At 46.2% G+C, this 116,521-nt stretch overlaps 1 long non-coding RNA gene across 5 annotated transcripts; it reads right to left on the reverse strand.

Annotated features, from left to right (window-relative positions):
- Positions 1 to 15,062: 15,062 nt before the first annotated feature.
- LOC147917074 (uncharacterized) lies at positions 15,063 to 83,338 on the reverse strand. 5 transcript variants are annotated; one of them, XR_015552243.1, is made up of 4 exons: positions 83,065 to 83,338; positions 43,772 to 43,907; positions 42,286 to 42,416; positions 15,063 to 15,989 (listed from the first exon to the last, which is right to left on the reverse strand). It is a non-coding gene; the product is annotated as an uncharacterized LOC147917074 (long non-coding RNA). The 5 variants fall into 5 exon arrangements; XR_015552244.1 differs by lacking the exon at positions 15,063 to 15,989 and having other exon boundaries at positions 30,234 to 42,416; positions 83,112 to 83,337; XR_015552242.1 differs by lacking the exon at positions 15,063 to 15,989 and having other exon boundaries at positions 30,234 to 42,416; positions 83,065 to 83,336.
- Between the last annotated feature and the right edge of the window lie 33,183 nt (positions 83,339 to 116,521).

Consider the following 116,521-nt stretch of genomic DNA (forward strand, 5'->3'; position numbering starts at 1 on the left):
CTCTCCTCAGAGGAGTGGCAGAGGGGCTACCTGTCAGTGTGGGGTTTGAGAGGCATCCCTGCAGGCTGGCAGGATCCAACCCTAGAGTTCTGGCTAACTGGACAAAGCCACTACCCCCCTGCCCAGCCCCAGGCCTCAGTCTCCTCGTCTGTATAACGAGGCCACTGGGACAAAACCACTTGGTCCCTTGCCAGCTCCCAGAGCCTGGAATGAGTCTTCCCAAGCCCTGGTCCACAGGTCCACAGGCAGCCCCCCTCTTGGCAAAAGTGCTCCCTCCACTGCCAGGCTAAAGAGCCCACCAGGGCTGGCATGGACTCGGAGCTGTGTCTTCTGTGTCCTCCACCATGGCCTGGGCCACACGGCCCTGCCCACTTGTGTCCACTCTCTCCACTGATTTCTTCTCTCCTCCAGTCATGGCCAGGCTCCCCCAGGGCTAAAGAACCTTCCCTCTGCCCCATGCTGGTGGCACTTCCTCCCTCACTGACCAGGTGCTGGGAGGCCGGCCCATCTAGAGGGGGTGAATGCTCAGGCCCATCCCTTCTGCCCCCCCACCTGAGTCGAATCTTCAGATGTTTTTAAGGGAAATCTGAAATCTGGACTGCATTTTTATCTGAAATTACCTAATTTTTTAATCCTGGAACTAATTTAGTGTTTTCTTAAAAACACTGGGTGAAACAGGAATAGCCCAGCCAGAGGGTCTCGCGGTGGTGAGCTTGGCCTTAGTGGCTGGACGCTCCCTGCTCTCCTCAGCTCTGCCGACCGTGTCTACTCTGAGGTCCACTTTCCGAGTGGGCTGCACTGTGACGGACCAGCCCTTCTTCCTTGAAATTCTCTGCTCCCTAGCTTCCGTGATGCCAGCCACACCTGGTTTCCCTCCTTCCTTTCTGACCGTTCTTTTTCTGTCTCCAGTGGAGCCTCCTCCCTGTCCCCTCCAGGACAACCCTGGGAGGATCTCCCTCTCCCAGCCTGCTGCTGCAACCAGCTCCAAATTCACATTTCCAGCTTCCTCCTCTCCCGTGAAGCCTGGGCAAATGTTTCAGCCTGGAGGTGCCCTTGCTGCCCATGCTGGGGTTCCATCAGTAGAATCACCCTCTCTCTCCCTCTGACCTTTCAGAGACCCAAACTCAAGCCTCCCCTCCCCCTGGTTTCCTTGAGCCAGCTCTCTTCTGAGTGTCCCCCTTCCCACCGATCTCCGTGCACCCTGGTCCACCCTACTAGGGCCCACTGCCCCAGCACGGCTTCTGCTCCTGGACAGACATGCCTTTGTGGGGAGGGCAGCAGCATCTGCATCTTGCCTCTTCTCTCTTACCGCACAACATCCTCCACGCACCCTGGCCTGCACACACCTTCCATTTTCGGATCTCGAGGTCTTTGTTCAAGCCATGCAATCTCTGCAAGACCCTTCCAGCTCCCCAGTGCCGCCCAGGCTCAGCTCAGGGGCTCTTTCAGAAACCTGCTGCCCCTCTGTTAGGAAGTTGGGATGGTCTTTCCTCATCTTGGCTGAGGTCTCAGGCCCTCAAGGTTCTCCTGACCCTGGGCACACGGTCTGCTCAGGGTAGCCTCCTTCCTGGGAGAGGAGCTTGGCCCTCTTTGCGGGGACTTGGGTTGCAGTCTGTTTGCCCTGGGCACCTAAGGCTCCATGCCCATGACCCCCCCCCCACAAAAAAAACACCCAGTCTCACATTTCCCAGCCTTAATTTCCTCCTCTCCTGGGACTTATTCACTGGCTTGTCGGAGAGCAAACTTGGTCTGTGCAATAGCTGTGAAAGGGGTGAGTGCCGACAAGAGGGGAGGGAACCAGCGCGCCAGCTCAGGGGTGCCTACTGGGGAAGAAGGCCCCAAAACGCACCCCCCCCTTTGGGACCTCAGGGCCTCCAGCTCTCTCCACCCCTGGAACCCCAATTCTCTGGCCTCCGGCCTCACCTACGCCTCCATGCTTAGGCCTCAGGGGACTGTTTATTGTCTGCGCCTCTGCCGCGGCCCCCAAGGTTGGGCGGAAAATCACTTAGCCCAAAAGGATTGGCTCTCCTCCTGAGTGTCTCTCCGTGGTCCCAGCTGCCCCAAGTGCAGGCTTCTTTGGCTTCAAGAAAGACTGTCTGGCACCTCCTCCGCACCCCCAATACTGGACCCAGCAGAGCTCAGAGCTGCCAGACTTGCAGGAGCTTCTGCAGTGGACTTCGTCTGGCACCCTGAGAGCAGGGAGCGACCCACTCTCAACTGCCCTCCCCATACAAGCTGGGGAGGGGAGTGGCGTGTGGCCCGTGGGGAGCTAAGAGCGACTCCCCTCCCCCATCCTCTCCCGGAACTCCTCTGAGGGTCACAGCCTTAAGATCGCCCACCCTACCCCACGCTGGAGCCACCGTTTGGCTTTGGGGGGAATGATGGCGGCTACTTGCACACCACAAAATGGGGCACTTGGGGCATCAGCAGCAGGGGATGGGGCGGATAGGAAATGTCTCCAGAGAGGCACCTTCAGTCATCCCCCGGCTTTCTCCCGTGTTGTGCCCTGGCCCCTGAGGCATAACAGTGTTACCAAACCAGGTCTGTTTTCGCCTGTCGCCCAGAAAGCCAAACACCAAGACTACGAGATTGCAGCAGAGAGAGGGTTTAATCACAAGGCAGCCAAGTGAGGAAACGGGAGAATGAGTCTCAAATCCACATCCCCGATAATGGGGTCTCAGGGGTATTTATGGGGTAGGAGGCAAAGTGGTCTGAAATGTGGAGATAGATGATGGGAGGTGAGGAGAGGTGAGGTAATTGATGATCTGTGCAACCATAGTCAGACTTCACGCCTCTTCATAGGATGCATGTTCATAAAATGGCGGCGTTAGCATGACCTGGGGGTGGAGTTTTTAGCCTCTTGGCATCAAAAGGTAGCTTATCGGACATCTGTGCAGGCCCAGTTGATGGGTTGGTGGACTCAACTGGCCTGAAGTGGACAACGGGTTCTAATTCCTGAAAAACAGCTCAAACACCCATTACCATGGTGACCCAGGCTCCAGGGAGCTGTTATCTATACGATCCTAGTAGGAATCAGATAGCATATTGCCTGAACAGCACAGTTAACAATGGATGGGTAAACAGCTAAAAGCTATAATCAGTAATTGCAAAAAGGCAAGAAAACACTTTAGTTCCTAGCTATTTAATCTTCAATGGCTAGCTGTTTGCCAGTTTCAACAAGACCCTGGGCGCACAGCTGGAGAGTGCTTCCATTTGCTATCCTCTTTGACTCAGGCGGAGACCCCCCTCGAGGATGTCCTAGCTCACTTCACATTGCCCAGCCAACCACATGAGGGCGTGCCCTGTGTTAGTTCAGACACATTAAGGCTCGTCCTACGGGCAGGCCTGTCAAGACAAGAAGCCTGTCGAGGGCCAGAAGTCAGAGAAGCGCTCACACAAGAAGGGCGCTGCCCCCAGGAAGGACAAGGACAGCAAGCCTCAGAGGGTGGCAAATTCTAGGGGCTAGTATCCCCTCTACAGTATGGCCACAAGAATGGTATCATCCACAGGGCCATGCGGCCACCTCTGCTGGCAAGAAGACCCATATCAACAATTAGGAGCTCTTTAAGACCATTGGTGAAGGCAGCTTTGGCAAGGTGAAAATAGCCTTGCCCAACCAGGAGGGAGGTGGCCGTTAAGTAATTCAGAAGAATTTGCGGAGCTCCAGAATCAACGAACTTTTCCGTACGTCCATTGGTGAAGGCAGCTTTGGCAAGGTGAAAATAGCCTTGCCCAACCAGGAGGGAGGTGGCCGTTAAGTAATTCAGAAGAATTTGCGGAGCTGCAGAATCAACGAACTTTTCCGTGACGTCCATTGGTGAAGGCAGCTTTGGCAAGGTGAAAATAGCCTTGCCCAACCAGGAGGGAGGTGGCCGTTAAGTAATTCAGAAGAATTTGCGGAGCTCCAGAATCAACGATCTTTTCCGTGACGTCCATTGGTGAAGGCAGCTTTGGCAAGGTGAAAATAGCCTTGCCCAACCAGGAGGGAGGTGGCCAGAATCAACGAACCATTGGTGAAGGCATGGCCTGCTCCAGAATCAACGAACTTTTCCGTGACGTCCATTGGTGAAGGCAGCTTTGGCAAGGTGAAAATAGCCTTGCCCAACCAGGAGGGAGGTGGCCGTTAAGTAATTGAGAAGAATTTGCGGAGCTCCAGAATCAACGAACTTTCCCGTGACGTCCACACCCTGAAGGCCTTGAATCACCCTAACGTAGTGAAGTTATCTGAGGTGATTCATACCAAGGAAACGTTATTCCCCGTTATAGAGCTCGTTAGTGGAGGAGATGTATGATTACTTAGCAAGCCATGGCCTCATGACAGAGGAAGAAGCCCGAGGCAAATTCCGCAGATAGTTTCTGCTCTCCACTAGTGCCACCAGAAAGGCATCATCAACTGGGACCTGAAGCTGGAGAACCTTCTGAACGTAAATGTTGCATACTTTGGCTTCAGCAATGTGTTCATCGTCCGTCAGCTGAGTACCTACTGCGGTAGCGCCTGTTACACTGCCCTGGAAATCTTGCAGCGCCAAGACTGCAATGGCCCCTTGTACACATATGGAGCCTGGAAGTCTTCCTTTACATTATTAAGGTCACTGCCTTTCTCGGAGGAGGACTTCAGTGCAGTGCAGCGGCGGGTACGGAGAGGGCGATACCCGCTTTGTGTGTTATCATTTGAATGCAGAAAACTCTTGAAAAAAATGATGACCCTCGGGGCCAGCCCGGTGGTGCAAGCGGTTAGGTGCGCGTGCTCCGCTGCGGGCGGCCTGGGGTTCGCCGGTTCGGATCCCGGGCGAACACCCACGCACCGCTTGGCAAGCCATGCTGTGGCCGTGTCCCATATAAAGTGGAGGAAGATGGGCACGGATGTTAGCCCAGGGCCAGTCTTCCTCAGCAAAAAAAAGAGGAGGATTGGCAATGGATGTTAGCACAAGGCTGATCTCCTCACACACACACAAAAAAAATGATGACCCTCAACCCCAGGGAGCGACCAACTTTAAAAGATATCGTGAAGGACCCGTGGGTGAACATGGGCCAGGAGAAAGTCAGGCCTTGCAGGGAGCTTCGCTGTGACAACAGGGACCCCTGGGTGACAGAAGAAATGAACATGGGTTTTGAGTGGGGCAAGATCCAGCATCTGTTACGAAGAAGGGACTTTGATGAACTAATGGCCATATACCAATATTGAGGTCTCAGAAACCCCAGGGGGAGTTCATCACTGTAAGGTCCGTCCGCCTACCTGTCCCCAACACCCAGCATTCTCTCCAAATCCCGGAGGTGCAGCCAGAGGTCTCTGCGCCCACTGGAAACGGCAGAGTGCGTCGGTTCTGCCCACCTGGTTCCGCAAGGCAGATGAGCAGCCTGAGGAGCACCAGGAGTCAGGGCTGAAGGCCTGAGAACCTGCCAGTCCGCTACCCAGCCTAGAGTCGAGGACTGCCACCCCCACCCCAGCCCCCAGCATGGCCCTGGGGCCTTCCCCTCCACCCACAGCTCCAGCAACCGTACTGGAGCCCCAGGGAAAACCAGTGCCCCCCGCCGAGGGTGCAGCAGTGGAGACTTTGCCGACACTGGGCAGCCTGATGGGGTGACCTCAGTTTCTCCCTCTGGCCCCAGCCAGGGCCAGTGGGGGTGCCACTGGGAGAGTCTTAAAGTTTTGGGGATGCTTCTGTTTTTGTCTGCAAAAAACCAGCAAGAACCAGCATGGCAAACACAACGGAGTGAAGCCACTTTAATCTCTGGCAGAGACAAATCAGATTGTGAGGAGGTCAAGCCACACCCCTGCATTGTAATTGGAGAGCACGATGTTGAGCTCCGGGGAGCCTGGCAGTGTGGTGTGGGAGTTTGGCCAGAGGCTGGACGCATTCAGCTGCGAGTGGGAGCAGGGCAAGCAGTACAGGCTGTCTGTACACGGATGTCCAGGCGAGAGGATTGGGTCCAGTGGATGACAGAGATGTGCAAACTGCTGCGGCGTTCTCTGCACGGGATTCAAGTCAAAATGGTATCTGAGGGCCGGCCCCGTGGCTTAGCGGTTAAGTGCGTGCTCTCCGCTGCCAGCGGCCCGGGTTCGGATCCTGGGTGCGCACCGAGGCACCACTCCTCCAGCCATGCTGAGGCCGTGTCCCACATACAGCAACTAGAAGGATGTGCAGCTATGACAGACAACTATGTACTGGGGCTTTGGGGGAAAAATAAATAAATAAAATCTTTAAAAAAAAAAAAAAAATGGTATCTGGCACCCGCATGGCCTTCAAAAGCATCGTATCCAAAATACTTGCTGAACTTAGAGGACGGCCTGGAGGCGCCCGGGGGACACGAGGAGAGGCCTCCCTAGCTGCAGGTCTGCCAGACCGGACTCTTCTTCTCTGTCTCTTCTTCCATGTTTGTGGGGAAGAGGGACGGTTCTTGTAAAGTACTTGGTTTTCCAAGTCTTGTAGTAAACTTGATGCTCCAGAAAGATGTGGCACAGAGACGCTGTTTTGCATCCTCCCTGCACAGGATGGGGCTGTACATGCTCCAGTGTGAGAAATGTGCAGTGATGTAGTGCTTGGGGTTAGTCAGAACAACTAAACAGGAAAGCGACTTAGAATTATGATGGTAACTCTCAACAGCAATGAACGTGCTTCTGAAGGGAAAAGGCTGTGAGCCATATTGCAGGGCAGAAAGGTAGAAACTGGGTACTGACATTACCTAACATTCTCAGAAGGCCCAAGGGAAACTTCTGTGGCCTTGATTAACTACAACCAAGAGGTCCGTAATAGCATAACAAAGTCCCGTGAGCCAGCCTGTGTGGGGCGTCAGAGAAGTGGCATGTGTGTGGGCCCCCAGAGCGGCTTCAGGGTTGCTTACAATGCAGCTGAGTTTTCTGACTACAACACAGGAGTTGGGCCTTTCCACTGTGAGGATTTCTCCTGTTTATAACAGTGGCACAGAGCAGTCCCTCTAAGAGTCCTGACCGAAGTATGGGCTGTTTAGCCAGCTCAAGGTTCCAGGGGAGCTCCAGGGGCAGCCAGACATCCTGGGGGGTCCAGAGGGAGGGTTCCTCTATCAGGGAGCTTCCACATGGGCTCCTAAGAAGCCCAAGGAATGTCCAGGAGGCCCCTGTCTGCTTCTCAAGGGGCTGGGTTGCAGTGTGTGCAGAGTCTTTCAACGTGATCACGAGACTGCCCAGGGACGGCCCCAGCATCTGGCCGGTCAGAGAGGACTTTCCTTCTCCCTCCGAGAGCAGGGCCAGGGGAAGTAAGAAGAGGGCTGGGGATGGGCTGGGAGTCTTGTGACTCCCCCTTCACGTTCCCTGTTTTGGTTTTCTTGACACTAAACAGCCCGACATGTGGTCAACCAGTGTCGCTCTCCTTGAATTCTGTGCATGGCTCTCATTCCCTTCAGGGCAAGTCCCAGTTCCTTAGTGGGCTTTCGGGATCCTCTGTGACTTGTCCCCCTGCGGACCTTTTCCCTACCACCCCCTCCTTGCACTTGACTCACACTGAATTGTTCAGTCTCCCGCAGATGCTCTGCCCATGAGGTTTACTCTCTGGGAAGCCTTCATGCCAGGCACTTGGCCAAACTCCATCGGGCTCCCCGAGATGAATCAGACATAGATCCTGCCCCAAGAGCACGGTCCAGTTGGGAAGACAGGACAGGGACCTAACTGTAGTGCAGTCACCTGTTCACAGGTACAAAGGAAGGACATTCACAGCACAGCACAAGCTCACCCGCTGCTGGCGGTATTGGGACAGCATCTTGAAGGAGGTAGCATCTAGCGGGGCCCTGATGCGTGGCTCTGACCACAAGAAATGGTAGGAGGCATTCCAGACAGAAGGAAGCTGGAGTGTTAGGCACATACAAGACAGAGGTGGGGAGTGAGGCTGGGGAGGGAGGTTGGACCAAGACCCCTTGTTCTAGGACCATTTCCCACTGGTGCATTTTGCACTTTAAATAGCCTCCAGCTCACGGCCTGGAAAGCAGTCAGCTCCGATAATAGAAGGCTCTGCTAATGAGACTTGCTCCTCTTCTGTGAGCTTTGGGCCCTGGCTGGCTGGGCCAGCGGCTGCCTCTGACCTGCCTCATTAGTCCATGCTCGGTTCCACAGGAAGGCCTTTGGGTTTGGTTCTAAGGATCAGGGGATCCAGGAGCAGGGAGTGACATGATCAACTTCCATTGGAGAAGACGCTTCTGGATGCAGGTGCACAGTGGGCTCTGGGTGGGAGAGACCCTCAGAGTCGGTAGTGGCGTCCCACCAGCAATTTGCCAGGAAATCTAATGAAAAGCAGCCACGGGCCCATGATTTTCAGCTGGTTCCTGAATTATGAATTACTTAATGCAATTCATCTGATGGACCATTTTTCATAAAACATGAACTCGGGGCAGGGAGTGGCTGGGTGATGAGAGGGAACATTTAAAGGGGTGTGGCAGAGAGGTCCAGGTGGCTCCCAGTAGCAGTGTCCACTTCTCAGAGCAGCTGAACAGCTGACTTTTAGCTGGGCATGTGGCCACCCAAGACTACAGAGCTCCCAGCCTCATCTGCAGCCAGGCTGGGAGTGTAACTGAGCTCTCCCTCCAGGCCGGGAAGGGAAGCAATTTGTGCGGCTTCTAGGATGCTTCCTAGGAGAGAGAAGCAGGCCCCTCTTTCTGCTTCTCCCTCTGTCCTGCTGCTGGGAGCACGAGCTCTGAGGCTGGAGCTCCGTCCTGACCCACGTGGATGAGGGCAACTCTCCTGGGATGACAGGGCAGCAGGGAGAGGAGCCTCCTGGAGCAGCCCTGCCAGGCCAGCCCCGGACCGTCTGCCTCCAGACTGAGCATGGGGGCGAGGCCAACTTCTGTTGGCCACTCTCCTGTGGAGCCCTTTGTTACAGCGGCTGAATCTTATCCTGACCAGGACAGCAGGCCTGGGGGGCACTTTCTGTGGGGTTCCCTTGGGTCAGGCTACTCCCAGGGCCACAGCTATTTGAAATTTTCAGCCCTCCTTTCCATGGGGTGACAGCCAAGCTCAGCTCGAAACCACTTCCTTCTCCGTGCGCTTCTCTGGAAATCTCACGCGTGAAGATCGATGCCCCCAAGTAGACAAGTCTGGAGCTGGTATCTCCCAGGGCGTCCTCTCGTTCTGTCCTCCCACACTGGGCACCCCTCACTCTCTCCTAAAGATGTACCTTGTTCTGAAATAGGCTGGGCTGACTCCCTGCTAATATCTCTGGAGTCTCATTAAATAACTCAGGGAACAGGCCATCTCATGCGTGGTGTAACTTGATTATTGCTAGAAAGATGAGTTTGAACAGGGTATTCACAACAAAGGGGAGTGGAACAGGAGTACGCACCAGGAAACCCAGAAAAAGCAGGAAAATGCTTAAAGTCTTTGCATGGTGAGTGGAGACAACCTTTGGGGACAAGCTGAGTGCAAGTCTGGGTCGGGAAGTGATGGATGCTGTTGCCGGTGTAGTGCGTGTGCACTGGCATCCTTCACGGGCATCTTGGCTTTATCTCCCTTTACAAGCAGCCTCCATTTGTGAAGACATTCTTCCTGGGAGAGAAGTTCAAGATCTACAGGGTGTGAGAGTAGCCTGCAGCCCCGCGCTCAGCAGATATAGCTGGGGGCACCACGCAGGCACCACTTGCCAGGAACTGAACCATCCTATGGGGGTGGTATTTCTACCTCCACTGCCCAGACGAGGGAACTGAGGCTGGAGAGAAACGGGGTAGCATCTCCAATAATCCATGGCCAGGAAAAGACAGCGAAGCACTTGCTATTGACCCCATTTCAAGGCGTGTCACCCACATCACTTTCTAGTACTTTGTTTTATACCACTTGCCACTTTCTCAAATTATCCTGTCTCAGGCCTGTCACCCTCACTAGAGCAGGGAACCCATCTACCTCACTGCTGCACAGGGCCTGGCACATAGTAGGCCCTCAATAAATCTTTGTTGGCTGAACAAGGTGGGATTCCCTCTCAGGTCCAGCTCAGTGCACTTGTGTCTCCTGTCACAGCACTGACCCTCCCGGGTCCCGACTCACAGTGTCTGTGCCCTGGGCCCCCCTGGGCCGACTTGTAGAACAGGCAGGGGCCCCCCAGGGGTTGTGACACCTTTGAAAAGCCTAGTGGAGAGCCTCCTGTGACCTTTGCAAGGCTCACAGGATTTTATTCATACGGTTATTTGCTTGTCCAATCTTGGGGATCCTGAAACGTTCTCCTTGTCAGTCACGGGTTGACAGCTGCCCTAGACATTTCCTCCTGAGATGGGGCTCACAACCTCAAACCAGACCCTGCTCCCTAATGGCCATTCTCGGAGAGGGACGGCAGAGGGGGGACATTATGGCCACATCAGGTAGGGTGTAGCAGAGAGACTTGCCTCTTCAGATGGCCGCCAGCCACCTGGCCCACACTACCATCTTCTTCTCCTGTCTGGTCCCTCTGCTTCCTATGCCCTGCCACCTCCCCCTTCCTCCCCAACTTCAACCCAGTCCTTCCTTTACTTAGAGGCAGTCTGAGTAGCCTTTACAAGGAGAACCAGAGCTTGTTGCTCCCCAACCATGCCCCGCAGCACCCAGGCCCCGCAGACCTCTTCGACTTTATCACCCGGCGCTCCTGCCCTCCCTATGGCCCCCTCTCTCCATCAGGCACACCCGGCGCTGACACACCGTGTGCTGGGCTGTGGCGCCAGCTGTCTGGCTGGCCTGAATCCTTTTCCAGGAACCGCCCCCAACTCTTGATCTCCATTGGTTCCTTCAATCCTGTCATCCTGATTCCTTTTCTCATAAGTTTTCTCTAAGTTATTTTTTATTTACTTGCTTAATATCTGTCCCCCTACCCCAAGACCCTGTCTGTCTTGTGTAGCATTGAATGATGACAATCTAGAAATGAATCTAACTCCTGGGCCCTAGACCCAACTCAGTTATAGTTGAGAAAGGGGAAAAAAAACCCAACCCAACCAACACCTCATCTAGAGCCTGCCATAAATGGCTCTCAAAGAACATGTTCCCTTCCTTTATTCCCCTCTAATCAGATAATAATTCTTGAAAGAGGTGGCCCTTGAGGAATGCTTTGGGACCACTCAGGGCCCAATGGGAATCTGTCTTGCTGGCCTATCTGCCCTGCCCCCATGTGACATGGAGAAGCTCAGGTCCAGAGGAGAGGCAGGGAGGGCCCCGGTGTGCCAACTGCACTCCAAGTCTAATTCCCAGTCCAGTGCTCTTGCCCCACTGGACCCCTCATCTGTCCAGTTGGCTGGGCGTGGGGAGGGGAGAGCAAGGCCAAAGAGAAGCCACGGTATGGGGACAGGCATTGGGCTATGTGCCGGCCTTGTCTCGGTGCGGAAGACAACCATTAGAAGGCTGTCCATCCAGGCCGGGGCCCCAGAACCACGCCTCACTGGAAACAGTGGAAGGAGCTGTTTAGCCTCAAAAAAGAGTGTCAGGAGAGACTGAGCACTCTCTGACATCTACATTGCATTCTGGACCTACCCATTTTGCACCATCTGCCCTCGAACATTGAGAAAGCCTCGAAGTGGGTCTCCCTGTTGCCAGATCTTCACAGAGGCCAGGGTTTTCTCCAAGTCCCCATCGAATCCTGCCCACCCCTGCAGAAACACTTGGGTGGCTTCCCATCACATTTAGAATAAAACCCAACTGCCTCCCCACAGCCCAGGTCTGTCGTGGTCCCAGCCCTGCCGGCCCCGCTGCCTGCCTTTGATGTCCACGCCTTGGACAGCTGAGCCAGACCCCACAGCAGTGCCTCTGTGCTGTGTTCTCTCTCTTCGCGGACTTTCACAGGCCCAGTCCCTTCTTGCCAATCAAGTTAGTAAGCCCTCCTCAGAAAAGCCCTCCCTAAACACCCCATCTGAGGTAGGGTTACCCCATCTTTCACCATCACTTTTTCATGTTTTTCTTCATAGCACTTATCACTACTTGGAGTTTTTGCATTTATATCCTAGTCTCCCCACCCAAATGTCGGCTTGTCTGTCTTGTGTATCACCGAATCCTTTGTACCTGGCACACAGTAGATGCTCAGTAAACGTTTGTTTGAATAAATGAAATATTAAGAGCCTTCATGAAGTACAGAGATTTGGCCTGGTCTTTTCTGCCAGGAGTATTAAACTAGGTGTCTGGAGAGCCTGGGGTGAAGACGGAGACAGCACCTCCCCCTGCCCTCCCACCTGACGCCTTAGGATTGCTGAGGAGCAGTTCCCCCTAGCTGGGGAATGAGTGTTGACAAAGGTGGAGACAACTTGTGTCAGTCCACCTCCCATCCCACTGGAAGCTGCCCTGCGCAGGCACAGGGTCTGCGCCGGGCGCCTGCCTTCGCCCCTACGCCTGTTTGAAGGGTGGCTCGGAGGGGATGTTGGCAGAACATGCAGGCCAGGTGTGGTCTTAGGAGCAGCTTTGTGTCTGGGGAGCAGGATGGTTCTCGGGAAGGACAAAGTCTTCATCCTTAGGGTTAAACACCACCCATGAGGATGTCGCATAGTTCAAGCAAGTAACGACCAAGGCCAGCGTCAATCCTTGTGGAGCCCTGTGCTACACCTGAAAGATGTGCAGTGCTGACTCCCACAGACTCAGGAGCCCTGAAGGGACGGTGCCCTTCTCTACCCCAGAGAGCAGCGGGAGGTTCCCCCCCACAGCCATGTTTGGCTGCCGAAGTCCAACGCCCCTACGGAGCGGAGTGAACTACTCCCCCCACTCGACCCCTGTAGTCCAGGCTGTGCCGTGCCCTCCCCAGTCCGAGCTCCCGGGCCCACCACCAGCCCCTTGGCTCTCTGCTTCTCCCTACCAGCGCCGGCGGGGGCGCCTTCCCTGGCTTCCCCGTCCCACCCACTCCGCCGCCCCCCAAGAGTCACACCGAACAGGCCTGTGCTCGGGCCTTTAAAAGGCTTTGAGCGCGCGCCCCGCCCCCGACGTCCCCGCCACTGAGACCTGGCCCCGCCCCTCGTCCCCATGGAGACCCCCTTCGCCCAACCGCCGCCCCGCCCCCCTAACCGCCGCTCCGCGCCCCCCAACCGCCCTCCCCGCGCCCGCGGTAGGCGCGCGCCCCGCCCCCCTAACCGCCGCCCCGCCACCCCCAACTGCCCTCCCCGCGCCCGCGGGAGGCGCGCGCCCCGCCCCCGATGTCCCTCCGCCCCGGCATGGCCCCGCCCCTCGTCCCCATGGAGACCCCCTTCGCCCAACCGCCGCCCCGCCCCCCTAACCGCCGCCCCGCCACCCCCAACCGCCCTCCCCGCGCCCGCGGTAGGCGCGCGCCCCGCCCCCGATGTCCCTCCGCCGCGGCATGGCCCCGCCCCTCGTCCCCATGGAGACCGACGCGCTTCCAGCGCCCGTCTCCCAACCGCCTTGCAGACCCTCTGGCCTCTCTGTCTCTGTAGCCAGGCAGGTGGACAGGTTACCAGGCAGTGCACCACGTGGCTGGCGTGAGATTCAAAGATGCAGCAGAGAGGAGGACGGAGCTCTCCCCATGAGAAGGTGACTCTTGAGTCAAGATCTGAGTTAATTTAACCCCTTTAGCTGTGCTGTCATTTTGCATCAACCGTACCAGAATAGCATATAGAGACATTTGTCAGGGAGCCAGCTGGGGAAAGCTGACTGAACTGTCTGAGGCCCGCTGCCAGCAGATGTCTGGCCCAGGCGTGAGGACTGGATACATCCAAAGGCCACTGCATCTCCCAGGGCACCAGCACGGTCTTCCTGAGCCAGCTGCTTACAGAGGGAGCCCCAGTGTATGCGGGTGGTGGGGATTAGTTGGGGAGATGAACAAAGGAGTTCCCTCCCTCTGCTCTTTGATTTGCCATGCTGCCATGGCCCTTAGAGGCGCATCAGCTCTGGTAACAACAACTCATTCTCATATAGAGCTATGTGCCAGGACTGTTGCACACACTTCATGTGCAGTAACTCATTGAATCCTCATAACAACTCAAAAGGTATGTGCTATTATTATCATTCCCACTTTACAGATGAGGAAACTGAGGCTTAGAAAGGAGAACTAGCCCAGGGTCACACAGCTGAAAAGCAGTAAAACCTGATGTTCTGACCTCAACTCCATGATAGACAGGTAGATGGCTGGATGGACGGACACAAGGTAATCCACAAGGAATGGAGCAGATAGAGAGTCCATGGATGCTCAGCATAGGGAAGGTATCTGCACACTTGAGAGGGCAGGGATCGCTTTTGTTACTCTTTTGTTTATATATATATATAATATATATATTATTTTTATAATGTTGAACATCTTTGTGCTTGCTTTAAAATATAAAGACATTAATACCTGTACACAATCAGATCAGTTGTCTACTAAGTATGGGCACCTCTTAGGGTACAAACTGTAACACAGGTTAAATAAATCATAGGCATAACCCCTGCTCCACAAAAAGTCTCCTCCCCACACATCACAGGCTGTATGGTCTTGGGCAAACCACTTCAACTCTCTGCAGCTTGCATTTCTTGTCTGGACCTGCCCTATACGCTAGAGCCATTGGTAATTATAAGCATAATCATAAAAGCTGCTATCAACTGAATACCTAATGTATGTCTGTACTATGCTGAGCACTGTCATGCATTATCTTTTTTTATCTATTGAAATCTAGTATATTTCTTTTTTTATTCAGATATAATTGACATATGTTTTAGACATACAACATAATGATTCAATATTTGCATATATTGTGAAATGATCACCACAAGTCTAGTTAACATCCGTCACCACACATAGTTACAAATTTTTTTTCTCATGATGAGAACTTTTAAGATCTACTCTCTTAGCAACATTCAAATATGCAATACACTATTATTAACTATAGTCACCATGCTGTACATTACATCCCCAGGACTTATTTATTTTATAACTGAAAGTTCATACCTTTTGACTTCTTTCATTGTTTTGCCCACCCTCCACCTCCTGCCTCTGGCAACCACCCATCTGTTCTATCTGTGAATTCAGTTTGTTTTAGTTTTTTTTTAGATTCCACATACAACTGAGATCATATGGTGTTTGTCTTTCTCTGTCTGACTTATTTCACTTAGCATAATGCCCTCAAGGTCCATCCATATTGTTGCAAATGGTATTCCAGTGTGTGTGTGTGTGTGTGTGTGTGTGTGTGTGTGTGTGTTCCACATCTTCTTTATCCATTCGTCCATCAATGGACACTTAGGTTGTTTCCATTTCTTGGCTATTGTAAATAATGCTGTAATGAACATGGGGTGCAAGTTAGTGTTTTCGTTTCCTGTGACACAAAATAAATAGCAAAATAAATGGTAAAAAATACCCAGAAGTGCAATTGCTGGATCATATGGTAGTTCTATTTTTAACTTTTTGAGGAACCACCGTAATGTTGTCCATAGTGGCTGCACCAATTTACATTCCCACCAGTGGTGCACAAGGATTCTCTTTTCTCTACATCATCTCTAACACTTGTTATTTCTTCTCTTTTTGATAATAGCCATCCTAATGGGTGTGAGATGATATCTCATTGTGGTTTTGATTTGCATTTCACTGATGATTAGTGATGTTGAGCGCCTTTTCATGTACCCATTGGCCATCTGTACGTCTTCTTTCATGCATTATCTTTTAATCCTCGTAGAGGCAACTGAGGTGTACAGAGGTTATGTTACCTGCCTGAGGTCACACAGACAAGAGGTGACAGAGCTGGGCAGTACAAGTGCCTCAAGGGCAAGAGCCATAGCCTCACTGCTTAAGCTGGTCAGGGCTTGTCGCTGACCAGAGAGGAGTACAGGTTTAATGAGTAAATGCGTGTGTGCAAAGAGATATGCTTGAGCTCTGGCCCCAATAAGAATTCTCCCTCCCCCGAAGTTAAGTCCATGGATGAGTGTGTTAGTCAGCTCAGGCTACCATAACAGAATACCACAGACTGGGGTCTTCAACAACAGAAATTTATTTCCTCACAGTCCTGGAGACTAGAAGCCCAAGATCAGGGTGCCATCAGGGTGGGTTTCTGGTGAAGCCTCTCTTCCTGGCTTGTAGACATCTGCCTTCTCACTGTGTCCTCACATGGCCTTTCCTCTGTGCACATGCAGAGAGAGAGAGAGAGATCTCTGGTCTCTCTTCCTCTTCTTGGAGGGACACCAGTCCTATCAGATTAGGGCCCTACCCTTATGACCTCATTTAACCTCGGTTACTTCCTAGACACCTTATCTCCAAACATCATCACATTTGGGGTTAGGCCTTCAACATATGGATTTGGAGGGGACACAATTCAGTCTGTAACAGTGAGTTTTGAAGAGTTCTGAGAACCCTTAAAAATTGTAAACAACATTTTGCATGGATGGGAGTCCGCATACACCATCTGTTTGACCTTCCAAAAGGTAAGAACCACTAAAAGTATAAGTGGACAAAGAGGGAAAGGGTTCATGGAAAAATGGAAACAGAACTTGTATTAAGGTGTAGAAGAAAAAGCAATTTCTTATAATATTGTTTTAATAAGTTTTAAAAAGTAGAGAACAAGAGGGACAGTAGAAATGGGGACATGATATGTCAGCCCCCACTTTATATTTTGAGAAGTTAGATGGCCTGCCTGAGGTCACAGAGTGAGGAGGCAGTCTGAGCCTAGAACTCCAGTGTCCTGAGCCCCAGCCCACACTGTTTTTACCAGGCTTGCTCTCTGTCCTTCTCCATAGAAGCCAGGGCCATCTGAGCGAGGCTCCTGGGCTGCCCTTCTGCTGACTTCATGGATGCTCTTTCCCTCGCTCTCCTTCCAGAAGTGGAACAAATCGAGGCCATCGCGAAGTTTGACTACGTGACTATGTGGAGCAGTCCCTGCGTGAGCTATCCTTCAAGGAGGGGGCTCACCGCTACTGTACCACCATGCCTCAGAGGACTGGTGGGAGGGTCCTCACAGTGGCGTGGATGGACTCATCCCACATCAGTACATAGTCGTACAGGACATGTGAGTGGGAGCCGGGCCTTTCTGTGAAGATTGCCGTAATCTATTAGTGATGTCTAGAATGGGCACAGGAAGGGAAGTGCTAAGTTGTATGCCAGTGATTTGCTCTCCCTGATACAGTTGGCCTTGTGGAAGAATGGGTTATATTTAACTTCCCCTGAAGTGGTGATCCACTTAACAAATAAGCAAATTGCTCATGCTTCAGAGTACGCAGAGGCAGCACCTGGTGCCCCTGGCCCACCATCCTGACACATCTGACAGCCTCCAGGGCATTCATCACCCGCCATGGTTCCCAGCGTCCAGTGGATCTTGCCATATACCTCCACTCTCCTGGGCCTTCCCTGTAGCCAGTGGCCAGCCCACTGCCCCCTTAACTGCCCACCATTCTCTACCCCCACAGTGGCTTCTTCAGGGGATGGGCAGAAACAATCATCCCCTCGTTTCCAGTTAATAGATATGATTTTAAAAAATGATAATTTCAGACATTATAAAGAGCCCTGCATCCCAAATACCTAGCCCTACTCGAAGGCCCGGAAAGCCTACACCTTCCATTCTCTGAAAGCTCTTGAAGGTTCCTGCACACACACTCCCTTAGAGCTCTGGTCAGGCTCAGATGGAGCTGGTTTATTGAGGAAGCAGCCACTAGCTGGACCTCAAGGGAAGGGGACCAAAAGCATAAGTTTTGATGGTAGAGAGGATGGTCTGAAGCCAGAGAAAAGTCCAGGGCCAGGCAAACCCCAAGAGGAATGCCACAGTGGAGGGCCCTCAGCAGCCCTCTGATGTCCCCAGGCCTCTGAGGGCAGGGACAGGGCACTGGAAGGGAGAGGGCAGTGGGAGGAGGCTGGCAGGGCCCCCCAACAAGCTCGAGCCACCTCAGAATTGTCCCACACCGTGGGTGAGGAGGTGAGGGAGGGAGGCACCTTCTTCCTCCCTTGCTTAGCCCCAAACCGCTTCTCATGGAGCCACATGGAGACTGTGCTCAGTGCTCAGCTTGCAGGCTCCTCCCCACATTCTCCAACACACCCTCCAGCATTTAGCTTGTCCTAGCCTGGAGCAGCCTGGGAGAGAAGACCAGCCTAGCTGAGGGGAGAGGAGAGGGTAGGCACGAGGGTGGTGGCACAGAGGAGGGCCTCCCACTGGAGAAACTGACCGAGGAGCGTGGTAGTGGGCGTGCGTGGTGGTAAGTGTGGGGTGGGAAGTGGCTCATCCCAAGCTGTGGGCGTAAATTAACCATAAAGTGTATGTTGATCCAGCCCGCCAGGCAGGTCTCAAGGAGTCCTGCACATCCCGGGTTCTTGGAGCAAAGCACTCCCAATTCACATCCGTCCTTCTCCACAGAGACGAAGCCTTCTTGGACAGCCTGAGCCAAAAGGCTGACAGCTAGGCCAGCGGTGGGTCACTGCTGGACGACAAGGCCTCCTCCAAAAAAACGACCTCCAGTCCCCCACGGAGCACATCTTGGATTACGGCTTTGAGGGGTGATGGGCCGGTAGGATATGCAGCTTCAGTTTTTCCTGCTAGTGCCGTGCCTGTCGTGTCTGGTTTGGGAGAAGTGAAGGGGCAGGAGCGAGAGAGGGAGGCTGTTGTGGCCCTTTGTTCTCCACAGGTGTGATATTGGGCACACTGGGGTGGGCTGGCTGGAACTGGCCCAAGAATGCCAGGTATAAAATCATCCAGCTTGGGGTCTGGCGTAGAGAAGAAGGAGGAAGGACATATATTGGCAAATCAGTGCTTTCTATTTAAAAACATAATAATAAATGGGAGACAGAGTTACAAATTGGCGAGTATTTTTGCTACCTCTCTCCAGTTCTTGCATTTTCTGTTGAAGACCTAAGCTGTTACATTTAAGAATTTAGTTGGATTGGTCGTTTCCAGAGGGGAATGGGGGAGGGAGGAGGGCGAAAGGGATAATTCGGCGCATGTGTGTGGTGATGGGTTGTAATTAGCATTTGGGTGGTGAACATGATGTAATCTATGCAGAAACAGAAGTATAATGATGTACACCTGAAATTTATACAATGTTACTGCAATAAACAAAATATTAAAAAAGAAAAAAAAATAAGAATTTAGAGCTCACAGACTCCCTGAAGTGCACTACATGAACAGAAAACTCACACCCACTCACGGGGAGGGGGTGGATTGACACTCGACTCACCCCATTTGGTGGGAGCACATTTGCCCATTTCTCCACTCCTGTGTGTGGCCTGGGCTGTGTCACATGACCTTTCTGCCAGGCAAGGAGCTGCACTCGTCATTCTGCATACAGGTGTAGTCCAAAAAGTGTGGTTGTTGAAAAATAACAATAAAATAAGGAAAAGAGAAGAAAAGAAAAGAAGAAAAGAAAGCAAAGCTGAGTTTCTCCCTGCTTTCTTGCTCAGATTCTCAAAATGTCAGTCTCCATTTTTTCGGTGGAGAGGTCATGGGATCAACCCACACATATGGGTACTTGCAGATAGAGCCAAAGACATCAGCGGTGATGGGAACATATGCTTATGAAGTGATTTTAGCGGAAGTCCTGTTGCCTCTTTTCACCATATTCTACTCAGCTCAGGGCACGGCCATAGATTACAAAATTGCCGGGAAAGTGGAAGGTTGGGTTAGGTAGATGACAAAGTCATGGTCCCTTGACTTCTGGGGGCCATATCTTCTCCTGCCTCATTTTCCTCTCCCTCTTCCCTCCCTCATCTACCTTCTTCCTGTTCTTCCTTTCTCGGTACCTCTTCCTCACCAACACCTATGCTTTAGTCCTGATGGGGTACCCATAGGCGGGGCTTAGCTTGGCTGGGGCACTAGGATCTAAAGCGCCGCTGACCACGTTGAGCTTGGTCCCCTGGTCACAGCCACTCGGTCCCTCCTCCCCACCCCCTCACGACTTCCAGCCTTCCCTCCCCTCACAGGTGTCTTACAATCTTTGGTGACCTCCATAGGAGGTAGCAGAATCTCCTGTGGGTAGAACCTCTCCTCTTCAAAGTGTTTTCACACCCACTGAACCTCCCTCAAAGGTGGATGAGGACCATTACACCCATTTAACAGATTAATAAAATGACTCTGATAGAGGACACAGGAAAGCCTGTGACAGAGACAGGACGAGGACTCACCCTCCTGATGGACACTGTAGTCCCCTTTTCACTCCACCAGAGGCTCCCAAGGGGTGAAGGGTGACCAAGTACACGGGAGGCGTGTCCAATGATGCGATTTTTACTCGAATGACTAGTTTTCCAAGATCTGGAAAAGCCTCCTAGAAATAGCCCTCTGCTGGGGAGATTGGGGGTGGGGGACAACACTGGACTGTGTTCAGCGGCCACGGGGCCCCTCCTGCCCTTGCAGGGAGCTAGTAACTTTCTGGTACAGTCAAACCTCAAGGCTTCGGACCAATCAGAAGCCCTTCAGAACCATGGAGATGTCTGAACCACTTAAAAACGTATCATGAGCCTAACTAACCACCGCCCAAGCATTCCCAGGTTGAAATCCTCCTGCCATTGACTTAGCGTGTAGACGAGATTCATCGTGTCATCAGCACCGTGGGCTGCAGCCTGGAAGCAGACAGCTCCCGATTCCACCCTGCGCACAGGTTCAACTGCTCCTGCCGCTGAGTTGCGCGCCCCGCCCGCGCTCTCCTGGCGGAATTGCCGAGTCTGGCTGAATGAGGCTTTACTATACGCGCTCCCTGGAGTAGTGTGTAGTGCGTGGCCTGGGGGTTGGCTGACCCATTCTGAGACTTGCCAGGGTTGACATCTGCCCCACGGCCCCGCCCCCTGGCTCCTCTGCAGAGTGCGGTTACGATCTGATGGAGCGGCCATCCCCAGGCGCTGAAGCGGGGGCGACATACCCAGCTCGCCCGGGGGCCTGGGCCCCAGCGTAGACACGCCGCCCCGGGCCGCCGCCTGCCCCGGCAGCCCCCACAAAAATCTCCCTCACGCGGGGGAGGATGGAGAGCCCCGAGAAGCGGAGGATGGCGATGTTCAGGAGCGCCAGCAGCATCAACTACCCTGACAAGTAGGCGCTCTCCGAAGGGCACTCGATGAGGTCGACGTGCGGCTCCACCAGGCACAGCAGCCTGGGGGACTACCAGTCCCTGGAGGCTGAGGCCCCGGCAGAAGTAAGGGCCAGCGGGAAGGCAGGCTGGGCCAGCCGAGACCCCCAGAGGGGCAGCGGGGTGGGGAGCCACTTTGCCCTTGTTCAGGCTCAAGGTTAAGCCAGAACATAAGATGGATAGCGAACTGGCTTTCTGTCTCTCTGCTGGCCTCCCTTTGAGGAATGAAAGCTGAGTGGGTGCAGCTGCTGGCTAGGGATCCTGTAAAGACTGAAGACCCCCAGTCTCCAGGGCTGGAGGGGGCATTCCTGCCCTGCGGGGAGGCGGATGATGCCGATGCGGTAATGGCAGGTGTCTCCACAAGGTGGTAGGATTGAGTTATTCATTTGTTCATTCATCTGTTCATTCACTCATTCATTCCTTGACAAATATTGATGAGCATGTTATGTGACAGTCTCTGTGCTAGGCACTGGGAGTACAATGATGACCTAAAATGGACCCAGGCCCTGCCCAGGTGGAGCTCACAGTTTAGAGAAGAGAGAGTGGTCGACCAGTGACACACACAGCTGTGAAATGGCAGTTGGGTGGGGTGTCTAGGAGGAGTGGTACACAGGATTTTGAGAGCCTAAAATGTGGAGATTGCACCTAGGCGGAGAGAGACTTCCCTGGGGAGGATCAGACCTGAGATCCAAAGGAGGGATGGGAGTAAGCGGCTGAAGCGGGAAGGGAACACTGTTCCAGGCTCTTCTTTTTTTTTTTTTTTTAAGATTTTATTTATTTTTATTTTTCCCCCCAAAGCCCCAGTGGATAGTTGTGTGTCGTAGCTGCACATCCTTCTAGTTGCTGTATGTGGGACTCGGCCTCAGGATGAACGGAGATGTGGTGCCTCGATGCGCACCCGGGATCCGAACCCGGGTCACCAGCATCGCAGTGCGCGCACTTAACCACCAAGCCACAGGGCCGGCCCTTTCCAGGCTCTTCTAAAGTGCGTAGAGTACTTTATTTTCTAAATTTTTCAAAATTTGAATGAGAAATCTGTGATTTTTACACTTGCCAAGCCAACCAACCAAATTTAACAAATTGTTAGGAAGCAATTTTTAAAAAATTTTTAATAATTTGCATAACTGGTTTCATGTGTCTTTGACAGTTCTATCATATTTTCAAAAGTTTCCATTTTTTTCTCTCTGGAATTTGGGGTGGGGGCCTGTTATGTAACCCCTTCCCAATGTTATCTACCCCTTAAGGTAAAAGAGACAACCAGAAGCTTCCCAGCTGTGAGGATTCTATTGGGGAGAGCGGCATTTGAATCCCTGGTCACAGGGGGAAGGGGAAAAGTTGTGAGCTTGGGAGTGTGTTCTAGAGGAGGCCAGGAACATTTCCAAGGGAATACCAACACAGGAGCAACTCCCTCAGCAATTAGGGCTCCTGTTCACACCCACAGGATCTGTCTTGGCCCACGTCCTGACACCCACTCCCGAGGGATCCCTACAGGTCAGTGCCTTGGCATAGGTCCAGCAGAGGAGCCAGGCAACCTGATGGTCATTCCATTCTTGAAGGCCATCCTCTTAGAAGCATCACCCTAGCATCTGCCATCACCTGCAAGCTCTCCCGTGGGCCATGATGGGGAGTGGGCTACCTGAGGCCTGGCCCAGAGCACTTTACATAAAGAATCAAATACAGTCTAGGCCAGTGTTTCCACAAGTGGGTCTCACAGCAGACTAATTCCATGGGATGTTAAGAGGGAAAAAAAGAGTTGTGTGGTCAACAAAGTTTCAGGAATGCTGGTCTGACAAAGTTGAATTGCTTGTCTGCCAGACATTTTAGAACCTGTAAATATGTTGATGTGCATTGTGAATCTCCAAGAGGACAGGGCACACCTCATCTCCCAGACTTCTTTGGCCTTTATTCACAGAGCATTTTGCAAGACCAGCCCAAAGAAAAGACTTGGGGAATGCTGCATGCATTTTCTGTTTGCAAAGATATCTACAAACTGTCGAATTTGACAGCTGCCATTCAAGAGCTCCTTCACTGACCAAGAGGTGAAATGGGAAAGCACGGTGAACAATATGTAAATAGCCGCGGGGACACTGGGCAGCCTCCAGCCTGCTCAGCATCGGCTCTGATGAATGCTTGACTTTGCAGGCCTGCCAGGGGAATAGTGGCGTGGAGAATCCTGAGTAGTAAATGCAGTTAGCTGAAATCCTTTGGTCTCAAAATATCCTTTAGGATTTAGATTTGAACCCGGTTAAAGAGGCTGTTTGGGGAAGCTGCAACACTGCCATCCAGAGTGGGAAGATCTAATTTGGGAGGAGGTGAAAAGTGATCCTTTCCCCACACCATCCATCCTCCCGCCTGCTCCTCTCTGCAGCTCCACGCTGGAGGTTGCAGCATCACCTCTCAGACTAATGCAAGGCTCATGCCTAGACTACTCAGCTGATCTTTCTCTGAGCTTTCTATCTTTCTGGCTCACACTCTGCTAAGGTAGAGTGGTGGTGGTGGTCGGGACGGTGGTGGAGGGGTGATAATTCCATTTTACTTATTAAAGTTTTACCTTTCAGCTCATGCTAGAGTAGAGTGGAGAGAGCAGTGATGTCAATAAGGGGCTTAAATTTAAGCAGAGTGGGGCGTGGAAAGTGGACTTTATCACTGCAGGGCTGGATATAGCAAAGATGGGGGGAGGACTGCCATCTTTCCTGTCATGCAGAAAACCCCCCGACAGCTAGTCCTTTTGGATAAAGGCACAAAAGACCCCTTCTTAAAGTAGCCAGTGATATGGGGCAAAGGATAAGATGTCATGGGGAAGCACAAAAGGTAAGATTAGCCATCGGCTAATTATCAATAGTCTCTTAACAAAGCAAAAAGGATAGGTTGGGACCCTGACTGTGGCCGGATTGGAGCCTGTCATGGGGGCCCAGGGCCGGCAGGAGGCCGTCTGTAGACAGCGGGAGGAGAGAAGATGAAAGAGGATTTGGGTGTAGCCAGGGCAGCTCCAGGCTCCAACCCCAACAGTCTGATCAGACTTTCAGTTGTTCCAGATTTGCCTCAGGGCGGAAAAGCAAGTGTGTCTTAATAGTCATCATTGTCACTGAGGTTGTGCACAGCACCTTCCAGCAGTGGTTTTAAGAAGTGTCCCTCATTGTGCCCTCAGCAGCCAAGCCTGTTGGCTCTGCCTGAGCAGCCCCTCTTGCGTCTGTCTAATGTGGAGGCATCCCTGTAAAGCCCTGTGTGAACCGAGGACTCGGGCTAAAGGGAGTTTGAAAACCATTGTCTGGCAGTTTACAAAGCTTCATCTTGTCTGTTATCTCATTCCATCTTCACAGTAAACATGCGGGGCTTTCAACAGAGGAACAAAGTAAGGCACAGAGCGACTGAGACTTGCCCAAGTTCACACAGCCAGCAAGTGTCAGAGTGTCTTTATACTCAAGAATCCAGGCCCTCTGCTGTAGCCAAAGGCTCCTGGGTTCATGCTGACTTCCAGCTCCAGCACCCCCTCCTGGCTTCAGGAGGACCGGAGGCCTTGGGAAGCTGCCCATATGGAAGGACGAGACCCAGCCCCTCTGCTTGTTGGAGGTCCTGGGCCTGCCATGATCTCTCTCTGTGTCATTCCAAGTGCTCTCATACTGATGAGCTCTTAAATATTACAACATCCCTGGGGATTATGTAGGCAGATGAGGATTTTTGCTGCTTTTTAAAATTTCTGCTAAAAACAAAGTTTTCTGATTATAATACAGAGACGAAAGTAACACTCCTATCATTCTGGGGTGAACATTGGGAAAATTCCAATATATAACCTCCAAATAATTTTGTTATGGGAAAGGACTTTTTAAAAAAAATAATAATATTTAGGGGCATGAACTCTGACGCCAAGCCACCTGGGGTGAGACTTGGGCTATGCTACTCACTAGCTGTGTGACCTTGGGCAAGTGACTTAACCAGTCTGAGCTTCTATTTCCTCATATGTGAAATGAGCATAATGGTAGTTGCTACTATATAAATGTGAGGATTAAATGAACTATCAGTGGGAAGGGCTTGAATTGGTGCTCGGTATTAGCTACTGTTGCCATCATAATTGTCATTATTATTTGTGAGTGCTTACTATGTGCCAACTACGTGCCAAACTCTTCACAGGGATTGTATCATTTAATACGCTCACCAACGCCCTGAGGTCAGTAGTATACTTATTTGTAATTTACAAATGAGGATTCTGAGGCTCAGAGAGGTGAGGTAACTTGCCCAAGGTCACATAGTAAGGAAGTGGAGCCAGGATTTGAACCCATCTGTCTGACTGCAGAGCCTGCCTTCTTAACCACTAGTCTAACCTGCCCTCATTAAGTCTGCTTCCTCTGCAGGCAGTGTGCAGGCGACACCCACATTGATTTTCCCATTTGGTTATAAGACACCCGGGGGATTTAATCTCCATCCTAGCCCTGAGGCTTGTGGGGAGAGCTCCGTAAGAAGCCCACAAGCTGGTTAGCAGCTGAGGAAGGACTGGACTCCAGGCCTCCAGACTCTGTGCTGACCAGAGCTCTCTGTGCCCCCAGGACATCGAGAAGACCATGAGCACGGCTCTGCATGAGCTGCGGGAACTCGAGAGGCAGAACACAGTCAAGCAGGCGCCAGATGTGGTGCTGGACACCCTGGAGCCCCTGAAGAACCCGCCAGGCCCCATCAGCTCAGAGCCCGCCAGCCCCCTGCACACCATTGTCATCCGCGACCCCGACGCCGCCATGCGCCGCAGCAGCAGCTCCTCCACCGAAATGATGACCACCTTCAAGCCAGCCCTGTGCGCCCGCCTGGCCGGCGCCCAGCTGCGCCCGCCCCCCATGTGGCTGGTGTGGCCCGTGGTCCAGCATCGGTCCAGCAGCAGCAGCAGCTCGGGTGTGGGCAGCCCAGCTGTGACGCCCACCGAGAAGATGTTCCCCAACAGCTCAGCCGACAAGTCGGGCACCATGTGACCTGCAGGATGGGGCGGCACCGCCCTGCCCACTGTGGCACGCCATGGCCAAGGGTGGCCTCTGTGACCTCAGTGAACGTCCTTCCCAGTGCTCCAGGCCTTGTCAGGCAGGGACCAGAAGGCCAGCCTGGGAGCGTGTGTGTGCAGAGCTGAGGCCCGGGCACCAGCCGCAGCTCACGTTCAGCCATGTGAATCCCACAGAGCTCGAGTGTAAACAGACGCCCAGAGGAGCTCAGGAGCAAGCGGCCCCGACCAGAGCGTTGCCTAAGATTGTGGCAAAATGTTAAATGGCTTCGCCCACACATCATCACTGGAAAATTCTCTCGACATTCTCTCTACATACATAAATACGTGTGTATATATATGTGTGTGTGCATATATACACGTACGTATGTATGTATGTGTCTGTAGGTGTGTGTATATATATATTTATGCATCTATATACATATACTAGATCTGGACACACATACTAAATGTATATAGGATCTCCTTTTTCTTTTTATGAAACTTAGATTTACCTCAGACCCATGCCACCAAACATCTCCCGCTGAGTTATTTGGTGGGCTTTGCAGGGACTTTTCTGGGAGAATTTAGAGGCCCACAGTAACGGCGAATGAAGCAATATACCACTAACCTGCAGAAAAACAAAAACAAAAACAGTCTCCCACTGTCTCCAGAAGTCGTGGCCTTCCAGGACAGTCTGCCCCTAAAGGAAGGGTGGGGCAGGCGGTACCCCAAGCAGGCTGCTCCTAGAGGTGGGGAACCCTTCACAGAACCCCCCCACCCTGTCCACCCCAGAGACCCTGCCTTTCCACCCAGAGGCCAAGGGCCAACTGTACCCCCAAAGGCATGGGAGGACATTGGCGAGAAGACCCCTGACCACAGCATCCTTGTGTTTGTACATGGAAAAAGGGGATAGTGACAACCTAAGCCCCATCGTAGCACAGTATTATGTGTGGTTGGGAAAAAGGAAAAAACAACACAGTGGTGTGGAACACTTCAGAACGTAGAAATGCTGTAGGAATAAATCTGTGGTAACTATAGAGGTTTAACCTATACCATTTTCAAAATATTTAATTTTTTCTTTTCCTCTTTCTACTAATTATACTGTGTCAGATTTGGAACTAAACAGGCAAGGAGGCTTTGAGTCACATCATTTTAATTTAAAATCAGGCCGTGACACGCTTGGCTGGCGCCCTCTTGCATGAAGCGCACGAGCCTTAAGTGCCCAGCTTAGGCCAGGGGCCCAGGAGGGGTGACCCTTGGCACTTTCTGTCCTAGAGAACACTTCAGTTGAGTTTATGCAAGTGAAATAGCTTCCCTCTCTCCCTTCCCTTCCCTTTCACCCACCTCCTCCAGAGCATTTAATGTAATTGAAAATATGGTGATAGAATTGGGGTGCATGATCTTCAAGTATTATGAGCTAGGCTTTTTCCTCTTGGCTGGGAAAAGGCCTTCTGGAACTCTTGTTCGATTCCATTTTACTTCCTCTTTTGATCTCTTCATTTTCCAGAGATGGGCTATTTCTGGATAATGGAACACAGGAGAATCAGATTCTAACAGGACCACCTTTACTCACCCCCTCATGCCAAGCCAAGGGTTTCCTCCCTATTGTTCTCAAGCTTCATCTCTTTCTCTTGAGGCCTCTGAGTGTGTCTCCATGGCTGTGGTTTGGAGTCAAAAGTTCTGTGTCTGAGTCCCAGTCCCCCTCACGCAGGTGCTGTGGGACTTTGGCCATGTCATTCCACCTCACTGAGCCTCAGTGTCCTGCTCCATAAAATGACGATAATAAAGATAAAATCTAAGTGTGTGAGCTGTGTAAACTGGAAAGCAGTGTGCCCACACTGTTGTTCTTTTTATTATTAGTAAAGTAAGTCTTTTAGATCAAAATCCATCCAGGACCTTACTTTTGAAATTTTCTAATGGCATTTGAGAAGTGAGCAGTGGAATTTTCCTACCAGCTTCATAAGAGCCCTGAAACCTGGCCCTACAGATACATCATCTATTAATGCTTGAAATTCCATCATTACCATTTCAACCCATTGGATTAAGTTTTGTCCTCTCCTCTGGTAGTCTGTAAAAAGGTAAACATACCCCAGAGGGAGGGACCTATTAAGTCACTAATACCTGGGTGTGTAGCAGTGGTGAGCCATTCTGCCTCCTCTGAAGGACTGGCATTGAGAGCACACAGCAGAAGGAAGGAACAAGAAAGGGCACAAAAAGAGAATGCCAGGGAGAGGCCAATGACAAACTTGACCTTACTTGTTTTGCCTAGAACCACCGTTCTCCTTTAGCTCCTGGAAATGAAAGAGCCTCAGAACCAGCTAGGAGCCCTCTGCCATGGCGTATGTAAAGATATCCCCACTTTACAGCTCAGGAGAGAAAGCAAGGCCTTGGGATGTGCTGTGACTTGCCGAAGAGTTAATAGATGGCTGAGAGTGGGGGCTGTGTCAAGCTTGTAAAGTCATTTATTTGCAAGGATGCTCTGCTGTCCAGCCAGGACACAAGACATCGCATTTCTACCCCAGAGATACGCCCAGACCTTAAATGCAGTAGCCTCCTGCACAAAATGTGACCTTCTCTGCCATGACTGCCAGAGGAAAAGTGAAAATCTGAGTTGACGAATCTGTTGCCTGATATACATAACACCAGTCAGACCAGGTGGATTTTCCTCTGAATTGACTAACTTCATGTTTCCTTACTGAAAATGGACCTGCCTTTCACCGAATGACCTGAAGGCAGAGCCTTAGGTGTTTTCTCTAAGCCCCTATTTTTCCATTGTGAACCAGCTGATGAGTTCACATGTAGGGAAGCTCACACCCCACTCATCCAGCCCCAAATCTGAGCCTTGACGCAGAACCAAATGGAAAAATCCTTTCCTGCGCCACCCCCAACACACACCTCCCACCCCACTTCCTCATCTGGCACTCTGCATGTCTCAGTCACCCTCCACATGCGCCCGGTCACATCCCTAGTCACTGAGCATTGGCATTCTCTTCCTCACTCCCGCCTGTGTTAGTCCACTATATATTGCTGTATTTGCTTAAATGCTGGAAAGTAACTGTTAAAATGTGAAACTGTAATTTTTAAAAAGGCTATAATTAAATTATAGCCAATGCCACTCACCAAATCTTTGCACCTAGTAGATAGATCAATGTAAAAAACAGATACCAGAAACCTAACTGTACAGTGAGTGTGGGGGAAATGTAGTAACCTAGTTAGTAGTCTTCAATATAACCAATTGTACAAGGGGCAGTGGTGTTTACCTACTTGTCCATCACCATTACTGAAAGCTGTATTGATCAGTTTGTTGATAACGGGCATTTTTTTTTTTTTTTTTTTTTTTTTTTGCTTCACAGAATGTTTTCTTTTCTTAACCTTCAACTTACCCTGAGGTCAAGCCTTTTGTCTTTATATGTAACCAATGTTCAGTCTATTTTAGGAATGAACCAGCAAGATGTTCATTTACAACTGACCAAAGACAATTCATTTCTGGTCTAGTTTCCTGGGCCTCTGGGCCCAGCTGCCGCTAAAGACCTTTCCCGGATAAAATTGAGAACAATTGTGCTTCCTACTCCACTCCCCCTCTCTCCCTTTATTCCCCATTCTTCTTTTTTTTTTTTTTTTTTTTTTTTTGGCAATTATAATTTCCGATGTCTTTTTTTTTTTTTTTTTTTTTTTTTTTTTTTTGACTTTAATTTTTTGTTTATTGCAGTAACATTGGTTTATAACATTGTAAAAATTTCAGGTGTACATCATTGTACTTCTATTTCTGCATGGACTACATCATGTTCACCACCAAAATACTAATTACAACCCATCACCACACACATGTACCGAATTATCCCTTTCACCCTCCTCCCTCCCCTTCCCCTCTGGTAACCACCAATCCAATCTCTGTCCCTATGTGTTTGTTTATTGTTGTTATTATCTACTACTTAATGAAGGAAATCATACGGTATTTGACCTTCTCCCTCTGACTTATTTCACTTTGCATTATACCCTCAATGTCCATCCATGTTGTCACAAATGGCTGGATTTCGTCGTTTCTTATGGCTGAGTAGTATTCCATTGTGTATATATACCACAGCTTCTTTATCCATTCGTCCCTTGATGGGCACTTAGGTTGCTTCCAAGTCTTGGCTATCGTGAATAAGGCTGCAATGAACACAGGGGTGCATGTACCTTTGCAAATTGGTGTTTTCAAGTTCTTTGGATAAATACCCAACAGTGGAATAGCTGGATCATATGGTAGTTCTATCGTTGATTTTTTGAGGAATCTCCATACTGTTTTCCATAGTGGCTGCACCAGTTTGCACTCCCACCAGCAGTGTATGAGAGTTCCCTTCTCTCCACAAAGCTTCTGCACAGCAAAGGAAACCATCAACAAAACGAAAAGACAACCCCATTCTTCTTAAAGAGCTGCTCTGAGCGGTGGGATTCTATGAAAAATTCTTGCCTTTCCTTGTTTTCAGTGCTAACGATTTCTCACCTTGAAGCGCCTTTTGAACCCCAGACAGAGCGCACAATTGGAGGGAATTGTAAGCTTGGGAATTAGACTTGGGAATCTTTTCTCTGAGGTCACCAGGCCAAGGGGCAGGAGAGAAATGGATTCCCAAGGGATGAAAGGTTTCTATTCAACGAAGAATCCAAGTGGGAAGAGACACAGGGAAATGGAGCCATCCTTTGGCTACCAGCTGGAACCAGCAGTTCAGAGATCTGCCTTATAAACACTTCGGAACTGGTTTGTGGTACACAAAGGGGAGCCAGTGTGGGGAAGGGCCTTTACATGGGGCATTCTTCTCTGTTGGAGTCCCTTGGAGTGCCTTGTTGGGTATATTTCTTTCTCATTCAGGAGGCATGAACGCGGAGGACTTCCTGTGACCTGGTCGTTACTTGGCACTCAGTGCAGGTATACGGCTGATGGAAAACCACAAGGACTAATGTAATGGTTCTTCCTCTCAGTCTTTCTATTCCTAACTTTCCACACATCCAGATGGTTCCACACTTGAGCAAATGCCTCATTCTCCCAAGAAACCCAGAAAGAAGAAAGGCTGGCTCACAACTGTGGTAGGGGGTCCTGTTGGACTTGTGGGGACAAGCAGGGAGGAAAAGGCAGGAAGGGGTGAGCCGAGGTGTTGCTTAGCCGATTTTCTGCTATGCAGAGCTAATGCTGACATTTCATGTCAACTTCCCTGGTTCTCTGGGGACTCCTCTCTCTTGAGCAGCCATGTAGAGAATTCCCCACATACCCAGAGCTGCCCAGGGGAGCCGAGAGAAGGGACTTTGCTGTCAGGTCGGAGTCCTGCTGGCCTCTCTGAGGTTGATCTGCCAGTGTCCCATTGTCCCATCCTCTGCAACTGGCCGAATGGCCAATGCTGCCCCTTGCTGACACCTCCTTTCTGTGTGAACTGTCCTAGGCAAACAACAAAGCTGTTCCTTGAACCAGAACAACCAGAGTGCACTTTGCCTTCCTTAGATGGAAGTAGATTCTGGCTAGAGTTTCTGCTCAGGCTCTAGTGCCTGGCGGTGTGACTGTTTACGCGGTTTGGCAATAGGTTCAGACTAAACATCGCGCAGGTGCACTGAGAAGCTAAAATGACTGATTGTAAAGTTTAGACGTCACAGACTAAAACTCCGCCACGTGCAACACATAGAACCCTCTCAAATCTGCAAACGCGCCCCATGAAGAAACATGAAAGACAGTCGTGCCTGGGCAGAGGACTCTTCAAACTTCAGCCCCCAAGGACACATGGATGCTCCCCCTCCCCTACCTAAATCCCCAAATAAAAACCCTCGTGTGTAGCTTTTCAGGGAGTTTGGGATTACAGCATTGGCTGCCTGTTCTCCTTGCTCAGCGCTTTGCAATAAAATTCCTACTTTCTTCCACTACACCCCATGTCAGAGATCGGCTTGCTGCGCGACGGGTGGGTAAACCCACTTCCAGTTTGGTAACATTTTCATTTGTGGAAAATGAATACATCCGATCTTGCAAATGTCTCACCTCGGGGAAAATAGTGCACACGAATTCACAAACAGGTTTCTCCGGTAAAAACAGTTCCCTGCTGCTCGGGGAGGCTGAAACAGCCAACCAGAAAGGTAGCAGCTAGGATCACTTGAGTCTAAAGAAAAATAACCTCACCCAGCAGGGACCCCTGGGGTTAGGGGTAGGGTACAGGGGGGACACTCAGGGTTCATTTTCTTCCCACTTAGCAAAGACCACTAGCTCTTGGCATCCATCAATACCTCAGTGAGCCAAGCTAATGAAATCCAGACACTGCCTTTCTGGTCATCAAATGCAGCTCCCTGCCCACTATTTTTAGGAGAGTTTGTTATGGAAGAGGGGGACAAGGGAAGTTTCTCCGTTGAGCCGGGTGAATGGTCCACTTTTCTTTTTTCTTCCAGCTAGCCCTGACTTTCTCGGCTTTGGTGTGCTCCCGCCCCGTGTCTAACCATCTGGGGTTGTGCTGGCTTGGGGCAAGAGCCGGCCAATATGTGCTTCAAGGCCAAGGAGCTATATAGCCTAGGAGGTGATGCCCAACACAAAAGGGGGCGCGGTTCCTGCAGCACGTGGCCGAGAGAAGACACGGTCTGTGTGGTCAGCAGGGGCCAGGTGGCGGGAAATGGGGAGAGATCGGTCAAAGAGCACACGGCTGCCGTGAGGGAGGATAAATAAGTCCAGAGATCTAATGCGCAGCACGATGACTGGAGTTAACAGTGCCATTTCATATACTGGAAATTTGCTAAGAATAGATCTCAGGTGCTTGCACCATGGGAAAAAAAGACAATTATGTAAAGAGACGGACATGTTAATTAGCTTTATTGTAGCAACCATTTCCCTATGTATCTATATACCAAAACACGCTGTACACCTTAAATATATCTCATTTTTATTAAAAAAAAAAAGAGAGATCTGTGATATGAATGGCCAGTAGCTGTACTCAGACTCTGTGACTTCTACGATGGCAGAAATGACACTCCTGCCAGGCTCAGGCCCAACCTTCAAAAGGACTGGCAACTTGTGCTTTCTCACTCTTAGAAACCAGCCACCATGCTCTGAGGAAGCCCATGGAGCCACGGGGAGGAGGACCAAGGCCCCCAGCCATCAGCCCCTGACAGCTGGCTGTCAAACCAGCACCACCTCGCCAGCCATTGTGAGCAAGGCCTCAGCTGACATCACATAGGGCAGAGAGGAGCTGTCCCCACTGGACCCTGCCCAGACTGTGAAATCTTGAGTAAATAAATGATGAATCTAATTTAAACCACTAAGTTTAGGGGTGGTTTGTTACACAGCAACAGATAACTAAAACACCACCTACCCCCTTGCTCCACACACGCTCCGGTTCTTCAAATTCCCCTCACCCCCTGTTACAGACTGAATGGTTGTGGCCCCCAAATTCATATGTGGAAGCCCTAACCCCCAAGGTGGCTGTATCAGGAGATGTGGCCTGTGAGGAGGTGCTAAAGGCTAAATGAGGCCATAAGGGTGGGGCCCTGACTCGGCAGGACTAGTGCCCTCACAAGAGGAAGAGACCCCAGAGCTCTCTCTCTGCCATGTGAGGGCATGGGGAGAAAGCGCCAGCCAGGAAGAGGGGTCCCACCAGGAACCCACCCTGCCAGATGCTGACCTGGGACTTGCAGCCTCCAGAACTGTGGGAAAATGAACTTCTGTTGCTCATGCCACCCAGTCTCTGGCACTTTCTTGTGGCAGCTGAGCTGACGGGTCACCCCTGCCTCAAAGCCTCTGCACACACTCCTCCTGCCTGGAACGCTCCATGTGCTTAACGTCTGACCATAGGTCATCTCAGCAACTGTCTCTCTGACGCAGGGGGGCATCTCTGACCGCCCTCCACACACTCAGCCAGGCCTCCCTCCCTGTTCATCCCTCTGCAAGCAGCCTGCCCCTCCGCCACAGCACAGGCCAGTCTGCAGCTGAGATGCCTGGGGGGACGCTGCCCAGCCTGAGCTCAACACAGGACCTGGCACACACAAGTGCTCCCCTGTAGAAGAGACAGCGGCACTGCCCAGGAAGGTAAGGGCACCTTTTGACCCAGAAGTTCCGCTCCTAGTCATAAACGCCAGTGAAGCATGGGACACGGCCCGGGCAGTGTGCTCCTGGAGCCCTGAGTGCGAATGGGACCAGTGGGTCTCAACCGGAGAATGGATGAACGTGGCCCATCCACACAAGGGACACTAAACAGCCACGGGAATGCCTGCACCCTCACTACCCCCAGCAGCCGAGCAGGTCGCCCAGGCAGCCGGTCCCCAGAGAGGGCACGCATCACAATCCATGTGAATGGAGAAAAACAGGCAAAATGGAACACCTCAGCTGAGAGGTGCCCACCAGGGAGTGAGACTGGGATGCCGAGCAAGGACATGACCGTCACAAAAGTCAGGGCACCGGTCCCCCGGGGAGAGGGGCTGTTGTCAGGAGGGACTTGAGTGCTTCTGGGCTGCTGGAAATGTCCCATTTACTGACTTGAGTGGTGAATACAGATGTCTATACCACGTGAATCTTTAAACTGTATACACACAAATATACATATGTATGCATATATAGTTTGTGTGTCTTCTGTGTGTATGTTACAACATTAAAATGGAAAAAATGAGCACTTGTTCAAGAAAGTGATGGATTATCATTTTTAAAAAAGGGGAGAGAGCCCCCACTTTGCTCCTCGAACACCCAGGCCCGCTGTCCCAGGGGGACCACCCGGCATCCCCTGGCAGCGCCCAGTCTGCCCCGCACTCTCGCCAGCAGCAAGCAAGACCCAGAGCAGGTAGTTCCCAGCAATGTGCGTTCCAGCTACCTCAATGTAAACCCCTTGTTCTAGAAGGACAGGGGACTCCCTGTCCAGCAATTCCGAGCAGGCATCGGTGCCCGCCACACTGCCCCCTGCGCTGGCAAGTGACGGAAGACCCGAATGGCCTGCAGAAAGTTGTGCTGTCCCCTTGCCCCAGGGGACAGGGACAAGGTGCAGACAGCCCTCTGTCAGCTGGACGACTCTCCAAGGACATCCTCAGGCAGCCTGAAGGACAGCAAGCCACCGGCGGTGAGGAAGGGCAGCCCGGGAGCAGCGGGAGGAGGTGCTTGTTCCTTGATTTCTTTCCCATTTCATCACAGCCATGCGGAAGGAAAGCAGGCAGGGGCGCTTGTGCACATGCGTGTGAGTGTCTGCGTGCGTGCGCGTGTATGTACCTCAGTCTCCATCTCCATCTCCGTCTCTCCCCCTGGGAAGCCAGCTGCCCTGCCTGTGAGCGGCCCTGTGGAGAGGCTCACGTGGAGAGGACCTGATGCCTCCTGCCACCAGCCACACACGTGAGCTGACAGGTAGATTTCCCATTCCCTGGGACAATGGGGCCCCAGCCGGTATCCTGACCGTGACCTCACGAGAGCCCTGAGTCAGAACCACCCAGCCACCCTGCTCCTGGGTTCCTGACGCCCAGGGACCAACACAATAAACATTTGCTGCTGTGGGCTGCCAAGGGTGGGGGTCGTTTGTTACCCAGCAATAGACAGACTCCTCCTCAAAGCCTGTCCGCCATCACCTGCGTGACAGCCTTCCCTCAGGGCCACCTGACGCCTTGTTACTGATGTCTCTTTGCTGTCTCTCTCTTCCTCGTTAGGAGGAAACCCCCAGGAGGACAAGGGATTTGTTAGGTTCACTGTAGGGTCCCCAGTGGGAAGACAACACAGGGGCTCCTTGTGAAATGGCTGAGGGGCAGCAATGCAGAAAACCAGGAGCCCCATCCTTCTGGGGTGTCCCGTGTCTGAGAGGCCACAACATGCCAGGGAACAAGCACAGACCCTGAGTCAGACCTTCCCGGTCCCAGCCCCAGCCCCAGCCCCAGGCCCAAGCGACCTCAAGTCACTCAACCTGTAGGAGCCTCGGTTTCCTCATCTGTGGATTGGGAATGATAGCAACCATTAGCCCCCAAGAATGCTGTAAGGAGACGAGGCACAGGCCTGGCACCAGACTAGATGATGGTAAAGCTGCTTCTCCCACCTCCTGCCTGAAGGTGTAATTCGAGAACACGAGCTCCCTGCCGCTAGGCTGCTGGGCGACTGCTCCAGGGCAGACCTACAGTGCAAGGAGGGCAGCTGATGTCACAGGAGATGACGCATCCCCAGGCCCGGAGCCAGCGTCCTCGTACACTGAGCAGAGCAGGCTCCAGGGGAGTGTCTGCTGTGTGAACCCATGACAAAGCTGCCTCCAAGCTCACACCCTAACAGCAACACACAGCAGAGTCCCACTTAAACCAGGCATGGCACATTCAGAGGGTGCCGTTGAACTCCACAGAGTATCGTCGCTGGTCCCAGGGCAGAAGGAGTCCTGACTGATGTGGGGAGAAGAGGCGGAGAGGGGCCGGGCAGAACCCTGGGGCGGATGATGCCTGTGTGTACACGTGGTCCTAGTGGCAGCAGGGGTGGGGCATCGGGCAGCTGAGAGTGTCCTGGGGCCCTCTGGTTTCCTGCCCACGAGGATGAGAACCAGGAAGGATGACTTTCCAGACTGCGGTGAACAGATGTGAGGTCACAGAAGCAGCCTCACACCTGTGAACTCACGGCCCAGGGGACCGTGCCCAGCAGGTCTTCAGAGCCAGGACACGGCTTTACACTTGCACACGCTCAGGCCACGGGCGCCTCAGCTTGTACAGCGCCCGATGCAGACGTGGAGAGGAGGATTCTGGAGCAAGGAGTTTATCTGGGAGGTGAAGGCAGGAGGGTCGGGAATTGAGAGAAGGAAGAGAAGGCGGCTGGTAACGGCTACTATCAAGCTGCCCATCATCGCGGGGGCCCCTGCTCTGGACACACACCCCTGTGGGCAACAGAAGCTCGATCCACCAGGGAGCCCTGGCAGCCGGGGCAGAGCACGCCCCTCAGAGCTCTCCCACCCGACGGGTGCGGCTGCAGGTGCTCCTGGGGGACAGCAAGTCTCCACACTTCAGCCTGTCACACAGGCGGCCAAGGAGCCTCCAGCAGTAAGGCGAGTCCCCAGGCAGAGGAGTGCTGGCAGCTGGCAGTCAGGCCAGTGTGCACTGAGGCGGCGAGGGACTCCAACAGCCGGTGCTCCCTGGACTAAGAGAGAGCCTCCTGCTGTCCTTATCATATAACCCAGTGGATAACTCAGCCTTCACGTGGCCTCCGGAAGGTCAACGGGACAAGTGATCATTTTTGTCACTCCTATTTCACTTCTTTGCTGGACCCTGCGGGCTGACTCATTCAACACGTGTGCCAACCCCCTCCTTCTATGCTTGGCTGCATGTGAGTCTCACGGGAGTCGAAATCTACATTTCCGACTCCTTGGCAGCCAGGGTTCTGCCAGTGGCCTCAGCTCCTCTGGACAGACGCCTGCCCAAGATTTAAAAGGTGGAAGTGAGCGACCCAAGGTGGTGGACGATGGGGCTCCTGGCTGGCAGTGAACAGAGGGGTCTGGTTCTCCCACAGCAGCGAGCTCCAGTGTCCGGGCCTGAGCATCACAGGCAGGGGGTTTCCATGGCAACAGTCTTGGGGGTGGTTAGTGACTGTCCAGGTGACTGTTACTGTTGTCCCTGGCCATGGGGCATCCAAGCTCCGTCCCCTGGTAGTCCTGGAATCTTAGTCCTAACGCCCATAAATAAATTCCCGTCTGCTCAAACCAGGAAGAGTGGATTCTGTCGTCTGCAACTAATCACTGCGATTGGCACAAATTCAGATTCTGAAATCACCTCTATTGTTTGTCTTGTGTGAAAAAAATACAGGCGAGCTTAAGAAAAACGAGTAAAAATCATCTGTAATCCCACCACCTGGAGGTAATCACTGTGGTATTTTTGCATGTTTACTTCTGGGCTTTGTATTCTATCCATGTGTTTCTACAGTCAAAATGACACTTTGTATCATTCTATGCCAGCTTTGCTCACTTAACATGGGTTGTAAAAGTGTCCCAGCTGCCTGGTCGAGAAGGCCTCCAGCAGCTTTCTAGACCAAGTCAGTCTCCTCTCCACCCACTCTTACTCTTTCAAACCACATTACCGAGGTGTAATTGACATACAAAAGCTGTACGTATTTAACACATACAATTTGATGACTTTGGGGATAAGTGTATATACCTCTGTGAAACCATCACCACAATCTACGCCATAAACATATCCATCACCCCCAAAAGTGTCGTCCACCCTTTTTATTATTTTGTGCGTGCGTGCCATAAAAACACTTAACATCAGGTTTACCCTCTGAGCAAAGTTTTAAGCACACAACCAAGCATTATTAACCAGAGGCACTCTGCTGCACAGCAGATCTCTACGACTTGCTCATCCTGAGTAACTGAGACTCTATACCCTTGGACTAATACCTCTCCATTTCCCCTTTCCTCAGCCCCTGGCAACCATTCTACTCTCTTGTTCTAAGAGTTTGACTATTTTAGATGGCTCACGTAAGTGGTATGATGTAGTATTTGTCCTTCTATGTCTGGCTTATTTCACTCAGCATAATGTCCTCCAGATTCATCCAAGTTGTTGCAAATGGCACGATTTCCTTCTTTTTCAAGGCCAAATAATATTCTATTGTGTGTGCATACCACCTTTTCTTTATCCATTCGTCACACTGATACACATTTACGTTGCTCCCACGTCTTGGCTCTGGCGAATAATGCTGCAATGAACATGGGAGTGTAGATATCTCTTTGAGATGCTGATTCCAATTCCATGGGGTATAAACCCAGAAGTGGGACTGCTGGATCACTTACTCGGTAGCACTTTTTTTACTTTTTTGTCTGACTTTGGTGTCAGGGTAAGGCTGGCCTCACAGATGAGTGCAGAAGTGTTCCTTCTGTTTTTCTGAAGAGTTGAAGAAGCATTGGTATTTAGTTCTTCTTTAAATGCCTGGTAGAATTCACCCGGGAAGGCATCTGGTCATGGCCACACATCTTACGTTACTGACGTCACAACTCACATCTTTTATAGTGTGCATCCACAAAAACAGGTTTTTGTCATTATAGTTATTCTTAATACTTTTGTCTTTTAACTTTTATACCAGGATTAAAAGTGATTTATGCACCACCACTACAGTATTACGTTGTTTTGTGTTGGTCTACATATTTACCTTCACCAGTAAGATTTATACTTTCAGGTGCTTTTGTGCTGCTGTTTACTATCCTTTCATTTCAACTTAAAGCACTTCTGGTGAGACAGGTCTAGTGGTGACAAACCCCCTCAGCTGTTGTTTCGCTGGGGAAGTCGCTCTCTCTCCTTTGCCAGGTATAGTATCCTGGGTTGGCAGGTTTTTTCCTTCAGCACCTTAAATATATCACCCTACACTCTCCTGACCTTCAAGGTTTCTCTTGAAAAACATGCTGATCATCTTACGGGGTTCCCTTGTATGTGATCAATCACTCTTCTCTTGCTGTTTTCAAAATGCTTTGTCTTTGACTTTTGACAATTTAATTAACGTGTCTTGGTGTGGACCCTTTTTAAGTTCAACTTCTTTGGGGTCTTTTGGGCTTCATGACCCGGGACATCCATTTCTCTCCCCCAGATTTGCAAAGTTTTCAGCTATTATTTCTTTAAGTACGCTTTCGGCCCCTTTCTCTTTCTCTTCTCCTTCTGGAACATCCATTACTTTATATTGGTTTTCTTTATGTGTCCCAGAAGTCTTACAGTCTTTCTTCATTCTTTTTTCCTTTTGTTCCTCTGACCAGATAATTTCAAATAACCTGTCCTTGACTTCACTGATCCTTCTTCTGCCTGTTCAAGTCTGATGCTGAAGCTCTCTACTGAATTTTTCAGTTCAGTCATTGTGTTCTTTAGCTCCAGAAGGTGTCTGTTCAGTTGTCTGTCTGTGTCCTCTTGTAGCTCACTGAGCTTCTTGAAGATGACTGTTTTGAATCTCCTGTCAGGCAACCTGTAGATCTCCATTTCTTTGGGGTCGGTTACTAGAGCTTTATTTTGTTGCTTTGGTGGTGTCACGTTTCCCTGATTCTTGGTGATCCTTGTAGCCTGGGTTGGTGTCTGCACATCCAGAGAAGTAGTGACTTCTTCCAGTCTCTATGGATTGGCTTCAGGAGGGAAAGACCTTCACCAGACGCCCTGGTTAGAGATTCCAGGGATCTCTCAAAGCTTTTCTACAGACGCGCCCACTCCACTCCTCTCACTCCCTCCGGGGGGTGGGGTAGTCTTGGGATTGTGTGCCTTCTCGCGATCCCACACAGCTGTCAGGTGCTGAGAGCTGCTCATTCCTTTTCCCTAGGTCAGCGCCCCGATATGCTGGGGCACTGGGTGCGAGCTCCATTTCCCTCCCTCCCAAAAGGTATGTCTTAGGATTTGATGCCTGCCCCCTATCCCACTTGACAGAGCCATTTCAAGTGCCAAGGGTCACCCATCCCTTTTCCCTAAGGCGGTGCACTGAGATGCCAGGACAACGGGCACAAGTTCCACTTCTATCCCTCCCTCCTGAAGGAACAGTCTCAGGGCTGTGGCCTTCTCCCAATCCTGCAGAGTCAAGTTGGTTGCTGAGATCCTTGCTGGCTGCTGTGATGCGTGAGCCATCTGTGGGAGTCTGTGGGGCACCACCTGTGGGGCACTGTGGTTTTGAGGGCACAGGCGCTGGTTGCTATGACTCTCTACTTTTCTTTGTTCTTAGCTGCTCCCGGACGATCCAGCCACGCTGATGCCCTCAGTAGTCTGGGTGCATCAAGACAAGCAGGCCTTTTGGACATCACCTCAAAAGGCTGGAGAGCTGAACTCTCACTTGCTCTCTCTCCTGTGAAAGAAGTAGGCTGGGGGAGCTCTCTCAGCTCTCAGTTTTGTCAGCCTGGGGGAGGGCTGATGTGAGCCAAGTGAAGCTCTCTTCCTACCCTTTTAAGTGCCACCGATCTTGGATTCTGAGGTCCACTGGGGTGCCGGAACCTCCCACCTGGACGCTAGACTTCTCACAAAGGTATTTTTGTCTGTAGATAGTTGTCAGATTGGTGTTTCCGTGGGGGACGAGGGCTGGGACCTCCTATTCTGCCGTCTTCCTGACATCACACCCCCTCTCCAGCCACTCTTATAACACTCTGCCCTCAGACAACAAAACCCAAAGTCCGCCCACAGCCCACGAGGCCCGAGGGGTCTGGCCCTGCTCACCTCTCCAGCTCCCTCACCTCCAGAGTTGGGCTGACTCCCCCCAACTCTGCGGTCCCTTCACATTTTGCATCCCATTGGATTACAAACGGCATCTACTGAGTCACGTGCAGTGGACCTCCCCACGGCCTGAGATTCTGGGGGCAGAGGCCAGGCCCTTCCTTCCCCTGCAGCACCCCCAGGACCCGGCAGAACGCACAGGAGGTAGAAAGTGCTCAAAGGCGACCTGGCTTTCTGTGCACCCACCATGCGCCACGCAGCACAAAAGCCTCTACACACTTATGACCAAATCCTCACAACCGCCAGGTAAGCATCACTGTCTCAATTTCACAGATCAGAAAATGGTTCCGAGAGTCAGGTAGCTTCTCTGATGAACGAATACACAGAGGAAGAAAGGATCCGACAGATGCTCCACAACAGTGATTTTGCCCCCGAGGGGCATGTGCCACGACTTGGGGAGTTACACTGGCATCTAGTGGGTAGAGGCCAGGGATGCTGCTAAACATCCCGTACCGTACTGGCAGCCTTCTACCACAGAGAATTATCTGGCCCCAAATGTCAATACTACCTAGGCTAAGAAACCGTGATCCAGAAATTTTGTTTAAAAAGTGGGGTGGGCCCAGAGTGGTCAGGGAAGATTTCAAAGACAAGGTATGGACTCGAAGTTGCGGAAGACCCTTCGTCTGAAAGACGTCTTTTGCCTGACTTACTTTCTTCAACAAGAATCTTAACCTACACACTTTCCCTTTGTTCTGGTACCAAGACGTCAGGCTACAGCCAGGATACTGCCTACCACCAGAACAAGTCCTTTAAGAAGAATTCCAGCCTCAACAAGCCGACATTCGACTCTGGTGGAGAAGTGAGGATGGTGCAAGGGACCCAGACATGTCCCCCCGACCCGACGCTGCAGTCGGGGTCCGGGAGCCAACGCCAGCCCTCAACGGCGAGCAAGGAAATCGCCTCTCACTGTTACAGCGTGTGACCCACTGAGCCCCTCCCAGCGTCCTGTCACTGCCCAGACACCCAGATGTTGGCTTCCCAAAGACGTGCTTGACCACGCAGAGCACTGGCCACAGGCACGGAGCTGGCCTCCAGGGGCTGCCAACGCTCCTCGCGACACACAGGCCCTGCCACAGAGGCCAGTGCACATGAGAAGTGGCCACGGCCTCGCTGCCACGAAGGGCCAGGGGTCCACCTCAGAGGGGGTCTCGACCTGGTCCACGTCTCCCCCCATACCAACTGCACCTTCCCGGCTGACGCAGCCCTCCGTGGAGAACAGCAGGGCCGGACACGAGGGGAGAGAGAAACAGAGACCACCAGGTGGACATCCCACCTTCAGAGTCCAGAGCCCGGACCTTCAGCTCCAGCGGAGAGTCCTCCAGGCAGAGTTCGAGGGTGGTGGAGACGATCTGAATGCCATGGATGAGGTCACGATGGCATCACACCGCAGGACCTGGCCGGTGGCTGGAGGGATGGGAATGGAGGAGTCAGCACAGAGGGCGGCCCCCGACCGCCACCCCACCTCCAGGGCCTCACAGGCCAGGCGGTCTTAACGTTTTGGCAAAGACTAGAGTGATCCACAAAACCACCAAAACGGGGCGGGAAGAGCCCAATTAACCCGGGAGCCAAGCCGCTGGTCACGCACGGCCCTTCTGCAGGTTAGCCGGACTTCCGGAAAGCAGGGGCTTCGGAGGCAAGCTCACTGCCCATCTTGTACTTTTCCGACGTGAGCAGCAGCATTTACAGCTGTGCGCAAAACACTCCTCCCGGAAAATCTAGCTTTCTTCCGGGTGTAACCACTGAGTTAAACGACGAGGGCTCCAGTGTGACGAGTTAGCATCCGAGCAGGTAACACTGTTCTGAAGCCTGTCCCGACACCGAGATCAGGAACTACAGCCGGAGCTTGTTCTCACTGGAGTTTCCACACAAGACTACCAACCACACTACAGAACAAAAGGGCATGCGCCCAGAGCTTTCACTCGCTCCATAAGTAAGATACATAAATGGATACATTATCTGGAGGATTCTCTAGTGTGAAAGTAACAGCATGTGACACAAAATCACTCTGACCACTCTCCAGACCCCACATAAAACTACTTGTGCACTGTTAATGGGATTTTGTTAGAGAGCACTGCAGCCCCATTTATCAAAAGCCTGAAAAATATTCATATGCTGGGACCCAGTAAAACTGGGACCCTTCCTTGGCAGGACATAACCTAAAAAAACCCAAATTCTTCTCTGTATAAAAACATTTATTTTCCCATGAAACACTGAAACAAACATCTGAAAACAATCTAGATGCCCATGTAAGAGAAGCCTTCGAGGACAACCTCCTGTGAAGACTAGTATTCAGCCATTAAAAGTAATTCCACAATGAAATGTGGAACTTTCATCCACATCGAAATGAAAAACTTTTCATATCACGTTCCTGGGGAAAAGCATGATAGGAAATTTTCTTCACTGTTTCCAGGGCATTTTACAAACAATATGGCAAATTAACGTGGGGAAGTGAAAGGATTGCAACAACCCTCTTCATTTTGACTGGCTACCCATTAAAGAGTGTTTTGGGTGATAAATAGTAATTTAGACGTGAAAGCCAGCCTCCAGGAGAAGGAAACCAGCACAAAGTGCTGGCAGGAGGGACCAGGGAGGGTGCTGCTTGCTTGGGGCCCCGACCCCCCGCCTGGGCGGCCTCCAACCCAACAAGACACAGAGAAAGCACTGCCACGGGCCCCGGGCCGGCCTGTGGCCGGAGGTCTCAAGGGGGTATTTCCTATCTCTTGTCCCGCTGGGGGTCACACGGTGCTCAAAGCCCTTACTGATGGCCTCTGCGAAGAGGATGCTCATCAGGCGGCGGGCTGGGACGGGCGGGCCTGCACCACTGCATCCTGGGAGCACTGCTGCTCGTCCGGGCCCAGCGGCTCAATGCTGGCCACCTCCGGCCGGGTCGAGGACCTGCAGGGAGAAGACGAGAACTTACTCTCTGGAGCCACCCCAAGAGGCACAGCTGGGACCAGACGCCAAATTGCGGCTCCTCATCCAGGCTCTGTCCCAGACTCACGGAGTCGAGGCGGGCAGTCTCCACCACCTTCAAACCTGGAGGAGATATGGGGCCCGGCGAGGCCCCTCTAACAGGAGCACAACGACCTGAGGGTGGGGACCGCCACACACCCCCCACTGAGCAAACCATACCAGAGTCCGAACGCTGGGAAACAACCTCAGCGCTCAATGGACAGTGGCCTTACAAGACTATCCTAGGGACCTGGAAATAATTCCCTATCAGCGGGAACACCGCCGTGGAGTCTGGTGAGGAGACGCCGTGTCTTCCTGCTGACCCCCGAGCCAGGCTGGCACACAGCAGGCTCCCAGACGCTACCTTCCGTCCCCGAATACGTCTACAAAAGCTGGGGATCACCAACTGGAACGACAATCACAGTCACGGAGGAGACATTACGGTGAAGGGGTGAGAAAGGCAGATGAACACACAGACAAATGATCAGTAAAATCTATGAGATGACTTCCCACGGAGAGACGGGCCTTCGAACAACATGACGGAGGGCCGGGTGACTGGGGGCAGTATCTGGGGTCAGTGCCACGGTTCCGCATCTACGACACAGGATGAGAACTGCTCCTGGGTCGAGGGGAGACGGGAGTGAACGGGTGTGAACAGAGCAGGTTCTGCACGGAGAGCGCGACGGGAGCGTGTGCCATCAGCGGACTCTGCAGCCGGGGCTCAGGGAAGCCTCTCTGAGGGCAGCCTCTCCGTGAACACCTCGAGAGGATCTGGTGTTTCAGGGAGGGCCTGGAGGGGAGAGGCCAGACCTGAGCCCAGACAGCTCTTTGAAGATGGGAAGGCTTTGTCAACGAGGGAGGGGCTTGCTCTGAGGCTCCAGGAGGGTGAAAGAGAGGCAAAGAGGTACATTTCAGGTAGTACTTAACAAACTGTCCAACCAGAACGGTTTCTCAAAATGGACCAGAAGGGCCAGTGGGGTCACAGCAGAGAAGGAAGGCCAGGGCAACCCTGCCTGGGTAGGCTTGGTTCAGACCTGGTGGCAAGTTCCAATGCCCGTGGGGGCCTGGTGGGTCCTATAGATGCATGAAGCCAGCTGGGTAGGGACTAATGGGGCAACACCTCCTCTCCTGGAGCCAAGTGTCACCAAGGGCGGGAGGGGGGCCCGGGGCTGAGGGACCTTCTGCTTTTCCAGCAGGCAGTGTGTCCCAGTGACCAAGGACATGGGCTCCGGAGCTTGGCAGCCAGGGCTTAAATGTCACTCTGAAACACTCAGCTCTGTGACCCAGGCATGTCACTCTGCCTCTCTGCGCCTCACCTTCCCCATATGTGAAATGCAAATGGCAATGAAACCTCCTAGGGTTTTTAGTCAGGAAGCTCCTAGAATAGTGTCTGGCACATAGAAAGTGCTGCTAGATGTTAGCTATTTCTACTTTTGAGAAACCAGAAAACCAGATTTTTATGTGAAAGATTTAGCTTGTAAAGCACTGGCAAGAAATTAAAAAGAAAAAAAAAAAACACCGTGTGCGCTAAAAACCCCCCACACACTGTGGGATGCCAGTCTGCAGCTTCTGGTCTCCACCTACTGGGGTCCTTCTGCCCTCTCAACAAGCGGGATTCTCTGGTTTCACTGGTTTTCAGGGTGAGTCAGACTCCCCTGCTTCAAGTCTGGCGAGCTGCAAACACAGACCATGTTCCTTCCCTCCACACCCCGATGGGTGGTCATGGTGGCGCAGCTGAGCGCCCAGAAGTCACCGTGATTCTGGAAGCAGGAGGGTCTCCTGGGGTGCCCAGCCACCACCTGCCCTCCTCCTCACCCACCCAGGGGGCTCCCGGCCCTCCCCACACTGCCCCACGCTCTCCACCCCTAGCCTTGGGAACCAAGTCATTTCCAGGAGCGCACCAGCTCTCTAACCTCTAGGCTTGGACAGGCTGTTCCTGGGCCTGAAACTCCCCCTCCGCAGCTGCCGGCTCACTCCAACCCAGTTTAAACACACCTCCTCCGGGAAGCACTCCCGATCCTCCCAGTCAGCGTAGGGGCCTCTTCGGCTACACACCCCCGAGAGCACTCACCACGCCGCAGGGTGGCCCCGGCCCACTTGTCTGAGGCTACCAACATCTGGGAACTCCTGGGGGTAGGAGCCACAACTGGTTCCTCTGTTGGCCTTCTGGGCCCTCACCAGCCAGGGCACCTTAGGCACATCACTCAAGCTCCTCAAGCCTGAAACCCTCATCCTGAAAACGAGGACATGACAGCCCCCACACCTCCTGGGCCTGTCCATGTGGAGAGCTGAGCTCGAGGACAGCTCAGCACACGGCCACCACTGAGCAGTGCTGCCCAACCCCCCGGCCCTGCCTCTGAGGGGCAAACGGCCAGCAAGGCGAGTGCTCGGGACACAAGGCCTGACTTTACCGGAAAGCAGGGGACTGGACTGGCCCATCAGCCCCTCGCCACGGCACTGGGCACATACATCCTCCAGAGCGTGGGTATGGAGCTGCCACTGACAGCCAGCCGTGGGGTGTCTTCCATCCCACTCTGTCAAGCAAGCATCTCCTGGACACCTGCACTGGGTGCTGCAGGGCTGCACACACTTCCGACCAGCTCCGCCCTCAAGAGGCCTCGGAAACGAGACAGCGGGGTGGGCGGCCGGCACACCGCTGCGAGCCCGCACTGGCCAAGTACCTGCTCCACCAGAATGGCCTCCGAGCCCACCCTGTGTGCTCAATCAGCTAATCCTCACGTGTCCCTACGAGGCAGCGGGGTTACCCCACGGTACACACAAGCAAGCAGGAAGGCAAAGGACCAGAGGATCTGACAGCAGGGCGTGAACCCAGGCAGCCCAGCACCAAGTCCAACATGGTGCCAACCGCCCTACACTCCACACCGTGCACAAACGACTGAGGACGGCCAGGCTGGCTCCCTCCCGCTGGGGAAGGAAGCAGGCTTCCAGGAGGACCTGGCTTTACAGCTGACCCTGCAGGCAGGTGGAGACACACGGCAGAGGGGAGAAGGAGCTCCCGGTGGAGGCAGAGGACCAGCCAGGCCCAAGGGGCTCCTGCTCCGGAGGGCTCTGGACAAGGGAGCCATGCGTCTGGACAAGGGAGCCATGCGTCGGGAGCCCACGAGCACAGCGACTCTGGCCCCCTGGGCTGTCACCGCCTGACCTCTGCCTGGGGCCAGGGCCAACACTTAACTAAACTGGTAATTAAGGGATACTTAGACCCCTCCTCTGTTCTAGGCAGTTCTGGGCAGCCGCACCAGGAAGCCAGCCAAATTAGTAACCTCATCACAGCCCTGCGGCCACACTCGGGGCTGGATTCAAACTCCCAGGGGTTTGGCTGCTGGAAGATTTATACACGGCCTGGCCTGGGCCCAACCAGTATCCCCTCTTCTTCCCTCCCCGCAGCGCGAGAGGCTCCAGACTCAGGACGGCCAGCTGCATCCTTTGCCAAGACCCATCACCACCAGCCCCGCACTCCGGGCGTAGTCAGGGAAACTGAGGCACAGCTGCAAACCATTCTTGGTCAGATGGGCCAGAGAGGCTCATGGAGGCCAGGACCAGACTCTGGGTCAGCCCAGAAGCAGACCCAGGGCTTCCCTTTGCATCCCTAGCCACAGCTGACAGAGCCCTGGGCCACCTGTCTCAGGAACTCGGAGCCAAGGGCCAATTGTGACTCTCCAGAAGGAAGACACCAAGGTAATGCCTCACACCAAGGCCTTCAGTGGCTACAGCCTCACAAGGACCCCCAATGTCCCATTCCTCAGCCCCAAGGCCAGGCCCCACCATGGCCTTCAGGTCCCTGCCCTGACCCCCACGGAGAGCCTGTCCCCACAACTTCACCCAGTGCTCTGGGCTTGGCACATCCTTCCCACGCCTGGGCTTGGGCCTTCTTGACTGCCAAATGTTCTATCACCCTTCCCAGAGACCCTAAGCCCCTTCACTGAAGCCACTAACACCCCAGGCCCCGGGGCATCTCAGTGAACATGGGGGGTAGGGGGGAGAATGGAGAGCATCTCTCCAAGGACAGGCCAAGGGTATGAGGGCCTGGAAGGGAGGAGACAGGAGGAGAGCCAGGGCGGGAGGATGGGAGTGTCCTCTCCCAACCCACACTCAGGGAAGGTGGAGATCCCCAGGCCAGCCCAGTGGTCCAGCCTGACCTCCAGGAAGCCACTGGGAGTCACTGCCCCCGGCCCCGGCTGCTGTGCTGAGTGGCCCAGCCAGGGCAAGAGGAACAGCCCACTCATAGAGGTACCTGCCAAGGCAGGCTCCAAACCCACCTGGGACTCCTCCTCCTCCCAGCCTTTCCTGCCTCCAGCCCACCCTCTGCACAGAGCCGGAGGCCTAATTCCAATTAGTAACATCACCACTCATGCCCCCGGCCCCACATACCTGACCCAGCACCCCAGGCTCTCCCCTGGGCGCTGTCTCTCCAGCCTCCTCTCACATTACCACCTCTCCCAGCTCCAGCCACCTTCACGGTGTATTTTTACCCTTTATTTTATAATGTGTTGATGACAAATTAACTAAAAGACAAAGTGAAGTAATTTACGCACAGACTGCGTGATTATCGAGGACTCTGATTCTTCATCTAACGTGAATATTTACTATAGTAAATAAATAGATCGGAAGTCCAAATCCTAGCTCTATTGTTTAGTATCGATTTGCCTACAGTGAATCACTGCATTTCTGTGCCTCAACTTCCTCATTTGTAAGAGGGTAATGATAATATAGTATGTCCTAGAGATTGAGAAGATCAAATGAATTGATACACTTAAAGCTTGTCTAGCATATAAGAAGCGCTGTGTAAGTGTTAGCTGCCATAATTATTATTATTTGAAATTTACAAAGGATGGAACTGAGATCAGAGAATGTAAATTATTCACCCTAGTTTATTTGAATTCACAGCAGCTAGATGGCAAAGTCTTATCTAGTATGCTATAACTGTCATTTTTTTGTCAATTTGGGGTTATTTTTGAGGTAAAATTATAATAGAATATCACTGAGAAAATATTCCAATTAGCCACTGTAGCTGTTTATTTGCATATACGAATATATTTTAGTACAAATACCATTATACCATTATTTATGCACCTTTATAGTAAGTCAATTTTTTTTCATGGATGAATACATGAAGATTTCTTATTAATAATATATGCTGTTGATTTCAATACTTACACCCACTTTTTAATCCCCTGATCCTTGAAGACTAAAGCCTTCTGAATACAAAATGCATCATTCTTTCCACATTTTCTGCATATTATTTTTAGGATACGGACACTGCATTTAATAAAATTTTAAAGATCATGTGGCCTACTAAGAATGGACAGTTGATTACCTAATAAACTGATAAAACTCTTTACATAGAAAAGTAGCCTACATGTCCAAGAACTCAGGATTGTCATGAATTTCCGACAGCGTATATATACATCATTACCAACACATTTGTTAGTATAACAACATCACATTTGTTTAGTCCATACATCAGGTCAAACAGTTAGCATTCTACCTGGTAATGACATTCTGTTAGTCAGTGACAAATGTGTACACAACGCACTCCTGGGTGGGGGGAAGCTGTGTGACATTTTCACCTCTGTAGTAAGCCACAGTAAATTATCTCAGCAACCGCTATTTTCCCCTATGTGTATACGTAACCACAGAAAAGGTGGGGGGGAACCACCAAAAACATAAACTGGAATCCAAGCCAAACCAAAACACTATAAATCTTCTGAAGAAATTGACTTCAATGTCTACTCCCTAGAAACACAGTGATTTTACCACTTCCGGGAGATTAGCACAAACGATGCCCACAGGAGTTAGGGAAATAATCTGAATTTCTTTTGGGATTTCGGCCATACGTAGAGCCAGGGAGGAATGAAACAGAGGTGTCTGCTATCCCTGAGTTTCCCGTAAGATCATTCTCCAGGGATGTAAATTTCTGAATATTCCCCAAGATTGGATAATCTAATTACATGATCCTAAGCCAAAGGTCAAGCAAGGGTTGCTTGGAGCTACCTGATGTAGACTGAAGGCCAAAGGGGTGCTAAAGGAGGACACCCACGAAATCACGTCTCAGACTGTGTCGCCCTTACCCAGAAACTACGCCTGAGACAAGGGCTTATGCCTGAGAGGTTTAGTTGGTAATGTGGTCTCCGGGAGCAGAAGCGAGGAACGGGTGGGAGTCCAACAGGCCTGGAACGCAGGAAAGACAAGGCCGGATGTGTCATCCAATGGGCTACCACTACGGATAACCAGTATTAGACCCTACGGATAACCAGTATTAGACCCTACAGAAATTTCTGATGAAACCTGTAAAATGCCTCAGAAGAGAAGACACTGTACAATGAAGGAGGGTGCATTTATTCACCTACTCCTATCTCCTTGTAGATCAAGAGTTGACTCAGGGCGGCTGGAGGCTGGGAGCGCACTACTGGCTCTGCCCGCACAGGCCCGGTCCCTGCGAGGCCCGGTCCCTGCGACGCCCGGTGGAGCTGGGCACTGGGGCTGCGGGGCGGGGGGCCACTAAACTTAGCCAAGGGGGACAGAAGCCACCACCCCTCTGCCGCCCTCGCCCCGCCCGGGAGCCCCAACTCCCGGCAGAACAGGCCGAGGGCGCGGGGCTCCTGCACGAGCCGGGAACACGCCTCCCGCCCGCTGCCCTCGCCCCGCTCCGGCCGACCTGCCGCTCCGCCGGCCACCCCCCTACCCCGTCCCGCTGCCCGGAGCCAGGGCCCCAACTCCGCCAGAACAGGCCGAGGGCGCGGGGCTCCTGCACGAGCCGCGAACGTGCCTCCCGCCCCGTCCCCGCCGCCGGCCCGGCCCGCGGGCACTCACCGAGGGCGGGCAGGACACGTGTGGCGGCCGCACCTGCGCGACCACGGCTGGACAGCGGGCAGCGCGACGCGTCAGCACCGCCGGCAGCGCGCGGGGAGGCGCGGCCAGCCAGGAGGACCAGGCGAGGGCGCGCAGCCGCCGCCGCCCCCGAGGGCCGCGTCCTCCAGCCCCGCCGCGCCCCCACCCGACCCCCCGCGCCGCCCCCGACGGCAGCAGCGCCCGCCCAGCGCACCTGCGCCTCCGCGGGGGCGGGGGGCCGGGGGGAACAGATAAAAAGCAAGCTGAGTTGGCTACGTTACAGTCAAAGGGTAACTGAGTTAAAGGTATTATGTGATGCCCCGTTTTCAGTTGAAAGAAAATTTACAGTTTCTTACTGTACCACTATGCTTAAATTCTACAATAAACTCCAGAAATCGGCACAAAGCAAGAGTTCGGTAAATGTCACTCATTTTTATTACTGTTATTACCAGTTGTAATTTTAAGTTTCAGAAGCGATTCCAATTGGTGGTGCAGTATATTCAAACTTTTTCAACTATTTTGTGTTGTTTTTTTTTTTCACTGTGTAGGGGTGGTATACAATTAAATCGTCCTGGATTTCCAACTTAAATTTTATTTTTTTAATATAAAGATAGACAAGTCCCCAAATCCTTTGACCAAAATAGTAAATCCAGTAGGAAAGTATGGAAACACCTTTACATAATCATATTAGTTTCTATGAATATATGTATAGCTATTCAGCTTATTTTGAAGTATTCTTGTAACAGGCCCATTTTCACTTGTACAAAAGAAGATTCTGAAGCTCCAAGGTCTCAATTTGGAATATTATTTTTCAACCACTTCAGACTAAGAAATGAGTAATTTTTTTTTACCTGGAGAACTGAACAGAGTGGCGAGTGTGAAAATGAGAAATCATATTTTATAAAATCAATATGTTAATTTTCACAGCTCTTCTACACCGAATTAATTGTTACTTTTTATTTAAGAGACAGTGGATGGACTAAACAACTGGTTGAAAATCACACAACTAATCACTGGATCAAGACTCTAAAATTTGTATATGGACTTTCTTCCCTCCCAGAAATGGAACAAATTCAGGAATCTGTAACAAGCATGTAGACAGCAGCAGATGCGCTTGCGATGCTTGGCGTGAGAGGTCTTACAGTTATAGCATGCTGTAAAATGTCAGGATTATACGAAAAATGTGCAATTTTTATATTCTCTTAGGGATTCTTATAATTGGCATAATAAAAGTCACCATATGGGAAAAGTTACCACTGGTATGGTTCACAGATACTTTTAAAACTGTCTCAGCCTTTAATTTAAGTAAGTTTTAATCCTCACTTTCTGACAGCTTCAAATGAACTATCTTTATCTTTCATCCTACAGTTAAATATTAAGATCCACTCAATTCATTTGTTTTCTTAGGCCCGTTTTAGTTTTGAAATATCATATTCTTTTAATGGAAATGATTTTCTGTTGGTTTTGTTTATAATTTCTCTTTTCATGAATTAATTTTACCAAAGATAATTTCACTCTAAAATACAACATGAAAAATGATAACATCCAAACTTTTTTTTTTTTTAGGATGGGCCTGGTTTTCACCAGGATGGATGCCTTAGAGAACATGAAAATTAGGCAAAATTATCAAAGAATCTCAACAACAAAAATATACCTGAAGGTTTATTAAAAAAACTCTTATTCAAAATAAACAAAGTAATTTTATGTCACGTTATTTGTTTTACACTCAACATCAGAGATCACTTATGTACACTATAATGCCTTCTAATACGAGACTGACTGGGAAAGAAGCAACTGCTTAAATAATACTGACCACAGTTAATGAATATCATCAGACTGAAGGCAGTACAATATATTATTCTACCACAAACTTCATTAGTACAGTGAATAATTTTAAATTAAAAAATCCAAAAAAAGTTACTACTTTAATAAGTAATATTACCTCATCTCCCTGATTTCAGATTATTATATTTTATCCAAGTTCGTCACTAGAAGCCTTGGTATCATTGCCTGGATTCTGTTTAAAACAGGTGTTGATGAGCTCTGCGAGTTCTATTTGATGCAGGATTATGCTGCTAGGTTCGTGGCTACTGAAGACAGCAGAGCACTCATCATAACTCGTCTATGCTCTGTATTGCCCATACGCCTTTCCAGATCCATTCTCCTCCTTGTTCTTTGTACACAAGATTGATCTGAATAAGCTGTTTCCTGCTACACAAATTGTGACGTTGCACTAGCAGCAGTGGCATCACTGGAGGGTTCGTTAAAAAAGCAGACTATCAAGCTCCATCCTGGACCCTATTCAATCCTACTGAATTAGGATGTACAGTTTAACAAGATCACCAGGTAATTCTTAAGAACATTTTAGGGCCGGCCCTGTGGCTTAGCGGTTAAGTGCGCGCTCCGCTACTGGCGGCCCGGGTTCGGATCCCGGGCGCTCACTGACGCACCGCTTCTCCGGCCACGCTGAGGCCGCGTCCCACATACAGCAACTAGAAGGATGTGCAAGTATGACATACAACTATCTACTGGGGCTTTGGGGGAAAAAAAAAAAAAAGGAGGAGGATTGGCAATAGATGTCAGCTCAGAGCCAGTCTTCCTCAGCAAAAAAAGGGGAGGATTAGCACGGACGTTAGCTCAGGACTGATCTTCCTCACACACACACACAAAAAAAAGTAAGAAAAAAGGAGTACACTCACAGATAGAAAACCTGTTGCTGTTGTCTTCCCCTGGAAACAATTTAAATCCTCTAGATTTAAAATCTATGGCCTTTTTCACTAGTTAAGAAAGCAAACAAAAACATGTATCAGGATATACAATTTTAAAATGAAATTCAAGTCAACCAATTTTGTTAGCATGGAATTACACAAGTTAAAGAAACGGCTTTCTTAAGCCTGACAGAGGGTACCCAGAATAAAAGAAAAAAGAAAAAATAGCAATATAATCACTAAGTAATAAAATACCAAGCACTATAGAAGGATTTTAAGTGTTCTATAGGGAGAATCCTGCACATATGTATAGATCTATATTTCTTAATACTATCCAAGTTTTTATATAAGAGCAAAACATTAACGCTTTATCATAAATCACTTGAATTCATCCAAGTTTATGGAATAAATTAAACCAGAAAATAAAAATACTGAGACATTATAAAAGTGGGAAGGATTCAATGAACTCGGTTTTTAAAATTAACGTAATTTTAGGTAATTCAGCCTAACTGAAATATTAGGGCACTTTTAAGAAAATGGCATAATTGGAAAAACTTAAAAAGACACTTTAGTATTTCTGCCAATAAACATTTCCTTTCATAATCATTGCTTTTGACACTATGATTGATGTCGGTCCATACTGTACAAAATTTCTGAAAGTGAAGTACAACTATTTGGAGTTCATCTAAAATACCTTGCTACTATCTTTGCTATTATGGCGTATTTCATTGTGCACTATATTAAAACAGATATGACCGGATTGGTCTAAAAAAATAAATAAAATATAAATTCACTGAAGTTACTCGAAACATTTTAAAAACATCTTTTCAAGTATTTTGCATGAAGGAGAAGAAGAATTTCCCTTTAAGTATGAATTATTAGATTAACTACGGTTGCTATGTATTTTTAAAAGTATAAACAATAGTTCAGAAGACGACTTTATTTCAATTTTTAATGACACCAAGGGAAACAAAGAAAATCTATTTAATTGAAACCCCACTAATTTAAAAAATGTTATATAATCTGATCTGAGACACTTAAATGTCAACTATTTTCTTCAAAAATACCAGCATGAACAAGAATGCAAGGGATACATTTAACTTCCTCAATTATAATTTAGCATTTTTCACATCCTGCTTTTTATGAGGTTTATAGGTAGGGATGATAGGCTGAAATGTCAGGCAATCAGGTTTTGTTCATGCCATGAATTTGAAAAAAGCAAAACTGATTTTTGCTAGGTAGTTTAAAATGATCATTTCACTAACTCTGACTTGACATTTTACCCAGTTAGTTCAAATTATGAATATCCTACTGGTTTTGAAACATTTTAAGGTGACTTTTGTGATATTTTTCTTGTTAATACCTTCAAAAGTAGAAAAGTAGAGATAGGGTCTGATGGTTTCCTGGAATATATAGTGATGAACCATCTATACATACTACACATTAAAAAAAGAGGAAAATGGTCATTTAAGAGACCTGATTCTTAGCAATTATTAGTTGTGTGATTTGGGACAAGCATCTGCCTTTTTACCTCAGTCTCTTCTCTCAAAATAAGAAGCTAGGACTACATAACTGCTCAGTCTCTTTATAGTTCTGAGATTCTTGATCTGCGACGCTTTATTTACAGTGAAAGAATGACTACATTGCTCTCAAGTTACGCTTTTCGCTGTAATTCTCTGCCACACCCCCACCCCCATGGTAAGCTCAAGTTTAGTTCTACTGAAGTATTCAACCATTCTAAATTTAGTTCTGCCACTTGTGAATTTTCCTGCTGTCTTAAAATTCTTCTAAACAAAAGGTGCATTTTGTATTTGGAGGCATAATCCTAGATTCTCCCAATCCAAACACGAACTATAAGTAGGAATTCTGCCTCTACTTTTCTCTGCATTGTAAGATTTGACTTTAACTTTTACAAATAAGTCTCAAGGTTCCATGGTAGTTATACCACAAATCTGGAATTCTTAAAGAATAAAGAAAAATAAATGAAAAGATTATAAACCCAAGGGAGAAAAGTGAAGCAAAGTCCAGAGCGTCAAAGAGCTCAGTTCTATAACGTGTTAGTAGGAATAAAGGATGAGGAAAACTACAGAAGAGGGTGTGTGTATGTGGTGTATAGAAAGGGCAGGTTTACGTAACAGGCTTCTCTCTAAACTTGATTATTTGGTTGGGTGAGGTCAGGGAAAACACCTAGCTAAGAAAGCGTCACCTCAGACCAAGGAGTTTTCAAGAGTTCCCTGGTTCTAAAGGGACCTAAGCCTTTTTTTCCTAAAGCATCTATTTATCAATTTAAAATGAAGGGAAAATCCATATTTTTTGAAAGTAAAATGTATAATAATTCTAATATAGATGCAGAAGATGGAAGGCCAGGAGAATATCCACTTTAGCAAATAAAAAGGAGTGAATGGAACATAATATAAAATTTAAATTCACAAAAAACTCTAAAATACGTTCAACAGTACACACAGACTGTAGATCTTTTTGTCCTTTCAACAGAAAGGACACACACTGTATATTTCTTTACGAACAAATTGAAAGGACAGGTATCGCAAGTACCAACTGCAAGACCCTGCTCTAAATCACCTATCAGTGAAACATTAAATTCAAGTACCTGCCATAAAAACACAAATTTGTCAATTTACAAAAACATTAAAACATTACGTATTACAAGGTATATGCATTAACTACCAACATGCCATCAAGCAGTAAGTGCTTCCAGTGACCATATTTAACTTATAAAATTAACCTGATCTTTTTAACAAGTATGTTTCAGTAAAAAGCATGTAAAACTTCTTTCATCATAGAGATAAATTAAAATACGTTGTGGTCTTTTGTACAGGTTAAGAAAATGTTCCAAGACATCGTTTGCATCAATTCCTTCCACTGTCCTGCGGGCTTCTCAAAGGCAGGGATAGTATTATACTCCTACGGTACTCGTCATATGAGTCTACGATTGAATGAATAGATGCAATCTTGTGGATTCTGGCTCATTTAACTAACGGCATTTGGTTGGGAGGACTTCCTTTATTAATTATGAATTAAAAAAGGAGGAAGTAATAGAAGAACGAATGTTCAAGATGAAGGACTTTCACGTGTAAAGCTATTTTTGAACACATAAACACTATCTATGCTCTGATAAATTTTTAACATTTCATTAAACGTAAGACGTAGACATATGCACAAGGAGCTATTTCCTTTGTTTTTACTGTTTTTCACGTGCTAAACAATTTCCGTTCATTTTTATTATTTATTGCTTTTTTAGTTTGACATAACTGTGTTATGAGGATAAATTTTGTTCACTTCTTCGTGTAAAAGTAAATGGTGGCTCCATGTTACAGGCCTAAAAACATTAAAATTTAAGACTTTTTTCTACATCCTGTACTGACACAACAAAACACTTCTTCAGAACATATTTAGCATGGAGGCTGCTAAATGGTCACTCCTACCATATCATCCTTAGAAGAAAGATCAAGAAACTACACTGATACCAGAATAAAAGCTAGGTACTATTCCTGTGGTGTCTGCTTTACCACCTTTCAGGTAAGGTTTACCACCGGACACGAATTTCTGAGAAAAGACTATTTGCTTTATAAATGTTTCTGCAGTGTAGTTTTAAAAAGTGACTAGAAGTATACTGCAATTAGATCATGTTTCTGGATTACACAGTAAAAACTCATAACAGATTCAGCAGCAGATTCAGGAGCAGAAAAATATTTTATTTCACAATATATTAAAATAAAAGAACAGAAATTATACTGGCCACTATTTGATGACAAAAACAGCAACTAAATATGTTCAAAAGCACTGAAAAATTATTTTTCAAAAGTTCCTTTGTAGGGACTTACATATTAGGAATACGCCAGATCCAAAAGTTTAAAATGGAATTAGACCAATTAAATTTAGTAAGAAATGATATATATTCAATTTTATAACTACTTGAAATCTAACATAGTCTTCCTCTTGAAAATCACTCAAGATAAGTAACATGGTTCAGACACTCCAACATTGTTTTAAATCCTAAACTTCTATTTACGCTACCAGGCTAGTCTGTGGCTAGTACTTATTCTTGCGTATAGAACGTGCAAATAAGAAGTTCACGTGACGCCCCCTTTTCACCTGAAAGAAAACTTACAGCTATAAGTTGTACCCCCCTGCTTAATTAAGTTCTACAGTAAGTTCCAGAAATCGGCAAACAGCCGATGGACCAGCACCGGCGGAGCGGGGCGCCCGGGCTGCGGGGCGGGGGGCGCACTAAATTTAGCCAAGGGCGGGCAGGAACCACACGCCCTCCCCGACCCCCCATCCGGCAGACCCCCCGCCCCGCTCCTCCAGCCCCGCCCCCAGCCCGAGCCCCAACTCCCCGCAGGGACAGGCTGAGGGCGCGGGGCTCCTGCACCAGCCGGGAACGCGCCTCCCGCCCCCGACCCCGCCGCCACCAGCCCGGCCCCCGAGCACTCACCGACCGACGGCAGGACATGTGCGGTGTCCACCTCGGCAGCCGGACAGCCGGGAGCGCGAGAGCGCCGCGCAGGCGGCAGAGCGCGGGGGAGGCGGCGAGGACGAGGGGATGGCGCGTGGCAGTCGCCCGCCCAGGCGAACTGCGTCCTCCGCTCCGCCCGCCCCTGAGCTGCAGCTCGGCCGCCCACGCGCACGTTCGCCTCCGCGGGGAGCGCGGCAGGGTGGTGTTCCCCGAACCCCGCAAAAACCTGTATAGAGGAGCAGAGCTCATGTGCAAGAAACATAGCTTAGATAACGTATAACTAGTTGTAAGCACCTAATTAGGTAGCTCTGATCATTTTAACAGCAGGGACCAATTGTTGGCAAACCCAAAGGGGACCAGCCAGGAAGAAGTGAGATGATCCCAAGGGTTTACAACAGCTTTGTCTCAAGGCTACTATGCTCAGCATGCAACCATCAAATTCAGAAAGTATCCTGTAGGCAAACCAGCCTTCACGGCATCAAAGTACATGCTTTGGGAAGAGCTCTGGGTTGCCTAACCAGGAGTCCTCCCATCAAATACCCACTTCCTCCCACATACCCAAATCTCACTGGTTTTAGGCTCAGGTTAGGTCTCACTTGCCTGAAAAGAAAAGTAAAATCTTGCTCTGAATTCCTTCCTATGCCTTTAATTCTTGCCCTAGTGCTTTTTCCTTTCAGAGTTCAACTTCTCAACAATTCATCTAAGTCTGGCTTCATTTTAATACTAACACAGTCTACCTGACTCCCATCAACAGGACTCCACCAGCTCTAAATGACAAGAGTTTACTTCAATTTCTCTCCCCTTTGACCATGGTTATTCAGCACCTTAAAAGTTATTAAACCCTACTTTACTCTTCCTCCAGATATAAATTTCTGATTCAAGCTGTTCTCATCAGGAAACCCCTATTTCATCCCCTTACCTTATACTTACAGAAACAGCCTTCTTTGATTCCCTGTCTCTGGTTCCTGACCTATCCTACTCCAGTATTCACACATGGCTGCCAAAATAATGTCCCCCAACATTTTCCAGTTCATTCCTTTAATCAAATGTCACAGAGGTGATGTCTCTGGTTAAACCTGGCAAACCGAATACATGTGTTTATCTCCATGACTTCCTGAAACCGTATTAAAAAGACAGTAAAGACATTTCAAAAAACATAACCAGCAAGAACAATGAAAACAGGAAGAGAAAACAGCAGAGGAGAGATGCCCACCAGTGAGGAGACATCTGACTTCACAGAGCACTGAATATGAGCACCTGAGGGCTGTTGGGGGAGAGGTGCCAGTCAGAATCTCAGAAAGTCTCCATTAATTGAACTGCCAAGAGGAAAAGCAGGGATGGGTGATTCGGTTGAAAGTAAGAGGACTGGCTTAATCCGTTCAGGCAGCTATAACCAAGATTCCAGAGACTGGGTGGCTTAAACAATATTCATTCCTCCCGGTTCTGGAGGCTGGAAACTCCAAGATCAAGGCACGGCAGATTCGGTGTCTGTTGAGGGCCCCCTTCCTAGTTCACAAATGGCCATCTTCCCCCTGTGTCCTTACACGGTAGAAAGTATAAGAGAGCTCTCTGGGGTCCCTTTTAAAGAAGCACTAATCCCATTCATGAAGTTTCCACTCTCATGACGTCATCATCTCCCAAAGGCCTCACCTCCTAATACCATCACACTGGGGGTTAGCACTTCAACATATGAATTGGAGCAGGGGGAGGGGGAGCAAAAAAATTCAGTCCATAACAAAAACTTATAACAATCTACTCAAGGAACTCCCCTAGGTCTCCTCTCCTCTTCCAACTAAGCCAGTGACAAGGTGAACAGATGTCGGGCAGTCAAAACACTGAGGCCCACCAAAGGAAACTCGCTTTAAAAATAAATATGTACCATTAGCAGTTTTAAATATATTATAGTCCATTAGAGCAGAAGAGGATCTTGATTATCATCTACTCCAACACTTCCATATAAGGATGAGGAAATTTAGGCCTATCTATGGAAGTGCCTTGCTCAAGCCCACTGTCAAATCATTGACAACACTGATGTTTACACATGGGCCCCTTGACTCCCAACAAAATGCCCTGAAACGGCTTTGCACTATAAACTTCAAGACTGTAACGTGAGAAAGTATGTTCAAATAAGAATGTCATCCTGGTATTAAGATATTCACAACTCAGTAACAACAAAACAGATGACAATAAAAATAGGCAAAAAGTTATTGAACACTTCACTGAGGAGATACAGAAAACAAGAATACGAGAAGATGCTCAACATCGCTGATCCTTAGGGAAATGCAAATTAAAATGAGGTACCACTATCCACTTAGGAGAATGACTAATTACAATATCACACTGAGAACTGATACACCTATATTAAAATGGTTATCATTTAAAAAACTGAAAATTGCAAGTCGGGCCAGGATGAAGAGCAATTGGAATTTTTACACATGGCTGGTGGAATGCAATGTGCTACAGCCACGCTGGAAAACAGTCCAGCAACTTCTCAGAAAATTAAAGATGCACTTACCATTTAACTCAGCAATCGCACTCCTAGTTATTCACCTAAGTGAAAACAAACATTTACACAAAGACTTGTACACAAATGTTTATGACATCTTCACTCATAATCACCAAAAACTGACAAATGGTGAATAAATCTGATACAGTCATACAATTATGCATTACTCACCAATAAAAAGGAACGAACTGCTACGTGCAACACCATAGAGGAATCTCAAAAATGCCGTAACAGAAAGAATCCCCCACCACAAACTACATGACTGCATAGTGTATGATTTTTCTCTATGACATTCTGAGAAAAGGAAAGACTATACAGAGGAATCACAACAATGGTTGCCAAGGGCTGGGGGTGAGGAGGGGGAAGTAACTACAAAGGGACACGAGGCAACTTTTGGGGGTGAGGGAAGCATTCAGTATCCTTCCTGTAGCTACAAGACTGTATATGTTCATGAAAATACATAAAATTTCTCACCTAAGAAGGGTGAATTTTACTATAAATTACACTTCAATAAACTGATTTCAAGAAAACAAAAATAATTTTAAGACGTTTTGGCTTCCCTGTCAATAACATGAACAAAATAATTGGTATATTTCTTGTGCTTGGGGGCATAAGATAGGAACAAAATAAACTTACTCTTTCAAAGGGAAGGATAGGAAGTTATTTTACATTCTCTAAAAAAGATCATCCTCCTTATGACTAGAAGAATTAAACATCAACTATTATTATATACGTGCAAATATACCTTCAAACTATACATATTCTAAATTGCTTATCCTTGCACAGTAGAGGAATACTTTCATCATTTTCCCATAATTACATTCCCAATCTATTTCCATTTCCATAACTATATTATTGCTCACAATGACTTTCCTTGAAGCCCTCAAGTGATACTGACCCCAAGAGAATGATCTAAAAAAAAAAAGCAAATGTTTGAAAACAAAAAAATGTAAATAAGTCAGCCATTTCCTTTATCTACTTGAGTCCAATAATTTCATTTGTCTTTTTCAATGACCTGACTAAATAAAATAAACAGTTATGTTGGACCTAGACTTCATTTTTTCTCATTTCACAATTTTTAGAACCACTGCAGTTAAAGCACATAGGAAATGTTAAATATAAATGACCAGTGTATACTCACTCAAGGGATGGTTCAAGTCTAAGTCCTAACTCTCCCATAACTGTTTTCATATTAAGCACAACAATATATGAGTACTTTTGAATTAACAATTGAATTTTAAACATCTCTACCTTCATCACTAAACACAGCTCTTATTTCTACATTTCTAGGAATAGAATTTGAACAGCTTCAGATTTACTCAAAGGTAGACGTAAGTATCTTCAAATACCTACTCAAGAGCACCACGGATCTATTTCTCCAAATACCATCTATACGTAAATTATTTCTAAGGAAAATGTGTGAAATTTCCAAGATTATTGTAGGAAAATATGTGTCGAGAAAGGATATGGCTGATAAATCCAAGAGAAGGTGTATATCAACTCCATTCCACTTCCCTTTCCCTCCCCCGCCTCTTAAAATCACAGAAGCAAATTAAAATAAAAACTTTTGGAATAGAGTTTCTTTAAAGAGAGCACAATATTACTTCTATTTCGGCAGCGTCTCTCTACTTCAAATTTACGTTCCCATAGTTGTAAATAAGTACGTAGACAAATACATAATCTGCAAAACTTGTTAAATATGATTTACAGCGGCTATTAGAATTTTCACAAATTCTGATTTTCTCACTTCTCTACCTACAACATTTAAGTAGAGATTTTAACAACTGAACTACTCGTACCTTTTGCCAGGTTAATATTAGTAATAATAATGTACAATATTTATTGAGGGCTACTTACTATTCTAGTCTAAGTGCATACTATTCTAAGCATACTCATTTTATTTAGTTCCAGAAAATAGTACTTATATAGGATAAAATACAATGAAGCAGAGGCTTTCATTATGGTGGATTGCTGTGAAATAGATAAATACTGTAAATACTGCCATTTTATTAACTGGAAAACCATCACAGTGTTTATTCCAGTCATTCTAAGAGAAGAGAGCATTACAATTTATAGAGACATAATCCAGTGTGTATTAAATCCAGTGTGATTTATTTTACCCATCTGGTGTCTGATAGTTTAAGACTAGGCTTATAATCAGCTCTCAAAAAGCTGGAACTCACTAATACATACCTTTATTCAATGTAATTACTTTAGTATATGTTCAATGTTGTTTTTTTATTTTATATATTACTACTTTTGTTTTCCTTTTACTTATATCATGTCAAGCCTGGGACCTCTCAAAGAATGCCTGATAAAAGAAATGCTATTTTCTACATTATCTACCTCTATTAGGTTCAGTGATTTTTCTTCCTCTCAATTTAGTTTTCAAGCAGAGCCTAGTTTTAGATTACTTCAAGTACAGTGTCCTCTACTACACTGAAGACTTTCTGATATAATTATGACTCTATTTGAAAAAATTAACAAATACACTGGGATTCCTTTAGAGACATGACTATAATTATCTTTTTTCTTTACTATGTTTTTAATTTTAATATTAATTGTGCATCAATACCTATAAAACCCCCAAACTCCAAGATCTCAAGTTACTTCTGCTTAGGACATCAGGAAAGGACTAAACAGTTTATTAAATAGTTTATTATTAGTAAGTGAAACAAAACATAAAACTACGTTTTATTAATTTCCCAGCAAAAAAATGCAAGCACACTCAGGGAGAATTTTGAAGAAAATGTAATAAAGGAACCGTTTAAGAGTTGTGGGACAGGAACCAGAATGGAATGCTGTGGCGCCAAACGTTAACAGGTGTCCATATTGAGGACCACAGTCCCCATGAGAATTGATTTCTACCCTGTGAAAAATGGGGACAGCTGCACACAATGAGAGCTGGTGCTGGGACTGTTACAGGGGACAAAATCAGTTCCTTCTACGGCTAAACTCAAAAGGAAGTCAGAGGGCAAGGGAGTCTGCAGCGAACAAGGCAGAGCAGGGCAGGTGAATGTGGACTGGGGGCAAAGGGAAGGGGCAGACAGTAACAGCACACTTATCAACATGCTCACAGTTTATTTAAAGACACCAAAGGTGCAAGTCGAGTAACAACAGAAGAAAACCGTAGTCCGAATACAGAATATATATGTACTAGAATACTTAAAGTCAAACATTCATAAAGATAACGTAAAAACTACCAAATAAGGATAAATAATGCTTCTAGAGAGGTCTTTTTTCCTAAGCTAAGAAGCCATTCAACAAATAATTGCCAAGAGTCTTCTACACACCAAGCACTCTTGCTGGGGATACATCAGTGAACACAGGGCCAGCTCTTTCACTGTAGTGAAGGAATATCATGTCATAGATTTTAGCCAGATTAACAGAAGAAACAGTAAATCTGTGCATAATGAAGCAGAGGAGAATAAAAGGACTGGGCAATTAAGGGGTGCACGGCCTACTTCTCACTCCCCCTTATACTCTTCGTGGAGGACACCTGATGGGGTGAGTGTGCGCTCTCCAGCAGCTCTGGGAAGTGTCCAGCAGAAGTCTCCACGGCAAAGCTGGGCTCCCACAAAAGGAAAAGAGCCCTTGCGAGAAAAACAACTCTGGGGAGACATACCGAAAACTCCTCCTTCTCAACATGCATTTTGGTCTCTGGAGTTTCCCCTAAAAATAGATCTCTAAAGCGACAGAATATTTAATGGTTAGAGTCAGAAAATGATCGCTTTCCTTTTTGGATATTTCTTTTTGTTCATGCCATTTTATCTTCTTAGACAATTTTAAAGCTGACAACTATTAACATGACAACTGGGAATGGGTTCTCCTCTTCTGTCATTTTTCAGCTCAGATACAATTTTGTTCCTCAAAAGTTCTATAAATCTAATTTTAAAAACAGAATGTATTTTAAAACTGATCTTTTACAATATAATGTTCTATGAAATCCCTTGAATTAGGAGTGTTCGCTGAATTAATATCATAGTAGAAACATTTCATGGTATATAGCTCTATAAATATCTTTGAATAAGTAATGTTCATCAAATAAATACCAGAGTAAAACAAATTTAAGCCTACTGTATCTACATTTTCCCTTCTATCATTTGAGTTAAAGATAACATATGTGTTTATGGACATGAATATAGGCATTTAGATTTAGCATCTTATAAATATTTATATTTATAATGTTATGTTATATAGCCAAATTTCAGATAAACAATATTAAATAAGAACCTCAAGTAAACGGATTATTCACTTTTAGAAGAAAGTTCAACTGTGGTATACATTTAGCTTATGAGTTCATGTGAGAAATATATTCACAAAAAAACACATAATTTATACACATTCTTGCACATGTATACACACAGAGTCAAGCAGTTTTGGACACGTGAAGTTTGCAATGCTTATGAGAAGTCCAAGCAGAGCTATCAAATACTCAGTTGGATATAGGAGTCACTAGTATATACATATGGCAATTAAAGCCACATTTCTAGATAGAGGCACCAAGAGAATGAGTGCAAACAGAGAAGACAAGACCAAGACTTCACTCTGCCTCTGGTTCCATCCCCCAGGGTCAACCCCAGAGGAATTATAGAGGGAAAGATGGAAGGAGAACTTGGAGAACGTTTTCTCCAAGAATGGAATAGGACAGTCCCGCCTTGAACCCTTCTGTGTGTTAGGGAGTGGAGCAGCCAGGTTGGCGGGTGAGAATAAAAACAGGAAGAGAGATGTTAGAACTCTGCTCTCACTCTTCATCCCCTCTTGCTTTGGGACGTCAGTGTGCTGCTTCTACACAGGGAGCAGTTCCTCAATTCCTCCTCCTCCTCACCTTGTTCTTGCTAACATGACACAGAGTTGTCCCTTAGACCTCAGCTGCAAGTGAGGCTTTGTGAAAAACAGGTGAGGACCACTAACCTTGGGGAGGCTTTTGCCCTCCCCCCATCCCAAATCTAAAGAGCTGGTAGAGTTTGGTGTCAACTCACACAGTCTAATTTGGAAGCGTATTATTTTTATCAATTTGTATAAATTATTTTTATATTAATAATATTGAATCTCCGTTTTATTTCCCCCACTTTGTTTTCTGTCTGTAATGTCTTTTTTCTGAAAAAAATTACATAGTTATGTCTGTATTATTTCATTGGGATATTCTAAATTGTATTCATGTTTAGAAGGCCATTTCTATTCAGAAATTAAATCATTTCTCATGTGTACCTCCTACAATACAGTTTTGTTTCCATTTTATGCATTTAAATCTTTAATCCATTTGAGATATATTTTGGCACAAAGCGGGGGTTCAGACAGAGATTGCATTTTTTTCCCCATACAGCTGCCAACTTTCCCAGAACCATTTGAAAATACTCTATTCTCCACTTTCTTAGAAGATGTTTGCTTTATCAAACCTCATGTTCCAATATATACTAGAATTTCTACTTAGTCTCACTGACTGCATCTGTTTTCCTGTGTACCTACAACACTGCTTTAGTGATTACATCTCTTAGTATTTCTACATTCATGGCTGGAACGAAGGTCCAGCCTCATTATTATATTTATCTTAAAAAGTTTTAGTTATTTCCACCCGTATTTGTTTCCAAACGTATCGTCAAGTTTCTGAAAAATAATTTTGAGGTTCTGATTAGAATTTTATTACACTCATTTGGAAAGAATTAACAGTCTGGACCATGGTTAACAATAGTTAACTGCTACAGCAGAATCACAAGTCAATGAGAACAGACAAGAAAAGTACCAGCCTGATGCAGTTATCTCTGTCTTCCTTGATATCTCTCAATGAAGTTATGTTGTTGCCACTGTAGCATTCGTGCTAAAAAAACACCTAACCTGTCATATCAATCTCTTGCTTAAAATCCTCAGTGGTACTCAAACACATCCAGAATATACACATCCAGAGTTCTCTAAGATCAGACTCTTATTTATCTCTTAAATCTCAGTTTCTCAATTCCTTCCCCTCCTTACCTTGTTCTTGCTACAATAAATTTCTTGCACTTTCATGAAGACATGTGCTCTGTCATAGCTACCCTTCTCAACACGCTTTTTCCTCTTCCTGGAATGCGCTCTGTGACTCTTCTCTATTTTCCAATAACTTGTTTTTAGAGACTTGGGTTAAGCATCATCATAACAGAAATATTTCCAGAAATCCTCCAGTCTGTGTTAACTGCTCCTCTTCAGAGCTCCCACAATACCTTCACTATCCCTTGGTCATAACATTTATCACACTATATAAGAAACTTTAGACTGGGATTCTCTCTCCCTGTCTCCCTGTCTCTCTCTCTCTCCCATACTGTGTAGGGCTTTGCCTAACAGAATTATTCTCAAAAAATGTTTTGCTATTAAATGTGATTCTCAGTAGAATAGGTCGCAAAACTTGAGCTAAAGCAAGAGCAGAAACATGCTGAGAATCTGAACCACAAACACCAAGAATATGATCAAGTATAACCATGTTGAGTTAGTAATACTATCCTAGACTTCAATTTGGATAAAAATGAAGAATTCTGGAGGATAAAGCCATGATATAAAATTAGGCAAATATGGGACCGGCCCCGTGGCTTAGCGGTTAAGTGCGCGCGCTCCGCTACTGGCGGCCCGGGGTTCGGATCCCAGGCGCGCACCGACACACCGCTTCTCCGGCCATGCTGAGGCCGCGTCCCACATACAGCAGATAGAAGGAAGTGCAGCTATGACATACAACTGTCTACTGGGGCTTTGGGGGAAAAAAAAATAAAGAAGTAAAATTAGGCAAATATGCTTGTACAACCACAGAGATGGGAAATCCCAAGAAGAAACCCAGCATATTCTTCTATATACGTTTAAAAAGCAGAAGTTAAAAGTTAAAATATAAGCTAAATCTTATACTTACATGAATTCACCTTGCCCTACTCTAAATTCCTTTCTTCTAGGTCAATGGCTATTTGAATCAATAACATTTTGTTTAATGTTTACTACAGACTAGACACTAAAAATATAAGATAAAAAGGGGAGTCCTGACATCAATAAACTCTAATAGAAAAGATGGAGAAACGGGAAATATTAATATCTGAGACATATTTCAAGATATTCTGACTTTTGAGGATACGTGGAAATTTTAAAAGCCCAAACGGGAGCAGAAAATCATATTGGGAATAAGAAACATGGAACACCAAAGTTTATTTTCCTTCTCTTTTTCAGTTTTCAATAGGAATTTAACCTCCCTTTTCTATCTTTAGTGCCTAGAACGGGGCCTAATATGTACAAGACATCAGTAAGTTCCACTGAATAAATCCATAAATAATTGTTCAAGTTGTTTTTTCTATTTTGATCGTATTACTCTTGAGATACATGGTACAATGGCCCAGATATTGAGAGACATGGTGCAGAAATTATTGAACAGTATGCTGTAATTTTTTTACTACTAACAATTAAAACGCCAAAATTTTAGGGGCCCGCCCGGTGGTGTAGCGATTAAGTGCGCGCGCTCCGCTGCTGGCGGCCCAGCTTCGGATCCCGGGCGCGCACCGATGCCCCGCTTGTCACAGGCCATGCTGTGGCGGCATCCCATATAAAGTGGAGGCAAATGGGCACAGATGTTAGCCCAGGGCCGGTCTTCCTCAGCAAAAAGAGGAGGATTGGCATGGATGCTAGCTCAGGGCTGATCTTCCTCACAAAACAAAACAAAACAAAACAAAGGCTCAAAAAAGAAATAGCCAAAATTTTAATTTCCTTCACGTAAAATTTAGTGAATTCTTATATGCCTTCTTGAGTAACAAAGAAAATGATGGAGTTAGCACTAGTGCTTTGGAACTGGCACATAACTGCGAATACATGAACACAAACGTCTTCCACACGTTACCAAAGTTCAAAACTCACTGATTTGCACCATTTCATCATTATTTTAACTCATTTCCGTGTCTCCGGTTTTTCCTCAAACAGCCCTTGCATCTTATTCTTCTGTATTTTTCTTTATGCTGTTTTTTCTTCTTTTTGAAATGTTGTTCCTGCCCAAGTGGCTTGGTGAATTGCTACTCATCCTTAAAGGTTCAACTCAAATGTCACTTCTCTGTGAAACTTGTCTTCCTTCTTGCCCGAATAACATTTTATACTGCCTCTAGTATAGGAGCAATTATCTCAAAACCACATTAAGTATTTGTCCACCTGTCTTATTATTCTTTGAGGACAGAGAAACAAAGTCTAGCACAAAGGTGAAAGTGTTAGCGCTTTCTAAAGCTCTGATGAATAAGAAGTCTAAAAAAACGCTTAGGACACTTAGATCAACCACCTTCTGATGCTTGTCTGAATGCCTGCTGCAACATGTTCATGCAGTTATCCAAACTCGTCTTCAAATACTGGTTACTCACTCCTTCTTGAGACAGCTCCTCCCATAGTTGTGCAGTTTTGAATAATTTCACTCATTTCAACCAAAACATTTCATGTTGTCTTTTTTTCCTAACATAACCTTTGGACCAGTGGAGTAAGTTGAACTCTTCCAAATGGATACCTTTAAATACGTAAAGGCAATGGCATATATGCCACTAAAGTCTAATTCTACTCTCATCTATAATTTCTAAATTAAAATCATTGATCATATTTCTCTAATTGAAACAAAAACTATAAAGCAAATTTAACTATTAAATAAGGCAATTATAAATCTACCAATTTGAATAATTTATATATTGTACAAGATTTCTCATAGCATCTAAACTGAACTAGACCCCGAGAACGTGGAGTGTGGTTCAGAGAAAACATACCTCTCCTAATATGGAAAATTATAACTATTTCCACGTTCTTCCAGACACTAAAATTCAACTTAATCACATATGACCAACAGGAAACACTAACCACATCATTTTGCTTTCAGTTAAAAAAAGCAGTTTTAGATGAAGGAGTGAAAATACCAAACATCAAATTTTAACTGCGAGTCTCAAAAAGATTATAAGACAAGTTTTGTTTTTCCGTGGTTTTTTCCTACATTTTATACCAAAGTATCTGAAAATTTTGCAAATGATAACTCTTGCTTTTGCCTGCCTTTAAATGACTGAATGGATTTAACTTTCAATGTTTTATAAACAAACAAATCTTTTCTTCAAGTAGTTCCAAGAAAAAAAATTATGGATCCTCAAAACATCGGGACCGTTGGCTCCATCACTCTCGAAAGCACTTCCACCAAGTATTCTCACTGGTCACCCAGCTGCCTCCTTCGTCTTTGCTCCGATATCACTGTGTCACTCAGACTGACCCTGACTACTAGATTCTAAATCGTCACCCACTCCACCCCAACCATGCAGGTCTGACACCTTTCACCCTGTTCTATTGTTTCCCCATCACCACTATCACCTTCTAAATATATACAGGTTTACTTCATGTATATACTGAGTTACTCACCCAGACCACACAGATGGTCAGTATATTCTTTGCTAAACCTTGTCAAAAAATTCCTAAACAATCAGAGGGTATTTTTCTATTTTTCAATTTACCATAATAAAAGCCTAGAGTATTGAACAACTAAAGCCCACACTTGTATTGTTTATCACATTGCCTTAATTGGAAACAATGAAAAAAGGAAAAGAAATGTGAGTATCTTGCGCTGACAATCAGAGTAAGTAACCTAGAAATTTAAAATAAATTACGTGTAGTTATTTCAGGAATCATGAAACTTTTTAGATAATTGGTCACTCGTAAGCAGTTTACATGACTCAGGACTGTTACAGAATAGCAGAACAAATTATTACTAATGATCGCTTAGTGGTGTGCATTCAACTCTATCAATAACCAGCGTAGGTCTGGGTGTGTGTCACACGTACCTTAGCAGGCATAAGCGAAGGGCACAGAGACCACAACTGACGCAGCGCAGCGAGATAATCACACAATGCTGTTTCCGAACACTACCATGCTTTCTTTGAAACCAGGTCTGCATCTTATCAAGTTTCCTCTCTCTCTCTTGTTTTATCTTCATGATTATCCAGTGTGCCAAGGAGGAAAGACAGACTTCCTAAGGAAATAAGGCAACTTAAATAATGGCCAATCGGGAGTCACGCACCATACCACAGTTTGATATCACTGCAATTCTTACTGGCAGCACAGTGGCATGAAATGAATACATAAGGCTTCTCTCTACAGAGATTTCTTTTTTACAATCAAGAAGAATTTATTTTTTTGTCAAAGTTATATGCAAGTCTTAAAAAAGCAGTATTTTAGAACATTATGCAATATTCTCTGAAAGGATACTCTGGATTAAAAAGAAAGATGATTAAATGTCAATATTTACGTATTCCTTTAAATGTGTATAATGTCTTAATACACATGATCTCATTTATTCTTTACACTGATTTTACATGTCAGGTAGACTCCCTGGATCTGCATTATCCTCGTGATACAATATTCAGACAACACCAGGGAAACAGAAACCATGAAAGATCTGGCAGGGTTCTTCTTCCTTGTCCTGTGTTGGCTTTCACTTTTTACTTTCTGCCAGCAGTTAAAGTCATGTGAATAAGTAATTAAACTAAGTTGACTTAATGATCTTCAAAATCTACAAGTTGGAAGACTTCCTCTATCAAAATTGTTGAATTAGCATTAATAATTTAGAAATCTTTGCTACAAGTCGTATGCACTTTGATACTGTACATCTCAGAACTCTCCAAAATGATCATAGACGCCTGAGAGCAGCAAGCAAAATACTCGGGAGCCTAAATCCCCGACACTCCTGACTACTGAGTTGCAGTCTTTGATGTCCTCTGTCTCACTAAAAGAAAGTGCTTGGGGCTTCCCATATGCAAGTCAGCTGTGTTACAATGAACCATCCGCTGCTCAGTAACTGCTTTTTACATAATATTGACACACCTTTCTCGTGAGGAAGATCAGCCCTGAGCTAACATCCGATGCCAATCCTCCTCTTTTCTTTTTTTTTTTTGTTTGCTGAGGAAGATTGGCCCTGGGCTAACATCCGTGCCCATCTTCCTCTGCTTTATATGGGACGCTGCCACAGCACAGCTTGACAAGCGGTGCGTCGGTGTGCGCCAGGGATCCGAACCTGTGAACCCTCCGGCCACCGAAGCGGAGCGCCTGCACCTAACCGCTGCGTGCCCGGGCCGGCCCCTTACACGTCATGCTTTTATGCTGACGTTTTCAATTGTACAAAGGTTTTAAAATAAGCAAGATTTGATGCTTGCAATTTCAAAAATCAGCTTAGGAAGAAATGTAAACATTTAAGGGATGCAGTTAGATTATTTCTTTCCTCCTTATAATTCACATCGATTGTGATCGAGGAGACTCTTTTCAGTGATTATGAGTATATGTTATACCAAATACCCATATGATGTAATAGGGTGAATGACAGTGAAAGGGTCACACCATTTCACATTACAGAATCTTTCATATAATGTCCAACATTACAGCATATCTCACCATCTTACAAAAAACTCAATGGCCAAATGATATTCTCACGAGAGGATTTGTTTTTTATTTTTTAACAGGAAATACAATCAGTTATCTCTGGAGGAAATTCAAACAAGGATACTTCGTTAAGGACAGTCCCTCAATTTTAATGCAAATCAAAAAAACTCAAAGTAGATATTTAAAGCACAAGATTTCCAAAGTGAAGTAAGGCCATTTTTAAAATCTTAGAAGTCACAAACCTGAGTAATAATGTATATATCTGGCTTGCATAACTGCATGTAATATAACATATATTATATATGATTGATGAGAGGAAATCAAATAATAAAACAATGAAAAGAAATCTTGATTGATTCCAAATCTTTTAAATGTATTAAACTTAGGATGTGCAGAAATATTGTTTGAAACATTTGTATTCTACACTGCACATTAAGTTAGCTACGGCAATAAATCATGTATGGCTGGTGATGTGATTCATAAACTTGCCAGCAGAGTTCAGAGGCAATGTATCAGAAACAAAGAGACTGCCACACCTTAAACAAGAAAATGACATTAAAGAATTAGCCAATTCTTCCAGTGATGTAAAAATCACATGTCAAAGCCAGAATAAGTTCGTATCAAGCTTTACAGAGTATTGACAAAAATTAAATAAACATTTTAAAAATACATATTTGTAAACATTTATATATTTAAGTTTTTCACATCTCAAAGAGCATTTTTATAATTTTATTTATTTATTTTTCCCCCCAAAGCCCCAGTAGACAGTTGTATGTCACAGCTGCACACCCTTCTAGCTGCTGTATGTGGGACGCGGCTTCAGCATGGCCGGAGAAGCGGTGCGTCGGTGCACGCCCGGGATCCGAACCCGGGCCGCCAGCAGCGGAGCGCGTGCACTTAACCGCTAAGCCACGGGGCAGGCCCCACAAAGAGCATTTTCAGATTCATGACTTGTGCCCAGGAGTGTCTGCTCTCTGCATGTGGTTCCTCAAGGGACAATTCAGTTTAAATAAATATGCAAGAAGTTACCTTCAACATAAAGTGTTAGGCATGTGAACCCATCCAAACGTTTCATAGATATCAAATTACTTTATACAGAGATTCATATTACTCATTCTTTTAACTGTATAATTTGGGATAGAATTATACATTCTCATTTTTTAGCAATTTAAGATTCTGCAAAAAAGTGAAGCTGCCACATCTAGAAACAGTGATGTAACATTTGGCGGGAGAAAGGGAGTGAGCAAGGGGGAGTTGTGAATTGAGATTATTTCCAAATCGTCATCTTCCAATTTCAACAATTTAGCAAAAATTCAACATTAGAACTGAAAAACAGTCTAACAGTTTTCCCACGATGTACTCAAGGTGCGGTAATTCTTTTGAAGCTGATCTTTCTTGCTAAGTAAATGCTGTATTTCTGACTTATAGTGAAAAACAGGCTGTTGTCAACAATGGTTACATTAGCCTGGAAGGCGATAATAAGAGTCACTTCATTCCACCTACTGCTTCCAGTGAGAGTAGCACATACTCTGGATAGACCAACTACTGCCCGTTCTACCTCTAATTTCCAAATGAGGTAATTTTGTAAACAACCTTGTTGATATCTCCAAAATTGATACCTTGGGTATCTGTCAAAATATATACGAATTTCAAGTCTCTCCATTACGTCAAAATTAAGGGTTTTCTATAGAGAGATTATATTATTTTTTCATGTTCAAGAAGAGAATTAAACTAATTTTTTCTGAAAAGCTCTGTTGGCAAATTCTTACATTTCACTTCCTCTTTGAATCTTCTTCAGTTACTCAACTTTAAGCACAAAAACATTTTATGCATACAATTTATCAGCAGATGTTTATTGGTCACCTACTATATACCACAGCATACAACGCAAATATATACCTGAAGAATTTTAAGGGATCATTCACCAACTTCAACAAAAATGCTGCATTTGTGATAAGACACTACCGACCACTTTGGCCACCGAACTATATTATAATTTCCTGAAGGTCAGGTCTTCATCTGAAATTCTTCACTGTGCTTAGAGGACAAGCACATAACAGGTGCTCAGTAACTGCACGCTGAATTGCACTAAATGTCAACGTAACCTTTAAGAAAATGCCATCACTTTCTCCCATCAGGGAAAAGGGCAAATGTGACAAAATACGTCAATAACAAACTGTGGAAAGAGGGGATTTTTTAAGGACTTCACTCTAAATTTACCTTCACTTTTCACAAGTGAATCTGGGGATCTGCTTCTGGTAAGTTGTCAAAATTTACTTCAGTATCTATTAATAGGGTTTGGATATTATGGCTTTGCAAAGTAAATATCCTGCATTGTAATGATTACAAAAGAAGGTTTGGGGGACATTTACCTGAGTCATCTTGGCACAGATTAACAATAAAGAAGTATTTTAGGAATCTTATATTAAAATATTATTATATAATATTCATTTTTACTCTCATATGAAACTATTTCATCTCCATCAAATTATTTATACTCGTTTTGAGAGGCCCTACCATGCCATGCTTTCCCCCAGCAACTGCCGCACTTCTTCTCTTCCCCTCAAAGCGACACTTGTGCAAAGAACTCTGCACACACTGTCTTCACTTCCTCGTCTAACTTCTCTTCATCTCCTTCCCCAAGGGCTTCCCTCCATTCCACTTGACCTAAATGACTCTAGAGGTGGCCAAGGTTCTTGCCCTTGGTGATCCCTCATCCTGGAACACCTTCTCTGAGACATGTGCATGGCTCTCTCCCTCACTTTCCCCACCACACCTTTCGTGGAAAAGCTACCCTGACCACGATATTTAAATTATCTCCTCCCTGCACTGTCTGGCACCTTTTCCCTGCTTGATTTTCCTTCATAAACTTATAACCACATGAAATATTTTATATTTTACTTAATTTTTTTGCGCTAGTAGAAACTTCATTTTACTCACCGACCTGAGGTTTACATAATAAATTACATAATACTCCTGCTGTGCACTAAAAACCCTTCTATAGTGAAGCTCCAAACCCTCTGGTCTTTCAACCTTTTCCAGAGAGAGCTGGAAAAGTCGGCTGCATAACTGGGGGGAGGAGGGAAATGAAGTCTGTAAAAGTCCTCCTTGACAAGCTGCAAGCCCCACCAAATGTCCGAGGATAAACAGGGACGCGGAGCAGGTGACTCCCCTCTGCCCCCATCCCCCGGCGCCCAGGGGGCGTCTAAGGCCGAGGCAGAGCGAGGGGGGCGCGGGGCACGGGGTTTGGGGCGCTGCCCGGGCCAGGCCGGTGCGGTCGGGTCTTACCTGCTCCCCGAAGTCGATGGCTCTGTTGGTGACGCCCAGGGGCGCCACGAACCGGATCAGGGGCCCGTAGTGCGTGAGCGCCGGGAATTTCACCATCGTCCCCGCCGCGGGCGGACCCCGCACACATGTGCCGCCGCGAGGGGACTCTGCCGGGAGGCGCGGGGCGAGCGGGACGAGCGGGGCGCGGGCGGACAGGGGCCGGGCCGGCGGGGCCTCGGGGCGGCTGCTCCAGCAGGAGCGCCGCGAGCTCCAGTCCATCCCCGCTGCCCTCCCACACGACAGAGACCTGCTGGCGCGGGCGGCAGAAGATGCTGTTGACAGCAGCTCTGGGGCCTGGAAATAAATCACTGTGCGCAGGAGGCGCCGCCGTCGCAGCTCTAAGTAAAATAAGGAAACCTATTTTACTTAATTTGTTTATCTGTCTCACCAAACATTATAAGTTTTATTCACAACTCTTATCATCTCCTATAACAGTTCCTTATAACAAAAAGTTAAGTTGAACTCCAACCTTTCCAAATTCCCGTCTCATCCTAATATTATCGAACCCCTCAGCAGCATCAATACAATTTTCCATGTCTCCTTTGAGAAGTACTTCGCGGGATCCTATCATTCCACACTCTCTAGATTTTCTTCTGCTCTATTAGCCCATCATTTTTGATGTAATTTGCTAGCTCCTTCTCCCATTACAAAATATTTGGGACCAGTGTCCCGAGCCTTAGTCATGGACACCTTCTTTTCTGAGTATGCACTCTTAACCCAAGTGATCTCACCAAGTCCCCTGGCTTTAAATATCATCCATATTATATGGACTACCAAGTCTGTAACTGCAATCCTCATTTTTCCTGTGAACTTCACACTTATGTAAAATTCTAATGTGAACTGTACGTTAAACTCATTTTTTCTACATCCCAGGTTACTGCCAAAACAGATTTAAATATGAGATGGGCTTAATGTTATTTTTTTTTTAAGTTTCAAGTTCAGAGCAACACTTGATAAAATAGGTGGCATTTATAATTATATAAAAGGGCTTATAAAGGGGATAAGTAGCCCTCTTGGGGGTAGAAAAGTTTATTACTTAAGTAGTTGTCCCTCTATCCTCACCTCTCTACGGGATGGGTAAGGCATCTGGCATCGTTATTTCTGGAGTTGAGGACCCTGAAAGAACTGCTCCCACAGTTCGACAGTGAGTCCTATCAAATACCAAGCAATGACTGCCAATACACACGAGGCCTCATGCAAAGCTGGGATCAAGAACCGTGAGGGCTGAGAGGAGAGGGTACGAATGAAAAGGACAAGAGAGCACAGAAAAGGACCGGTGAGGTTCCCAAGATCCTGAAGGAGGATCTCAGAGGGTTGTCCTAGGAGAGCTTTTATAGACGATTAAGAGGAAAATATCTCCAAACATTATAAGGTTCATGCCCCTTGTGAGGCATCAGGGAATATGCACCCCATCTCGGATGCTCTGCCATACCTTAAATCCAGAGCAGAGGAATCAGTGTTTGGGGACACACAAAGCCTACACTAAGAACACCCAAGCAGCAAAGGCCATCGGTGTAGAACACCCAGGTAGTATGAACCCGTCGTGCAGACATCAAAAACTACTGAATGCCACTGTCAGAAAGAAACCCCTCAGTGACAGCAGAGGCTCAGCAGCGTGCTGGCATCATGTAGCACCAGAGCAGAGACGAAAGCAAGTTTCCTCTTGTCCGTGTCTAAGCGTTGCCTGGTTTTCAAGGCTACACAATAGATCCAAATGATCTACTCAGCGTCTCCACTTGGGTATCATATAGGTGTCTCAAACTGACCATGTCTAAATCAGAATTTTGACGTCCCTTCCGCAACTACGTTCTTCTGTTCGTCAATACGTCACATCAAACGGCACCGTCACCTACCAGCTGCTCAGACTTTCAAGAGTCATCTCTGAATTCTCTATTCTCCTCACTCCCAGAAGCCCGAGCCACTTGCAAATCTCCTGCTTGTAAAATACATCCTGAATCTGTTCAGTTTTCTTTGTTGTTGCTCCTATCATACTAGCCAGGTCCCCACGGTCTCGACTAAACCCTGCAATAATCTCTTCCTCTGATTCTACTGAGCACCCCTACAAATTGCTCTTCACCCACTAGTGTTCTTGGAGTGTTCTTTCTCCAACCTACATTGTCACTACCATGCTTAACTTCTCATTGAACTTGGAATTAAATCTGGACTCCTTACCAGACCTTACAAAGCCCTGAAATTCTCATCTTGGTCTACTCTCCTCCCTCATCTCATATGAAACAACTTGACCTTCACTACACTTTAGGCACACTGACATTTCTTTTTCCTTAAACATGGGAAGCTTTTTGTCACCACAGGGCCTTTGCACTTAACATTTGCTAAGCTTGCATATCACTTCTCTAGATGATCCTCTGGTTAGCTAACCTCATCTTTCATTCTCCAATCAAAAAAGGCTCTCTCCACTCTAGCACATTATGCTATTTTAAGATTCACATTTACTATTTCTTTTATTTCTTAATTTAGTAATTTCAGAAACCCTGCCCTTAGAATATTGGATCCATACAAGCAGAAACCTTGTCTATCTTGGTCACCAACTGATCTGAGAACTGTAGAATAGTATAGAGTCCAATTCAAACTCACTCCTGAAAACTGGTTGAACAGAAACTTTAATATCAATTTATATTTATAAAAGAAAATTTGGCTCTTCTGTTTCAGTCAAAAAAAAAAAAAGTATCTCCATCACGCATTCTGGGACACTAATGTGAGGCCCTTTATGATCTAAGTTATGAGAACATGAACTTAGAACAACTCATAAATATTTATGGTATTATAACCTTACGCATGATTATCATGCACTATTATTGAAATCACAAATTAGAAAACCCACACAATGAAGTTATCTATAAATAATTTCATTAGAAATAGTCATGAGGGGGCCGGCCCCGTGGCTTAGCGGTTAAGTGCTCGCACTCTGCTGCTGGCGGGCCGGGTTCGGATCCCAGGCGCGCACCGACGCACCGCTTGTCCGGCCATGCTGAGGCCGCGTCCCACGTACAGCAACTAGAAGGATGTGCAACTGTGACAAACAACTATCTACTAGGGCTTTGGGGAGAAAAGGGGAAAAAAAAAAAAAAAAAAGGAGGAGGATTGGCAATAGATGTTAGCTCAGGGCAGGTCTTCCTCAGCAAAAAGAGGAGGATTGGCATGGATGTTAGCTCAGGGTTGATCTTCCTCAAAAAAAATAAATAAATAAAATAAAATAAAATAAATAGTCATGAGAGAATTTTCAGTTATAAGTAATATTAATAGAGATGAAAGAAAATATTTACATATGACAGCAACTAACACTCCACTATTTCACAACTAAAATGGAAAGTTATTTTCTTTTTTAAATTCTATCCTCTTCCTTATACAGTTATTGGCTTCAAAACAACTACTATTTTTAGATGCTAGGGAATGAAAATAATTAAGTACTACGAAGTTGGGTATGTAGAATGTGAAACTTTTTTTTTTTTAATAAAACAGTCCTCATCTTGGTTGACAGATGAAGTAATGAACTAGATAGGAATACACATTTTTCCAACACATCTTAAACAAAAAACTAAATGGAATTTCCTCAAACATTTTGTTTTTCCTATTAAGGAATCACTAAAGAAAAACATCAGCCATTTTTACCTATTAAAGACAGCATTTTAACGATCTGAAAGGGATTTCTTTAAATTGAACTCATTGTTCTTGATAAAATGAACACTTATTGATACGGAAATGTTTTATTTAAAACATTAAAATTCCATAGAAAATTCACATGACATGGTACACACCCTTCTTTTAAATAAATTCTATCACTTTTTACAGAAAACTTTTGAAAATCATGATCTAACTTTCTTCGTGTTTATTGTTGCTTTTAATTAGTGAACTACTTTCCAGTGAATACCAGCCAGTTGAATAGACACAAATCAGTATCATGTGTTCCATTAGAATAAGGCCTGAGTTTTAAATATTTCCAGCTAAAATTTAATGAAATACCTATGCTTCAGATAAAATTGAAACATTATATGTGTAAAACATTTTGTGTAAAATATTAAAATTTTCATCAGTCTGTGAGGTTTTTTTTCTTTCAAACCAACAAGGAAAAATATTAACCTCTAATCCAGGATAACACAGAAAAATGTTGGAAATAAAACCCTTGAGTTAAATTCAGTTTGTCTAACGTTGGTATATGAACTGGAATATGTCAATTCATGTGTTTCCATTTCAACCTCTACGCTAAAAACATGAATAACTAAAATGATACACTTAAAGATGCTGAGCTGATAAAAAAATAACATGGAAATATTTATATTGCAATTTTACAGTCAAATGTTCCCTTAGGTATTGTTTCTCCTTGAATTAAAATTCATAAATCTAAAGAAGCAGCTTCCCTAGTGATACCTGTAACCCAACATCATCTCATGGCTTCACTTATTTGAAAATGCCAAAAGAGCCAAAATTATACTTTTGCTCCATGGTTGGTTTTTAATTTAAAAATCCAATGTCACCTACTAAAAAAATCCTACACAATCAAACTACATTTAAAAAAAGCATATTAGACACAATACAGACTTCAATAAATGATTTAGAAGCATTCTTAATAACTAACAAATCACATGATAGCTAGCATGGCAAAAGGTGAGTGGTGTTATAACCATCTGGAAATTAGCAAATTTATTCAAGAAATTACATAAGGCAACATTAATGTTTTACAATACACAGCACAAAGTCTACTCATGACTCCCCAAAGACATTCATAAGGATTAAGATCTAAACAGCTTAGAAATTGACAGTAAAAATACACACAACGGCTCATCTCTCTAGGCAACTCAAAGCAACCTGGATTATTTTACTTTGCGTTAGATGATATAACCCCAAATTTACATTCCCATCACTGCATGAAACAAAATCTTGGCTATAGAGAGGCAACTTTTGGTTCTTCATTACACATTCAACTATATTTACTCGTTAATCTAGAACAGTGGTTCTCAGCAGAGGTTAATTTTTGCCTACAGGGGACACTTCGGGCCATCTGGAGACATTTCTAGGGTCACAGGTTGAGGGGGCTGCTACTGGTATCTAACGGGTAGAAGCCAAAGATGCGCCAAGCATCCTACAGTGTACAAGACAGCCTGCACAACAAAGAATCATCCTGCCTGATGGGGGCTGGCCCGGTGGCTTAGCAGTTAAGTGCTGGCGCTCTGCTACTGGCGGCCTGGGTTCGGATCCCGGATGCTCACCCACCCACCACTTCTCCAGCCATGCTGAGGCGCTGTCCCACATACAGCAACTAGAAGGATGTGCAACTATGACATACAACTATCTACTGGGGCTTTCCGGGTTGAAAAAAAAAAACGGAGGAGGATTGGCAATAGATGTTAGCTCAGAGCCAGTCTTCCTCAGCAAAAAGAGGAAGATTAGCATGGATGTTAGCTCAGGGCTGATCTTCCTCACAAAAAATAAAATAAAATAAAAAGAATCATCCTGCCCAAATACCAACAGGGCTAAGACTGAGAAACACCGATCTCTTCTGAACACAAGCAAAAACTAACTCCCTGGACCTTTATCCCAGTCCATCTCTCTCTAACAGACACCTAACTAAAGCATAAACCACCACCAGAGGGTTCTTTTTACAATTGCTTTAAACATGCTGGACCGCTGGCTCAAACTAAGAGTCACACTACAATACGCTATAAGTAATGTATCAGAGCAGGAGTGCAGAAACAGCAGGAAAATAACTTTTTAATCATTCTTTTTGCATTGTTGCCTCAAGCACATTCAATTCATAAGAGGAGCATCTACATGTTTCCACACCAAGGTGTGTCTCTTCTGTGCTCAATACACTACAAATACACTGACCTTGTCAAAATACAGTACTTCTTTTTAACGTAAAAACTTAAACAGTATTAAGTGAGAAAGATTTGTGTTGGGGGCGGGGGTAAAGAAAGCCACCCAGGTGTTTAAAATGCAAAGTTATTTCACACTTTCCTTGCAAAATGACTCAGATCATTATTACTCTTAGTCACACCAAGTTTGCTGCTTCTAAGACTACTAGCACTGGAGGGAAAAAAAAACCCACCATTTTCCTTGCAGTCGTTATCCCAATGAGACAGAAACTTACTAAAAACAGGTTTGTGCAATACTTGTCTTTTATTATAACTGATATAAAATTAAAAGCAAGCACTGGGAGTGCAAACGAAGATTCCGAGAAACCTTTCATTGACCTAAATACTACAGGGTGTGGGGGGAACCAGTGTGGGAGATCAAGATCTGGCCACCCTGAAATATGTCTCTTTACCTTGATCATTTCCTCTGATGGACATTTGACCTCCCCCACTAACTGCCTGAAGAATTTAACATAGAAGACCTGTTCCAGGAAGGAGTTACTATCTGATGGCTGTAATATAATGTAAAACAGATGTTACAATAGAAAAGGCACCAACGGGCCGTCTTATCAAAACTTCTGTCTCTTCCCAGCCACATTCTCTAGGTGGCCCTGCCAGGAGGTGCCAGACAAACATTTACATTTATAAGGGAAAGCTCCATTTGTAAAGGTATCTCCCTCTCTATACTGGCAAGAGGGGGCATGGCCTCATGTCTAAAAAAACTTATCAGTGTGGAAGGTGAGGCCTTAAATCTGCACAATAACCTTACTCTTGTTTACTGTGCTTTTCTGGTAATCTCCAGTAACTGACTCCCGGGGCCCCCAACATCCTCTTTTGTCTTTAGCTGAAGATAGTATTTAAGATGAGAATCTCTGCTATTGTGTTGAGAAACTCAGTTTCCTTGGTTTCTCCCATGTATATGTGTTATTCAACTTGGTATTATTTTCTCCTGCTAACCTGTCTTTTTAATTACTCGGCCAGCGATAAGAACCTTGAGGGAAAGGGTGGAGGGGGATTCTCCCTCTTCCCCGACACAAGCAAACAAAAGAAAACCCTAACTCACAGCCACAAATCTTAGGCTGTGAATATTTCCTAAGGTATCCCTCAGCCACAACCCTGGCTCCCTCCCTTGATGTTTTCTCCTTTCAAACAACTCGAAAAGACCTCCACACAGCGTTTCACCAAGAGAACACTACTGAGATCTAACGCAAGCCTTGGCGAGTACCCGGCCAACCTGGTCCCTCAGAAGCCGTGGCGGCGGGGACAGTCCTGTCGCCGGCGCGACCCTCTCGCACCTTTCCCATCGGCTCTCTCCGCTCCAGCATCTCGCTGCAGCAAGTGTTACCCAACTCCGGTGGCTTCCAGGGCCCCCAGCAACAGAAGCGGAGCGCCCAGCGCAGCCGCCGCCTCACGCGGGCTCAGCGCACTCAGCGCGCCTTGCACACGGACCCAGGCGGCGTGGGAAGTGGACAGCAGACACACTGCAAGCCCCGCAGGCCCCGCAGAAGGTGCGCTGACCTCACAGAGCCCGGCCCTCCTGCCGCGGGAACCACAACCGCGACAGCGCGCCTGGTAGGAAGGGGGGTGTGGAGGGAGGGGGTCTCTCAGCGCGAGGACGCCCTTCGTCCTGACACGGCTGAGCCCACTCCCAAGAAAAGGCCTTACTCGAGATCCACTCCTCGGCCCTGGGGGGTCCACACCAGGACAAGCAGGGACGAGAAGCTCCCGCCCCGCCGTGGGGCGTTCTCCCGGACCGAGGAGGGGGCCGAGGACTGGGGGGCGCGCCCGCCCTCTGCCCGGCTCCGGACACGCTCCCTCGGACACCGTCTCCGGCGCTACCACACGCGCCCGCGGCCGCCGGGACGCGTCCCCCGGGTCTCCGCACGCCCCGGCGTCTGCGGCAGCCCCCGCGCCGCGCCGGCACCCCGCCGCCCCCCGCCCCCGGCCCCGGCGGCCGGCCCCTCACGAGCAGCAGCCGCCTGACCTCGCGCGCCGCCTTCTCGCCGTCCTCGCGCAGGCTGCGTCCCCCACCTCACTGCGCTCCACCGCCGCCTCGGCCTCGGCGCTCAGCGTGCGGCCCTTCGCGCCCGACGAGAGCGCGGCGCCCTCCGGCCGCGCGCGCCCCACGCGGGTGAGCGCCTCCTCCGCGGACGCCGGCGCTCCACCTCCGCCGCCCCTCCCGACGGGCGAGGAGGGCGCTGTCCGCACCGGGGCCGCATAGCGCGCGCTCCGCTCCCGGCGCCCCTTGGCGCCCCAAGAGGCCGGGTGTCCGGGCTCCGGGTACAACGACCGTCGACCTCCCGCCCTTGGAAGCGCCCCCAGGACCCCGAGCTCCCCAGGGAGCTCCCCCGCCTCGCTTCCTCCCCGGGCGTGGATAATTTCTGCCGGTTTACTCGCACTGAGGGACCTGTGCGGACCTGCCCCTTCCAGGTGCGGGTGGGAAAGCTGCCCAAGCTGGAGCTGATGGTCTGAAATGACTATTGATTGTGAGACTATTCTCCAATTATAAGACACATGTTAATTGATATTCATTGTAAAAATTTCTTCTAATTAAAAAATTACATAGGGCCGGCCCGTGGCTTAGCGGTTAAGTGTCCGCGCTGGGATACTGGAGGCCAGGGTGGGAGCTGGCTCCAGGGCGCGTACTGACGACGCACCGCTTGTGGGGCCATGCTGAGGCCTCGTCCCACATACAGCAACTAGAAGCATGTGCAACTATGACATACAACTATCTACTGGGGCTTTGGGGGAAAAAAAAAAAAAGGAGGAGGATTGGCAATAGATGTTAGCTCAGAGCCGGTCTTCCCCAGCAAAAAGAGGAGGATTAGCATGGATGTTAGCTCAGGGCTGATCTTCCTCACCAAAATAAATAAATAAATAAATAAATAAATAAACAAACAAACTGTTAAAAAAATTACCTAAGATTACTTTAAAATATTGAAGCACAGATGGCACTCCTTGCTGAGCGGAGACATTCCACTGGTGTTTAGGAGACATTAACCGTCAAATCTGCTGATGTGGATACATGGAGCTTATCAAACTCTTTTCACATGTCTCCTCTCAGTTTCCCGGCCTTACCGAGCTTTCAGACCCTGGGCTGCTTGCCCTACCATAGCCACTACAACAAAATGTGGGATCTGGCTTCCCCCGAGGCTGCCATAGAGACCAGGTGACACAACACAGAAGAGCAGGGTAAATTCTTCTCGTGGGGCAAACTTTGACCAATGGACGGCGGGAGACAAAAAGGAGACAGCAGATAAATTTCCTCTCTAGTCTTCCTGCCAATGGACTGTTCCATTACATAGGCTTTTCACACATGTGTTTTCAAAGCTTGTCAAATAGTGACCGCCAGTAGAGCAACACACATCACCTTTCATTTTCTTTCCAAGTCTCTTTGCCTTACTTCCTTTTGCTCTTACCCTTGGTGCCCTGAGATTGTACTCTCAATTAATTAATGTATTAACATATACGTATTGTCTTAGGTTCTTTTTTTTTTCTGAAGAATCCAAACTAAGACAGTAGTTCTTTGAGTTCAAGTTATATAAAGAAATGATATAGTACCAGTGTAATCCATAAAAATATCATTAATAGTGAAATGGAATAGCTATAGCTTTAATATATAACTACATCTGCATTGCAACCTCCCCTTTCTTCAAATATACCTTCATAGAGTTGGCATTTATTGAGATAGGAAGGCTGTGGAGAACATTTTTGGTTTGGTAGTGGTGGTGGAGTGATATTAGGAGTTCAGTTTTGAACATTAAACTTGAGGTGACCATTGGACATCCAAGTAGAGATACAGAGAAGGCTGTTGGGTATAGGAGTCTAGATTTCAGAAGAGAGGTCTAGGATGGAGATATGAATGTGGGACTCATAACATATAGATGGTATATCATATGATGAGATTGGATAAGATTTCTTAAGGACTGAATATTGACATAGTGAGAAAAATCCCAAAGGACCAAGCCCTAGAAAACTCCCACGTTTCGAGCTCAGTATATAAAGAGAGATCAGCAACGAGACTGAGAAAGTGTCCAGAGAGGTAGGAGAAAAACCTAGAGAGTGTGATGTTTTGAATGTCAAGAGACAAGACGAATGTTTCAAGGGGAGAAAGTCAGCTAATGGATTCAATGATAATGACAAGTCAAGTTAATAAAAAGGACTTAGAATACAGGCTGGATATTACAATGTGAAGTATAATGGTAAATTTAATAGGAACATATTTTGGCAGTGAAGGGGATGAAAAGTTGATTAGAAGAGATTCAAGAAAGTATAGGAGGAGGAAAAGTGGGTACACAGTTCATTAAACGAATTTTGGTATAGAGGGAAAGAAAGAAATGGGGTGTAAGCAGGAGGAGGCAATGAGGTTATGGGAGGGTTTCTTTCAAAGACGATTTTGAAAGAATAGTATTGTTATATACTGAAGGGAATGACCCAGAAGAAAAGAACAAATGGATGATTAAAGGGAGAAAGAGGAGAATTGCTGGACCAATATCCTTGAGGGTGTGAGAGGACATGGCGTGAAGTAGACAATTGAAAACTGGCCCTGAATCACATAATAAACAGTTCACCCCCAGGAATAGGAATGAAGGCAAAGACTCAGATAGGTTCATCCTTTAGAGTTGTGAGCCCACGGGCAATCTTTTCTGGTTGGTCTATTTTCTTAATGAAATAGAAAGTCGAATCATTAGCTGAGAGTAAGGATGAAAAAGGAATTGTTGAATGTTTGAGAATAGAGCAGAAAGGAAGAAATAATGTCTAGGTGAGTAAAAGAGTGAACAGTCTATGGATTTACACTATAGTAATAAGCAGCATTAAGGATGATTTGGCTTGGTGTTCATGAATTTAAAGTGATACAAGAAGTATGACTGTATGTTTTTCTCTAATTATGCTCAGTTATGGAATTACATCTAAGGAGTAGGCAGATAATTGGTTTTAACTAGGGGTATGGATTAGCCATGCAAATAAACAGGTGAGAAAGGGACAGAGAATTGAGGATATAAACAAGGGAGTAAACTATATTGATCGAACATAAGATTTATGCTAGGTAAAAGAGAGGAGTAAAGACATTGGGGAGGTGGGAGAGAGAGTGTGAGAGGGTCGTATGCCCAAAACATTGTGGGTGCTGGGGAAAGCAAATAATTTGGGGATTTAGGCAGTGATCAGGAAAGATTTAGGGTAGTACTGAAGAGATGGATAAAGACTGTATAGGAGGTTGTAATTATTCATATTGACAAGGTCACAGTAGTGATTGGCTAAGGAGGGTGCAAAAGACCATGGGTGGAGAGGAGGTCCAGGAATAAAAAGGCCACGGAACTGAAAAGATCATCTACATGAATATTAAAATCAACAAAAAAAATGACAGAAATAATGTTGGAGACCATGGCAGTGATCCTTATTCAAGGAATAAGGGGGTTGACCTTGGGAGTTGACCTGACCTTGGGAGTCACAGATGATTGCAGCAAGGACAGATAATGGGAGGTAGAAACTGATGACACAAATTTGAAAGCTGGGGACTTTTAGGAAGGAGTAAAGGAGAATGGGCTGGAAGTGACAAAGAGAAGACCATTTCTCTAGGCCCACTTTAAGAAGAGAGTGGAAAAGAAATCAGCCATCATTTGAGAAAACTATAAATAAGGAAGATCCTCAGGGGAAAAAACAGGTATGCTTTAAAGCAAGATGGTACACTGAGGGTTCACAGAAGAGACTGAGGCTACAGAATGTTAGTGACCTATCATGAGTTTCAGTGGTCACAGTGAGAGGAGATAGGAAGAGTGGAATATGGGGTCAGAAAAAGGCACCAGGGGGCCGGCCCTGTAGCGTAGCGGTAAGTGCGCACGCTCCGCTGCTGGTGGCCAGGGTTCGGATCCCGGGCGCGTGCTGATGTGCCGCTTGTCAGGCCATGCTGTGGAGGCATCCCATATAAAGTGGAGGAAGATGGGCACGGATGTTAGCCCAGGGCTAGCCTTCCTCAGCAAAAAGAGGAGGATTGGCATGGATGTTAGCTCAGGGCTGATCTTCCTCACAAAAAAGAAAAAGAAAAGGTACCAGGCAGCACTATAACCCAGATGATCTAGCAATCTTGTTTCTTTCTGGTGATTGACATCAACTGGTATAAAAGGATTAATGAGTTTAGTCCTCATATTTCCACAGCAGAGAGTGGTGGCCAGACTGTGGAAGAAGGAGTGAGAGGGGCGGGAGGTCTTCCGAGGAATATGACTAGTTCTGGGCTCTCACTTTTCTCCTGCCATGGAAGCACAGATTTCCGCAGATTAGGGTCTTATTCCCAGTGCAACCTAGCCCTCTTGACGTCTGTAGAAGGAGGCCTCTCGCCTGGCAGTGAAGCAGTCCTACCTTGAACATAGGCATCCAGCATCCTTCGACCACTGTCAGTGGAAAACTACATAGGAATGGTGTCCCTTCAAGCACACGGGCTCCTTCTTGACTGCTCCTGAAGGAGGCCCATGGAGAGAACACAATCTCACAAGAGAACCAGGAACTTGTTTGTGTCATGAATTTAACAAGCTTTCCCTTTTCTCTATTTCATGCAGGTATTATTATTATTACTATTATTATTTGGTGAGGAAGATTGGCCGTGAGCTAAGAGCTGTTGCCAATCCTCCTCTTTTTGCTGAGATTGGCTTGACAAGCGGTGCGTAGGTCCATGCCCAGGATCTGAACCTGCGAACTCTGGGCCACCGAAGCGGAGCACGTGAACTTAACCACTACGCCACCCGGCTGGCCCCCATGCAGTTATTGTTTTTATCTGCAGAAGTCTAGAAAGCTAGGCAGCAGCTCTCTTTTGTTCCCATTTCCTGGAGATCTTTATTATGATTGTAGGAATGTACACTACAATGAAATTATGATTTAGTGAAAATTCAGAATATCTTTTAGAATTTACTTTATCAGGATTTATTATAATTTCAATTAGTTTTGACTGAACTTTTAATAAATATGTCGATTGGAGTCAATTTTCACTTTTGAAATTGATATTAAGTGCCCATTATATACTAGTCACTGGGCCACAAACTGGGATACACTCAAGGAACTCACAGTCTAATGAGAGAGATTACATTGTAAAAGATAATTTCAGGGCCGGCCCCGTGGCTTAGCGGTTAAGCGCACGCGCTCCGCTACTGGCGGCCCGGGTTCGGATCCCGGGCACGCACCGACGCACCGCTTCTCCGGCCATGCTGAGGCCGCGTCCCACATACAGCAACTAGAAGGATGTGCAGCTATGACATACAACTATCTACTGGGGCTTTGGGGCGGGAAAAAAAGAGGAGGAGGATTGGCAATAGATGTTAGCTCAGAGCCGGGCTTCCTCAGCAAAAAGAGGAGGATTAGCACGGATGTTAGCTCAGGGCTGATCTTCCTCACAAAAACAAAAACAAAACAAACAAACAAAAAAAGATAATTTCATTTCCCCTATAATATGATGGAGGTAAGTACAAGGGTCTATGGGAGGGGGAGAGGTAAGATAAGTAACTCAATTTGAGATGCTTTATCTGACTCTTTATAACACACTATTTTCTTCCCTGGCTCATGTGGCAACATGGTGTCTTTCTATGGCGGTGGCTTTCTATTACAATGATTCTCAGTTAAGTGTGTGGGATGGTGTGTCATCCTATAGGCAATGGATCAGAATCTCCAAGTAGGGAGGGGACATAGTTGGAAAAGATAGTTGGAAAAGCCTCCACCTCTCAGATGAGCATCCTCTACTTTGGAGAAAGTTTTCTCCCACCCTGTGAGAATACTGCTTTGTAGGATAAGGAGTTTTAGTTAGAATTGGGTAAAGTACATTTCAGGAGTATGATTTGTGCAAAAAATAGAGAAAGCTGGAGGTGAGAGGCACAGACCAGGAGGGGGCTGTGGCAAGAGGTGAGATGAGAGGAATAGGCAGAGACTAGAATATAATAGGCCTTAAATTGCATGGTCAGAAGGATAGGATTTATTTTAATGAAGGTTGCCAGGAACTATTGATTATTTTTAAAGCAATGGAAGGATATAATCAGGCATAAATTTTTAAAAGCACATTCTGCTCATAGAGTAAAGGATGAATTGGAGAAGGTTTAGACTGGAAATTGGAAAACTAGTTGAAGATATTGCCAATCCAAGCAAGCAACAGTGAAGGACTAATCTAACGCAGTGGTGATGGGGATGGAAAAGAAGGGATGGATTCGAAGACATAGGAAGGAGACTGAGGAAGTGATGAATCGGATGTGTGGTCAACAGGAGAGAGGCAGGGCAAATTAATATTTTTTGAAGGTCTACTACGTGTTTCATGCTAGGTACTTTTATATATGTTACCATCTACTCATCCACACAAATCTGAGGATTCAGCACTGCCCCCATTTTGACAAAAGAGGAACTTGAAGATCAAAGAATCTTTTTTACATGCCAAAGATTACCAAGTAAGCAGTTGGAAGAGCTAGAATTAAGCCAGGTTGTTTTTGCTTCAAAATACATGCGTTTCCCATTATATCATAATTCCTCCAAAACTGCAAAAGGAACAAGAGGACGATCAGATTTCTCGCTTGACCAGTTAGGTAAATGGTGAGACTGTCACTAAAAATACGCAATATTGGCTGGAGGTAAAAGCTGACATGTGCAGTTTTGCATAAGATGAGTTTGAGGTATCTGTGACTTAATCCAATTACATGCATACAGAAGGCATTTGTAGCTGCAACTCCAGAGAGCAAAAGATACATACTCTGGATGTAAAAATACAGAGAGAGTTCTTCATCTAAGATTTCAGCAAGAGGGAATAGACTGATAAGAAAAGAGGACTTAGACAAATTTGGAGATAAACAATTTTTGACAGAGGCAAAAGGACCCATAAAGGAGACCAAGACTAATCAGATAGGCAGGCGGACAATCAAAATTTTCACAGATGGTAAGAGAGAATGGAGTTTGAGGAGGATCTAGTACTTGACAGGGAAAGATGCAGCAGTGTGTTCAAGAAATGTAAGGCCTGAAATATTTTCCTTGCCGTTGGAAATTAGGTCGTCAGAGGCCATGGTGAAAAGCAGTTCGTTGAAATGGAGGCAAAAGAGTGTATTGGAATTTATTAGGACTGCTCTTTCAAAAAGCTTGACTGTCAAGGAAAAGGCGTATAGAGGGAAATACAGGGTCACGGGACATTTCATATTTTAGATGAGAGCCTTAAATATTATCTTATTTAGGGTCAGTTTTTATCAAGGACTTACTATTTATCAGACATTGAGCTAGCACTTTACAAACGTATGAAGCATCTACGAGATAACTATCCTTATTTTTAAGAGAAGCCAAGTAAAGCACAGAAAGTTTATGACACTTGCCTAACTTAACGAGCTGGAAAGAGCTCGAGTCAGGATTCACACCCAGGTGGTTTGATTCAAGAGCCTCATGCTCAACCTCTGCCTCTTGAGGAAAAGTCAGGAGAGGCAGAGACTGAAGGTCCTGAAGGGAGAGGACAAAACGGATGGAGCGAAAGCTCTGAGTACGTGGAGAGGGAGGAGCCCAGTCCAGGGCAGAAATGGAGTCACGTCTGCAGATGCGGGAAGGGAGCATTAACGCAGTGGCAGATGTTTCTCAGGTGCGGGGTCCTATCTAACTAAACAACTTTTTCTTTGCACGAAAAAGGTCTAATGTAAATATATAATTTTTTCAAATAGTTTAAATTTTTCCAGTTTCATTTATTTTATAGGCTTTTTCCTTTTGTAGAAAATATTGTATTTCTATGTACTAAATACTAACAAATATTACAGAGATGCTGTATTTTCTATTCTGTTTGATTGATCCATCTGTTCATGTACAATACCACACTCTACTAGTTACTGTGGCTTTATTTTGCATTTTGATATTCATCCATAAAACAAATATTAAGGATCTACAACGTGTGTGGCGTATTGTTTAAATATTCATGGTAAATAAGACCTATAGACATATGCATCCCCGGCCCTCATGAAGCTCATAAAGTCCAGGAATCGGCAAACTTTTTCTGTAAATAGCTAGATAGTAAATATTTTAGGCTTTGCAAGCCATTTTGTCTCTGTTGCAACTACTCAACTCTGCTATTGTAGCTGATATCAGTCAGACAATATGTAAATGAAGAGTGTGGCTGTGTGCTGATACAAATTCATTCACAAACACAGGCACTGGGCGGGATTTGGCCTGAGAGCTGTGGTTGTCCACCCCTCTTCTGGGCCAGCAATGCAGTTCCCTGGATGAAGAGTTGTTAAGCAATAGTGAAAACATTTTGGATGTGACAATGGAGATTGTAGAGACTGTACATTTTGTTCTTATGCAGCTCTAGTCCCGTGTGGTTTGGGGTTGAGGCAGAGTGACACACATCCTGCTTTTCCCCAGACAGTTCAAATTTATGCCTGTTATCCTGGTATAAGAAACAGAGCCCCTCTCTTCACCGTTGGAAGTTTCCTGGCTGGGATGGTAAACTGCATGCTTAGCCTAAGCTTAGGAGCTGAAACAAGGATCTCCCTCAACAGGAAAAGGAATCTGATCTCAGTTAAGGCAAAACTGTGGCAGGAAGACATAAAGAACATGGAGAAGTCTCTCTCAGAGGAGGTTTTCCAGAGGGCACATTAGGAAAGGGTTGGGAAGGAGGAGAATTGGGGTTCCTATTTAATGGTGTCTTAGCTTGGGCTGTTATAACAAAGTACTGCAGACTGGGTAGCTTATAAACAGCAGAAAATTGTTTCTCACAATTCTGGAGGCTGGAAGTCCGAGACCAGGGCACCAGCGTGGTCAGGTTCTGGTGAGAGCCGCCTTCTGAGTTGCAGACTGCCGACCTCTCACCGCATCCTCACGTGGCAGACAGAGCCACCTCTAAGGCTTCTTCTTACAAGGGCACTAACCCCATTCATGAGAGCTCCACCCTCATGACCTAATCACCTCCCAAAGGCCCCACCTCCAAATACCATCACATTGGGGATTAGATTTCAAAATATGAATTTTGTGGAGGACACAAACATTCAGTTGTAAAAAATGGTGTGTATTACAAAGGAAGGAAATGGTTGGAGGACTAGAAATAAAGAAATAAAAATAGCAAAGGAATACGAGTCTGGGAGAAGAATTAAAGATACACTGATTTCTTTGATCAATGTTACCAGCAGGACATTATTGATAACTTGCTATGTCTCCTTTAAAGAAATCCAGGCTAAGTACTTGCCTCATCCTTACTGTGAAGCAAGGCAAGTGTGTTCTTCAGGCAAAAGTTCATGGAGGAAATAATAAGCTAATGAAAGAGTCTATTCTCAGAGTATTTACATTCCTGTCGGCCACATGTAGTTGGTTTTCAGAAAATAGCTAGAGTTGAGATCAACATTCAAATTCAGAATGTTGATCCACACCACATATTTAAAGCTACACCCATTATAAGTCCTGTTGACTTTTAAGGCCAGTGTTTTCTCTCTGCCTGCTGCCTCCTCTCTGCCTGCAGGATCAGATGTCTCCTGGGTCGAGTTTTCTCTTGTTTCCTCAGGCAGGGTCAGTCACTCTGTCATCTCCGCTCCCTGAGGATGCTGCATCCACACACACACTTGGGAAGAGCTTGGGAAGAGACCGGTGCTAAAGTTTCAGAAGGAGCCCCTTCCAAGCCATCGGGAGGACCCCGCTACACGTTCACATGGTTACATGTGTTTGTGAAATGGAAGAGGTTTTCCAACTGCAGTTGGGTAAATCACATCTCTTTTCACTCCGCGCTCTCCTGCTTTGCACTTCTCCGGTATCCATGGTTTGGGGGAAGCTGCAGACGCTTCTGGGATCTGGTTAAGAGGATCCGTGGCGTATAGCATTAGTGGGCTATATTTCTGTGCTTCGCAGTCACTCCCAAGTGCAGTGAGTCATTGCTGGCCGGCAATCCCATGGGGAAACAGCTTCCAGCCGCCTCCTGTGCCAGTTCGCCAGCCTGTTAAAACACCTGGATGCGCAGCTCAGAAGTTACGTGGTGGTGTGTAGGTGTCCTTCGGTCAAGTCTATGCATGTGGAAGAGGAAGAAGGATGGATGCAGGGTCTGCCTTAGTGGCAGAGAGCCTCCTGGGTCGACACGCTTCTCGGGGCAGCCTGCATCCCCTGATTGGGGCAGGGGAGGTAAGGGGCTGACGGAGGACTCTTGACGGGGCTGCCCGCCACGTTGGCAGAGGCAATCGCAGGCCTGCTTTGCAATTCCACTTGCTCCTCCGCCCAACTCTGCTTCCTCTCTTTCCCTGTCAGTTATTAATCTTTTTTTGTTTGTTTTTCTTTTTTTTTTGAGGAAGATCAGCCCTGAGCGAACATCCATGCCAATCCTCCTCTTTTTGTTGAGGAAGACCAGCCCTAAGCTAACATCTATTGCCAATCCTCCTCCTTTTTTTTCTCTTTTTCTCCCCAAAGCCCCAGTAGATAGTTGTATGTCATAGTTGCACATGTCAGGCCATGCTGTGGCGGCCTCCCCCATAAAGTGGAGGAAGATGGGCACAGATGTTAGCTCAGGGCCGGTCTTCCTCAGCAAAAAGAGGAGGATTGGCATGGATGTTAGCTCAAGGCTGATCTTCCTCACACACACAAAAAAAGATTTGAAGAAGTAGAATGCTATGCATTCCATTTTGTTTACAAGGCAGCCTCCAACGGTGGAGAGAAATTAAAGAGGAAGGAAACAAATGCTCTTGATGTTAACTCCCTTACAGTTATCTTTCTCTCAGAAACTCCTTGGTGATCGGATGGATAAGACCTAAACTTTAAATTCATGTTTTTGTAACTTTAAACTGAATTTCTCTCTGCTGCTCCTCAGATACCGATAACTAAATCCATAATGCAAATACTCAGAATGCTAGATTTTGAAAGAAACAAAGCAAAAATCTTTATTCTAGAATATTATGTATTTTTTAATCGTAACTTTAATGGCTACACAATCACATTAGAATTTACAATTGCGGTTTTAGAGTGGGGGATAACTTGCCGGCATGTGAAGTACCCTTGCATCGGCCTCAGATGACACATTTTTTTGTTGACTGACCCTATTACTGATGAAAACATCAAGGTGGCTCTTCACTGGGTTGTAAAATCTGTGACTGTTTTAAATTGCCCTGAATCTTTTTACTTTTCCAGCCCTCCTATTTTTGACAAAACTAAGTGCTATGGTGTGAATGCCTGTGTCTCCCCCAAATTTGTATGTTGAAATCCTAGTCCCCAAGGTGATGGTATTTGGAAGTACCTTAGGGAGGTGATTAGGTCATGAGGGGGGAGCCCTCATGAATGCTATTAGTGCCTTATAAAAGAGGCCTCAGAGAGTTTGCTGGCCCCTTCCACCATGTGACGATACAGCATTTTTTTGCTTTTTTTTGTGTGTGTGTGAGGAAGATTGGCCCTGAGCTAACATCTGCTGCCAATCCTCCTCTTTTTGCATAAGGAAGACTGGCCCTGAGCTAACATCTGTGGCAATCTTCTTCTCTTTTGTATGTGGGTCACTGCCACAGCATGGCTTGGCACAGTGGTGTAGGTCTGTGCCCGGGATCTGAACCTGTGAACTGTGGGCCACTGAAGCAGAGCATGCAAACTTAACCACTATGCCACCAGGCTGGCCCCTGAAGATACAGCAGAAGTCAGCAGTTTGCGACATGGAAGAGAGCCCTCACCAGAACCTAATCACGCTGGCACCTGATCTTGGATTTCCAACCACCAGAAATACTGGTGTCTGGTATTTTTGTTATAGCAGCCTGAACAGACTAAGACACCAAAATATTTCCAGTTTGTTTTAAAGTATAGAAACAACTATAACATAATCCCACTCTTTAAAACAGTGGAATAATGAATTTTAGTTATTATTTCATACTTGTAGTAGAAAGCCTCTTGAGAAGTCCCTTCCTTTAAAAATAAAAAAGCATATGTTATCTTAAATCACCTAGTTCATGCTATCTACCAATTATGATTATTAGCATGGCCCATGACTTAAGAATAAGTATATAATATGAAGACTAAGACTTTTTTTAGGCTCACACATATGTGTATTTTTCATAAGCACAGTGAATTGTCCTATTTCATGCAATGTAATCCTAAAGCAACTTTCTTATTGGGACTCCCACTGCTCCTTTAAATTTATTCAATGGGACCGTGTCCTCCCTTGCACATGGATGCAAACTTATACTGATCTATGACTTGACTTCTGTTGTTTTTGGTAATTAAAATCCCTATGGGCATTTTCCCTTTCAATTCCAAAATTAAGCAAACTTGATTTTAAATTGAGATTTCCTCTCTTCTTCTAGGTGATTTCTTGTTATCTTACTCCCACCTCTGCTGTAAATAACACTATAACACTGCTTTACTCATTCAAGAAATTTTTTTGAGCCTCTCTTCTGTACGGGTCCCTGAGCTAGGCAAACCAGACACAAACAATCCCTTCTTTCAAGGAACTTAGAGTCTAGTCAGGGGAGAAAGATAATATAAAGATTTAGACAGACAAATATAAATGAATAAATAATCATCATGAAAAGCACGAGTGAAAGAAACATGTAAAAAGCTGTGATTGACCTCTCTGTAGGGACAGCCAAAATCTGATGGTGACCTCTGCAGATATTCCCATTCCAACGTCTTAGAAGAAGCAAAGTTGCTTATTCCCCATAGTACAACTAAAACTGGGCTCTGAAATTTAACCAAGTGTTACAGAAGGTTTGGGAATAGCCTGAGCGCATCATCTGGAATGAACAACCTCCAGCAGTAATTGGTAAATCTTAGAAGCCATGAGACAAAAGCTGTGGGCAGAGTCCCTATCTGCAGAGTGAGGGTCAGTTCCCACCAGGGTGAAGCTTCACACATTTCTACACTTTACAGTCTATGCCCAATTGCCCTTTGGACCGGAGGCCAATGCCCGTCTGGGACGACTGATCATAGGTTTGTCCTCTTCCTTCCGGGGAATGTACTCTTACCACGTGAGCTTATCAAGACACACAATGACTCACATTACACATCCCAAGCGCAGGGCATTCAGCCTTTAATAACACTATTCTTAGGACAAAACCCACTCACTCTGGGTAGCCTTTCTTCAAATTTGGTCTGATAACTTACTGCAATATTTGCTCTGTTATGAGTAGAAAAGATCCCTCCTGTGCATCCATCCTGTTATAGTATGGATTTAGACCAATCTATCCTTTGAGGAAATTCTTGGGCAAAAGTACAAAGATGCGCCAAGAACAAATAAAGATCTTCAGACGCGGGTCGACCTAAATCCAAATTTAAGTAGAAAATATTTTCTAAATGTTCAGAGGCACATGTAATTTACATTCAAATGTGGATTCAAAGCATCTGATTTGAAATCAGCTCACCAATGATCAGGACTCGTAAGAACAAGGTAGAGACTTGCTTCATCATTCCTTGTCTACAGTGTAACATCAAAGGGTCATTAAAGGGTCATTTTTAAGAACTAAGTAAAGAATTTCCCTAAAGGTATTTCAATATCCATTGTAAAGGGCAAAAACTGCTTGTAAATTCCTCAAATCACAATTTTTCCAGTCTAGATCCATCAGGTACCTGATTAAACATGTCTAACTCTACAGACAACTGAGCCACTTAAGGCCTGAATTCTTTTTTTTTATCTTTGTGCTCTAGCATCTTGTCAGTGCCCAGCTGCAATATTTTATAAAAGCGTGAGTGAAGACATGAAAGAATTATCTATCAATTAAAGTTCAACCACTTAATAGCTTTATGACAAGGGTCAATTATTTACCCAATGGAAGGCTCAATTTCATCATCTATACATTTTCAATATAATCCTACCTGCTTGATGAGTTGTGAGAATGCTTAGCACATTATAAGTGAGAGCTATTGTTGTTGTTATTGTTGTTTTAAATGAATGATAGAATCTGATTAGAGGTAGGTTTGTTAAGTAGTGGGCTCAAATCAGGCAGCAGAGACTCAAGCTGGGGAAAGCATCCAGGAATCAGTAAAATGATTTTCTCATATTGAAGAAATTATAGGCAGGAAATCCCACAGGCATGATGGCAGGTCCTAAGCGTGACTCTACTGAGGTTAGCAGGAAACATCATCATGGCCAATGACATCCACACACACACTCTTTGTTACGGAATCTTAGCTATTTTTTTATTATTGTATAGCAACAGGCTCATCTTTTTCTATTAGCAGAAAAAAGACATGTTGAAGAATTTTTTATTGTGAAATTTTGTTGTACATTACTGTTTATCAGTCACCATATAAGTGCATCCCTCCACCACTTGTGCCCACCCCCACCCCTAGCCCCTGGTAACCACCAAACAGTTCTATCTGTGCGTGTGTTGGTTTATCTTCCACATACGAGTAAAATCATGCCCTGTTTGTCTTTCTCTTTCTGGCTTATTTCACTTAGCATAATACCCTCCAGGTCCATCCATGTTGTTGCAAATGGGACGATTTTCCCTTTCTTCATGGCTGAGTAGTGAGTAGTATTCCGTGGTGTATATATATATATACCACATCTTCTTTATCCATTCATCAGTCGAGGGACACTTGGGTTGCTTCCATGTCTTGGCTATAGTGAATAATGCTGCGATGAACACAGGGGTGCATAAGCCTCTTTGGATTGTTGATTTCAGGTTCGTTGGGTAGATACCCAGTAGTGGGATAGCTGGATCATAAGGTATTTCTATTTTTAATTTTTTGAGGAATCTCCATACTGTTTTCCTCAGAGGCTGCACCAGTTTTCGTTCCCACCAGCAGTGGATTAGGGTCCCGGTTTCTCCATAGCCTCTCCAGCATTTGTTGCTTTTTGTCTTGGTGATTATAAGCATTCTAATGGGTGTAAGGTGATATCTTAGTGTGGTTTTGATTTGCATTTCCCTGATGACTAGTGATGTTGAGCATCTTTTCATGTGCCTATTAGCCATCTGTATATCTTCTTTTTGATTGGGTTGTTTGTTTTTTTGTTATTCAGTTGTGTGAGTTCTTTATATATTATGGAGATTAATCCCTTGTCAGATATACGGTTTGCAAATATTTTTTCCCAGCTGGTGAGTTCCCTACTCATTTTGATCCTGGTTTCATTTGCCTTGTAGAAATTCTTTAATCTGATGAAGTCCCACTTGTTTATTTTTTCTTTTGTTTCCCTTGTCTGAGTAGACATGGAATTCAAGAAGATCCCTTTGTGGCTGATGGCAAGTAGCGTACTACCTATATTTTCCTCCAGGAGTTTTATAGTTTCAGGTCTCACCTTCAGATCTTTGATCCATTTTGAGTTAATTTTTGTGTATGGTGAAAGAAGATGGTCTACTTTCATTTTTTGCAAGTGGCTGTCCAGTTTTCCCAGCACCATTTATTGAAGAGACTTTCCTTTCTCCACTGTATGTCCTTAGCTCCTTTGTCAAAGATTAGCTGCCCATAGATATGAGGTTTTATTTCTGGACTTTCAATTCTGTTCCATTGATCTGTGTGTCTGTTTTCGTACCAGTACCATGCTGTTTTAATTATTATCACTTTGTAGTATGTTTTGAAGTCAGGGATTGTGATGCCTCCAGCCTTGTTCTTCTTTTTCAGGATTGCTTTAGCTATACGGGGTCTTTTTTTGCCCCATATGAATGTTAGTTTTCTTTGTTCTATTTCTCTGAAGAATGTCCTTGGGATTCTGGTTGAGACTGCACTGAATCGGTAGATTGCTTTAGGTAGTATGGACATTTTAACTATGTTTATTCTTCCAATCCAAGTGCATGGAACGTTTTTCCATTTCTTTATGTCATCATTGATTTCGCTCAATGTTTTATAGTTTTTCTTGTATAGGTCTTTTGCTTCCTTGGTTAAATTTACTCCTAGATATTTTATTCTTTTTGTTGCAACTGTAAATGGGATTGTCTTCTTGAGTTCTCTTTCTGTTAGTTCGTTGTTGGTATATAGAAATGCAACTGATTTCTGTAAGTTGGTTTTGTACCCTGCCACTTGGCTGTAGTTGTTGATTATTTCTAATAGTTTTCCAATGGATTCTTTAGGGTTTTCTATATATAAGATCATGTCATCTGCAAACAGCGAGAGGTTCACTTCTTCGTTGCCTATTTGGATTCCTTTTATTCCTTTTCCTTGCCTAATTGCTCTGGCCAGACCCTCCAGTACTGTGTTGAAGAAGAGTGGCGAGAGTGGGCACCCTTGTCTTGTCCCTGTTTTCAGAGGGATGGCTTTCAGTTTTTCCCCATTGAGATGTTGGAGAATTTTTAAAAGGTGGACTTATAGAAAGACTTTCACTTGCGAACAAGCCTCAGATCCCAGGCCTCTAATGATTTTTCGAAATTTCAGACCATTTTTTTCAGGCCAATTTTACTGGACATATGAAATTTCACGGATGGTAACATATTAATGATAGATGGATGTTTTAAAAACACATGTTGACAAGGAGAAGATTTCTTTACGTCAAACATATTATAGCTTCCTTCCTCTTCCTACCTCATTCTGGTGTCCTCTTAGAAATGTCCCGTAAACAACTAGGATAAAAATGGATGACTGTGAGACAGTCACACAACAGTGTTAATGTACTTAACGGCACTGAATTGTACACTCAAAAATGGTTGAAAGCAGTAGAATTTTATGTTATGTATATTTTACCACAATTTTAAAAAACAGATTACTGAGTGTAGAAGTAATAGATTCCTGTATAAATATGATGCTGCTAAATAATGAAGCCCACATTTATTTTCCCTTTTTAAATCCTGGATTAGTTTGTGAGGGTAGAAAGCGATAGAACGTCAGCATACCCCTTCTTCCTCTTCGTCTCCAACCAGCTCTCATCAGCTACCCCTGCCCACTCCTCTGAGTCTAACCTCACAAGATTAAGCAGTTGGGATTTTTTTTTTAGATTTGGTCTGGGTCCTTGAATTGGTGCATGGGGAGGGAGATGGAGGCTCATGGAGGAGTGAGACTTTAGATGAGGGGTTCCTTTGAAGCTCTATGAAATTTTTGGTTGGTCTATACCCAAACAACCAAAACAGATTTAAATGCCAATGTTTTTGCTCTTCAACAGCTGTGGGGACCAGGCTGAGTTTACATTTTTGAATGTAAAGAAAAATTTATGCTTTAGAGGAAAACTATGGATTGTCTAGATCCTAGAGGACGCCTCTTTGGGTATCCCATTCTGATTCTACAGAAGCTATTTTGCAACTGTGTAAATTATAGATAACTGATAACAATGCAAAATAATTCTTGTCTATAGTTGTACAAATTCTTTCTTGTCTGGGTAGAGGTTCAATTGACTCCACTCTCTCTTCCCTTCCTTGTGGAAAAACCAGTTTTGCATCAATCTGTGTACTTATTTCAATATTTTTCACGTATAAATGTGTCTAAGCTTTGGATTCTTGTCTGAACAAATTATAACATCTGCCTAGTTCTCTCACTGATTACGAGTTAAATAATATTCTTAACACTGTTCATTTTTATATCTGTGTGAGAATCATGATTTTATCTTTTTTGAAAATTATCTGTTAACAAGGACAAGTGAAGACTTGTTTTCCTTTAGACGTAAGAGAGAGAAAAAGAGTAAGTTTTAAAGTCTGTCATTTATCCAGCCTTGTTTACCAGTTAGGAGAAGAGTCACATCAGAAAGTTAATTCTGTAATAAGGATTGTATTATTGACTGAAGCTTATATACATAATGACCAGTTTTCTCAAATTTATGTTGCTTCTGGAGACCTGTTTTAGTAAAAACTTTACACTGTGTCTCATCTGTTACTAAAATTCCAAAAGGTTGTGCAAAATGAACCATAGAGAGCAATTTTATTTTTTTTCTACAGAAAAAAAATTTCCACAGAAAATAAGGTACCTGAAAAAAAAAAGCATGGTGCAGATTTTGACAGCAGCTGGTTGACTAAAATTCAAACTATTTTCAATAAAATGTGATTAGTATATTTTAGTTCTAAGTAAAATCTGATGCTCCTTTTCTCATCTAAACACCTATGGATGGAACAAGAGTGTGTGTGCCCATGTGTGCAGAGACTGAGAGCGCGTGGGGAGACTATTTTCAAAATCACTGAATTTCAAAAAGCACGCATTAGCTTCTACAGTGTCTTTAATAAATACTTTTGAGATGGATGAAACATTTCCTCACAAATGTTAAAAAACCAGTCACTGAATATGTCAAGGAGAAAAGATCTGCAATATGTATTTTGGCAGAAACAACTCAGAAATCTGTTTACCTGAATTTCTTGGAAGATATTCAAAGGCCAGCCAAGTCTTCTAGATATTTCTAGTAATTGTACACTTTTAGCATGATACAGCAATCAAGAGCTGGAGACATTGCTTGAGACAGCAAATATTGAAGATAATCTACAGTGAACTTGATCATTAACTGTGCCATAGGGAGGCCCTCTACCAGGCTCTTTCATTCTCCCGGTTTCTCTGAGATAGGTGTGTTAGTCAGGGTCCTCCAGGGAAATAGAACCAATAGGATTTATATACAGATGTGCATATACATATACATATATCATATGTACCTATCTCTATCTCTACCTGGAGATTATATTATAAGGAATTGGCTTATGTGATTATAGAGGCTGGCAAATCCCAAGATCTGCAGTGGGCAAGCTGGAGACCCAGGAGACAGGATGGTATAGTTCCAATCTGAAGGCTGGCAGGCTGGAGACCCAGGAAGAGCGGATATCTCAGTTTGAGTTTGAAGTCAGGCAAGAACTGATGTCCCAGCTCAAGGCAATCAGACAAGTTCCCTCTCACTTGAAGCAGGGTCAGCCTTCTTGTTCTATTCAGTCTCTCACCTGACTAGAAGAGGCCCAGCCACATTAAGGAGGGCAATTCCCTTTACTCATTCCACCCATCAAATGTTAATCTCATCCAGAAACAGCCTCACAGAGGCACTCAGGATAATGTTTGACCAAATGTATGGGCACCCCGTGGTCAGTCAGGTTGACACAAAATTAACCATCACAGTAGGTTAGTAAGACTCAGAGCCTGAGAGACTTTGTGTTAACACATCTTCTATAACAATATGCTCCCAAATTCTGCCTCTCCAGATAAAAAAGTTCCAGAATATTCTCTTGCAGACACAAAGTTTTTCCAGCCAAAGTTAACTTCTGTATATTCTAACTGATTTGATGATCTGGGCCTGGAGTTCAGGTAGGATCAGCTGGTTTTGTAAACATTTGTTTCTGAGTACAGAATATAATGTTTGCTTTCCTGTTACTCCAGAGTCTCCGGAATTTGTTACTTCAATGATCCTAGAAAATGTTGATAAATACAATAGTCCTTCAGCTGGAAAATAATGTGAAGAGAATAAGAAATACACATTTCCTCATATAAATGGAGACTAGGCACAAAAGCACGTATAATATGATATATTGATATAAACAAGGGTGAAAGGATGAGAATCAGTGTTTACATTGCATCGCATATGATATTATAGATAGCATTCTAGGAACTTGTCATAAATTGACTCATTTAATTCCCATAATAACTCTACGTGGTAGGCTTTGTCATTCGTGCTCCATAGATAAAGAAGCTTATCAGAAGCACAGGTGGAATTGGTCCTCTGGTTTGTTTGATTTCAAAAACACTGTGTTCTTCCCACTTCATCATGTGGCCTCATTTCATCTACATATCCTGTCTTCTCTCTCACTTCATTTCCCTTTGTCAAAACATCAAATACGGAAAGCACGTAAAAGCTGAATCTTAATGTGTTTATTATTTTTTCTATGTTTGACCATCATGCAAACTATTCTTTAATTTGGAATATTTAATGTATGAATGTATATCATCTTTAGAGTATGTATGCATGTATACTCCAAAGTTGGTTGGTAAACCTGGTTATTGGGAGTAGATCCTGGCCATCACTAGACTAACTGGTGAAAGTAAGATTCTTGACTTACAAATTGAGGAGCAGAACTTGTACCCATGGCAATCCCACGAATGTGCCAACACCTGGCAAAGCTCACTCAGAAGCATCTTGTCAACTTCTTTCAGAAATGCACATAAAAAGAAAGCAGTAAAGAGAAATCCATTGAAAAGTAACTCATGAGTAACAGAAAATTAGGAAAATACAACTAAACACATATTTGTTTCCCACGTGCAAGTCATTGTGGAAGCAAAGATGAACAAACTATGATCCTTGCCCTCAAAGAGCTAATGTTTTCATAGGGAGAGATAAGTATGTATAGAAATCACACTACACACTAGAAGTGATGGGAGCTGTAAATAAAAACACAAAGTGAAAGGTTCACTGAGGGAAGAATTTACATTGGGGTGTGAACAAAGGGTATTATCTCTGAGGGGCATTGATAGGTGAGGTGGGCAAACACCATGATGAAGTGCCCTGAGGTGGAGGTGAGTCAAGAATGTCACATGATATGGTTGCACTCGGCCACCACCCCACCCATGGACTGGCATGTTTAAGAGTTGAAGTAATTTATTCCGCAGTGACCTTCACGTGGTTAATTCCAATGGATGTATTTCAGGTACGATTCTATCTGATGCGTCAGCAGAAATTGGGGCTGTTAATCACTTCCTGCATCTAGAAAGGCTTCCTTCCTTTAGCTTCTTTGACTCCTCCGTGTCTGGAAATTCTTCTTAGCTCTATAGCTGCCCTCAAATTCATATGTCCATCACATGTCTCCCTTGAGCTTCAAATGTCACCACTAAGAGCTTCTACAGGTGAGTAAAAATCATTACTCCTGAAACTGAAAGTGAAGTCATGCTCTTTCCTTCCTCCCTCATTGTAAGCCTGGGATCACTCCGGTGTTCTTTTTCAAAGCAAATAATGTGATTATCCAGCTAGTTGCTAAAATCAGAGATTCCGGAGTTGTCCTCGATACCGCTCTCCCCCAGCAACACCAGACCCAGTGCATCCACACTCGTGTCGATATTCCCTCCAAGTCTCTCTCAAGTCCGCACCTTCTCCCTCCTTCGCTATTCTTCAGTCACACTGGCTTGTCTGGGTGTCCAGACCTACATTGCTTCTTCCTGCCTTGAGGATTGGGCACATGCAGTATATATCATTTGGCATTTTCTGTCCCACCCATCCCACAATTAAAAACCACTCTTGTTTTCAGACCACCGCTCAAACACAATTTTCTTGATGATGACTTCTATGCTCCTCCAGATTAGATCTTTTTTCTCATCATACCTTCTCATGACTCCTGTAGCTCTCCCTTGTATCAGTAATCACAATTGTACCGTAAAAGTCAGTTTTGTAATTCTTCATTAAATTAGTTCATTAATCACCACTAGAATGTAAGTTACATGAGAGCGGGGACTACCTGTCTTGTGCTAATGCATAATAGAATTTACATATATTTTTGATGAATGAACGTCAGAATAAATTAATGAATGAACTAGAGGCAGGGATGCTGGAAAGAAGGCAGTAACCCAGACTTGTGCTAATGCAGAAGTAGTTGGGCTGGAAGAGATGGTAAAGTTTTGAGAAATGGTAAGAAAATAAAATTAATAGACAAGATTATTTTTTGGATGTAGTGGTAAATCCTAAATGTAAATCCATTTCCCTAAATGTAGGGAAAATCAAGGAGGACTCCTAAGTTTCAAGGTTGGTTGTATTTAGCGTAAGAAGCGCTCTAGGCTGAGGATGGAGACCAGGGGATACCAACAGAAAGGGGTTGGGGACAGCAGCAGAGGAGAACCAAGGAAGGAAAAATCTGAGGGAAGAGAAAGTTTTTGTGTAAATATCATGTTCCTTATCAAAATTCTAATTTATATAATTGATTGATTAATTAATATAGACTCATGGGTTCCTATTTTATTCGAAAGGTTATGCTACATTAATACAATATTTATTTTGAGGCTCTAATTGTTCCAGATGTGAGCAGTGAGAGTCCTTTCATCTGGTTTCTGTGCCGTTTTGACATGTCCTCATTATTCTTTGAGCATTTCCTTGCTTTCTGGCATAGGGATATGTTTCAGGCTCATCTTGTACTTTATCTCCAGCCTTGAAATCAGCCATTTTTTTTTTTTAAAGAAGGAGTCCTGATTCCTTTTAGTAGAGAATGGTATTAGAAATCAAGGTCTGGGTGGTAGGTGTACACATACACAGTCACACACACACACTCTATGTCTGTATATAAGTATATATACACACACATTTACATCTATAGCCTGCTGTCTGTCTGTCTGTCTGTCTATCTATCTATCTATCTATCCATCCATCCAACCATCCAAAGCCCTGAGTTAACACTGATATCCCCAATTCCTACCTAACACCATAGGATTCTTTCTAGTTTCTCCTTTTCATATTGGTACCCCTCTTCTTTGACAGTGAGAAAACTGGCTCTCATTATTCTTAATATATTTACTAGTTTTATCAATCTCCCTGCATGTAACTAGTCTCCTGCCACTGTCACCATTGTCCCTGCACAGACAGCTTCCTTTCCCCACTCAGGATAGGACACTCTTCACCAGGCTGACTCCTGCGTGGAAGCCCTCCCGACCCCTCTTGGGCTCTGACCCCTCTTGGGCTCTGACACCCTGAGCAGGCCCACCTTTCTAGGCAAGAGCCCTCCTTGCTCTGCTCAGGTTCCCACATTCAGTGTCAGGCCACCTCACAGCACAGACGCCCTCCTCACTCTGCACTGGCCCATCGCCCCCCACCCCGCATACACCCTTTACACCCCACTGGGGCTTCAGCCCTCCCACTACCAAAGCCTACACAGCTCAGACTCATCTAGTAGTTTTGGGGCAGAATTATAGAGGAAAGGCAAACTACATACTCTTTGTAAATCTACTTTTTACAGTATATAATGAACATTTCCTAGATTATTAAACGCTCCTCCACTATATACCTTTATGATATTTCATTTTATTAATGCTCCTGTCTTTTATAGGATGTTCTTTTTTTTCTACAACGGGAATTATCGGCAAAATTTGAGTAGGTAAATTTGATTTTATATAGATTATGTAATCCATGCACGTTACATCTTGGTTTTCATTCCTCTAGGAAGGGAAATGTACTTTGAGTAAAGAGATTTTGGTTTGAGTCCCAGCTTTGACGTGTGATCTTCGATTCCCAGGATCTTGGTTTCTCCTCTTAAAGTGAAGGTGTTCAACTCAGTTTCGCATCAGGGACTTGGTGCCAGTTGTTTCCTCTGCTTGGGTCACCCTGTCCTCAGATGTAGAATTTATTTCCTCTGGTCGTTTATGTCTCAATTCTCTGAAGGATTGGCATTTGAATAGGGATCTTTCCTTACTTCACTTCTGTGGTGTGTGAAAGCCTCAGATTAGCTGGGAAAGTTACCTCATTCTTTCTTGTCAAGCTTTCTCTCGTTTAGTGTCCTTCTGGAGATCCCTCCAGGGATCTCCAGGCCACTTGTGGCCTCATGTGGCCACAAGTAATAATGTGTCTGGTATACAATAAGAGCTTAATAAATATTTGTTTAATGAATAAATGAGTTGGTAGTGATGGAGATTGCAAATGACATTTAAAAAATAGCAATTGTGGGGGCCAGTGTGGTGGTGTAGTGGTTAAGTTCAGTGCACTCCACTTTGGCGGCCTGGTATTTGTGGGTTTGAATCCTGGGCACAAAACTACACCACTCATCAGCCATGCTGTGGTGGTGTCCCACATACAAAATAGAGGAAGATTGGCACAGATGTCAGCTCAGCAACAATCTTCCTCAAGCAAAAAAGAGGAAGATTGGCAACATATGTTAGCTCAGGGCCAATCTTCCTCACCAAAAAAAGGAAAAAAATAGCAATTGTGTAAGGAAAGTGCTGTTTTAGTTTAATAAACATAATACAGACTAAAATTCTATCATATTAGAGGAAATAGTTGAAAATGCTAACGATGGTTGAGGTAATGCCAAATATCAAAAGCACCTTGGGGAAAATTTCATAGCATCTAGGCCATCTAGAAATGTCTAATGTACAGCTCCCACGACCCCTTCCCATAGAGACTTAGGCTTTAACATCTAAAGTTTTCATAAACCTCAAGTGTGCTGGATTAGGGAAATGCTGGAGACACACCTCTTCTCTAACTATATTTCTCCACCTCCTGCCTCCTTCTTTATTGACTTTCTGGAATGTAGTGTGGCAGTGTGTATGAAGGGGCTTTAAAAATATTCATGCTCTTTGATCCAGTATTTCTGCTTCAGAGACTATTACTTAATGAGATCAGAGGCAGGGACAAAGAATGTTATGCACAAAGATGTTCATTGCAGTATTACTTATAATCAGAAACTATGACACATTCACAAATAGTAACTGGTGAAGTCAAGTCACGGCACGTTATCGTCGACTGTTATATTCCGATTTAAAATGTCATTTTGAAAGAACTTTGCAGGGGATGGGCAGGAATATAGTCATAAACAAGACAGACACGCCTGCCTCTTGGAGCTGACATTCTCCTGGGAAGACAGACAATGAGCAAGCGGACAACTGAGACGATTTCAGACTGTGACAAGTACAGAGAAGGAAGGATGGGATAATGTGGGAGAGAGGATCATGGGTGGGTTGGGGAAGGCTGCTCAGGTGGGAGTACAGGAGACCCCCTCTCTAGGAGCTGACATTTAAAGTGAGATCCCATAGATGAGAGGGAGCCAGCAAAATGAACAGCCAGGAGAAGATCTCCCAGGCAGAGGGAACAGGAATTAGCAAGATGGCCGGGTCGGGAGCTCAGCTGCAGGAGGGATGTGATGGAAGATGTGTGACTGGTGCACGATGAGCCAGGGGGAGGGTGGAGGCTGAGGGAGCTGGAGAGGTGAGCAGGGCTAGACCCCTCGGGCCTCGTGGGCTGTGGGTGGACTTTGGGTTTTGTTCTCTGAGGGCAGAGTGTTACAAGAGTGGCTGGAGAGGGGGTGTGATGTCAGGAAGACAGTGGAATAGGAGGTCCCAGCCCTCGTCCCCCATGGAAAACACTGATCTGACAACTATCTACAGACAAAAATACCTTTGTGAGATCTCTAGAGTCTAGTTGGGAGGTTCCAGCAGCCCAGGAGACCACAGAATCCAATATTGGTGGCACTGAAAAGGGCGGGAAGAGCAGATTCACTTGGCTCACATCAGCCCTCCCCCAGGCTGACACAACTCAGAGCCGAGAGAGTTCTCCCAGCCTACTTCTTTCACAGGAGAGAGAGCAAGTGAGGGTTTGGCTCCCAAGCCTTTTGGGGTCATGTCCAAAAGGCCTGCTTGTCTTGATGCACCCAGAACACTGAGGGAATCAGTGTGGCTGGATTGTCCGGGAGCAGCTAAGAACAAAGAAAAATACAGAGACTCATAGAAACCAGTGCCTGTGCCCCAAAAACCACAGTGCCCACAAGTGGTGCCCCGCACACTCCCACAGATGGCACATGCATCACAGCAGCCAGCAAGGATCTCAGCAACCAACTTGACTCTGCAGGATTGGGAGAAGGCCACAGCCCTGAGACTGTTCCTTCAGGAGGGAGGGATAGAAGTGGAACTTGTGCCCATTGTCCCGGCATCTCAGTGCACCGCCCTAGGGAAAAGGGATGGGTGACCCTTGGCACTTGACATGGCTCTGTCAAGTGGGATAGGGGGCAGGCATCAAATCCTAAGACATACCCTTTGGGAGGGGGGGAAAATGGAGCTTGCACCCAGTGCCCCAGCATATCAAGGCACTGACCTAGGGAAAAGGAATGAGCAGCTCTCAGCACCAGACAGCTTTGTGGGATCGTGAGAAGGCACACAATCCCAAGACTACCCCCATCCCTGGAGGGAGTGAGAGGAGTGGAGTGGGCACATCTGTAGAAAAGGTTTGAGAGATCCTGGAAGCTCTAACCAGGCTGTCTGGTGAAGGTCTTTCCCTCCTGAAGCCAATCCATAAAGACTAGAAGAAGTCACTACTTCTTCAGATGTGCAGACACCAACCCAGGCTACAAGAATCACGAACAATCACGGAAGCGTGGGACCACCAAAGCAACAAAATAAAGCTCTAGTAACTGACCCCAAAGAAATGGAGATCTACAGGTTGCCTGACAGAAGATTCAAAACAGTCATCTTCAAGAAGCTCAGTGAGCTACAAGAGGACACAGACAGACAACTGAACAGACACCTTCTGGAGCTAAAGAACACAATGACTGAACTGAAAAATTCAGTAGAGAGCCTCAGCATCAGACTTGAACAGGCAGAAGAAGGATCAGTGAAGTCAAGGACAGCTTATTTTAAATTATCTAATCAGAGGAGCAAAAAGAAAAAAGAATGAAGAAAGACTGCAAGACTTAGGGGACACCATAAAGAAAACCAATATAACATAATGGATGTTCCAGAAGGAGAAGAGAAAGAGAAAGGGGCAGAAAGTGTACTTAAAGAAATAATAGCTGAAAACTTTGCAAATCTGGGGAAGAGAAATGGGCATCCAGGGTCATGAAGCCCAAAGACCCCAAAGAAGTTGAACTTAAAAGGGTCCACACCAAGACACGTTAATTAAATTGTCAAAAGTCAAAGACAAAGAGAGCATTTTGAAAACAGCAAGAGAAGAGTGACTCATCATGTACAAAGGAACCCCATAACATGATCAATATGTTTTTAAGAGAAACCTTGAGGGTCAGGAGAGAGTCAGATGATATACTTAAGGTGCTGAAAGAAAAAATCTGCCAACCAAGGATACTATACCCGGCAAACTGTCCTTTAAAAAAGGAGCGAGAAAGACTTTCTCAGAGAAACAACAGCTGAGGGGGTTTGTCACCACTAGACCTGCCTCACAAGAAGTGCTTCAAGTTGAAATGAAAGGATAGTAAACAGCAGCACAAAAGCACCTGAAAGTATAAATCTTACTGGTGAAGGTAAATACATAGAAAAACACAAAACAATGTAATACTGTAGTGGTGGTGCAAAAATCACTTTTAAGCCCGGTATAAAAGTTAAAAGACAAAAGTATTAAGAATAACTATAATGACAAAAACCTGTTAGCGGATGCACACTATAAAAGATGTGAATTGTGACATCAGTAACATAAGATGTGTACCCATGACCAGATGCCTTCCCATGTGAATTCTACCAAACATTTAAAGAACTAATACCAATCCTTCAACTCTTCAAAAAAACAGAAGGAACACTTCTGCACTCATTTCTGATGCCAGCGTTACCCTGACAGCAAAGTCAGACAAAAAATTAAAAAGAGAGTTACCAAATGATCCTGCAATCCCACTTCTGGGTTTATACCCCCTGGAATTGAAATCAAGATCTCAAAGAGATATCTACACTCCCATGTTCATTGCAGCAATATTCACAAGAGCTAAGACATGGGAGCAACCTAAATGTGTATCAACTGACGAACGGATAAAGAAAATGTGGTATGCACACACAATGGAATATTATTTGGCCTTGAAAAAGAAGGAAATCCTGCTATTTGCAACAACTTGGATGAATCTGGAGGACATTATGCTAAGTGAAATAAGCCAGAGAAGGACAAATATGACATAATACCACTTACATGAGGAATCTAAAATAGTTAAACTCTTAGAAGAAGAGAGGAGAATGGTTGCCAGGGGCTGAGGAAAGGGAAATGGAGAGGTATTAGTCCAAGGGTACAGAATCTCAGTTACTCAAGATGAGCAAGTCGTAGAGATCTGCTGTGCAGCAGAGTGCCTCTGGTTCATAATGCTTGGTTGTGTGCTTAAAACTTTGCTCAGAGGGTAAATCGTGGAAATTATTGGACCTGTTGCTAGATCTTGCTATGTAATGTATTGATAAAGAAGCACATATATTACCACGTCACAAATTTTCCTTTTTGAATGTTCTGGTGATTGTATTTCAATATATTTAATTTTCTATGTATTTAATTTATGCATTAAAATTATTATTCTGAGAAGGGGTCCACAGGCTTCCAACTGCTCAACCAGCTGTGGAGCCTCCGTGGCTGGCAGCAGGGGCCCGCAGAAGGCTTCCCAGTGGTAGCAGGCGACGGTGCAGCAAGCAAGCAACTCTTACCTGCGGGTCAGAGAGCCAGGAGAGGTCGGGGTACAGGTAGAACTTGATGCCTTCGGAGGCCCCGGGCAACGTGATCTCCAGGATCAGGAGGATCAGAAGCATGATATCGGGGAATGTCGCAGTGACGTAGACAACCTGCCCGGGAAAGGAGAGGAAAGAATCAGAAGGGGTGACACGGTGGAGGACACGGTAGGCAAAGTGGAAGGCCCCTCATGTCTCGCCGGGGGCAAAGGGCTTTCCAGTGCAGGGACAGGCAGTGAACCCCTAACGCAGCCTGATCTCCCGCCTCGTCTCTCAGCATCATCCCCTCAAGGGCTGGTCTCTCAGCAAGCACCTACTGAGTGCCTACAAGGATGCCTGACCTCAGTGCTTTTCAAACAGTTTTGACCACAACACACAGAAACAAATACATCTGGTGTCACAACCCCACACACAGTGAGCTGAAACAGGAAGTTTCACAAAATCCTACTCACTCTTACACGTGTGAGGCACTCGATACTTTCTATCATACTCTATCTCATTTTTTTAAAGCTGTTGACCCTCCAAGTTCATGTCATAATTCATCAATGGGCCAAGACCCACATTTTGAAAAACATTGCTCTTAATGAAAATCCGGTTTTACAGCCAAGGACAGGATAGAGTGGGACAGAGGAGGGAGGGGCGGAGCAGACCCAGTGTTCGCCTGGGAATCGTTTTGGCTCGGTCTGCTCAGAGGCAGGTGATGCGACCCCGGGAACCGAGAGGCCCTTTCAGCCCAGGGAGTCTGTGTAAGAATCAAGACGGTGAAAGGGACAAAATCTCCCCCGGTCTCCTCACACAAGAGCACTTAGAAGGGAATAGCAACCCCTTCACAGACTGGTAGGAGCTCCTGTCCTGGGGCCAGCTCCTGCCTGAGGTCCCTGCAGGACCAGCGACCCCTTCAGTGCTGGTTTCTTCTCCTCTGTTGCATTCTCTGCTCCAATCACCTGGTTCCTTCCCCCAGCGAAGTTCCTGTCTGTTCCATCTGTTTGGATCAGCACCTTGTCAACATGGAGGCCATGGACACTTGTGAGAATCTGAGGACAGCCATGGACCCCCACCCCTTCCCCCAGTGTGCAGAGACACAGGCAGGTGTGCAAGCTTTTGGATGGTTCAGAGACTCATTCCCCAGGTAACGACCCTGTGCAGCCTCTCACCCCCGACAACCCAGGCTTCCTTCTACCAGTGGTTTGGTCCTTCACTCCATTCACTCACCCACTCGTCCACCTACTCACTCACAAATGCCAAAACACTCCTGTGTACCAAGCACTGAGCCAGGCTCTGGAATGCACAAATAAGAATGAGTCACAGGATGGAGGTTCTGCTTCAAGAGGCTTCCCCACTGGTAGAAAAGACAGACCTGTAGGCAGGTAGGTAATCAATGCACTACGTAATCAGGGGAGTGCAGGATGGTGGAGCACAGAGTAGCTACACCGCAGGGGCAGTCAGGGAGGGCTTCTCCAAGGAGGGATTCAGGTGTTGGCCCGTAAGGAGGAGAAGGAGTTCAGGACATGGGACAGGAGGATGGAAGGAGGAAGAGAAGAAATAAAATTCTACTCCGTGCCAGGCACTTCACACATGCCGACAGCGATGGCTACATTTATTCAGCACTTCCACACACCAGGCACTCATTCTTTGAATAGGCATGATTATCCTCTTTTCACATAGAAGGAGGGTCAGAGAGGCCACGAGTAACTTGCCTAGGGCGGCCCAGCTAATGAATGGCAGGTGTGGGATTCACAACAAGGACTGCCTCACTTCAAGGTCATGCATTCAACCGTCAGACTATGTACAAGACTCGTGACGGCAATGCACACTCAGGGAAACTCATCCCCCATTTTAGAGATGCAACTCAGGAAGTTAAGTCATTTGGCTGGTAAGTGACAAAGCAGGTTAAACCCAGTTCTTGAAAACAGGAAACAAGAACCAGAAGGGTGGTGTCAATGGGTCCTGCTGACACAACCCGGAAGGCTGGATTATTCCTTCCAGACACTGTCCCCAGCCTACAATGCCGGCGCCATCCTCAGCCCACTCACAGCCCCACCCCACCAATTTCGGCATCCCTGTTTCCCAACCAACCATCGGCTCAGTCAACACGTCATGTAATCAATACAATCTCCTGCTGTCATATATAATGTAACCCAGAGAAGGTAAATACAGGTCAAATATAGAATAACAAGACACCAGTAGTCGATATTAATAATAACGGCCAGCAGTCAACAAGGGTTGATGGTTCCTGCCCAGGGAGCTATCAGTGCTGTAAAATAAGTCTCCATTACCCTTAGCTTTGTAGGCACAACCTATCACAGATCTTCGGCATTTCATGTAGATTCTTGAGTCTCTTCCTTCTAAACAAACCCTCCAGTCAACCAGCTTAAGTCTATGAAAAAGTCAGGCCAAAAATCTATTGCTTTCACTGAGTAATTTCCACTTTCACCTCTGTTGTATGGCAGGGTAAGATTCAATTGTCCAGAATCCCCAGGACCTGATTAATCCACTATTTTGGGAGCTTAGCCATCTTAACCCCCTGGGAATGCTCACAAAATTTAAGGAAAAGAACATTACCGTGGTAAAACGTAAGAACAACCTAGGAAAATCATACAGGAATTTGTCCTTTATCTGTGGGACCACTCTCTTATGTGACTAAACTTGTTGGTTATGCCCCGCTCAGTCTGTTTAGAGTGGACTGGGCCACTGGAGTGTCGTGCTAAGGGGTCACTTATAACCTGGCCAAATGCACTCTTACCCATGCCCCTGGCAAAACACACATAGCTGATGTGCTCCTCAATCCACCTCAGTGCCGTGATTTATTAAATGGCTGATGACTATTTTGAGGCAATTCCATTTGTCTAGAGTTCTAAATGGATACTCTGTTTCTATATTATATTTAGGAGAAGCACACTCCTCCACCGGTATCCCACACCTTCATTTTCACACACTCCTTTTATAAAACCATAAGGGAAATAAAATATTCAGACGCAACTGCCCAAAGACCACAGCATAGACAGCAGAGTTAGGCTGCCAAAATGAAACCACTGGCTGGCAGGCTTTAGCTAGAAAAATTCCTTTGTAAGCTGAAGAGCTTTGAGATCTTCGAGTCAAGGGTACAAAGGTGGTTTAGGCACCATTACATAATGCACACAAATGGCCGTGGTGGTGTGAAAGGTGAAACACAACGCTGAGGACAGCCTGTATCTGTCGCTGGTGCCAGCTTTCCTAAAAAGCCCCTTCTAATCCGCTTTCTACCCTCAGCCACACTCCAAACACTTGGACATCATCTCTCCTTGATTTTTCCTGAGAACAGCTCCAGGCTGTCCAAAACAACATAGATCTAGTCATCAACACACCGCATTACAAATGGTCACGCCACGCTGCCACACCCCTCTTGTGCCTCAGGGCAGACATCACTAATTGATCACAACATGCTGGGATGCAGCCTCAGAACCCTCCCACACAGGACTCCTGGGAGCCCCTCCATAATCAGTTGGGGAAGAAACCCACTATCTACCACTCTTGATCTAGTCAACTTTTTTATTATACTGTGTTCAGAGTCTCCTGCAGGTCCCCAGTCTCTCTGTCTCCTCAGAACGGTCAGATCCCAGGTCATCAAGGCCGGCGCTGAAGAGGAAAAGGACTGCTGGAGTGTGTGCACCATGAACGCGACGCCTGGGGTCAGGACACCACTGGCCCAGCAGGGTGAGATCAGTGGAAAGGAGGTGAGAGGGACAGTTGAAGAGAAGTCTCTGTGAAGGGGATCCAGCCTTCTCCTAGCTGTGACAGGAAGTGTTGAGCCAGCCTGGAAGGGTAAGGAGGAACGGGAGCTGGCCAAGTGCCACGCAGGGAAGACGCCTGGAACCAGCTGGAACAGCATGGAAGTGGGCAGAGCATCTTGTCCCCTGGGACCTCACAGGAACCTCCAAAGCCTCAAGCTGGAGGTGAGTCTCTCCTCCTTCCTCAAAGCCATATTCAATCTGTAGGATCAAGTCCTGCCAACTTGGTCCCCAAGTGAATCCTGGTGGTCTCAGTTGACCCTCTTCTAGTTTTCATCCCAGTAATCACACCCTTCTTCTCCATCATGCGACAGTCTGCACTGTCAAAGCCCAAGCCTGAAGAAGACAGGAAGTGGCATGTGCCTCCCTGCTCCTCTGAGCCCACTCTCCCCTCACATTCAGGGTTCAGGATACTGCAAAGGGCTGGACTTGTATAGCAGTGGGGGCCTGGGTTCACACCCTGGCGCTGCCCTCGACTCAAGGTGTGTGGCTGGGCCGCCCACCACCCTCCCCAACCACTGCTCTCTCCGCTCGCAACAGGGCCCGCCCGCCAGAGCACGCCAGGCTCGCTCAGGCCTCCTTGCCTTTCTCTCACGCCCCTTTGTCCACAACGCCCATCTCCAGCCCCCAAGCCACCCACTGCATCAGTCCCAAGCGTGCCTGGAATCCCCACAAGTCTGAGGACTCCCCGTCACAGACCCCGCCTCCAGCTGCGCATACCACTGCCCCACCCACCCCACATGGCATGCAGGTGTCCACAGAGGCCGACGTAGCCGCCAGTCTCACCCCTCCGAGCCACGCCTCCTACCCGTAAAGCTAATGCCTGTCAAACGTTGCTGAGAGGCTCAGCGCCAGGTCCTCCCTGACCCCCATCCCACGCTTCATCCCCCAGACACTCCCGTGATTCTCCCAGCACCACGGCTGCTCTCCACCAGCTGCCTTTACCGCCTTGTAAGTTTGGGCAAATTTCTGCCACGTAAGTTCCAATAAGGAAAGGGAGTTCTGTCTGTCAGCCTCCAGCTGGGCCCACAAACAAAGATGAAAGGTGGTACGTAAAATGTGTCACATCAAATATTTGCTAAATTATAAACAAAACAAGCAGTGCTGACATCTAAACCAGGTTAGAAATGCAGGCCCTGCAGTCACTCCACCTCCTTCCGTCTTCTTCTTCACACTCAACCTTTACTTGTTGGTGATCCATATAAACCAAGATTCCAGAAATTGAATCAGATTTTAAGAGGAGTGTTTATAAAGAAATCACAAGAGATTTGGTTTTAAATGAAAGACCAGTTCAGATACAAAGGGCAAGGAAGTTCGGGTGCAAGGTGCTTCCAGGCAGAGTTCAGAGTCGAGACGTCTGAGGCCCTGGGACTTGTCCGGAAGAGCCAAGCAGGGCTCAGGCATTATGCTAAATTATGCGCGTTTGGTGACGGGCACAATAAGGTCAAGGACGAGGTACCAGCGAGCCCGGCTGCTCCAGGCCACTGCCAGTGGTGGCTCAGACCCAGTGAGGTGGGCGTGGGGGAAGGAGAGTCGAATCTTTCAGACTTCTCAGGTCCCAAAATGAGGCTCCTGCACAAAGCACACCCCACGGTTAAGAAAGAGGTTTTTACTATTGTTTAGTTTTGTTTTAGCGGGTCAAGTCCTTCTGAATATAAAGGTTAGCACAATTGGTTGTAATTATACTGTATCCTGCTTTAATTGACTCTAATTGCTCATTTGCATTCCAATACTGGAATTGTGGGGGTCTTCCCCTTACTTCCAGGACACAGCCATTTATTTCATAGCAGGGGGATTGTCTGATCATTGGGAACGCCA

This window comes from Ceratotherium simum, chromosome 5 (assembly GCF_057802395.1).
Source record: "Ceratotherium simum simum isolate JZ-2026a chromosome 5, ASM5780239v1, whole genome shotgun sequence".
Lineage (NCBI taxonomy): Eukaryota > Metazoa > Chordata > Mammalia > Perissodactyla > Rhinocerotidae > Ceratotherium > Ceratotherium simum.